The sequence below is a fragment of the Mercenaria mercenaria genome, chromosome 3 (assembly GCF_021730395.1).
Source record: "Mercenaria mercenaria strain notata chromosome 3, MADL_Memer_1, whole genome shotgun sequence".
Lineage (NCBI taxonomy): Eukaryota > Metazoa > Mollusca > Bivalvia > Venerida > Veneridae > Mercenaria > Mercenaria mercenaria.
Genome location: NC_069363.1, coordinates 83,300,294 through 83,444,472, shown reverse-complemented (window position 1 = coordinate 83,444,472; position 144,179 = coordinate 83,300,294). Strand labels below are relative to the sequence as shown.

General features: G+C 35.4%; 7 protein-coding genes across 8 annotated transcripts in view; 3 read left to right on the top strand and 4 right to left on the bottom strand.

Moving 5' to 3' along the window:
* The window catches only part of LOC123524227 (GTP:AMP phosphotransferase AK3, mitochondrial-like), a 5,661-nt gene extending 1,114 nt beyond the window's left edge, over window positions 1-4,547 (bottom strand). The window contains exons 1-3 of the mRNA XM_045302277.2: window positions 4,331-4,547; window positions 2,710-2,829; window positions 895-1,067 (exon numbers count right to left, since the gene is read on the bottom strand). Coding sequence (XP_045158212.2) covers window positions 895-1,067; window positions 2,710-2,829; window positions 4,331-4,475 — 438 coding nt within the window. The 5' untranslated portion in view covers window positions 4,476-4,547. The remainder of the gene's footprint in view (window positions 1-894; window positions 1,068-2,709; window positions 2,830-4,330) is intronic.
* Window positions 4,548-19,926: 15,379 nt separating this feature from the next.
* On the top strand, window positions 19,927-41,777 carry LOC123524228 (pumilio homolog 3-like). The gene is made up of 20 exons (XM_053539801.1): window positions 19,927-20,007; window positions 23,431-23,612; window positions 24,646-24,931; window positions 25,335-25,475; window positions 26,404-26,518; window positions 27,354-27,474; window positions 27,893-27,968; window positions 29,195-29,288; window positions 29,975-30,041; window positions 30,524-30,593; window positions 31,328-31,432; window positions 32,130-32,233; window positions 32,933-33,008; window positions 34,215-34,313; window positions 34,811-34,945; window positions 35,958-36,100; window positions 37,275-37,420; window positions 38,326-38,490; window positions 38,991-39,081; window positions 39,889-41,777. Exons 1-20 carry the CDS (start codon window positions 20,005-20,007, stop codon window positions 40,031-40,033), a joined length of 2,364 nt encoding a protein of 787 aa, XP_053395776.1. The 5' UTR covers window positions 19,927-20,004; the 3' UTR covers window positions 40,034-41,777.
* A 5,102-nt stretch (window positions 41,778-46,879) lies between these two features.
* LOC123524229 (probable ATP-dependent RNA helicase DDX43) lies at window positions 46,880-78,683 on the top strand. Its single transcript, XM_053539093.1, has 22 exons — window positions 46,880-47,410; window positions 51,439-51,494; window positions 54,285-54,417; window positions 55,716-55,862; window positions 58,700-58,755; window positions 60,063-60,219; window positions 63,138-63,245; window positions 64,565-64,646; window positions 65,107-65,207; window positions 66,112-66,167; window positions 67,020-67,073; window positions 67,862-67,926; window positions 68,852-68,962; window positions 69,413-69,655; window positions 70,506-70,593; window positions 71,440-71,499; window positions 72,687-72,757; window positions 73,095-73,160; window positions 73,724-73,831; window positions 74,269-74,343; window positions 75,079-75,166; window positions 76,066-78,683. Exons 1-22 carry the CDS (start codon window positions 46,954-46,956, stop codon window positions 76,258-76,260), a joined length of 2,577 nt encoding a protein of 858 aa, XP_053395068.1. The 5' UTR covers window positions 46,880-46,953; the 3' UTR covers window positions 76,261-78,683.
* A 3,877-nt stretch (window positions 78,684-82,560) lies between these two features.
* On the bottom strand, window positions 82,561-111,883 carry LOC123524230 (palmitoyltransferase ZDHHC14-like). Of its 2 annotated transcripts, none has more exons than XM_045302282.2 (4): window positions 111,825-111,883; window positions 94,824-94,914; window positions 92,713-92,847; window positions 82,561-91,236 (listed from the first exon to the last, which is right to left on the bottom strand). In XM_045302282.2, the coding sequence occupies exons 2-4, from the start codon at window positions 94,894-94,896 to the stop codon at window positions 90,398-90,400; spliced, it is 1,047 nt and encodes a 348-aa protein (XP_045158217.2). In that variant the 5' UTR covers window positions 94,897-94,914; window positions 111,825-111,883; the 3' UTR covers window positions 82,561-90,397. The 2 variants fall into 2 exon arrangements, with proteins under 2 accessions (XP_045158217.2, XP_045158216.2); XM_045302281.2 differs by lacking the exon at window positions 111,825-111,883 and adding an exon at window positions 96,329-96,403.
* LOC128555953 (uncharacterized protein K02A2.6-like) lies at window positions 101,805-102,389 on the bottom strand. Its single transcript, XM_053539799.1, has one exon. The coding sequence runs from the start codon at window positions 102,387-102,389 to the stop codon at window positions 101,805-101,807; it is 585 nt and encodes a 194-aa protein (XP_053395774.1).
* Window positions 108,476-109,822, bottom strand: LOC128555952 (uncharacterized protein K02A2.6-like). The gene has a single exon (XM_053539798.1). The coding sequence runs from the start codon at window positions 109,808-109,810 to the stop codon at window positions 108,476-108,478; it is 1,335 nt and encodes a 444-aa protein (XP_053395773.1). The 5' UTR covers window positions 109,811-109,822.
* A 10,979-nt stretch (window positions 111,884-122,862) lies between the features above and the next one.
* LOC123523388 (chitinase-3-like protein 1) lies at window positions 122,863-132,142 on the top strand. The gene is made up of 8 exons (XM_045301069.2): window positions 122,863-123,836; window positions 125,484-125,655; window positions 127,138-127,387; window positions 127,991-128,094; window positions 129,181-129,304; window positions 129,498-129,683; window positions 131,056-131,178; window positions 131,333-132,142. Exons 1-8 carry the CDS (start codon window positions 123,506-123,508, stop codon window positions 131,498-131,500), a joined length of 1,458 nt encoding a protein of 485 aa, XP_045157004.1. The 5' UTR covers window positions 122,863-123,505; the 3' UTR covers window positions 131,501-132,142.
* Window positions 132,143-144,179: the final 12,037 nt, after the last annotated feature.

Sequence of the window (144,179 nt, the reverse complement as noted above, 5' to 3'; positions counted from 1 at the left end):
CTTGCTACAGATTCATGAAAGTGGCCTAAACTTCTAAAACAGGACTATTTTCTTACATAAAATTCTAACTGCAACACATTTGGCTCAAAGAAGTTCCAGTTCAGACCCTACATCATTCACATAATACTTTATTGCTATCACTGAAATATCAAACAGGTGAATCTTATAAACTGGTGTTAAAAAATCTCTAATCTTGAAAAAAGGGCATTAATGAAAATTAATTATTTTAAAAAAAAATATATTATTTCTTAAAAAGGCATAACTGTTAATGAAGCTGAGCAAAATGGAAGCAAATCACATTTAGTTCAAAGTTTGTGCTTAATAAGTTACTGCTGAAAAGACTTCTTCCAAGTTATACACATCAAATACACTACACATATAAGGAAAATGTCATATTAGGTGAAAAATGTGTAAGAAAATTTGCCAAGCCTCAATAAATTCCTTAAATTATCTTTATCCCATGGACAACACTGTGCTAAAGACCACCTCCAAATAAAAGCCACTACTATAAAACCTGCATATCAAGGCCACTGCTTTCTCTCCCATGAATAGTGAAAATTTACCTGTACTGAGTGACTACCTATCAACAAAGACTTTCTTCCCAATAAGAGTTGTCTACACAGACAAACTGTACTACTAATATAAAGTCATACCGCGCCATGAGAAAATCAACATAGTGGGTTGGCGACCAGCATGGATCCAGACCAGCCTGCGCATCCGCGCAGTCTGGTCAGGATCCATGCTGTTTGCTAGGTTTCTCTAATTGCAATAGGTTTTAAAAGCGAACAGCATGGATCCTGACCAGACTGCGCAGATGTGCAGGCTGGTCTGGATCCATGCTGATCGCAAACCCACTATGTTGATTTTCTCATGGCACGGCTCATATGAACATACTGGCACTTTTGGTGGATTAAACTCTGTGTGATAGATGCGTCCACTGGGTGCATGCGTCCAGCGTCCCTTGATTCTGTCAATGATGATGTAATCTGGTATGTTCAGGTTTAATACAACGTCCAATGGTTCCCGCTCATACAGAGACTCGGCCTGCGGCACTGTTCGGGGAAAGCCTGTAAACATATATGATAAGACATTATACATTTATGATAGTACCAGAACATGAAACTTTCACTAACTAATATATCCATTTTCTGAGCATCTTTAGTATTTTTTTTACAATTTATAAACAAGATGGCAAAAGAAAACAAAATTTTTATTATTCATCTGATACCGTTTTGAGTTGCTATCATAATTATAAAAGGTGCCCTTTACAGGCATATTTGGCTTGACATTTTTAACCTTTAGCCTGCTGGCAGCAAGTAATTTTGCCTTTGCGACCAGTGCAGACCAAGATCAGACTGCACATCCATGCAGTCTGATCATGGTCTGCACTGTTCGCTATTCAGTCAGTAAATCAGTGAACATCCCTTTGAATGATAAGTGGTGCTGCCCAGATTGAATGATGGACCAGTCCATTTTAGAAATATAGCAGGGTAAAGGTTAATTATTCAGCAAATGCTTGGGCAGCAAAATGTCCCTATTTATTTTTCACTGCTGTTAGTTAGGATGGTCTGGAAGTCACCAACATTTTCCACAGATTTTCTCAAATTATCTGAAATATTATCAAAGAAGATTGGTCAATATTTCAACAAAGTGGAAAATTTTTAATCAATATAGATTTTACTTTCACAATGCCAGACACTATCATTACGTTATGCTCTCTGCAAATGGTAATTTGTCATTTTTGACTGTTTCCGACTAACTTTATCAATCATGAGGGATGAAACAGTTTCAACTGTTGCCCGCAACAATGAACTGTTTTATGTGCAGCCAGGATAAGCATAATGATGTCTCTAGCCAAGTGCTAAATCATCTGTAATCATATAGTGTTGTTTGATTATAATCTACAGTTGGTTATACAAATTAGTTTTTAAAGCCATTTTCAGACATTTTGAAATAGATAACGGAAAACATTATTCCTACAAGGTTTTGGGAATAGTCATAACTATAATATTGTCCTTTAATATCAAGGACAACATTTTAAAACTGTTCTGCTCTGCCAGTCGGCCTTTGACAACAGTTCTAAAGTTAGTCTTTGCTTCCTAAGTAAAAATGATTTTACTGTTTGAAAAAATTTTGTATTTGTTGGGTTGAATTTTGCACCAACACAATTACAGGTCATATGGCGACATTCCAGCTGTGATGGTGGAGGAAGACTTTCATCAAAGGCGGACACCTGGGTAGAACCAGACCGACCTTCTGTAGGCTAGCTGGATGGCTTCCTCACAAAAAGAATTCAAAGCCCTGAGTGAGGCTTGACCCACATTGGTGAGGGGTAAGTGATTTTAAGTCAGCGACCTTAACCACTCGGCCATGGAGGCCCCTCGCAGTTTTTTTCTGTTTCATATGTAACCTACCAAATGTAGGATAAAATCCCTCCCAACAACCCCACCCCCCTGCTCAATTTGACCAAGGCAGACAAAATACAACCTTTGATTTTGTTGAATAAAAACATTACAATTAAATGAAGTTGAAAAGAAATAAAAAATCACAACTTACATTTAAGATGATAAATATTGATTCTTAACGGATTGAAGTGAAAATTTGGATACCAACAGAAATGATGAAAGTGGGTATTTTATTTGACTTGGTCAAATTGAGCACTGGAAATTTGTGCGGAGAGAGGGAGATTTTGCTGCATTCTATACCTACCATCAAGCAACCAGCTGCTTGTTTTAATTTGATGTAGCTCATCAACAATAAGATTCACCATGACGTTGTCAGGAACTAAACTTCCCTGGTCAATATACTTCTTGGCAGCAAGTCCAGCTTCTGTATTGAAAAAAGAAAACTTGTTTATTCATGTAAAAATCCTCAGATGGATATAGAAGTTACAACCAAAACAATTTATAAATCTTTAACAAGAGCTGTCTGCAGTAAGATGGCACGCTTGACTTTTCTCAGTGCTTGACTCTGAATTGGAGCTTTGCCAGTAAAAACTTTATAAAACTTTAACCAAAAATTTCTAAGTTAAAAAGGGGCATAACTCTGTCAAAATTCAAACAGAGTTATGGGGATTGTTTCTCCTGGTGTAGACTTTGATAGTAAATAAATATTTAAAGTTTCAAGTCAAAAGCTTTGATAGTAACTGTTACAGAGGTATTTGACTTTATGAAAAAATTCTAAGTTAAAAAAGGGCATAACTCTGTCAAAATTCAAATCAGAATTCTGGGGATTTCTTCTCCTGGTATATACTTTGATAGTAAATAACTATTTTAAGTTTCAAGTCAAAAGCTTTGATAGTACTGTAACAGAGATTTTTGACTTTATCAAAAACTTGGACCAAAACATTCTAAGTTAAAAAGGGGCATAACTCTGTCAAAATTCAAACCTGTGGTATGGAGATTGATTCCCCTGGTGTGAACCTTCATAGTAAATAATTATTATAAATTTCAAGTCAAAAACTTTGATAATAACTAAGATATTTGACTTTATAAAAAACATTAACCAAACAAGTCCAAGTTAAAAAGGGGCATAACTCTGTCAAAATTCAATCGGAGTTATGGGAAATGTTTCTCCTGGAGTAAACCTTGATAGTAAATAACTACTTTAAGTTTCAAGTCAATAGCTTTGATAGTAACAGAGATATTTGATTTTATCAAAAACTTTAACCAACCACGACGCCGACATTAGGGCGAGTATAATAGCTCTAATTTTCATGATCATTGGGATTCAGTTAAAACTGTTTTACACAAATCATTTGATAAAAACCATGCAGCTAATTACAGAAATTCAATCTTTGTGAATTCCCTTACAGAAAAAAATGGTCTCTGGTGAATGGATGTGGTGAATGGTAGGTGAATGATTGGTTAATAGAAAGTGAATGAAGTTGGGATTATTAACTTTTCACATACAAATGAGGTCTGCGGTGAATGGGCTACGAAAATTCTGCAGTGAATGAGAGGTGAATGACTGGTGAATGATCGAGCTGCGAACAGTCTGCTGGATAAGGACGTGTCCTTTGTCATTAATACTGAATGCCCCCACCTCCCCCCGAAAAACCACCCCTTCCCTATTTGAAGGTCTTTGATGCTAACATGAGCATTACATTGCACCGTTGGTATATAAAAGACGTATCATATTTAGTTATGTATGAAGGGTCATTGATTTGGGCTCTACATACGAAAAATCTCCTTTCAGTATTTCTGTGGATGGTGGTCCTTTACTATAGCTTTGGGGAGGGGTAGTTCTGTATATATCGATAGTATGTAGAGCCTAAATCAATGACCCTTCATGATCAGCCTTTCCCCATATGACAGGCACAAACACACACCTGTTTTCAGTAATATTTGATGCCTCAATAAATCTCCACTTGACAAATGTTTCATTGGGAAATCTTTAATTATTCTAGATGAAATTGTTCCTTTTCCCGAACCAGGTGGGCCCATTATAAGTGCTCGTAGTAGTTTGAATGTCATTTTCAGGTTATTTTCACACACACCACATAAAAAAAATATTGTCCTAATTTTTGGCCACAGGTTGTCGTTAAATTTTGTAGATAAGAAAACTTAAAAACCAATTATTACACATCCTTAGCTTAAATATAAAAAGGATAAATTTTGAAAATTCTGAATTAAGTTTTGTTGCTTTAAATATTTTGTTATTTTATGGGAAAAAATGATATGAATAAAAAATTATTGTCGTGAAATTTTTACCGGAAAACGCCATTACTGCGACCACTTAATCTGGTTCCCTGTCCAATATTGGTTCCCATTCAAAATGGCTTCCAATTATTGGATCAGGTAACCACTAAGCAAAATAGCCAAAATTGTGGCTAACAGACTGCGTCGTATAATAATATTTGAACAAAGCTGATTCCGTAATCAAAATATATACCAGTCGAGCACCTGAATAGCTCGGCCAATGAGATAGTGTCCTAGATTTTACCAACTAATGAAATCGTATCCTTGTTTCCAAGGTAAATAAAGAATGACATATCGACAACAACAACATGAAAACTTTTTCCCTTGATTCATTCGGAAAAATTTGAATTTCTATGACGAAAGTACTTCATTTCGTTGTATTTTATGCATGACCATCAGAGAAAAACACAACTTATGCCTCAAGTAATAATGTCTTTGTTCAACAAATGAAGAAAAGCTAAAACTACCAGAAAATGCTGCCCAAAAAGGGACACCTGCACTTTACCGGTACGCACATTTAATAAATACACCTCATTTTTTCCTACTGCCCCCACAGCCCCGTTTTTCTTTTTTCTTTAATGAATGAATTATTGTTAAAATTTATTTAAATGATTGTAACGAGCACTTGTTGTTGCTGTTGTTTTTCCTTTATGTCATTATGTCATTATACAGCTGACAATAGTCTCTGGGTGTATAGTTTTCTCTTTGTGGAAATTATTCTCTAGGTATACTTAACACTTAATAAGTCAGTGTGTGAAGTTGGTTGCTTTAATTTTTAAAATCTTCTGGTGTCTTTAATAAATTGCTGAAACAGCTTCTGAATTTCTGCCCCAGAATCCTGGCAGTAAAGTGCATTCTAGCCCTCCCCCCCCCCCCCCCCCCCCACCAAAAAAACAAAAACAAAAGGCATGCCAGTGACACATGTTGGCTCTTGTCAGTCTTGAATTTTGCCCAATAAAATTTATTATATTAGATATTTACAAGTCTTGTCTTTTCAAAATAAGTTCATTGATAAATGTGCAAAGTCAAAGCTTGTCAGGTTGTTCATGCATAAAACAGTCTCCCAACATTTATAATCATCATACATTATATTTGCCAAAATGTGACAAAACCCTTATTTATTTTCATCTACACCTGCAATAAATCCCCTCCCCAGTCTCTTTCAAAACAAAACCAGAGACTTGCAGTTATAACTTGTATTCAATACTGAATGACCATTCACTTGAAAATGCATATTTTGCATAAAATGCCAATTAAATGTTCATGTACTATTAAATCACTCTCAACTAGAATCACTAGTCATGATCAAATACACCCATAGCTTACATTATGTGTGTCATGCATCTTCACTACAGGAATGTGCATGTCACATGAAGGCTGAAGACTGATGATTTTCAATGGAATGCAGTTTATCATAATGTGATACCTGCTATAAGGGCCACATTCAGTATTTTGGTTTATGAAGTTGCAAAGTTTCTTGAGGATTCCAAGCATATGACCGCTTGGAACACTGTGTAAGCATACCTGAAATGGTACAAACTGACTTATATTTGAGGCAGTTTGAGCATGAGTTTTTTTTTACAAAATGTCACAAGTAAATGTTCTATATAAGCAATTTGACTAAGGTGATGGCTTTTTGCTTTGACAGTCAGCAATAATAAAGAGTAATGTAAATAAAGTTATGTGAGTGATTCAATGAAGCCAGCTGAACTGTTGTCTAAAATGATTGATGTATTAATTTTAGGCTGTCAAAAATCAATGCTTTTTTGTATTTTGGCCCCTTTCATGGTCAGCCCATGCTTCCCCCAATAAACATCACAGTGAGATGTGCACTTACAGCACAGCTATAACTACTGAACAAATTTTGCAGTCTTGACTATCACTTCAAAGAGTATTTTTCTTTTATATTTTTTTTATTTATTTAATAACTATGACCTGGCCATATCTAAAAGATTTAATAAAACTGTCTCTAGACAGAATGTAAGTCAATATGTCAAAGTAAAAAAAATGTTTTTGTATATTTACAGTTATTTTCATTTCAGTTACCTGTAATACATCTATATAGGTACTTTTAAACTATCTATCACAAATATTTCGTACTTGTACATTTTTAATATAAAGAAAAGCAACAATAATTTTATTAAGGTACATAATGCAATGAGGACAGTCACATTTCATGGTGTGAGATCCCTTAATTGTTATAAAAATGTATTGAGACAATAATGTACATTTTGGTGATCAGTATGCAAGTATATGATCTTGAATTTATCATGTACTGTATATTAGTCTTTCATATTGTCCTTGTACCAACAAATTATTGTGTGGGAAATTTAGAGAAAACCTGTTATGTTTTATGGTTATCTATATTATTTCTCAAAGTGTAAACCAAAACAAAATTGTACAAAAATACACAATTAATGACAAACAAGAGGGCCATGATGGCCCTATATCGCTCACCTGTTATCATTGCACTTAAGGACAAGCCTTCAAGGTCAAAAGATCATAATAGAAATCAGTCAAAAGAACTATGAGAAAATATAGTTGAAATTTTCTTTAAGTAACTTTAAAAACAAGATTTGAAAACTGTAGAGGTCCACTAGGCAATGCTACATGTCAAATATCTAAGCTCTTCTGGTTTATTTTTAGAAAATTTTGAAGATTTTTCTATGTACAATCAAGTAACCCCATGGGGCAGGGTCAATTTGACCCCAGGCATCATGATTTGAATAAACTTTGTAAAAGTCTAATAGGCAATGCTACATGTCAAATATCTAAGATCTAGGCCTTCTGGTTTATTTTTAGATTTTTTTTTAAGATTTTCCTATGTAAAATCAAGTGACCCCTAGGGCGGAGTCAATTTTGACCCCGGGGGGCAAGGTTTGAACAAATTTTGTAGAGGTCCACTAGGCAATGCTACATGTCAAATATCTGTCTCTAAGCCTTCTAGTTTATTTTAAGAAAATTTTTGAAGATTTTCCTATGTAAAATCAAGTGACCCCTGGGCCGGGTCAATTTTGACCCAGGGGGTCATGATATGAACAAATTTTGTAGAGGTCCATTAGGTAATGATACATGTGAAATATCTAAGCTCTAGGTCTTCCGGTTTATTTTAAGGAAACTTTTGAAGATTTTCCTATGTAAAGTCAAGGACCCCTAGGGCAGGGTCAATTTTGACCCCCAGGTCATTATTTGAACAACTTTAGTAGAGGTCCACTAGGCAATGCTACATGTCAAATATCTAAGCTCTAGGGCTTCTGGTTTTTGAGAAAATTTTTTTTTTAAATATTTTCCTATGTAAAATCAAGTGACCCCTGGGGCGGGGTCAATTTTGTCCCCGGGGGCCATGATTTGAAAAAATTTTGTAGAGGTCCACTAGGCAATGCTACATGTGAAATATCTAAGCTCTAGGCCTTCTGATTTATTTTTAGAAATTTTTTGAAGATTTTCCTATGTAAAATCAAGTGACCCCTGGGGCGGGGTCAATTTTGACCCCGGGGTCATGATTTGAACAATTTTAGTAGAGGTCCACTAGGCAATGCTACATGTCAAATATCTAAGCTCTAAGGCTTCTGGTTTTTGAGAAGAAGATTTTTTAAGATTTTCTTATGTAAAATCAAGTGACCCCTGGGGCGGGGTCAATTTTGACCCCGGGGTCATGATTTGAACAAATTTGGTAGAGGTCCACTAGGCAATGCTTCACACCAAATATCTAAGCTCTAGGGTTTCTGGTTTTGAGAAGATTTTTAAAGTTTTTCCTTTCGGTTGCCATGGCAACCAGTGTTCTGCATGGAATTCAATTCTTTGAACAATTTTGAAAGGGGGCCATCCAAGGAACATCCCTGTGAAGTTTCATCAAAATTGGCCTGTTGGTTTAGGAGGAGATGTTGTTTAAAGGAAAGTGTGGACGGACGTACAACGGACGGATGGACAGACGGACGGATGCCGGACGGTGAGCGATCACAATACCTCACCCTGAGCACTTTGTGCTCAGGTGAGCTAAAAAACCCACAATGTTTTGTAAATTGGAAGTCCAAATAAATATTTCTCATATACTAAGGCTTAGACCGCACATATAAGTTGATTTCCTTTTTGTGAAATTTGGAGGCTCTGTGTTATTACTCTGGAAAGAATGTTTTTATCAAAATTAACTAAAACTATCTGTTTGAGATTTTTCTGTATGAATAAATAGCACTTTTGGGTAAAATTTACTTTCATGTTGCTGTGCTGAACCATGATATACAAGAAAAAAGGACATGTCAAGAAAGGACAAACAGCAAAGTATGGGCTTAAAGTAGTATAATTTTCTCAGTAATTGTAAAAAGTCTTTTATACCTATTCAATAAAAAAATGGGGAAAACTGGATTTCTGTGAAACCAGGCCTCTTCCTACATTCTTACAATTATGGAGTGTGGAGTGTAGCAGGCATTTTTTTCAAACTGGAAAATATATAATTTTTGAAAACATTTTGGCACAATAACCTTTAAATTTCACTCAGAGTATATATTAACTGTTTACATAAGTAACAGATTGGTCAACACATTCTGGTGTTCTCCAATGAAAAACTTGCATTTGGTCAATCTCATTTAAGAAACATGTTTAAAATGAAAAATAGGCATATTCTTATACAACTGGCATCAGTTCCAAGAAATCATAGAAAATCCAAAATAATTTTTATGTCTCAGCTGCAAAAAAAGAAAAAAAAACTATTCCACTATTTTCCATATACTACATACTCTTATGCATTCCTAAGTTTCCTCAAATATGAATCTTCAAAAATTACTTTGCCTGCAGTGCATATAAATTAAAAGCAAAATGACTTATAAAAGGAAAATAAAATGTTGTTGTTTTTTTTTAATAATAAAAATTATCAAAAATATTGTTTGTTTGCAGTGATCTGATATAGATGCTTTCCCCCCATTTCTGCCAACACAGACATGACAAAAATACAGGCATAGAAAATTCAAGCTGTCAGTATTTAGGTTAATAATGAATAAATTATTACATTCTACAGAAATAAGTAAATAGTTAATACAATTTTTTCTGTATGCCAGGGCTTCCTGCTAGGATTTGAACCTAGAATTCTTACTGAAGTAAGTGTGTTTCCTTACACTACAAGAAGTAACCCCATAGCAACACAGACATTTTAGAGCATCCTAACACTTTCATTTATATATGATATAAAAGTGCAATTAGTTCCCAAATCTGCAATAACAGATGATAACTGAAAAGACATATACAAAACGGCAACCTATATTATATATGTGACGGTGATACTTGTAAATATTTCAATGAAACAAAATTAAATACATCATGAACTTTTGTGATATGTGCTGATAAATTAGCAACACTTGGTAGTATGTACATGTAAAAATAACAAAATGAACCGCGCCATGAGAAAACCAACATAGTGTGTTTGCGACCAGCATCCATGCAGTCTGGTCAGAATCCATGCTGTTCGCTTTCAACGCCTCTTGCAATTATAGAAACCGTTAGTGAACAGCATGGATTCATGCTGGTTGCAAAATCACTATTTTGGTTAGATCTATACATAGATCTCTGAATTCGCCTACCCCTGTCGGGCCTCAGTCAGATAAAATACATGTGATCAGCTGTTTAGATGTCATAGAAGCTATGAATATATTTTGGTCTTCTCAATCTCATGGTGCAGCTCAAATGAAAGTGAATTTTGTTGTTGAATCTATAAGTGTCAAAATTAAAAATATGTTTCATATTTATAAACAAACGGATGTGGTAACTGGATCCCTTGACCCTATGTCTACCGGTCTGGGTATGTTATAATTTACTGGTAATTGCTATTGGGAAAAGCTGAAGTAAGTTATCATCGAAATTGCCTCTTTCCATTTGTTATTAAAGAATCTATACATTTGTATGAAAAACAAATATCTATAGTATGAGGCGTTAGACTTGAACTTAGATTATTTATTAAATGATTAAATCAGTTATTTGGGGACGAACTGTCAAAACAAGAGCGAGTTGACTGGGGGCGAATCGGCAGTATGCCATCATTTACGCGTATACCTTCGTCTACTTAACATTAAACAAACAATGAAGAACATTAAATCTATAATATTTAAATGAAATGGGATTTGTAACTGCCTGTATTGATTTGAAACAAACCTACATTTCGTCAGAAAATAAAATCTCTCGGTAGCTTACCTCGCAGCCGCCGCCATATTTGTTTACCAAAATCCCATCAGCCAATCAGGCTACAGAAGTCGCTGGAGGTTACCTGTCGTACTTTTTTGAAGTTCGCAGGGGACCAGTCTATGCGACCACTTTAGGGTTGTTAATAAAACCCGGCCCGGCCCGGCCCGGACCAAACCACGGAAATAGCCGATTCCGATTGTACGGAAACCACCGGAAGCTTACGGACGGAAGGCTAATATAATTACGAATGATATCGTGTCGATGTCAATTTACATATTTAGAATTTAGTAAAAAAAATACACTGAACTTTATGATGCCCGCGAGGAACTTCTTTGATGAATGGGTTAAAACTGCGTGTTCTTTCTGGTTGCAAAAACGTCTTAATATAATTTGTAAACTTGTACACAGGAAGTCGTTATACGTCATAGCGTTGTTTTGACGAGCCTTCTAATTAGTTCCCGATGTTTTGTATCGTTATCATTATATACTATTTTATAATCACGTTTTGTCCAAAAAGTTGTTATATTTCGAAGAAAGGAATTCCTCTCGGGCATCAAAGAGTTTTTGTTTCACCTGTGTATTCCCAAAGCCTAAATAATTCTTTGTGTCCGGTAACATGCCTAAAAAAATAGGTAGTAAAAAGGCAGGATTTTTTATACTTTTTTGTTCAATGAGACTTTACGGAAATTATTTTTATGTCAAAAAAAATGAATACGAATAATTTCTAATATCACTGACAATTTTTAAAGAATAGAATGAGCAGTTTTTTAAAACTTTTTATTAAAAAGTTTTTAAAAAATCTCAAAGACTATAAAACATTTAGAGTCATGTAAAAAAAATAGGATAGGTCGGGATACCGATTACGCACGAAGAATGCAGCGTTGAATATTGAAAAGTTTTACACACGGTACCCCATATTTTTAAAATATTCCTGTATAAATATATAGAAACAAATACTGAGACAGGTTTGTTCACGCAGTATTGTGAGTATCTCTTGAACTTAGTCGACTGAATTGACGTACGATGAAAGTCACACATTGAATATATTGTGGTACATTGCAGTTTGTGGCATAGCCTTTGCACTTTCGATAATCGATTTCATATTCGGCAGGTTGCTATAATGTTTTAACATTTTTTTTTTTTTTTAAGTTTGCAAGTAATCTCTGAATAAACTGACTTACTTAAGTTATATTCAAATTAGTTCAAAACTATATAGAGTAGAATCGAGATACAAATTTTACCTTTTTTCATTTTTGTACAGAAGTCTCGTAAACCGGAGGTCGCGGGTTCGAATCCTGTCAGCGGATTTTGACCGTGACTCCAACAGTCCTTTCTTTCGGTGCGAGTACTGGTTACTTTCCAGGAAGCAGTCACCGAGTGTATTTCACATTAGTTGGTGAACCAAAACTCGACGCGAAAAAGAAATATTTTAAATGGGAACAAAATTACCATTTAACTGCTCTCAATATACAGAACGATTCACACTGTTTCGTGAAAAAAGACCAAGTAAAAACTTGTTAAGGTTCGTTTGGATATTTACCAATGCTCTACACTTTCAGATTATGAATTTAGATACTTCAAAATTAAACTTCAATGGTTAGACATATCTTGCAAAACTTTGCAATTTATTTAGGTTGATTTGATATATTATTGTATACAGAATGCCTTTTCAGTCAGTTTGCTAGTGCTCGGCATTTTTGATACATAACAACTGAAGAATCGTTTGAGCCCGCTAATCATAATTTACAAATAAGTCTCAAAAAAGCAAAATAAAACTTTGAACGGATGTTGTTTCTTCAAATCTCACAAATTTCTTCATTAGGATTTTTTTTGTAAATTTATCAATATCACAATGTACTGCAGACGATTTACTCTAACACTGCTTACTTTACTATGGTTACGTGACCACACCGGAAGTGAACTGTACTTGGATCTATATTGAGCAGCTTTAATGCTGTCGCCTTCTGAGACCTTACGTTTTGTGAGTTTTTCATTGGTAGAACCAAACCTATTGTAATTATGCATCTTCTTTTGTATATACCGAGTAATTGTACGATAGTTTGCAGTTTTTTACGAAAGATCTGAGTGTAATTCTTCAGCTATAATTGGTTTGTTAAACTGCCCATTTGTGGCCAAATCCATTAAGCATCTCAGAAAAGTTTTAACCTTACAATTTTTTTTCAACTTTACGGTAAAGAAAGTGTAATGAGCGGGATTTTCCAAAAACAAGTTGCATCCTTCATAACTTGTTTAAATAATAGTAAAAGTTGATCTTCACCCGATATTACATTGTATTGAAAAGGAAAAATTCGTACTCCTTACGCAAATCGCGTCGAGAAATCACATTTTAGCTCAACCCTACATATATATAGTTGTGACGTTTCTGTTTTATGGAGATTAATTTATCTTTTGGGTTTCCATTATATCCAAAAAGTAATTATGTTTCATTTGGTATAGAAGGCCCATTGAAACCTATATGTTTTCAAATGGAATGACTAAGTAGTGTGTTCTTTTTTCTCAAATACAATTATGATAAAAAAAAATTTGAATTGTAATATGAGCGAAAAATAAACAGGGATCTCCTTCTTCGTTTTCGCGGTATTGTCTTAATTTTATCCTACCCTATTTTCACGCGCAGCTATTGCACACTCAATTTTTACATATAAATGCTTGTATCTAAGGGAAAAATAAGTTAATCACCACAAAAAAGTTTACAACAGCATAAATTTCATTTAATTATATTCTTATTTTGTTAGCCATTTTCGATTTCTTTCCGATCTTTATTGTTACGCGTGTATCCCTGAATACATGTTACACACAAAAACGGCGAGATGAAAAACATAATATAGTACTTCTTACTAAACATTTTACTGATCGTTCGCCACTTAGTATGTATCTTTTATTTTCTGAAAATGTTCCTGAAATGTTTTTGAATGAAATAAAATTATAAAATGACTATCAGGTTCATTCTTATGCTGTGGTGCTAGGAAAATTTTGATTGTGCATATCAAAGTCCCGACCAACTTAAAAGTCAGAATTAGCCGGGAAGAATTATTTACTGTTGTGGCCTTTTAGGAATTTAAGCCCATTTTCGTCAACATTTTATTATACATTTACATTTTAAATACTAAACTCTTTCTCTACAGTAACTTACAATTGTCGCATTGAGAAATATTAGTCACGGATAGAGTTATTTTGAGGGACCACTCTCTCAGGAATACATTATTTATTTTATTATACCTAAAAAATAATGAAATGATTTATTTAACATTAAAAAAATTATTACTTACCAAATAATGAAGACAGAATTAAGGAGGCTTTACTAGTAAGCACTTAGAAATTGTCACGACTTTGCTGTATAAAAATCATTACTTTTTGATAGGTATCTATAGTCTTGAGGTTACATAACGCTGTATTTATGGACATACTTCAATAAAATCAGCAGCAGTAACATTCGAAAAGCGGCGATAACTACGGAACATATAATGAGAGCACTCATTTTCTTAGTAGTTAGTAGTTAGTTAATTTACAATCTAATGGTGATAGTTTCAGTTTGATATTTGATGAAAAATTGTTTTCAAAATGTTGCATGTAGAACAAATCATTCAAAAGCACAAAAGAAAAATAGGCCGGGTTCACACATGTATGAACACAAGATAAAGTAATTTAATCCTATGTATAAATAAGCGCATCGTCTTTTAATCAGTACGAAAGTATTGATCTCTCATAGGGAGACATGAAAATGTAATATCACATGCGCAGAAAAAACAAAATAGCGTTGTTGCGCATGTGATATGAAATTATTGCTTTTATCATTAAATCTATATTTATAGTCCTTTCCATTGTTCTAGATGTAGTCACATGTTCAACGATAAAAAATCGTATTTTCTCGAAGGCGGAGCCAAACACACATATTGACCTCCAGCTGTGACGTCCACGCGTTATTACGTTAAAACAATGCGACGTCGTATACAATTACCTAAGGCTGCAGACATTTGTATCTAATGTTTATACTTATGAGTAGGCTGGATTTGATAATAAAACAATTGTCGTTTTTATGTGTGGTCGATATGTGGATTTATCGACCTGTTAAAGCGATATCAAGTCGATAAATTCGCTCGAGGTTGATATTGCTTTTATCAGGCCGATAAATCCACATATGAGCCAAGCCATGAGAAAACCAACATTGTCTATTGCGATTAGTTTTTAGTTTATACAAATTTGTTTTAGCTCGATTGTGATGAAAGCTTCAAGCTTATTGTAACCACTCTCGAGTCCGCTTCCTGGAAAAACCAGTACTGGTGTCATATGAGAAGTCATGGTCGTGACCCCAGTGGGGCTCGAACCCACGACCTCTGGATTGAGCGGCCAACACCTTATCCACTAGACCACCGCTCCCTATTGCGATTAGAGAAACCGTTAGCAAACAGCATGGATCCTGACCAGACTGGCGGATGTTGGTTTTCTCATGGCGCGGCTCATATCGACCTCACCAAAAGGCAATTATTGTATAATATCACATGCACAGAAATTGAAAATAACGATTTTGCGCACGAGATATGAAAACGCTTATGATATATTATTCAAGTTAAACTAATGGGAAAAGTGCACTGGACATTGTGTGGGGTATAATAAATTAACATCTGAATTGCACACATTTGTAATCCATGCTTTAAAATGTTCATTTTAAAAACAAAAATGTTAACATTGTGTGAATAGTTGTATAAGTATATAGCAAAAGCATGGTTCGTAGTCCGACCGGACCGGGGTTTTTTTTAAATTCTTTGTTAAAAAGATATGCTAGTATTATTTCAAATATAAAAGAAAGAGAAATCAAAAATTAAATAATCTAAAAACAAAAATAACGTTAGCAGTAAATTGTTAAAACATGAAAGTTCATTGCTATCACTACCCTCCCATTTATCCGTATTAGATATTTACCGTTTTTTATTGTTTTGTTTTAAACAGACTGAGCGGACATGTTTCGGTGTGTGTGTGGGGGTGGGGGTCCGGGTTCGAAACTTTGCGACCGATCTTTCATATTTTATACTCCAGTCCATTCATTTCTACAACTTACTGTAACTCCGGGTATCATCTCCATACAAAATCACCCGGTTTTGTTTAAAGCTAAATCATATGATTTATCATTTGAGCAACATTTTATGATATTTTTTTTCAGTTTTCTTGTATTTCAGGAACAAAGACCTATTACATAGAGTTATACCTCTTCTGGAAATGTTAACTTTGATATTTTTTATGAAATTTTGAAACTGCCTCCCTTTAATATGAAAAAAAATGTAAAAAGTGGACTATGTTTTTAGATTTTGATATGATTTATTAGTTTATTTAGTTTTATATTCAAATTTGAATACTTCAACAACCTGAAACAAATGGCAAGTATGAAAACAGCGCATAGCTTCGTAGTTCATCTATTTTCGATCTATCTTGGTTGCGCAACCGAGATAGGCAGAAGGAGTATAATAATAATTTCATAAAACTTACATTTCTAGTTAATTTTCGCAAAATGTGTACTTATCAATGCAAATCTTTGACAACCTTAAGGATGTACGAGCGTTTATTTCAGGATATCCGCCATTTTGAAAAATGTTTCTTCGAATATTGCTTTCTAACAAAAGTCTTGCCAAAAATTAATGCTAAATAATTAAAATATGGCTAAAAATGTACCATTTAACTAAATATATTATGCTTTTTGCGAAAAAAAATTTTCACCCTTATTTTTGGCTGGCATTTGCCTAAAATTAACGTAAGATTTACAATGGGGTAGGGGTAGGTAATTTCAAATATCTATAAAAGTAGATCAGGTTTGGTTTTGATATTTTTCTGACTGATACATTTAATGTTAAGCTCTAAATAAAATAAAAGTTTTCAAGATAGCACTTAATATTATCTAGAAAATTTAGATTAAAACAAAAAGAACAAAAAATATCAAAATTCACCACTTTTTAGCAGTTTTTTCTTAATAAATCTCTTAGATGCACGGTGACCCCAACTTTTTTCTTTCCATTTTGAAGTATTTTTGTGTGTCTTTAATGCTGCAAAATATTTTAGAAATCTTAACGTCAGAATTTGTTTTGTAGATCTAAATACGTTTTTTCCATTGAAAATAATGTGGGTGGGGTAATGATGTCGACATGTAAAAATAAAGAGACTTGTTAGTGACATTTATGCTTATATAATTCTGACATCACCATATATTCATATTAACCTGTAAGACCTGAAATCCCTATAAGATTAAGTAGGATATTATATATTTTATATTGACCACCATTTTTCTAATTTTACAAAATTTCAGAAATGCTTAAACAGCGGGTGAAGAAAATGCCCTATAAAATTAAAACGAGTTCGGTGACCTATGTTTTTTCTGCTCTTGTTTGTCTTAGAAAATAATGTTCGTCAAGCTCACAGAGTATAGAAAAATTCTTAACGTTAGAAAAAATTCGCTCGTACATCCTTAATGTAAGAGTGTTTATATTCATATGTTCCCTAAGACAAGATATTTTCATTATACTTAATATGCTAAAACGCTATCTTGGTCGGGCAACCAAATTTTATAAATGCTTCTAGTGCATGGTATAGACCCCTTCGCCTTACTACACAACCTAGTGTCACATCGTTAGGTGTGAAATAACGACGTACATTTAACTAGCCTGTCCAGTTCTGTTGAAAGTATCCTGCAAACTGCTATCTCGTGTCTGTCCGGTACACAAAATGACACATCGACTGCCGAACGTATTACTTCTTTGATTGGACCGAAGGGGTAATTGTGCCTGTGCATAAAAAGGGAGACCCTCGGGTGGTTCAGAATTACAGAGGTATTACTCTTGTAAGCTGTCTTTCTAAACTATTTACAACAATATTAAATAAGCGTATTGTAGAATTTTGTGAAACAAATAATATAATTTCTGATGCTCAGTTTGGATTTAGAAAAAATAGGTCAACTGTAGATGCCATTTTTATTCTTCACTCTATCATACAGAATTATTTAAGTAATAACAGACGTCTATATGTGGCTTTTATCGACCTAAAGTCTTGTTTTGACAGCATAAGTAGAAATTCGTTGTGGCTAAAAATGTACAAAAGTGGAATACAAGGAAAAATTTTAAGAATCGTAAAAGACATGTATGAAAAGGTAAAATCTTGCGTCAAATGTTGTAATACATATTCTGATTTTTTCAATTATGCTGTTGGTTTACGACAAGGGGAGGTAATTTCGCCGATACTTTTTTCACTGTTTGTTGAAGATTTAGAAATATATTTACAAAGTAATGTAGAATCAGGATTGCTTATAGATGATATTGTATTAATATTATTATTATTTGCTGATGACATGGCCATTCTTGGCAAATCTATCGAAGATCTACAAAATAGTTTGAATTTATTATGTACTTACTGTAAATGTTGGGGTCTGGAGGTAAATACACAAAAAACAAAAGTAATGGTTTTTAGAAAAAGAGGTAGAACAATGGCTGATGAAAAGTGGACTTATGATAATAATCAATTAGAAATAGTAGATAACTTTAATTATTTAGGTACTGTGTTTAATTATACTGGTAATTTTGCAATGAACCAGGAACACCTAAGCGGAAAAGCACTTAAAGCAATGAATGTATTAATGTGTAACTGCAAAAAGTTTAATTTAAAGCCAAAACTACAATGTCAACTATTTGATTCCTTTGTTGGTTCCATACTAGGATATGCTTGCGAAGTCTGGGGTTATTCAAAGTCGAAGGAAATTGAACGTATTCATTTGAAGTTTTGTAAAAGGATATTAAATGTTAGAACAAGTACCAGTAGCACAGGTGTTTATGGTGAATTGCAGCGTTATCCTTTATATAATGTAAGATATGTTAGGATTATAAAATACTGGTGTAAATTATTGTACACAGATAATATTATTTTGAAAAAGGTTTATGAACAAAGTTTAAATGATTGTAACAAAGGTTATAATAATTGGACTGCTAATGTTAAAAGGTTACTTAGTATATATGGTTTTGCAGACGTTTTTTCAAATCCTGAATCTGTGGACTGTAATGTATTTCCTAAAATATTTAAACAGAGGGTTTTTGACAATTATTTGCAAGACTGGCATAATTCAATACAAAATAATACCGTTTTAGAACTATATGCACGATGTAAAAATGATTTCTCTTATGAAAGTTACCTTGACATACTACCAAAAAATTTAAGAAGTTTTGTATCACGAATTAGACTGTCTGCCCATTCTCTTAAAATACATACAGGTAGATATGGTAGAAACAGAACACCAAGAAATGAACGTTACTGTGACTGTTGTAATTTACGTGATATCGAGGACGAATACCATTTCATATTGATTTGCCCTTGTTACTCACAAATAAGAAAACAATATATTAAAAAGTACTTCTTCAACCGGCCGTCAATGTTTAAATTTATAGAATTGCTTAAATCAGAAAATAAGACCATTCTTATTAGAATAGCCAGATATATTAAGGAAGCATTAACAATAAGAAAAGAAAAATTGTATAATAGTTCATCCTCATAATAGTCGGATATGAAATTATGCAGGTTTGAGCTTTTGTGATAAGTTATCCCTGAATTAGCTGTTACCATATTTATCTAAAATGATCTATCTAGAACGATACCTATGTCAAAAATTTCGTTATTGTTTATTAGAAATTCGTGACTATATATGTGTATTATATTTTCTTTATCTAATGACAATGTATGTACATACAAGTCATAAATAAAATATATGTTCTGTTCTGTTCTGTTTGATTGAGTGTGATTCAAATATCTTGTTATTTTAGGTCTTTGCTTATGTCAAGTGCAATACTTCATCAAACATACGTATCATCAATATTAAATACTTTGCTTCTACTTTTGTAATAATGAAATGAAATACACATAATTGCCTTGATAAAGATGACGATATCACCATTCGTAATTATATTAGCCTTCCGTCCGTAAGTTTCCGGTGGTTTCCGTACAATCGGAATCGGCTATTTCCGTGGTTTGGTCCGGGCCGGGCCGGGCCGGGTTTTATTAATAACCTAAAGGGTTACCACTTTACGGTGTTTACAGCGCGCTTGCCAAAATTTCGAAGGAAAAGTAATGTTTTCAGCTTAATCAAAGATTAATGGTGAGCTTTAATTGATATTTGAAACCATGTAAACTCGACAGAATTATTGAATTAACAACAATTGAATATGGAGCTATTGCTTAGCCCGAAACGTTATTCCATCTCATTTGTAATCAAATTTCGCGATGTATAATCTAATTAAAATACAGAGTATTTGTTTTGTTTTAAGTCCGCAGATGTATATATAAACAAAAGTAACTGGCAATGAATTGATTCTTACCAGAATAACTTAATATAGCCCATATATTTAAAGTTTTTTCAGCCATAATTAGTCCAACTATTATAATATGAAATTAGGTGCTGCCTATCTGACGGGAATAGTGATAGTGATACGGAATTCTTTCTTTTTTTCTGCATTAAATTGTTCTTTCTGATATTTTCTGTTTGGCTTCCAGTTTTGACAGTAAGCCTGATGGTTTTGCTATTGTTATAAAAATAAGAAGGGGAAATGTTTTAAAAAGTTTTGTTTAAATGAACATAGATCTAATCATTTCTTCAAATGTATCAAGACTAGACAGACAATGGAAAATAGTGTTCATGAGTTAAATATAATAGTGATATTTGGGTGCACAGAATCTGGTCCCAAAATGCACCATTAGTTGTACTGATGATAAAATAGAGAAAAGTGGAAACTTCACATGTCGCTCAACACGACAAAAACGAAACTGTTGCATAAACCCGGACAGATAACGGGGAATTTTTGACCTGTCACTTTTTTATTTCTGCAAATTGTTATCATTTATTGGTATCAAAATAATGCTTTTGCTGAAAACTTTACATAATTCAAATTTATATCTAGTAAGCAAATTTTAACTCACACGAAGTGAGCGCCGGAAAGGGGTATGTAAAATGGGGGCTGTACGAACATTGATAAATTCGAACACTTTGTCATTTACAAAATTTTCCTCATAGTATTATATATGGTGCAGCAGTCATTCAAAAGTGACCCAATATCAGGCCTTTATGTGTTGTCAGTGAGCATGCGTAAAACACACTCTTCCTCAGTAGTTTTGGATAAATATTTTATTATATACAGATAAATGCAAGTCATTTATTTATACATAATATTACCAATTTTGTTCTGTTTACAACGATCATGCCTTTGCTATCAATTTGTTTCTCTAATACAAATTTCTGAATCCGGAAATGCACATATTCTTTTCAGTTCATTTGTTACAAACAAATAGTTTCTAAAAACGACAAAACAATCCAAAAAATAAAACAAAACAATTTACACATTATGCCTGCGTAACATCACATTCAATATCATCTTGTTCTGATATTCTTTTGTAGCATAGATACCGGAACTTACATAATCCTGCTATCCTAAACACGGACTATTTTAATTCTTTTAAATGCCATTATTGTCAAATGACACTCTTTTTAGGACAAATTGTGTTCCACTAATACAGCTATGGTAAAACTCGTGTATGTGAGAATGACAAACAACCATTTACTTGTGAAATTCTTATTTCAAATTCATTGTAAAAAGTTCTTGACCAGAATTTTATATATAACACAAACACTCTTGGTCGAAATTCAATTTAATTTACCTAACTGCTAACAGTCTGGGACTTTTTTTTGAATATGATTAAGGTTAATTTCTTAGCTTGATAGCGATCGTAGTGAGCCTCTCAAGTTTATAGCCAACATTTTTTTCCAAGTGTAATTTTACTAAAACTCTAGTCAATTAATTGACTTTTAGAAAGTAGTTGCAATGTATGTGAAAGATTGTGGAAGGGAGGGGAGATAAGCAATATCGATATAATTATGCTTTTCCATGCCTTCGAATATTTTGTTCAAAATTTACAGACAGAACATTGGTTAACTATACTTATTATTGATTTGTATTCCAGTAATTGAAAAAAGTGTGATAAATATAAAGAAAAAAAAATTAAATTGGGCCTAAGCTAAAAAAAAAAAATTGAAGCAACTTACGTGATTCGAACTCGGACCTCGCGCATGGAAAATATGTGCGCTAACCACTGGACCACAATGACTTGTGACATAAACATGTGATAAAATTATGTATATAAATAAATTTTGTTAGGACAGCGTGTCTATATTCGTTTTACATTGACATTTTTGAAATTATTGGCTTTTCTACATTCAAAGAAATAAATAAACAATGGTTTTGTTATTCAAACAGTGCAGTAATGTAGCTTACATCATAATTCATTATTGGAAACAAAAAGCCGGCCGCTTGAATCATCCATAAACTCGTTTCATGAAGAAACCGGAATAACACCGATTTCTATTGATACCGCGAATTTTCAACCGGATAGAATACTTTGTTTTAATAATGCGGCGCCCGATCGTTCATAAGAAATTTTATTTTATCAAATGTTGTCCTGAAAATTATTTATTGCGCAAGCACGGCAGCAGGTCTGGTAGAATTATGGGAGAACAACAACAACAAAACCGGTGAAGGTATAGAACATATTCCCAAGTTGAATGGTATATAGGTTTACTTTGACATATATACACGTACACATTATCTATAGACGGAAAAACCTTCGGTTTTCCCGTATAAATTAGTCAAAATAATTTGATGTTCTTACTATCACTGAAAGAACTGTCTTTCAGTTTTTAACTTTTTATTCTGTACTAATCACTGACGCGCACCCTGCCTATAATACTCACAAGAGGCCTGAGGCCTTATAAAGAGATGGATAGATAATTTGACGTTTAGATTGTTCTATATTTGTGACTGGGCAGTCAAAACTTCAAAGACCAATATAAATTATGGAGGATAAATCACAGTACACAATTATGTATGTAAATTTATTGGTTGTATTGCACATACTGTACATACATAGGTTTAAATCACCAGAAAACCAGAAAAAAATTTTTTAAAGAGAAAATTATTATTTCAGATTAATAAACTAGTTATGATTTTTTTGTCGAGCCATATAGTGGTGAGCTCGACAGAGTTGTTACAATGGCGGTTTGGTGTATGAGCGTGCGCGTGTCCGTCCGGACTTATTTGTCCAGACCATAACTGACATGCCTGGAGCAATCTTGTTTGATTTGGCATGGATGTTAACTTCACTGAGACGGAGTGTCATGCGCAAACCCCAGTTTCCAATCTCAGAGGTCAATGGTCATATTAGATCTTATCCGGCCCATTGAGGAATCTTGTTTAAATTTGGCATGAATGTTTAACTCAGTGAGACGGTGTGTCATGTGCAAACCCCAGGTTCCTATCTCAAAGGTCAAGGCCTCTAATTTTTATTTGGAAACGGTGATGAGTAAGAATTTTCTACATTATTCCATCAGTTGTAATCCGGAAAATAACTTACTGCAAAGCAGCAGTTTCGGAACAGATACAGTTATTATAAGAGTCTTTCCTATGACAGTTGCCATTTCGCCTTAGTATTGTATCAATGAGACATTAAACCCAACAAAAAATTATAACTACAGATGGAGGTTTCTAAAAGACATCAGAGAAGAAGTAACTACAGCCATCAAACTGCCAGGGGCAATCCAGAGGGTGATAGTATTGTCAAGAAACAAAGGTACAAGGTTGGAGGCCCTCCAGGGGGAGATTATGACACCAATGCTGAATATGGCATGTCACCTGTCAAGAGAAGAAAACAACATGGGTAAATAGACATTTAGCATTTATATACAACTTTATGCCTGGGAGCAAATGCTTTAACACTAGGTGTGATGTTTGGAATGTAAGTTATCACAGTATTGTTGTGCATAAATTTATGTAGATAAATAATATTGAATAAGGCCTAGAAAATATTTGTTTAAATTAATGTCTCCAAAATATGTGGTTTGGTTGGTCTTTTTTCAATGTCATTTTACAGTGGTCAGAAACTAGAATTTTTAATGTTTTGCTTAATAAATACAGAACATAAAGAGATCATCCTAAATAATTTACCAAGTCAGGGCCTCCACTGGGCCTCAGAAAGTTGTAGCCACTTTTTGAACGAAACTGCAAACTTGAAGCTGAATTGCTGAGATTTGGCCACATTTTAATAAAATTCTTGTCGCCACTTTCAAAAATCTGTAGCCAGTTTTCGAATTTGTAGCATTTGGCTACATTGGCGAATGGCAGCCAAGGAGGCCCTGCAAGTACATTCTTGGGCCCATCCTCAAGCCACCCACATGCACTCCCTGAAACTATTTTTCTAACATTTCTCATACTAACATACAGTCTGTGTTTTCCTTTATCAATTTTTCATGAACCTCCACCCCCAACACAGTTAAAGGTACAATTGTTAACAAATCTAAACAAATTTTCCTGTATTCACTGTTTTCAGTTATTTTGAAATAGTCCAGTCTGCTGTACATCTGACAGCTAAGTTGAATTTTCAACTTTATTTATCATGTGACGTTAAGATGTAAAGTTGATGCTGTAATAAAGAGTTCATATAGTTTCCATAGACATATAATTGATTACAAGGTCTGTCTGCAAAAAAGAATCCCGTTATACACGTACATCTTCCTGCTTACATAAATTTACAGGCAAAACACAGACATTCCATCTTTCAGTTGAAGTACATGTCAAATGTAATTATTATTGATCGATATAGTTGATTTAATAATATGGAGTATGACAATAATACCCATGTATGTTTCTCATCTAATTAAAATGATATTTGAAATTATTTTTAAATTTTTTAGGTATGAGAATTATCACTCCACAAATAAGAAAGGTCACTATGGCCAGAGTTACTTGGAGTCTGAAGTTTCCACACTTGACATCTCAGACACGCCAGAGTCTCTCTCACAGATCAGTGCAATAGCACCGGTATCTGACATCTCAAACATTCAACCTAGTTTTGCAAGGTCGAGGCATGGTAAGATGGCGGCAGACACCACCTGGGAGAATGCAGTGTCGCACGCTAGAGGGGAACCAGATGGTGCTGAAAGGTCATTTCATAAAAAGAAAAGTAAAGTCTCGATGAAGGTATAACAAAAAGCTTCTTGCTAAAAAAATTTCTTCAGTACTTATTTATGTAATACATAATATTGAAAGGGGCACATTTTGATATCAATATTTACATTAATTATATTGTGCTTGTACCCAAAGAGGTAAACACTTTTATTTACATTTAACTGAAAAATGGTGTTATTGTAAATATACCGGAACACACACAACGTAATATAATAAATAAAAATAATTGGATCAAAGAAATTTAGTATTTCCCCTACCTACCTGCTAAGCCTTAAATTCCTTCAGTAATGAAGCTAGAAAGTCAGCATTTGACCTGGGCTATGTTGATGTGGCTTAAAAAACAAACATTAAAATTTATGGTTGGCTGCTTTAAAAACCAATGTAGCATTGCAGAACTGTGCTCTTTGTATATTAGGAGCAGCTAGAGACTGTTCCAGAAGAAGAATCAGTACACAGTAAGGGTAGTAGTGGTGGCGGCAGTATGAGACAGGTTGAGGGCTCACCGGGTATACAGAAACCTCCACCCACAACCGTGGAAAGGAAGAAATCTGTCAAGGTATGTACTCGTCTTTTTCATAAAATACTTTCGCATGAAAAATCTCTGCAGTTCACAAAATTGGACTGTGTTTGGACAGATTTAGTGCTCTTATTTACTAGAAAGGTTAACGCCCCTTATAATTGAGTACATAGGGATGTGGCTTTGTGACTAAGTAGTAAACTAAAATCACTTGCCCTCAACTATGTAGGTTCAAGCCCAGCTGGGAAAGCCTTTCATATGGCTTACAGAAGGCCAATTGGGCTACCCAGATGCTCAGTGCACCAATGCCTGAATTAATGCCCGTTGGGTCAGTTGATGTTTTCCTTCACAATTAAAGCTGGAAAGTTAGCATATATATGATTCAACTTGGTTCTTTATGACTGAAAATTTAAGAAAACAAAACATTTTGTTACACCTCTTTTGGTGTATGTTACTACACCAATTGAAATTTGTATTTAATAATGAAACTACATTCCTAAAGTGCTCATGCATTACACAGTATACAGTCTGCTGAAGTCCATGACTTGGCTTAATAGGGAGATTGATGATCTACTGTTTGAGAGGTCACCACTTTAAAATGGGGGCAAGGTCTATTTTCTCAATGATTTGATAGATGTGTTGAAAATCATTCGTCCTATACTGATTCATTTTGAGAAATTAGTGTTTAGTAGTAGAGAACATGTTTACACTGCTAAAGAATCCAGAAACACTGGTCAGGTTAAATGCCTGTCATTACTTGACTGAAATGTTGTCAAAAAACAGCACTTAAACCCTAAGCAAACAAAGAAACACTATCTGAAGTAATAAGAAGAGCCGGTAGAGATACTGTTTGAAAATCATCAGTTGACAAATCATTAAATGCTGTTAATACAACCAAAGCTCTTGAACATACATGTACAACCATTCTTCTGTGTCCTATGTTTAAGTATGTCTTATATAATTGCAGGGCCAATTAAGAAAAGCAGCATCAGTGTTGAAGAAAGCAAGGTCTAAATCTAAACTTCCAGAAAACAAAGTGGGTGTGAAGAGAAAACTTGATGCAACCTTAGCAGATGAAACAAGTTTGTGATCTTTTCTTGTTTTATGTTTTTCTTTACCAAATGTACTTAGTAATAAAAGGAAACTTTTAAGTTAACTGCATAGAGACGCAGCTGTATAATCTATGAGTTATGAGCTTTTATGAATATGAAATAGATGCTGGATAAGACAAGGTATAGTCATGAATGTAAAGCTGTGAAATTTAGAAGAAATAATGTTAAGTTTTATCTATGTCTACAGAAATATATTCTCTAATTCTCCAATATAGAAGTTGTCAGTAACAGCTCATGCAACAAAATAAGTAACTTAAAGTTACTTATTTTTGAGTCTCAGTGGCCAAGTGGTTACTGTGGCTGACCTGGAATCATTTGCCTTCACCAAGCCAGCCAGCTGGTTTACGAAAGGTTTGTGGTTTTAACCAGGTGCCCACTCATGCCTGAAATGATGCTGGAGGGGCAGCTGGGGTCTTCCTCCACCATGAAAAAGGTGAAAAGTTCCCTTATTACTTTCTGTTGTGTGAATGTGATGTTGAAAATAAAACAAAAGGAATGAAGTTACTTTGTACCCCCAAAAAACAGAGATTTGTTTGCTTTACTGTACAGACTGAACTGGCTGACTTGGTATAATTGAAATACAAACCTGTGCTATAAACCACATCAGTGACCTGCAATCTGAGAAAATCTGGCTATAAAGATACCTGTAGCTTCATTTCAGATTCATGCCTTCAGCACATTTACAGTGTATATAAACCTGTCAGTTATAAGGACCATTCTTTTTTCTTTGGAAAGCCTAACTCCGGATGTACAGGTTTGTGGTTGACGTAGAAGAATGATGTTAAATTTGTGTTATATATTACAGTGACAAAGAAACCTGATACAAAGGAACTGAGTAAGAAGGAGAGGAAGCAAGTCAGGAAGGCATTAAAGACAAATTATGACCAGATACAGAGGTCAAAGAAAATATGGGAAGAGCTTAGGAGGTATATAACTTATTGTATTTGCTGTACCTCCCATAAGATTCTAGCATTTTAATTGGTTAAAAGATGATATGAGCTGCACCATGAGTAAACCAACATAGTGCATTTGCGACCAGTATGGATCCAGACCAGCCTGCGCAGATGAAACCGTGTGTTGTGTCATAGAGTCATGGTCTTTGGCAATAACCCGAACAAATAGTATGATAAAAAAAAACTGCCTTGAACTCAGAACTAACTTTGCTTTTGTTTTGTTTTAGTAAAAAATACCAAAAAAAAGCACTTTCTAAATTTCAAAAACATTCATATAAGACTTGAGACATGTACCTTAAACTTCAGCTTGTAAGTAATGGCTATATGTCATGAGTCAGTTTTCTGTTAAGCAGAAAAATTATTTAGATATATGTATGTTGTGTATTTTTAGGTTTAATGTAAAGAAGGATAGAAAACTGGAACTGTGCAATGAACTCTATGATATGGTTAAAGACAGAATGAAGGAGGTATGTCATAATGTGTACATAATCTTTGTTTTGAGAATCATTCAACAATATTTCAGTTTTGTAACAGCATTCAGTTAACTTCACAGGTGTTCTTATATTCTGTTCTAGTGCTGACATTCTCCTGAAGTAACTGACTACACATTTCTCAGAGGTGGAAGATAAATGATTTATGATACATTGTCTTCTGTCAGTTCAATGCAAAGAATACCTTGAAATCAATTAAATTGATGGGCATAAAATTTTGTGGTTATGGCAAAAACAGCTTTTTCGTTGGCACATGATTGATTCTGCCTTTGCAGACAGTGTAGATCTTGTTCATCCTGCACATCCATGCAGTCTGATCAAGATCTGCACTGTTTGCCATTCAGTCAGTTTCTTTTTACTAAGCACCGTTTTAATAGGTAATGGTACTGTCCAGATTGAAAGATAGACAAGTTCATTGTAGAAATTTAGCAGGGTAAGGGTTAAGATTTTAAGCATTAAAGATACAGTAATTTGGAATTTTGTTTGTTCTAGTGATTTTTTTGTAGATTCTTGCAACAGCAAAATCCTCAAAAATCAGTCCCCAACAAATATGAATGATTATAATAAATGCCATTCCCAGGATTGAACTTTTGAACTCATGATTCATAGTCTTGTATTCCATCAACTGAGCTACCACAGTTGGCTTATACGTAGTCAAACTTGTATACTCGGTATCTTGATAAAAGGGAGACTTAAATCAAAAAGCTCTTTATTTTCATATCCTTAGTGTATTGTATATATTAAGAATTTTCTACAAGTCTTGATGTGCTTCTGAAGAATTTACTGTGAAATCATAAATATTTGTGGGGGACTAATTTTCATGGATTTCATGGATGAAACAATCCACGAAATTTAATCCCAACGAACAAGTAAAATTACCATTCATTTTATGTTCAAAAGTTGAAACCCACGAATTCATATCCCCATGAAATTGCCGTTTTGACCAAAACCACGAAATTTCATGCCCACGAAATTAAATGATTTTACAGTAACTGACATTAGTGGTATTTCTATGCCTCAGTACAAAATACATTTTATATCTACATGTACTTCATTTTATACTGTCAGTTGAATTATATGAGGGTATTTTGATAGAAGCTTCCACTTCAAGATTGATCATTCTGTCACATCTGAAAATTAAATCATTAAAAAGAATGTTTATTTTGCACTGTCTTCATTTTAACCTTTTTGTCCTCTTTCAGTTTTGTTTTGCCCATGATACAGCCAGGGTTGTGCAATGTTTAATACAGTATGGAACTCCAGAACATAGAGAAAGGGTATTTGAAGAATTAAAAGGTAGGTTAACAATACAGATTTTCAAGAATTAGCATTTTATAATAGTAACTCAACTGGCACAACTGATTATTCTAATATTTTTTGATATCTTGATGAAAGGTTAGTGCCAGGGTATTAAAGTACCATTCAAAAATAATGTTAAGGACTTCTAAAGTGCAGAATGCCAGAAATATATTGAGACATCCTTGTGAAAGTCCTGTCATTTTCAATTCATCAGTGAGAAAACACACCTCATGGTCAGGAATTTTGTCACTGGATTTAAGATGTCGGGGGAAGTTTTAAAAGACATCATGGAATTTTAGTTACATCAAAGTATTTTTAAAAGATGGTTTTGAAATTCAGCGAGAGAGTAGTTAAAATAGTCCAAAAGAACTCATAAAATTCTTATTTTATCAAATGTGAGGGACCTGCCTGAAATGGCTCATGTCACTGAATTGGAATAACTTGGTCCTTAATGCTTTAGATTCAAGATGTGCTCTGTTCTAAGTTGAATAAGTTCATGTGAGCAAGCTATCCAGATGGTTTGCCAAAGTTGGTTGACATTACCCACAGGGTTTGCACAGACCTTGAAAAGTCATTGAAGTTGTTGCCAGTTGTTGAAAAATCCTTGAAAAATGACTAAAATGACAAACCTGAAAAAGTGCTTGAATCAGATTAAATGTATGGTCCTATATTTGTGCTTGCAGATGAAATTCCAATAATGGCAAAGTCAAAGTATGCTAAATTCTTGGTGAAGAAAATGCTGATGTATGGGTATGTATTTTATGCAATGCAGTTAGTTAAGGTGGTTCCAGAACTTGCTGGACCCGACTTATGCCCCCTCTAAAATCTGTTACAGATGCATTATGCAGTATCTTTAGACATGAAAATTCATTTTCAAGATGTTTAGGCTTTTGCCTTAAAAACATATATTAGAAATGTAATTATTAGGTTTGGGAAAATGACTGACACTAGGGTAGGCAAGAGGCCAGCTATTAATACATGTGTGCTTCATTGAGCTTTAAGTTTTCCCAGTGGGGATATAGGAGCTTCTTTCAGTATTCCTCTAACCCAAAATCCTGTTAGTATTTATTTATCCTGCCCTCCCTGCTAGATTGATTGAGATAACTTTATATTACATGTTAATATTAATGTAATTCACTTGTAAATTCGTAAAATTATCCCGCTGTATGTTTTCTTTAATCTGTGGTGATTAAGTACAGTCAAACTTTTCTGAAAATCAATTTCCCTTTCAGTACAAAACACCATCGAAGTGCTGTATACAAAAGTTTTCATGGTCACGTTAGGCAGTTGATAAGACATAAAGTAAGTTATGTTTTCATAGTGATTTTGTTTGTTTTTTTAAAAAAAAGACCATCACAGGCTGTGACTGTAAAGACACCAGTACTGGTATATTTACATACATACAATCAGACCTGTTAATAAACCTCTCTCTGGAGAGCCGAAAACAAAAACCTCGCTCTGGAGAGCCGAAAACAAGACTTTACTACTTTTATAGATAGTCTTCATGTGCAGGTTTGATTGCAACAAAATACAGTCGAAACTCGTGATCTCAAATTCCAAGGAGTCAAGCGATTTGCTTCGAGGTAACCGAAATTCAACTTAAAAAGATATTTGTGCACATGGTTTTAGGACAGGACTCAAAAATGAGCCGTGCCATGAGAAAACCAACATAGTGCGGATGCGCAGGCTGGTCTGGATCCTTGCTGGTTGCAAACCCACTATGTTGGTTTTTTCATGGCACGGCTCAAATATCTTTGAGATAGCAGGAATTTTGAGATAAGCGAGTTTGAGATACATTTAACAAGTTTCAGCTGTATAGCTTTAAATTGAAATAAAAGAATGCTGTCATGTGGGCGAGATGGTCTATGTTCTCAGATGATCTTAAGCATAAGTTTGACTGTAATTTGTTTAGAATAGACACCAGACAGAATGTAGTTAAAAAAAAGAAAGATGTATTTCAAATAGATTTTTAATGTATTTCAAATAGATTTTTTAAGAAATTGACTTATTACACATTGATGGTTCTTGTATTACAGGTGGCAGCAGATGTTGTAGAGTATGCTTACAATGAATATGCCAATGCTCATCAGAGGCTCAGTATGCTTGAAGATTTCTACGGACCAAGTTTTTGTCTTTTCAAGGTATAAATTTGCTGTGAATTTAATTGGCTCATTCGGTTTAAATGTAGATTCATGAAAATTTGGTTTGATATTGTGTAACAAACATGATGAAAGAGAATATTGTATTAAACAATATATATTTTTTCAAATATGGTTCAACTTGCTTTAACGACCACCTATGTTAAACAGCCGCTTGCCTTAAGCAGCCAGTCAGCTGACTCCCACAATGACCCTTTTGCTCTTCTTTAAGCTTGTCTTAAAGAATCACCTGCCTGAAGCAGCCAGACTGCGTTCCTCCCAGTCAAATCATAATGTGAATAAACTAAACTGTAAGGAATACAGTTTGGTTGCTTTTAAGATTGATTAATTTTATGGAGCTGAACAATTAATTATTCGATTTAAACAATTGCATTAGTACGTTAGTACCCTAATATAAGTATTAAAACTTGATATAAGTATTTAAAGTACTGTAAAATCATGGAATTTCATGGTTTTGACCAGAATGGCAATTAATGGGGACTTCATTGATTTCGAGTTTTGGATATTAAACAAATAGGTATTTTATTTGTTAGCTGAGATTTAATTGCATTAATTGAATCAGGATGGAAATCCACAAGAATTAATCTTTCATGAATATTGATGAGTGCAACTTTAAATGTTTATTAGTAAATTCTGGAGCTTAAAGATTAGAAAAGAAATAAATGCCTTTTATTTTCAGACCCCCGATATTAAATGTTTGGGTCAGATAATGCTTAGTCAGCCTGACAAGAGAGAAATGATTCTGAGAAATATGCGAGAAGCTCTGTTACCTCTTATAGATAAGTGAGTACAAACATAATTACCACTCTGTAATGTTTAAAGAACCTGCTAGAAAACATAGGAAGTGAAGTGGTTTGTAAGAAATATGCTAGATGCTTTGTAAGTACATTTTATGTTGGTGTTAATATGTTTTAAAGATGAGAAAAAAATGAGAAGGTTTAAATATTAAGCTATTGAAAAAATCAGTTGATCATTATTAACCCATGTCATAGTGCATTTAACCTTTAGCCAGCTGGCAGCAAGTGGTTTTACCAAGATCAGTCTGCACGTCCGTGACATATGCTGATAACAAATTAATTAGATTAACTAAAGGCAAATTGTGACTAAAAACTGTAAAAAGTCAATTGTTGTTCATTATGTTTTGATAAAATGTTGTGGCATACCACTTGGAAAAGAAAAGGTTCAGAGACTGCTATTACCATAATTGAGCCTCGCCATGAGAAAACCAACGTAGTGGGTTTGCGACCAGCATGGATCCTGACCAGACTGCGCGGATGCGCAGGCTGGTCTGGATCCATGCTGGTCGCAAACCCACTATGTTGGTTTTCTCATGGCATGGCTCATATAATATGTCACTCACATTCTTGAAAAAGATTGCAATCCTGTCATCCCCTTTATTAAATGCTTTTAAACAGCTTGCGGTCAATCAGTGTTAGATCTCTGTTCATTAACTTGTATAATTGGTTGTTTAATTTTTTTCAGAAATATTCTGGTTCATTCAATGGTACATAAAGTATTTATGGAGTATTTCACATACGCAGATGGCAAAATGAAAGCTGTAAGTTTTACTCCTTATATAAACACTATGTACATGCATTCTCTTAATCTTGACAGGTCACTGGGATATTTCATGTCTGTTTTCTTTATAGTTAGATTTTATTACATTGCTGGAAGTGAGTTTTCATGACAAATGTTAAGTTACTTTACAACATGAATACTTCTGGCTGACTCTTTTCCCTTAAATTTTAGAAGCGTTGAAGTGACCATCGTTCAATAACGGTTCGAGGGCTGACCGCTAAACTATTGTATCTTGTTCTTTATTTATATACAATTACAATAGTTTGCGCTGAGCCCACATATTCCGTTAATAGAGTGAATGGCTCTTGGGGTTAAAAGTTCAGCCTATAAAATGTGATTCAGCCTTCATTTTGACACAGAAATAATGAAGATTTGAACATTTCAGTTCAAACACCCGCACTAGGGCTCTGCAGCCAGAATGATTTCAGATCAGCCAGCACATCCTTGCAGTCTGATCTTGCTCGATTCTGTTCGTTTATCACATGCATACCGTGCTGAAATTGATAATCCACCAGTATGGATATACACTGATCTAAAGCCTTCCTGGTATCAAAGCCCTAATGTTGGTTTTCGCCTATAGCACTCATATACACATTTGTAGAAAAAAAGAGCTTTGTTGTGATAAGTGAATCATGATTTATATTATTATTATTATTATACCAGATTTATATAGCGCCCTTTTCATGATCAATTTCACGTTCAAAGGCGCTTTACATAGTTCAAATGCAGGCACACAGGGCGCATAATTCATCCTCTACTAGTACAGACACAGAACGATCTGACCAGAGGGACAGAGTGAGACAAAGCCCCCACGACAGAGAGATCAGAAATCAGATACAGGCATGTCCGGCTAACTTAGCCTAGCTCGTTGCGAATAGACAGCCTGGTTCTTTAACGTGTCCAGTGTATAGCACTGATACACGCAAGGATTGCCTGGGTTCCTGACCAGTACACCTCTAGTTGGGTGGGAAACACTGAAAAGCGTTTCTGAAAATTCCCGAGTAGCTGCCGGGTATCGAACCCCCGGCCTCAGGATTGGAAGGCCAGTGTGCAAACCACTGAGCTATCCGTCCACCTCATTTATATCCTTATTAACTTGATACTGGGAAGGACTTAGATATCCTGTTTTAGGAAACTTCATTTCAGTCAACAGCAATTTTAGAAACCTGTACTTTTGATTTCATAGGAGATGATAGAAGCATTACGAGAATCTGTGATTCATATGTTACATACAAGAGATGGTGCAAGAGTGGCCATGCAGTGTATCTGGCATGGAACTGCTAAGGTATGATACCATGTATTCTTAAAAGTTTCTGGAAATCATTGGTAATTGCTGAAATTTAAGTTTACATCACTCTGAAATTTGCCATCCAATATTGTGTTGTAAATTAACACAAAGAATACATCTTTAAATGTGAAATTTCCTGAGTATTTTTTGTTGTTGTTATCTAGCAAGGTTTATTCAGTTTGTAAGCAAAAAATATGTGTAAAAATATTCAGGGCTGTATGGTAATAGATCCAGATATTTACAGGTGGTCATGCATAATGGGATAGGTGTATGTATCAAGAAATAAAGATTTGACAGTGCTGTAATTCTCTGTAGAATGATTCTAAATGTGTCTTAAAAAGACAAGGAAGAAGACGACGCTAAATTGAGAATTTTTATATGCGAAAGGCACTGTGTTCAGTTCACACATTCTTTTGTTGTTCCGCAGTAATCTTGACAGTGCTGTATAAAAGCACATATGATGATACATAATTACTTTTTGCTTTTGATAACAGGACAGGAAAACTATAATCAAGAGTTTCAAGGGCAGTGTTGTAAAGATCTGTCAGGAGGAGTATGGACACCTGGTCATGTTGTCTATATTTGACTGTGTTGATGATACCAAGATTGTTAAAGCTGTACTTTTAGAGGTTTGTATATCTTTTTCTTATCAAACTAAAGCTTTGGAGGATCTTTTATTTCACCCCAGAAGGGAGACAAATAGTAATCTCCCTGTCTGTATGTTAGTTTTTCTATCTATACTTCAGAAACACTTCGTTAGCTTTGACTTTTATTGTGATTCAGAGAATTCAATTGAAACTTTACACAAATATTCAGTATTATGAAAAAGTCTGGCATAGAAGGGTCAGGTGTGTTGCTCTAAGGTCAAGGTCACAGGACCCCACCCCATTTTTGGTCCAAAACTTGCTTGGTATGTAGAATTTGTTCATGTGAGGAAGCTATCCAGCTAGCTTAAGAAAGCTTGTTGATTCTACACTGGTGCCTGAAATACTGCCCAGTAGAACATGTATGGTCTTCCTCTACTACTAAAATCTAGAGAGTTGACTCCTGTTATTTAAAACAACAAAAGGTGTTACAGGCAAGGGCTTTAATCCTAACTTGCGTCAGGTGTGCCTTTTCTTCGGGCATAGATCATGTCTTGTTTGACCATGCTGTTGCAAAATGTGCTCTCAGGCATAAGTGGCTTTTCCTAGGTTTTATCCCAGTGTTTAGGTTATTCAAATAAGTTACAAGTTGTTTTTACAATTTATCCAAAATAAATTACTAGTATATAATTGTGTAAAGTAAACTAAAAAATGTATCAGACTGTCTACAGAATATTGATGTATTGAAAAAATATTTTTGAGGCATCACAAAGGATACTTAAGTAAAAACGGATAACCCTACACAAAGCATTTATTAAATTCCAATAGGATGTTCAAAGAAGACACAGGCTATATTGAGTATTTTACATGTAAGTATCTGACTACTATTGGAATTTAAAATATTTGGAACATGATATCATTACATTGTGAAAGGCAAAAAGAAAGTACCCTGATTTGACATGGTGTAGAAAAACAAAAATCAGGATAAACATGGTGTATATTTCTGAAGTCTGTTTGCTGTGCATGTTTGATGATGCGTTCTGTGTTGATTTTATAGGAAATGATGAAAAGTGTAAATGATGTAGCTGAGAACCAGTATGGCAGGAAGGTGTTACTGTATTTGTTGAGTCCACGAGACTCGCACCACTTCTGTCCAGATATTGTACGAGTACTGCAGGAAGGTGATGCTAGTCTTACAAGGTATTACATAATTATTATGTGTAGATTTTGCAAAGAGAATATAATATAATATATTGAAAAACCTATCAGTTATATTACCTTGTTATATATTTAAAAATTGTCTGTCTGTACCTTTATACATGTACATTATATTATTACATAATCATTTCTATTTTCAATTAAGTTACAATGGTACCGGAAAAGTAAATATTTTTCCATACACATACATATGCCTGAATTTCATATCAAGCACGTGACTTAATTTACTGTGTCATTTTATTAGCTCATCTGATTTTTAAAAATAAATGATGAGTTACTGTCATCACTTGATCAGCGTCTTCGTTACCTGGTTAAGTTTAATGTTTGGGTAAGCTTTTCTCCTAAACTATCAAAGCTATTGCTTTGAAACTTGCAACACTTGTTCATCATCAATAGCTGACCCTGTACAGCAAGAAACATAACTCATCCTGCTTTTTGCAAGAATTATGGCCCCTTTTAGACTTAGAAAATATGAGATTTCTTGGTTAAGTTTTATGTTTAGGTCAATTTTTCTCCTAAACTATCAAAGCTATTGCTTTGAAACTTGCAACACTTGTTCACCATCATAAGCTGACTATGTACAGCAAGAAACATAGCTCTATCCTGCTTTTTGCAATAATTACCCTGGCCCCTTTTTTGACTTAGAAAATATCAGATTTCTTAGTTAAGTTTTGCGTTTAGGTCAGCTTTTCTCCTTGACTGTGAAAGCTATTGCTTTAAAACTCAGAGCAGTTATTTGCCATTAAAAGCTGACTCTGCACAACAAGTACCATAACTCTACATGGCTTTTTGCAAGAATTATGGCCCCTTTTGGACTTAGAAAATCATGGGTAGGACAATATTTCTATTATACAGAGACAAAAAAATCAGATAAATGTCTGCACCTGCAAGGCGGTGCTCTTGTTTAATTAAGTATTGTCAATCATATTCAGGCTATTGAACAAATTTATAATATTTACATTACACATGTAGATATTTATGTAATAAAAAGGTTATTATCTTTGCATTGGAAAATATGCACTTGTTCTTTAGCAGATGAATATTGCGCTCCAAAAGTCGGGCAATATTTCCGCTGCAGAACTGGTGTCTATTTGCCAATACAAAGCTAATAACGTATAACTATTATATTTTTCACAGTCTTATTTACTTTTTTCAGCAAGAAGGATAAGTCAGTGCGGTACCAAGAACTGCTTGCAGCAATCTCGGATCAGTTGTTACAGTATATAGTAGACAATGTATCTAAACTTGTTGTGAACAATAACATGCTAGTGTTGATTGTGGCCATCATCACACATGCTCAAGGTTGGTTTCTATTTGTGTCATGTTTCATGGAAATCTATTGGATATTTACAAATTTAGGACAGACAGTATTTTTAGTATTTCTCAGACTAAAAACGTTGATGAATATGCTGCAAAGGGTGTCAGTTCTCATTTACAGTTCAGTAGATGACTGTATATCTGAACTTATGGGTCCTTACTTGCAGAGATCAATTTAGTATTTAGTAATACATGGAATCCAGGAACATGTTTTTGCCAACTTACTGTCTTTACTCAATTGAAATTCTGTGGAATAGTTCTGCTGAACTTGTACCATACAAGCAAAGAAATTCTTAATCTTATATGGATTGAAAAAATGCCCAAGATTTAAGCTTGAGAATGATACCTGCCATGTAGATTAATGCTGATGTAATGTATAAAAGTAGAAATGTTTCTTGTTTGATGTGCTTGCCAAGTTCATGCCAGGCAGCTGCAAACTAGTAACAATGAATTTTTGAAAAAAAGCATTAATGTAGGACAATTGTCCACATTGACAAACATTTATCCTAATATATAATGCCCAGACTTCTTTGCTATGTCGACTATAGTCATCTGTTATGGTAAAACAATCAGGAACACTGCCAGGCTATTTTATTGTCATTGTGACAACTTGTAAACATGAAAAAAAATGCTGGATAAATTCACTAAACTTGGAAATTTGAAGAAAAAAAATAGGGTATACCAAAAAACAGTTTTCAGTTCATATATGGATTGCATGTGAAGGCTCAAATCATTTAAATGTGTTCATTTTACACAGAGAATTAATAATATAAAAGTCACTAGTCAAGTATATGATAGATAAAAAGTATGAGGTATTTACTTTCACTCAATAAGTTGACTAGATATAAAAACTTAAAGTCCTTTTCCTTCACTTTGCCATGCTTTTTCAGGAGATCCAACAGCAGCTATGGATGCTGTTGCAGGTATCGCTGCTGAACCATTCGTTGTTGGCAACACAGAGGGAGGGCTACACATCGTTGAGAATCCAGCTGGTCACATGACTCTGAAATGGCTCATACAGAATGATAAACAGAGAATTAAAACTGGACAAAAAGGTAATTTTTATTGTTTTAATAATTAAAACTCTTCTTTGCTGCAAGTCTTGTTTTGTTAATACTTTTCCTAAAGAGAGCTAGTGGTTACATGGGTCATTATAAGATTTGGAAAATCATTTTATTGCAAAATGATCATTCTTTTTATGCCCCCAGTGTCAAAGACCTGGGAGACATAGTGTTTGAACAAATCCATAAGTCAGTGGGTCATTCTGTCACACTTTCTTTGGTACTCAACTCCATCAGTTTCCATCCAGTTGAAATGAAATTTGGTATACATCATCAACATGTAGCTGATATTAGTATATTGTTGAAACTTTAATGTTCGATTTCTTCTTGGGTTATTACCCTATTATGGACTTACTTATTATTCTGTCAAGCATTTTCACGGGGCATGTGTAATACTTTGTTGACATCATTCTCGTTTCTGTCAGCTGCTATACATAATTATTTCGAATGTGTGGGAATTACAAAGTTTATAAAATGATTGTTTGACATTTCAGTGTTGTTCTCTGAAGTGTTACTGAAGAAACTTCCAGAAGGTGCACTTAAGTCGTGGGCAGCTTGTAATAGGGGATGCTTCATATTAGTTTGGTAAGAATTATTAGTTGTAGTTCATTTTACATGTAGGTAAAAGTAATAGAAAGATATATTTTTAAAAAAAAAGAAAAACTATATGCTGGAAAAGCCTTGGAGATGTTTTTCGGTTTTCAAATTTCTGGACATTTCTTAAGTTGATTGTGGGAGTGCCTTTTGAAGCAAATGTGTATTAAACTACTGTTACATATAATATATTATAATTATCTCACCCACCCAGTGATGAGAGATATATTGGTTTAGTGCTTCCGTATTTCTATATGTCATAAAGTGCAAGCGCAACTCCTCTGACACTATAAGGGGGACTTACATCAAAATTCACAAGACTGATCATTGCCAAGCTTAGTTTTGTATACCATAGGCATATTCCGGTTCATTAATTTTCAGTGGAGAAATGGTCTTTGTCAAATTCTATAGGTGGATATTCACCAAACTTTATAAAAGTGATCAGTGCAAAGCCTGCTTGTGCATATTGTCGGCATGTTCTGGTTCAGTGAATTTCAATGGAGTTCTGGTCATTGAGTTTCACCAGACCTTGTGAGTGATCAGTGTGAGCCTAATTGTTCATAAATATTGGCATAACCTGGTTTAATGAATCTCAGCAGAGTTATGACCCTTGATTTGTCAAAGTGTATGTTGTCTGTGCTACTTCTCCTATACCACTGGTTTAAATTTCACCAAACTTTATGCCAGTGCCAGTCATCAAGTCCAGGGCCATCATATTGTGTTCTTGTGTGTTTACGTCATATTTATGTGATTAATAATCAGTGTACAAACATTCCATCTGTTTTTCCTGTTTTACAGTTTGTTGGACCTGGAACACCCAGAGATTACGAAGACAGTTGTAGGTCAGTTGATGAAGGGAGTGCGACATTCGTTGAAGAAAATGACATTTAAAGGAGCTCAAATACTTGCACAGAAACTGGACGACGCAAAATCATCTGTCTAGAGTTTGAGAAAAAATGACTTTGTGATGCAAAACTTAAAACTGAGCTCACGTCATGTATAAGTAAATAGTGTGATAGGAGATGAGGATTTGCTCTAAATCTGCAGTAACTTTTAAAGTAAGCTCCATTCTGGTGTATGTACATAATTTCCAGAATTTATGTACTGTAAGTGATCCAGCATGAGGTATGTATGTGCATTGAGTGCACTTGTTAAAAGTTACATGTAGAAGAAATTTTCTTAAAGCGAAATAATACTAAAGTTACTCGAGATGAAGTTTTTTGATTAGGCGGAGTTTGTGTAAATCGACGATTAATAAATGAAATGAGTAAACACTCTGTAAGGGCATTCATTTCAACCAGACTGTACTTGTGTTAATTTTTGAGAAGTCATTTTATGTAAATATGTATAAAATGTGTGTAAATAAGGTTTTGATTTATTTCTTTGTGTGTTTTTAGTCTTTAACCTTTGTATGTAAAGTGTTTTAAATGATTTTGCCATGTGTATAATTTTACTTATAGTTGTTTAAAATCTGAAATTTACACAAGATGTAATAACTACTTCAACATGGTTCACCATGATTAACAAACCATACCAAACAGTTTATATGAGCAAATAGTATGATGGAAAATATAGGATATAATATATGGATGGAAAATATAGGCAGGGTTTTCTTTTTCAAACAATTTGCTTTTAAGTATGTGCTTTCACTAAACTTTAATATACATATGTTAAAATCCTTTTGAATATGTTATTGTTGGTGCAACTATGATGGAAAGTTTGATTATTTGAAAGGTCTTATTCTGTTAAGTTTGGTGGTAGATATGTGCCTTAAGGAAATTGTGGGGGCCTCCATGGCCTAGTGGTTAAAGTCGCCGATTTAGAAACACTTGTCCGTCACCGGTGTGAGTTCAAAACCTTGCTTTGGGTGTAGAACTTTTACTGTGAGGAAGATATCAAGCTGGTTTAAGGAAGGTGGGTGGTTCTACCCAGGTGCTCGACCGTGCCTGAAACAATGCTGGGAGGTGTACCTGGGGGTCTTTGATTATCAAAAGCTTGAGAACTCAGAAGTCGCCACGATGGTGGGACTCAAATCCTAACAAAAGCAAAAATAGTATCTTGGTTAGAGAGATGTCTGTTTGATTTACAGTCGAATTTACAAACTTAGTAATGAAAGTGGTCATTATTGAACATTTTGAATTAAAGAAAAAGACTTGAAGTGGGGTACTATATAGAGGAATGAATCATAAACTGAATGATTTCTGAAAAATAATGAAGAAATTGGTCTCCAACTTTTACGTAAGTTTAGAACAATGCTGTGAAAAAGTTGAACACAGGTGGCATTAGGGTTGAATTTGTAAGAAATACAAATGTTTTTCATGTCATTTTCTGCATTAAAATATATATGAAATGTATATATTTACTGAAACGTATTTTATTACTGCTGTTCAATTGTTTATATGGACAAGACATGTTAGTAATGGGTGCAAGAATATTCTAAAGTTCCAGTAAAATATTTTGTGATATTTCTTTTGTGGCTGGGATACCCTTGAGATGAATCTTCGTACATTTTAAAGACTTAGTTGTTTGAAAATCACCCTGATTTGGAACGATTTTTAAAGACTTAAATGCTTATTTCATGTACCATATGTCAGCACTTGTTATTGACTATATGCAATTTTTCATTTTATGTTGTCATTTTTGAAGGATGAAATTGAATAAATAAAAAAAATGTGGCTTCCAAGAAATGTATTACTCTTTCATAGTAGTGTTAAGTATTTTGGAGGTTTCATGGTGTGCAAGAGACCGATATCAAATAGACACGGGCTCGGTCTCACCCGATGCTGATTTCTGAGACAACGTATATCTTTTATCTGGTTGACAACAATGTAATGATTTTATCATTGTATTAACATTTACTTCAGTTTTTCAGTAATTATGTCTCCCACCACACAGTGTGTGTCTGTGTCTGTCACAAAGCTTGTCCGCACTCTTTAAGTCGAACATTTCTCATTCAATTTTCACCAGACTTGAACGAAATGTGTATTTAGATTTCAGTCAAGTTTGTTATAGGGAAACTATATGTCAGTTGACATTACTTGACTGCACTTCTTAATTTCGTTGATCATACCAGATGCCTCAACAGCACCCGGTATCGCACCCCCCACCCCCCACCCCCGACCCTCTGAGTAAAAACAGCCTTAGATGCCTTAAGGAAGAACATGAAATATACTTGCATGGCTTCTGTGCAGCTTGGTCAGTGCAGGTAAAACATATTAAAAACATCATATATCCGTTCACTCCATCTTTGCAACCCTTCTGGCCTAGAATATTTAAACAAAAGTCCATGCCTGCCAATATAGCAAGCTGGAAGAGAAGTACATAGTCTCTCATGCCAGAGGGGGTGAAGGTCGGATTAATTCAGCTATTAAAAAAGGACAAGAACTGATTTTAAGAGGGTCCTCTTCAGTTTCAGGACAGACCAGACAACTTTGTTAATGCATCTTCCAAAATGCGTTTAAGGCAAGACTAAAATGATTTTGGGTGCGCTTGATGAGATGATGCAAGAAATGTATGTAATGGAATTTCTATTTGAAATTCAGGGAAAACAGCAAAGAAAAGGATCAAAGAATAAACCACAGAATGTGCGAAATCATTTACAACTGGTCTCGTAACCGTGTAAAAACGATTTATACTGGGTGACTCGGCATCGACGAACATCTTTATAGTTTAGTTTAATCTTGTTTTATTGCATATCTTCATTTCAACATATATACATAACATTCAAAGTAACCGACCATAAATTGACATGGAAATAGCAAATGGGTTGGACTTTAAGTTATGCCAACGCCATCATCATAAATCGGCCAATGCGCTTTACACATGCAGTAGTTTCCGATTAAGGTCGGAAAAATATAATGTTAAAAAGTAAACAAAATGCTATGTTGTTTTTTTTTCCATTTAAAATCAAACAAAAATTGAAAGTATGGTTCAGTATTCGACCCTTTTTTACAAGATTTTCGTCTGTGGAAAGAAACAGAAAAAGAACCCATAGTAAACAAGGCGAACCAAACAAAAATGACCAGTAACACCACCAAAATCGCATTCTATACGCGGCGCGTGTTTTTAGTCAAAGAAACAGCACCAAAAAAGTGTTCCACAAGCCTGCATGTGTTTTCAGTCAAATAACACAACCAAACCTGTGTTCTACAGGCGTGCGCGTATGTTTTTAGTCAAATAACATCACTAAAACCAGCGTTCTACAACCGTGCGATTTGACTAATCACCACCAAAACCAGTGTTTCGCAAGCGTGCTTGTCATTTAGTCAAGTAAATACCGCCAGAATCTGCGTTCCTCAAGCGTGCGCAAATAAACACCACCAAAACTGCCGTTCCACAAGCATGCGCACATGTTGTTAGTCAAATAAACACCACCGTTATAGCTTTCTGTCCAATTCCTTAACTAATGTTTTGTAAATGTTTCATGAATTTCTGAAATAAAATATGCTTAAACTAAACTAATAAACACCACCGAAACCGAGTTCCACAAGCGTGCGCACACATTGTTAGTCAAATAAACACCAGCGAAAATGCATGAGATTTGTTCAGTCTGGTTTATTTCTAAGATGACATTGTATAACATAACCAAATAAATGTATGATTCATTCTAGAAATAAGAAACATATATTTGCTGGTGAATGAGGAGGAACCCTTTTGAAAGGTTCTCTTAAGTTAACTCGCTTTAAAAGACTGCCCGTGCTATTATTAACGCACGTCACACGCACAGAAAAATTGCGAAAGAAAGTTGGTACGTCCTCGCTGTTGCTCGAGGTTCTCGCGATCTGTGTATGGAACGCATATAAAACGCACAGTGAACGCATGTTCACCAGTCCTGTACAGGACAATTAACGGCCAATTAACGACATCATCGTACGATTAACGGAAAAGTACCTGGTAAAACGAAAGCGCGACGCATGAGAAATTGACAAAAGAAGAAACACTTTTTGTACCGGTCACTTGACTGACAAAACGGGAACACTGTCGCCGCCTCTCAGGACTCAGCTCAAACCCTAGACCACACTCTCCGCTGTCCCCTTTTCTTCTGTTGTGTGCATACACAAGAATGTTCAGACTGGCACGTAGTTTATCAGTTTGTGCCTGGATAAGGACCGCTTGATACTGCAAGCGGACGCTTACACGAAACTCCATGATATGTTGATGAAGTTATCAAAGTTCGAGAAATTCCTCACCCATGACATGCAAGAAAATATTCCCCAGATGTACGTTACCGTCTTTGGTTCCTTGGGCCGTTATTCGTCAGTTTCCATGCGTTCCTTGTCAATAATTGTCCGATGAACTGCCCGGAACATCTCAGGTTGACCAAGGGCATGTCAGGTAGTATTCCGGGGGCGAATCAGGTCCACCGGACATCAGCGGACGCGAACAGGACAAAAAAACGCACGAGTTCCGAACAAAACGCACGCCAGCGCTGCCAACGAGCGCTTTTGTCCGGTGCATGCACTAAACTTTCCGCCGGGTTGAACGGACCTAACCTGAGAGGGAGCGCGTTCGCCGAATGATAAACGGACGAGACACGCATACGGACGGCGACGTAGAAACACTTCTTGATTGTTAAATTGAACGCTAACGGAACGCATATGGAACCCACTAACAGTGACAAAAGGGGTTATTTCTTCAAGACCAGCGTAACATGTTCTCAAGAACACACCATTTGAACCATTTTCCCAGGACAGAGTGTTTTCAGTGTGTGTATCAGTACTTACACTGGGCACGTTTAAGCCAATTAATGGATCTATAAGCAAAGAGATGACCCCGATCCCTTGTACCTGAATCTGTCTCTCACACTTGTCAGCACCTGTCAGATTGCTGCTAGTAAGACCTAAACGCATCCCAGTTATAATCGTGAACGACTGGTCGGACGCAAGCAGAAAAACGGATAGTTGAATGGGGCAAAACATATGACGGCCTCCTTATTCACAAAGTTTGAGGCGGGCAGCCTGGTGCGACATGCTCCTATGCCTATGATTTTTTTTCAAGAATGTTTTTACTTTTTTAAAAAAAAAAGATTGTCATATTAAATCCAAGCTTTACCAGTCTGGCACTAACGGCGTAAGTCTGTAACTAACAAAACTGAAAAAAAAAAAACAGGACAGAAGCATGCTATGTCTGTAACAGCTATGACTACACAAACATGCAGTGTTTCCCCACATGATAAATACCCTAAACTGGCAAACCCTAGAACAACGCCGTCATCATTGCTCTCTTATTGTATTTTACAGAATCCAATATAAGCTTGCCCATGTTGATCACAATCACCTCGTCCCTACACGGAACCTAAGCTACTTAATTCCACATTCAACAATACAATACTACAACTCAGATTCTTTCTTTCCAAGAACAATTCGTCTGTGGGATACCCTCCCAAGCAATGTTAGTTAAGCCTCAGTCCTGGTCTATTTGCTGCGGTGACTGCAGGCTACTGTACCGCTCAATTAATGCATTTATTTGGTTTTTAACCGAGCACGGCAATCTTTTTACCCTTTAGACCTTCCAGTTCGTCAGATCTTTCTCACTTTTACCAAATGTTCTCATGATTTGCATATACGTAGTGAAACCCTAAAATGGATTAAGAGCTTTCTCGACAACCGGCTTCAATCCGTAATCCTAAACGGTACAAGCTCAGAGCCTATACCTGTCTCTTCTGGAGTTCCGCAGGGGTCCGTGCTTGGGCCTCTGCTCTTCCTTGCATTATATAAATGACCTCCCACAAAATATCCAACCTAAAGTGCGTCTATTTGCAGATGACACTGCAATATACATGTCACTTACCTCTGTCAGACAATTAAATACCCTCCAAAACGACCTTAAAACACTAGAAAAGTGGGAGTTGGATTTGGATATGGAATTCGATCCCTCCATGTGTCAAGTTATCCACGTCACAAGAACTACCTGTATAATACACTACTGGAATCTGTCACCTCAGCAAAATACCTTGGTGTGGATATTTCAAACGATCTCTAGTGGGACGCCCACATAAATAGGTCAACCAAATAATTAGACGTGAAAAAGTTGTCATTTGACGTTCAACAGTCAATATTCTGACATTTTACATTTTTACTATCAAAGCCTTTTTCGACGACCTGACATAACATGGAAAATAAAAAATGTAAAATATCAATTAAAATGAACTTATAAAGTGGTATGAGTTATGTCAGGTCTTATATTTAGGACTAGGCGCAGACTAGATCCCCGGCGCATTGAGTCCCGACTCTCTCATATGTATAAAATCTCAAATCAACTGGTTGCAATCCCATAGGAAGATTATCTCCCCCCCCCCCCCCCCCCCCCCCCCTAAGGCAAGCACGCCATTATACAGGTTAATCTCTGCAACATTGAACACTTTACCATAACCTTGCTCTTCGCCCCTGTTTTTATCTTTTAAATCACTAACAAATTTTCCTTTCCCTTTTTATATTGGCCCGATTTTCTTTTATTTTCTACTAACAATCTCTGTGGCTTGACGCTCACGAAAGTGTCTACGTCCCTGTAAAGGGTTAGACAGTATTGGAAGATAGATAGATATTCTTTTTATGTAGATGTAGACATCACGTTTCCCGTGCAACGTTGTCCGGTATAGAAGTAGAATTCAACGGCATTTATACAATCCGTCTGTTTATATATTATTTTCGTATTGGTAATAATTCAGTTTTTACGATGATTTTGAAACTTGTGAGGATATTTACTGAACTTTATGGGTAAAAGAATGTTTTTGTGATTTCGAGATTGCACATATTCCAATAAAAAATAGCAAGAGGGAATACGAAATTTCTTTAGCTGGTGGCTTTTTATGTATGCATGTGAGGGAAATTTATTTTCGATTCGTTTCCCGCAATCCGTCAAAACATGGAAGAAGACTGGGACGACGTGATGAATAATGGGCCAACGGTTCCAGTTAAAGTAGAAACGCAAATCTGGGAAGCATCGTCATCTCATAACGCCAGAAACAATGATTATCCACGATCTAGGGGACGTGGATTTTGGAACAAGTCGGAAAGTGTTGAAAACTGGAGAAAACCGGGAGATCAGGTGTCTGAGAATCATAACAGTTTTGGTAGAGGAAGAAATCAGAACAGTTTTGGAAGGGGCACCATTGGTCAATGGAATAATGACTCTAGTGGAAGGGGAAGTAGAGGGTTTGGTCGAGGCGTTTTAAATGACAGTGACGGATTTTCTGAGCAAGGCAGAGGATTTGGCAGTGACCAGAGAACAAGCAGGAATGGTTATGGTAGGACTGAGGATGATGGAAGTGGTGATTCGAAAGTTATATCAGTTCCCAGTAATAGGGTTGGGAGAATTATAGGTAAGCAGGGCTCGACAAGTTCTTTGAAAGCAGCTCAATATTCTCTTGTCCTGCTACAATTTGTACTCGTCGTGCAATTCACTAAGAAAATGAGTAGGTTTTTTTTTACAGATAGTCTATTTCAAAGTCCATTAAAAAACAGTATATACCAGAATCTTGTTCTCAAAAACTATCAAGCTTTTAGCTTATGCAATAGTATTAGTAATGCAGTGCCTGTAACTAACAGAGTTGGGCAGATTTTAGTGTTGCGAACAACTTATTAACTTATGTTTTAAATCTTTTAGCTATCAGGCTTCTTCGTGGCTCCATTTTAGTTAGATTTATTGTTCAAAAATCTCACTCATTCTACAGATTGAGTACTGCTGTAGTAAAATACCCCAGTCTCTGTAGGCATACACTCTAACCACGTCGCTAAAGGGTTAACCCAACAGCAAGGCTGTTGGAAGTGAATCTATATACCTACAACCACTATACTCCTCTCCTCTGTAACCTCTCCTCTCTAGATAACATTAAAGGACCAGGCATCAACTCAACCTCCTGTCAGTTTCTAGCCCAATGCGTCCACTGCATGAATCCGTTTAGCATCCTCGTTGTCATTGTAGTAAATTACCTGAGTCTCTACCGAGGATCAAACCCCGGACCTTGTGATCTCAGGGGGGCCGAATATGGGCCCCATTCCCCTCATAAAATAATATGTTTTTCCCCCTTTCTCAGAAGAAAATTCCCCTGATAATAGGTTGTTTGACACAACTAGATATGAACTCTCTTTCAAGTTATATTATAGTACCTCTAAGGGAGGTTACTGCTGCAATATAGTTATATTAGTTAGAAATGATTGAAAACAGTATTAATAAGTGTGAAAAGTAGTAGCATATATATCATTTATATTAATTGAAATTATATGGCTAAAAACTTCCCCTTCTTGTCTTAAAACAACGAAAAATTCCCCTTCCTGAGGGTATGGGTACAGTACTACCTGTCCCCAAAAGTTGTCTAGTGCCCAGGATCTGTAGGCAGACACTCTAACCACATCGCTAATGGGTTTACCCAACAGCAAGGCTGTTGGAATTGGCCTATATTCCTACAGCCACTACACTACAGCAAGTTCCACTCGCCCGAGGCTGATTTCTACAGGTATTTACGAGCGGACAAGTTGATTCGTTGAACCCTGGTAAGATTTCTTTACAATTCATGCCACGAATATTGTTGACAGAACTGAGGAATCTGTCAAGTTGAAACTAAATAAAATGGACATTGGTAGAACATCATGTTGACTCATTGTCTGTTCCTTAGAACTCCAAATATCAGCAAGCTATTTCAGTTAAAATACTTGACAGTGTATTGTAGCTTGCAGAAACACAACTGCTATTAGTGAAAATTACCAGAAAATCTTACTTGAAGTGGTAGTGTATTTTGGATGACACTGTTAGGATTCGATAGATTGGCAATAATCATGAGGAACAAATCTGAAAATTTGAAGAAATAATTGTGACAATTTCATTCATTCAAGGCATTAAGGCGTCATGAAAGTAGTAATAGTATGTAGTTATCGTGCATGGTGTTTATTTTACATGTCTTGATTTATGTGACACTTTGTGCTACTATCCATCACAATTTTGAAGGTACCGAAACAGCCTAAATGATTTTACTGAAAAGTAAATTTACCAGGTATTTTTTGGTGTCATCATGGGCCTATTATCTATACACCTCTGTTTTCTCATGGTGAAACCAAGCTTTGTGGAATTTCAGTTGCCATGTAACATCTATTTATAAATATGGTTAAATTTGATATGCTTTTGTTTACTGAATTACAGTTTCTGCATGAACATATGAAAAACAATGATTTTCCTGTATTTTAAACTATTCATTATGCAAATCATGTCACTTTTACATGTTTTCTCATGGAACGTCCCATATATTCCTTTTCTCCTTAACTTGAAAGAAAATCAAGTTGAAAAAACTTACTGATGATTACTGCATTAAGTTAACATTTTATTGTTGTAATAATTAAGCTACCTTTAAATAAGTATCTTTCTCTGTACATTTTTACATTTTCACAACCCATTTCATATCATACTTTAATATAAATAATTTACTGTTTGATTATATGGATATTGCGATAAATAGCTAAAAAATTTACCTGGCTATAATTCCAGTGAGAGCTCGGCTATAACAAAATGCTTGTTAGAATCATGAAGACAGCAACATTGATACAAGTTTGTAAACACATGCAAATATTATTTTCTCACTACTTAATTGTGTATCAAATCTGATGCAAAACTTCATCTTTGCCTAGGGGTCTGCTAACCAATATACTGTTACTGTATGGCTAATGTATATTGTATATGGTAATTGTAGGGAAAAAAATTGTTATTACCTAGTTGTTATAAAGTTGCTGTTATTATAGCTCTCGCTTAGGTTAGAGTTGTATTAAACATGAAATTCACAATGATTTCTGGTCATGGTTATCTCAGAAAATAAAACAAAACATTCAACAATTTATGAGAACAAAGCAAGAGTTAGTGCATTTCAAAGAAAATAATTATGATATTACTATTTTAATCCTTCCATCCAGTGAAAAAGATGAAGTTGATAATAGCTTCCAAGACATTACGCAAAGTTCTAATTACTGTTAAAAATTGTCAAATTTGTGGTTGTGTTTTATTTTAACCACTTTGGAAATGAATTGAGATTTTGCAGATTTGTTCACTTTGACAATGTGACATGAGGTACTTGTGTCCATACCCCTTTCCCTTGCTGTGTTAGGCATAAAGTTATGCCCTTTTTGGACTTGCCAATATTTTGGTGTAATCTGTTATCTTATTTAGCATCATAAGTGGGGAAAGTTCTATGACTCAAAATTGATGATAATTTTGTACATGTTTATGTCTATCTTATCATTACTGTAACTACTTGTTCGTCAATGCTTTTGGATAGTCAAGTCTTGCTGTCCACTGACAGTTCCTGCTCAACAAAAAATACAAAAATATATATTATTAGCTCATCTGATTTTTTGAAAAAAAATGATGAGTTATTGTCATCACTTGAGCGGTTGTCGGCGTCGGCGTCGGCGTTGCCTGGTTAAGTTTTATGTTTAGGTCAGCTTTTCTCCTAAACTATCAAAGCTATTGCTTTGAAACTTGGAATACTTGTTCACCATCATAAGCTGACCCTGTATAGCAAGAAACATAACTCCATCTTGCTTTTTGCAAGATTTATGGCCCCTTTTGTACTTAGAAAATATCAGATTTCTTGGTTAAGTTTTATGTTTAGGTCAACTTTTCTCCTAAACTATCAAAGCTATTGCTTTGAAACTTGGAATACTTGTTCACCATCATAAGCAGACCCTGTACATCAAGAAACATAACTCCATCTTGCTTTTTGCAAGAATTATTGCCCCTTTTGGACTTAGAAAATCAGTTTTCTTGGTTAAGTTTTATGTTTAGGTCAGCTTTTCTCCTAAACTATCAAAGCTATTGCTTTAAAACTTGCAACACTTGTTCACCATCATAAGCTGACCCTGTACAGCAAGAAACATAACTCCATCCTGCTTTTTGCAAGATTTATGGCCCCTTTTGGACTTAGAAAATATCAGATTTCTTGGTTAAGTTTTATGTTTAGGTCAACTTTTTCTCTTAAACTATCAAAGCTATTGCTTTGAAACTTGCAACACTGTTCACCATCATAAGCTGACCCTGTATAGCAAGCAACATAACTCCATCCTGCTTTTTGCAATAATTATTGCCCCTTTTGGACTTAGAAAATCATTTTCTTGGTTGAGTATTATGTTTAAGTTGACTTTTCTCATAAACTATCAAAGCTATTGCTTTAAAACTTGCAACAGTTTTTCACCATCATAAGTGGACACTGTACATCAAGAAACATAACTCTATCCTGCTTTTTGCAAGAATGATGGCCCATTTTATACTTAGAAAATCGTGGGTAGGACAATATTTCTATTACACAAAAAAAATCAGATGAGCGTAAGCACCCGCAAGGCGGTGCTCTTGTTTTTTGTTTACTTCCAGGAAAAGGTGGTTCGAAAATCAGAGAACTACAAGATGACAGTGGTGCCAAAATTGATGTGAGTAGATGATTTACATTTTTTAGCTCTCCTGTCACATAGTGACAAGGTCAGCTTTTGTGATCACCCTTCGTCCGTCGTCAGTCCGTCCGTGCGTGCGTCAACAATTTCTTGTCTGCACGATAGTGGTTTCATTTATGATTTTATTGTACCCCCCGACAACAAAGTTGTAAGGGGGGGTATACTGGTTTCAGGTTGTCTGTCTGTCTGTCCGTCTGGTCGTCTGTCCGTCTGTCCCTAGACGCAATCTTGTGCGCACCATCTCTCCTTATCCCCTTGACAGAATTTAATGAAACTTCACACAAGTGATCATTGCCAACAGTAGTTGTGCATGGGGCATGTTAGGTTCTTTTAGAAAAAGAATTTGCAGAGTTATGGGACTTTGTTTTTTGTTACTATACTATATACATAGACACAATCTTGTGCGCACCATCTCTCCTCATTCCCTGGACACAATTTAATGAAACTTCACACAAGTGATCAGTACCAACAGTAGTTGTGCATGGGGCATGTTAGGTTCTTTTAGAAAAAAAATTTGCAGAGTTATGGAACTTTGTTTTTTTGTTACTATAATATATACATAGACACAATCTTGTGCGCACCATCTCTCCTCATCCCCTTGACACAATTCAATGAAACTTCACACAAGTGATCAGTAACAACAGTAGTTGTGCATGGAGCATGTTAGGTTCCTTCAGAAAAAAAAATTCCAGAGTTATGGGACTTTGTTTTTTTGTTACTATACTATAGACATAGACACAATCTTGTGCGCACCATCTCTCCTCATCCCCTTGACACAATTTAATGAAACTTCACACAACTGATCAGTAACAACAGTAGTTGTGCATGGGGCATGTTAGGTTCTTTCAGCGACAAAAATTGCAGAGTTATGGGACTTTGTTTCTTGTTAACATACTATGTACATACAGTCTTCTTATGCAATCTTGTGCGTGCCTAATCTACCAAACCCTTGCACACAATTTAATGAAACTTCACACAAGTGATCAGTACCAACCCTAGTTGTGCATGGGGCATGTTACATTCTTTTAGATAAATATTCTGCATAGTTATGGGACTTTGTTTTTTGTTACTATACTGTATACATACAGTCTATATACATACAGTCCACATAATAATGCAGTCTTGTGTGTGTCAAATTGCAATGTACTGTGTCAGTGCATGCGGGGAGTACATTCATCACCTTTAGTGATAGCTTTAGTTTTAACCAAACTTGCACACAACTTGTATCACCATAAGATCACGGTTCCTTTCTTGAACTGGCCAGATCCCATTATGGGTTCCAGAGTTATGGCCCCTGAAAGGGCCAAAAATTAGCTATTTTGACCTTGTATGCACAAAAGCAGCTTTATTTATGATTTGATTTTTACCAAACTTGCACACAACTTGTATCACCATAAGATCTCGGTTCCTTTCTTGAACTGGCCAGATTCCTTTATGGGTTCCAGAGTTATGGCCCCTGAAAGGACCAGAATTAGCTATTTTGACCTTGTCTGCACAATAGCAGCTTCATTTATGATTTGATTTTAACCAAACTTGCATACAACTTGTATCATCACAAGATCTTGGTTTCTTTCTTGAACTGGCAAGATTCCTTCATGGGTTCCAGAGTTATGGCCCCTGAAAGGTCCAAAATTGGCTATTTTGGCTTTTGCAGCCATATAGAGACTTCATTTATGGTTTTATTTGATACAAACTTCCAAAATATCTCCGACAACAATAAATCTTGAATTCCATGACAAATCAGATCCAATTGTAGGTTCCAGAGTTATTTTATATCTGATTACCTCCCCTGATTGTAATCAAAATTGATTTATATCAGTAAGTACTTATAGGACTTATTTCATTATTGTCATTAGTTGGACTGAGCCAATCAGGGTAGATAACTATGGACTGATTTTATGTCAAATTACCTCCCTTTATTTCAAATTAAAATGGGTATATCTCCAAAACTAATGAAGATACTGATCTGAAATTTCATTTATGTCAACAGAGATTTATTTGGCAGATTCTTCTTTTGTTCACTTACAATAATTTTCTTTTTAATTACTTCCCTTTTACGTTACTATAAATAGGTTATTTTTAGTAACTTTTTTATTATTGGCCGTAGGGAAAAACTGAGACCACTTTTCTGTGGTACAACATGGATGGTACCTCCAATTTTTAGGTGTATTTTGACATATCTGTACCTTGTAAGAATTTTTTTGTTCTTTTTGGTTAAATTTCTTCCCTTTGTTGTTCCTGTCCTTTGGACTTAGATATTTTTTCTGAGGACCTTCTTGTCCTCAAGTGCAATGATAACAGGTGAACGATATAGGGCCATCATGGCCCTCTTGTATCTTTATACTGAGCAGAGTTGACCATAGTTTAATGTGTACTTTCAGTAGATTATTACTGGATAAGATTTTGTTGTAGTTATTTCCTGAGTGGACATATTTTCTAATACATTTCCATAATTGTGTACTGGTATATACCTGTAAAATTACATTGACAAACTGAAGTAAAGTTTTAAATGCATGTCTAACGTAAAAGTAATGAAATTAAGAATATTGGGGGGAAAAGGTAAAGAGTGGAAGGTTTGAATCTCTGCAAGAGAAAACATGTCAGTGCTCTGAGTTACCACATCAACTCTGGTGTATATACATATCAGAAGTGTAACATAGTTGACATACGTGTAAAACAGTATATCAGTGGAACATAGCTTTTAAGTTTACACAGAAGGTCATTGCTTTAAGATACATAGAAACATTAGAGTGAATGTTATGATTTCAGGTCAAACGTGACAATCAAGGGGAGATGACGACTGTAGAGCTATCAGGATCCGCAGATGCTATTAGCAAAGCTACACAACTGATAAATGATTTAGTTAATGACGGAGGTGATAGGAGTTCAAGGTCATTTGGAGGTAATGAATTTCGACAGTACTCTCTAATTGATTACCAACTCACTGACTGCAATATATTTTATTGTTAAGTTGTTAAAAATTGGTGTTCTTGTGAAATGTTTAAGTGTTCTCTTTAAGTGTCGTGTGGTGGCTGTAAAAAGTCTCCCTGTGCTTGGACTCTGTGTTGTTATGTTTTCTGGTCCTTTGGCATCTATGAGTACATTCATTTTTACTGTAATAGAATTCCACTTAAGCCGGTGCTAGGGGGCACGAGGGATGTTGCACATTCCATTACCTCTCATGAACAGACTCAAACCATGTCTGCTGCATGACTGCGCTCTTTACTTCCAAATTTCTTAAAAGTTTAAACCTGACATTTATATTTAGATTTTAAAAAGTGATTAATTTTCTATTGAAGGTTAAACATATTGCCATGAAACTGTTGGAATAAACTCTCAGTTGCTACAGATGATCTGGAAAAATTTCAGTGTTAAGTTTTGTAAATTTGCTGTAAGTGAAGCCCTGGCAAATTAAATATTTGGTGCCACTAACTCAAATTTTAGACTTAAATCTTTTTAAATTTCATGCACATTGAAACAGCACTTGCTCAGGCATCGATTACTCAAGTACTTGGACTCATTTGAACCATTCATATGGTCATGAATGGTCATTTTCTTTCTATTTTCTATATAAAGTTGCCATGTGGCTGGGTCGAGCATCGATGACTTGTTTGCTTGAGATTGACACAGGGTCCCAGTATATTAATCTTTTTTTTGTTGCTACTAGTATACAGGAGCACAGATGTCAAAAATGTTCTTGTATTCGATGGTCGAAGTGAAGCAGTTTACTGTGAAATCATTAATATTCGTGGGGGACTAATTTTCGTGGATTTCGTGGTTGAATCAATCCATGAAATTTAATCCCAACGAACAAGTAAAATTCCCATTCATTTTATGTTCAAAAGTTGAAATCCACGAATTCATATCCCCATGAAATTGCTGTTTTGACCAAAACCACGAAATTTCATGCCCACGAAATTTAATGATTTCACAGTATTCAAAATTTTCATGTGATGTATTATCTGGTTATCTAAACTGTATGTTGGTATATTTGTGCCGATTATAAGATTGTTTATTGATGAAAGGTTCTTTGATCATTGATTGTTAAGTAAACACAAGAGAATGAGCTTGAATTTTTACAGTAGTATTAGTATATTCCACTGTTGGGCTCTGCCGCAATTTCCCCTGTTCTGACAAAAAAGAAAACACTGGTGGCATTCATCAGTTTCATAACTAAGTAGTGTGTTTATTTTTTTCAAGGGAGCTCAATGAGCAATGGTTTCAATGAACCAGCGTCAACATTTGGTGGAGGAAGAAGTGAATCTAACAGAGGTTTTGGGCGATCCCAGCACGGCGATAGTGCTGAATCAATAAATGTGCCAAGCAGTAATGTGGGCAGGATCATAGGTAATAGGTCCTTGTGTAGATAACAATACATTCAATAAAATATATCTGTTAAATTTACTTTTTTGGCTGTCTCAGATAAAGATGTTGTCATTTTAAAATTCTTCGTTTTGTAGGATATAGTTTTCTGACTTTGTATATATGTTGCTTTATGATTTTATATTTGCATGTACCTATATTTCTGAAAGTCTGAACTTTGATAACAAAGATAGGAAGGTAAAGATTTTTATGCTGCCAGCATCTACTGATGCAGGAGGCATATAGTGATTGTCCTGTCCGTCCGTTAGTCCGTTTGTCCGTCTGTATGAGGTTAACCAAATGGGACCGTTTCGTCTAGCATCAATACCCCTTACTAGAATGACTTGATACTAATGCAGATGTAACCTGTGACCATTCCTCATCTTCAGACATCACCTGACCTCAGTTTGACCTTGATCTCATTTTGGACTTAGGTTGCTTTATATGGGTCATCTCTAGGTTAACCAAATCGGACCGTTTCGTCTAGCATCAATACCCCTTACTAGAATGACTTGATACTAATGCAAATGTAACCTGTGACCATTCCTCATCTTCATCATCTGACCTCAGTTTGACCTTGACCTCGTTTTGGACTTAGGTGCAAAATCTATCGACAAGTATGCCACTGGGGGCATCAAGCATTTATTGAATGCAGCTCCTTGTTTATTGATATATCGCAGTATAAAAACTTATCAAAACTACTTTTTATCCAGTATTAATTTCGCAGTACTGTTTTTGACACTGGTAATGTGCAAAAATCTGATTACACGAGTTTCAAGGTGATTTTCCAGATTTTAATGGTGGATGTAGACCCAAGATACCATGCAGGACATTATTTTTAACATGGGAAGTCACCACTGACCTTCCATACTCTAGTCAGGTAACTTCTTCCCAAAGGAACACTACAACCCTTGTAGGGCTTCAGACCCAGGAAGGCCAAGTAAAAGAAGTTGGTTTAATACCTTTATCACTTGACCATGGTCTATAATCCTCTGCAAATTACTGGAGTTCAGCTAATTAGTATTAAAACGTTTTTAGCCCACCATCATCAGATGGTGGGCTATTCAAATCACTCTGCGTCCGTGGTCCGTCGTCCTTCCGTCCGTCCGTCCGTCCGTCCTTCCGTCCGTTAACAATTTCTCGTTATCGCATCTCCTCAGAAACTACCGGGGGGATTTTGACCAAACTTTGTCAGAATGATGTATTGGTACCCTAGTTGTGTCCCCCTGAAAATCAGACTGGTTCAACAATTTTTTAGTAAGTTATGGCCCTTTGTTTATTTCTATAATTTACATAGATTTATATAGGGAAAAACTTTGAAAATCTTCTTGTCCAAAACCACAGAGCCTAGGGCTTTGATATTTGGTATGAAGCATCATCTAGTGGTCCTCTACCAAGATGATTCAAAATATTTCCTTGGGGTCTAATATGGCCCCGCCCCAGGGGTCACATGGTTTATATAGACTTATATAGGGAAAAACTTTGAAAAACCTCTTGTTCAAAACCACAGGGCCTAGGGCTTTGATATTTTGTATATGACATCATCTAGTGGTCTTCTACTAAAAATTATCCCCCTAGGGTCAAATTCAAATATGGCTCCGCCCCGGGGGTCACATGGTTTACATAGACTTACATAGGGAAAAACGTTGAAAATCTTCTTGTCCAAACCACAAAGCCTAGGGCTTTGGCATTTGTAATGTAGCATCATCTAGTGGTTCTCTACCAAGTTTGTTCAAATTATCCCCCTAGGGTCAAATATGGCCCTGCCCTGGGGGGTCACATTGTTCATATAGACTTATATAGGGAAAAGATTTTAAAATCTTCTTGTCAATAACCTACAACATTCAAATTTGGACCACATGTATGGTTTTGAGTGGCAAGATGAACCTTGACATGAGTTGACCTTGATTTTGACCTAGTGACCTACTTTCACATTTCTGTTGCTACAGCCTTCAAATTTGGACCACTTGCATAGTTTTGTGCACTGAAAAAACTTTGACCTTGACATTGACCTAGTGACCTACTTTCACATTTTTGAAGGTACAGGCTTCAAATTTGGACCACATGCATAGTTTTGTGTTCCGAATTGGAATCTGACCTTGATTTTGACCTACTGACCTACTTTCACATTTCTCAAGCTACAGCCTTCAAATTTGGACCACATGCATAGTTTTGTGTACCGAAACAAACTTTGACCTTTACATTGACCTAGTGACCTACTTTCACATTTTTGAAGGTACAGGCTTCAAATTTGGAACATATGCATAGTTCTGTGTTCTGAAATAAAATTTGACCTTGATTTTGACCTAGTGACCTACTTTCACATTTCTCGAGCTACAGCCTTCAAATTTGGACCACATGCATAGTTTTGTGTACCGAAATGAACTTTGACCTTAAGATTGACCTAGTGACCTACTTTCACATTTCTGTAGCTACAGGCTTCAAATTTAGACCACATGCATAGGATTGTGTACCGAAACAAACTTTGACCTTGACATTGACCTAGTGACCTACTTCCACATTTTTGAAGGTACAGGCTTTAAATTTGGACCACATGCATAAATTTGTGTTCTGAAGTGTAATTTGACCTTGATTTTGACCTAGTGACCTACTTTCACATTTCTTCCTTGAAATTGATCTAGTGACCTACTTTCACATTTCTCAAGCTACAGCTTTCAAATTTGGACCACATGCAAAGTGTTGTGTACGGAAATGAAATTTGACCTTGAGCTAGTCAGTAAGTCTTGAAATTTGGAACACTCAAAAATGGCACATTGGTGGGCGCCAAGATCACTCTGTGATCTCTTGTTTCTATTTCTTAGGTAAAGGAGGATCTAAGATTAGAGAATTACAAGATGAAAGTGGAGCTAATATAAAGGTATATTTGCTATTACAGTATGATTAGCCAAAGCAAAGATACATTTATTACTTTGAAACCAATATTATCTTTGGGGGACTTCATAAAAGCAGGAAAGAAACTGTTTTAGACAGTAGTCTGTTTAGAGATCCTTGTCTGCGCTTCATTGTCAAAACGTGGCTAGACTTCAGTGAAACTTCACAGGCGTGATTGAAATAAAGCCTAGTGGTGTATAGCTATGAAATAATTTGTTTGGATGGCATTTTGATGAGTTATGGCCCTTCAAAGGTCATTTTTTGAAAAAAAAAGTTTCAGGACAATTTCTCCTATACCATTAGTAGGATTTGAATGAAACATTATAGGAATGATTAGTAGCAATAATATTTAGGCATATAAAATAAGTTTTACGGTAGAATGATTTTTTTACTGAGTTATGTTCCTTGATTATTATACCTTCACAAAACGAAGTTTGGGGGGTATATAGGAGTGTGCTTGTCGGTCGGTCGGTCCGTTAGTTTTCATGGTTTCCAGACAATAACTCATGAAAGGCTTGACAGATTTAAATATTTTTTGGTACACAGGTGTAATGTCATAAAATACAGGTCAAGTTTTACTTTGAGGTCAGTAGGTCAAAGGTCAAGGTCACAATGACCCGGAACAGTTAAAACGGTTTCCGGATGATAGCTTGAGAACCCATGGGCCTAGGATCATGAAAGTTGATAGGGAGGTTGGTCATATTGATTTTGAGGTCAGTAGGTAAAAGGTCATGGTCACAATGAACTGGAACAGTTAAACAATTTCCAGACGATAACTTGAGAACGCTTAGGCCTAGGATCATGAAAGTTGATAGGAAGGTTGGTCATGACCAGCAGATGACACCTATTGATTTTGAGATCTGTAGGTCAGAGGTCAAGGTCACAGTGACCCGGAACAGTTAAAACGTTTTCGGACGATATCTTGAGAACGCTTGGGCCTAGGATCATGAAACTTAATAGGGAGGTTGATCATGACCAGCAGATGACCACTATTGATTTTGAGGTTCGACTTTGACATTGGCTTACTTCTGTGACAAGGCCGTATTGTGGGGGTATAATTCGTCACTCCTGTGACACATCTAGTTATACTTAAAGTTTGTGTAGAGATTCTTCTCTATGCTTCTGAAAAAAAAAACTGGATAGATTTCATTGAAACTTCACAGGAGTTATTGCTATAAAACTTAGTTATGCAAAACATCATTAAGATTAAATGTATGGGATATGTTTTGTTTTTTTCAAAACAACCATCTATTCTTTATGTTGAATTGTATACCATATATTGTTCATTTGCAGGTTCAGCGTGACAGTGATTCTTATGGAGAGACAGTTGTAGAAATCTCTGGGTCAGCAGAAGCTGTCAGCAAGGCCAAGGATCTCATCAATGAGCTTATCAGTGATTCTGGTGACAGGGGGTCAAGGTCATTTGGAGGAAGTTCAAGGTCATATGGAGGTAGAATGATTGAGTGATGTTGCTTAATGTGTCTAGTACTGTGAAATCTTTTGGGTGGGGGGAGTGAATTCTTTATGTGAGGAAGCCATCCAGCTGGCTTACAGAAGGTTGGTGGTTCTACCCAGGTGCTTGCTTGTGATGAAATAATGCACGAAGGGGCACCTGGGGTCTTCCTCCACCATCAAAGCTGGAAAGTTGCCATATGACCTATAATTGTGTCTGTGTGACGTTAAGCCCAGCAAAATAAATGAATAAAGTAATTTTGTGGGTATTGATAGTTTTGGCCAGAGAATTTGTGTATGAGAAATTTATTCGGATCAAATTTCTTGAGTTGATGCAACCACAGAATCGGTGAGCATTGTCCAGTATGAATGTTGAAAAGAAAAAGAACATTGAAGATTTTAGAAGTAATAAGATCCAGAGATGCATTAGAAATCTTGAACAATATCAACATTTTACTTGAGTATTCATAAAATTTCAATGCAGTTTTGACTTCTTTTTAGCTCACCTGTCACATAGTGACAGGGTGAGCTTTTGTGATCGTCCGTCATTGGTCCATCCACAATTTCCTTGTGAACACGATAGAGACCACATTTTGTATTTGATTTTAATCAAACTTACACACAACTTGTATGGGCATAATATCTCGGTTCCTTTCGAAAACTGGCAGAACCCATTATGGGTTCCAGGGTTATGGTCCCTTAAAGGGCCAAAATTTGCCATTTTTGGCTTGTGAACATGATAGAGACCACATTTTGCAATCAACTTTAATAAAACTTGCACACAACTTGTATGGGCATAATATCTCGGACCCTTTCAAAAACTGGCCAGATCCCTTCATGGGTTGCAGAGTTACGGCCCCTTAAATAATTAGCTATTTTTGGCTTGTGAACAAGATAAAGACCACATTTTTCAATCAACTTTAATCAAACTTGCACACAACTTGTATTGGCATAATATCTCAAGTTTCTTTTTGAAAACTGGCCAGATGCCATCATGTATTGCAGAGTTATGGTCCCTTAAAGGGCCAAAATTTGCTATTTTGGCTTTTGCAGCCATATTGAGACTTCATTTATAGTTTGATTTAATACAAAATTGCAAAATATCTTCAGCAACAATAAATCATTGATTCCTTGATGATTCTGTCAGATCTAATCATGGGTTCCGGAGTTACGGCCCCTGATTGACTCCTAAAAGAGCCAAAGTTTGGTAATTTTTACCTTGTGAACACGATAGAAGTGACATTTTATATTTGATTTTAACCACACTTACACACAACTTAAGTCACAATAAGATCTCGGTTCCCTTTGAAAACTGGTTAGACTCCATCATGGGCTCTAGAGTTACTGCACCTGACAGGGGCAGAATTTTCTATTTTGGCCCTTTCAGTCATATAGAGGTTTCATTTATGCTTTGATTTAATACAAACTTGCACAGAATGATTATCTTGATGATCTCTAGGCCTGGATCGAAACTGGGTCATGTCAGGTCGAAAACTAGGTCATCAGGCCAAATCAAAGGAAAAGCTTGTTAACAACCTAGAGGCCACATTTATGACCCTGTCTTCATGAAACTTGGTCAGAATGTTTATCTTGATGATTTCTAGGACAGATTTGAAAGTGGGTCATATGGGGTCAAAAACTAGGTCACCCAGTCAAATCAAGGGAAAAGCTTGTTAACACTCTTGTTCATTTGATGTGCATGAAACTTAGTCAGAATGTTTGTCTGCATGAAATATCGAATGAATTTTTATCTGGGTCATATGGGTCAAAAACTAGGTCACCAGGTCAAATCAAAGAATAAGCTTGTTTACACCCTAGGGGGCACATTTTTGATTCTGTCTTCATAAAATTTGGTCAGAATGTTTGTTATCATGAAGTCTTGGATGATTTCAAATCTGGGTCACGTGGGATCAAAAACTAGGTCACTAGGTCAAATCAAAGAAAATGCTTGTTTACACTCAAGAGGCCACGTTTTTTGGTCCAATCTTAATGAAGATTGGTCAGAATATTTGTCTCCATGAAATCACTAGATAAAACATGTTTACAGTGTTATGGTGTGTTACACAGGTGAGCGACTTAGGGCCATCTTGGCCCTCTTGTATTACTTCTTAATGTCAGAAATTTACTTTACATTAAGGTAGTGAATCCATAGTGATAATTGGCAAATAATATTTTGTCTGTATGCAATTTTTGCATTCTTTTTTTTTTTACGGGAAAGTCATGTGCATGTTAAGCTACATTTACATCCAAAGAATGCCAAATTGCATAGTGAGAGAAAGTAAATAAGTTGCTGAGGCCTAAGGTTGGAACCTTATCAAAGTTTGTAATATCTTCTCACAAGACTCCACATGATCGTGTAATGGTACATGTATTTTCAAGGAAGTGAACTTGAAAGTGACTCATTCAGTGTCAGTTTTTCTAATCAGATTTGAATAAATTCATATTAAACCTAAATATGGTGAAGAATGTAAGGTTTGTCTAGCTTTAGGGTTATAAAACTGAGTTTGGAGACTGATCTTCAAATGCAGTCTTTCCATTGGCCAATTTCAGATTATTGTGTTCTTAAACGACCAGTGAGATGCAAGTTTTGAAACTGGTCTTCAAACTCAGCGTTATAACTTTTGACACTGGAGTGTTTGACCCTGGTTCATTTGAAATGGCAGTGAAGACAGGCCATGTAATGTTCAGTCCTTTAACCTTTAGCATGCTAGATAAATTGTCGTCTGCTGGAAATGTCGTCTGCTAAAATTGTAAAGTTCATTCAATTTGCTCCAAAATTGGAAGAAATATTGTCAGAGTAGCAAACAGCTTGGAACCTGATCAGACGCCGATTTAATCGGCGTCTGATCTGGTTCCAAGCCCTTTGCAAAGGCTGTTAAATTCGCCTGCAGCAGGCTAAGGGTTAACATTTTACAGATAGTTCAGCAAGTATTGGTCAAACTGAGGCAACAGAGCAGCCAAGAAAAATAAACTGGGGTATGATAATGAAGGAGAAAGCAGCAAATGATGCTAAAAAATTTGCAGGTAAGAAACATTAATGAAGAAATGATTGTTTCTATATAATTGAGCCGCACCATGAGAAAACCAACATAGTGGCTTTGCGATCAGCATGGATCCAGACTAGCCTGCGCATCCGCGCAGTCTGGTCAGGATCCATGCTGTTCGCTTTTAAAGCCTATTGCAATTAGAGAAACTGTTAGCGAACAGCATGGATCCTGACCAGACTGCGCGGATGCGCAGGCTGGTCTGGATCCCTGCTGGTCGCAAAGCCACTAAGTTGGTTTTCTCATGGCGCGGCTCATATATATTTTGAAAAATAGCATGTAAGATTGTGATGAAATGCTTGTGCTTTATATGGCAGCTGATATTCTGGCAGTGTCAGATTTCAGTTTGCACTAGGCTACCCAGATAACTTGGTAGGTAGAGGATGTGGCTTTGAGTTGAGAACATGCAAGTTTGATTCCCTGACCAGGCAGTACTCCATTATAATTTGACTCGAGACAGTTTGTCTGAAGAAATTTGACCTCCCCTTTTGAATCGTGGAGAATTTGTCAGATAAGTACTGCTACAGAATCCAGCAAAACTGACCTGGTTAACTCACCACAGTAGCGTAACTAATTCAGAAATACTAAATAGAATTGATGTTAAATTAATTAATATCAAATTAAAATCAAATGATTTACGTTATCTTTGAACTTGGTGGATAGTTTCACTTTTTTATACGCCCGTCTCTGAAGGAGCAAGGCGTATTATGTGAACCTTGGTGGCGGGCGGACGGGCGGTCTGGACCTTGAATTACTTGTAAACTGTGAATTTGGCCTTGTCCGCCCTCTAAGTCGAACAGTTTTCATCCGATCTTCACCAAACTTGGTGACAATGTTTTTGGGCATATATCTCGGCCAAGTTCAATAACCACCCAAAGTGCCCCAGGCTCTCTTGGATTATGGCCCTTTAATTACTCAAAATCTGCGAAATTAGTCATGTCCATTCAAACAGTTTTGATCCGATAGTCTATTTCATCCAACACAGAACCTCAAATATACCTTGATTCCTTCTTACTCTTTATTTTTGGTTAACAAGGCATACATCATCAACATTATTACCTTTATGATTCGTAACTGAATATTTAGACGGGCGTATTTTGTGACAGTCTTGTTTAGATTGCAAACTTGTGAACTACTTTATGATCTTATCTGCATTTGCTGTAAATACTGGTCAGTTTTCTGCAAATCATCATGAAATTATTGTAGTTTTACAAGCTAAACAAAAGCACTTAATGTTGATTTATGCAAAGTATTACACTATGTATAAAAAAACGTCCTTAATGTGTGTGCATTTTTCAGATCTTCCTCCTATAAAGAAGAACTTCTATATTGAAAATTACGAAGTGGCAAATATGGACCCAGATGAAGTTGAGGATATAAGGTGAGTTTTTGTACTTGAATTTTTGCCAAGTTTTTTTACAGTGCTGAAGCTATAATGCAATCATTGCCTTTATTTGCTGTAGATCATTTATATTTACATTTTTGTATTATTACAAGTTTGATATATGACTATATTCATTTACAAATTAAAAAAATCTAAAAGAAACCAAGTGAACAAAAAATACAAATTCTGACCTCTAATAACCTGCAATTTGCAATGCCCCCAGGCACCTTTATTATGGAATATAAGATGTTGCTTTTTGTGACAGAAATGCAAATTTAAAACAAAGATGAAAAAATAATTCATGCTGAAAGTTTCTTGTTTGAACTTGAGACCAGCCAGTCTTTGGGAAAATTTTAGTGTTTTAACAGTCATTGTTACAGAGACTCAGTTTTGTATGTGTAAATACAAGTTAACCATTCTCTGTGCATGACCATGTACATAAAACTTTTTTTTTCAGACAATATAACTTTAATATCACTGTGAAGAATTTGGATAAAAGTGGTGAGACGCAAGTGCCAAATCCAGTACGCACCTTTGAAGATGCATTTGAACACTTTCGTATGTATATTAATTTTTCTTTTTCTCTTCCTGGTTAAAAAACCTAATACTGATATGTTACTTGATGATCACAGTTTTTCGATGAAATCAGTATCTGTGTTGGACTAATTTGCGTGGTTGGATTAAACCAGGAAAATTTAATCCCCAAAAATATATGAAATTTGCATTTGTTTTATTAGCTCACCTGTCACAAAGTGACAAGGTGAGCTTTTGTGATCGCGTGGCGTCTGTCGTCAGTGCGTAAACTTTTGCTTGTGACCACTCTAGAGGTCACATTTTTCATGGGATCTTTATGAAAGTTGGTCAGAATGTTCATTTTGATGATATCTAGGTCAAGTTCGAAACTGGGTCATGTGCGGTCGAAAACTAGGTCAGTAGGTCTAAAAATAGAAAATCCTTGTGACCTACTTGGTGGTTTTCAATGAAACTTAGCCACAATGAACTGGGTTGCGTGTGGACAGGTGAGCAATTCAGGACCAGCATGGTCCTCTTTCTTTAAAAATAGGGATTGACACGTTCATATTCCAATGAAATGGCTCATTTGGTCAATGCAACAAAATTCACTGCACATGAAATTATATGATTTTTTGGCAGGTACCTGGTAAATATATATCTGAGAAGAATTGTTGTTTTGACGATTATTTAAAAATATCGCTTGTTTGTATTAAGATAAAAGCTACAATATATGTTTGCAAAAAGATCTATCGGGAGTTGCAGTAATTTAAAGTACAGTACTTAAGTTTCGGCCATATAAACATAGGATAGAGAAAATTGTATTCCTTTCAACATATCTCTGTTGAGATAATTTGCAGAAGACATCAGGAGGTTGATTTTTGCAGTCATGTTTCATGTTCATTTTAGTTTTAGTAAAATATTTTTCATAAAGGCTCACTTTTTTTTTCAGCGGGTATACTTGAGACTATTTATAAGCAAAAGTTCACAAAGCCATCTCCCATACAGGTATGTATAATACACAAAAAACATTTTTTTATTTCTTAAGAAGGCTTAAATTCTTCTTGCTTTAGCAATTATGGTTGTGGCCGAGTGGTTATGGTCACTAGTTTTGAAACTCGTGTCTCTCATAGTTTTGGGTTGGAAACCTCCCCTGGCGTATACATGTCTTTCATTGAGCTTGCTGACAGAAGGTTCCAGTTCTACCTGTGTGCATTACCGTTATCAAATAATGCCCAGAGGGAGGCAGTTGGGATTTTCCTCCACCATCAAAAGCTGGAAAGTCGCCATATGGTCTATAATTGTGTCTGTGTGATGTTAAACGCAGGGAAACAAATCAGAAAAGATGGTTGGTTCAATGATTCAGGTCTATAATAAAAGTTAAGCACCAATGTACATTCTAAAGATTAAATAAAATAAAATAATGGAGTAAATGCTTCTCTGATACTGTGTCTCAAAATCTATTGATGCTCCACCTTAAAGTCACAAGTTGGAGGTGAGGTTTCCATAATGAACAAAAACCCTCGTTTTATTTGATTTTGTCTCTCCTGACTATTGAAGATATAGTTTTGATTATTTTTCACTTGGGTATGGCCCTTTGATTAAAATTATTGCAGATTTCTAGTAAATTTCTGATTATCTCTAGTATTCAGCTCTGTAGAATTTGTAACTTTTCCAAGTTGTCATTTTGTATCCGACCAATACATAATCTGTCTCATTTCTTTAAATGTCATTTGATGTTTGGTGTTTGGAAGTTGTAAGCTGTATAGAAAAGGTAGTTTTTACAAACAATAAATCTGTCGGCATAAATTTGTCATAACATGGTAATATTGTAAGATTTATGTTGCGTTTATTTTTCAGAGCCAAGCATGGCCTGTCCTGCTGAGAGGCAAAGACTTGATAGGAATTGCTCAGGTAGATAAATATGTTTTCTTTCCCTTTTTGTTGTAGGGACCTTAACCCATACCCTGCTAAATTTCTATAATGAACTTGTCCATCTTTCAATTTGGACAGTACCATTAACTGTTTTAAAAGGGATGCTTGCCAAAGAGATACTGACTGAATGGCTAACAGTGCAGTCTGATCATTCAGTCAGTATCTTTTTGGTTAGCACCCTTTTTATCAGTTCATGATACCATCCAAATTGAAAAATGGACAAGTTCATTATAGAAATTTAGCAGGGTAAGGGTTAAAAGTGTACCTGATATCAGATGTAATATGGTGGGTATTGTGGTTGTGAAGTGGTAGCACACTTGACTGTCGATCCAGAGGCCTGGGGTCCAAATCCTGGTCCAAGCACTGGAAATTTTTGAGATACTCTCATGTGTCTCCCATCCAACTAAGAAGCTAGTACTGATTCTTCTCTGGAAAGAGCTTTGCATGTAGCTGTGCTATACAACGGACACATTAAAGAACTAGGCAGTCTTCTACACAAAGAGCTAGTCTTTAGTTAGTCAGACATACCTGCATCTAAACGCTTTCTCTCTCTTTGCGGGGTTTCTCTGGTCAGATTGCTCTAAGTCTGTTCTAGTAGAGGATGACATCCTGAGTCACTGCCGCCGTTATTGGCAGAGAACCCTGGTATGTGTTTATCATGAAAAGAGAGCTATATAAATCTGGTTTAATATAATTTATGTGAGTTTCTGAGTTGTCATATTTTGAAGGTTCATATAGATATATTTATATATATTTTCATTTTACAGACTGGAACTGGTAAAACCTTGGCTTTTCTGCTACCAGCATTTATACATATAGATGGGCAGCCTGTGTAAGTACTGTATCAATAACTTTACAGATGAAGTATTTTGAAGGAAGCAGACTTTTTTATTGGTTTTTCAGAGATAAATGGAGGGGCCACTATAGATGAGTGGTTATGGTCACTGACTATGATCCACATCCCCCTGGTAGGAGTTTGAAACCTCACTTAGGGTGTAGAATTCTTTCATATGAGGAAGCCATCTAGTTAGCTTATGTGAGGTCTATAGTTCTACTTAGGTGTCCGTTCATGTCTGAAAAAAAATACATGGAGAGGCATCTTAGGTCTTCTTTCATCATCAAAAGCTGAGAAGTTGCCGTTTGACCTATATCTGTATCGATGTAATGTTACACCGAATGAAATAAAAACAAAAAATAAAGTCAAAGACTTTACTGTCGAAAAATTGTATTCAATTAAATTTAGTGTATGATTTGTATACTTAATATTAGAGAAGTAATTTTCCCATTTTGTTTTAAAAATGTGATTTTGTTTTGATTAAGCGATAGGTTATTTTTGATAAGAACTGTTACTTTCTAGTGATTATCTAAACACGTAAGATATTGAGCAACTTTAGGTCTATCACCACACCTCTGTGACCTAGTGGTTAAGGTCACTGTCTGCAAATTGGTTGCCCCAAACCACACACACCATTCGGTTTGAGCCTTTTTCTGGTCTTATGTGAGGAAGCTTTCCCTCTGGCTTGTAGAAGTACTGTGGTTCTACCAAGAATCCTGCCTTTGCCAGAAATAATATCCAGAGTGGCACTTTGGAATCTTCGTCCACTATTAGAGCTGGGAAGTTCATATATATGTATATATATAATTGTGTCTGTGTGCTTAAAACACAATGCAGATGGAAAAGATCTTACTGGTACACAACCTTATTTTAGATGTATAGATAGCCATACAGTTCATGAATGTATCTTATTCATTTTTAGGCCAAGGGAGGAGCGTGATGGACCAAATGTTTTAGTGCTTTCCCCGACAAGAGAGTTGGCTCTTCAGATAGAGGAAGAGGTCAAGAAGTTCAGTTATATGGGAATTAGAAGGTATAGCATAAAAAAAACCCAGAAGTTATTTGTGTGTTACTATGTATTTTTAATAACATTGCCAGTGAAGTACTAATCTGTATATCTGATAAACCTTTTTGAAAGATTTGACATAACTGACGATATTCAGCTCATCCATTTGACATCAGAATTCTAGTGTATGTTGTACTGCAAATTGTAGATACAGATTTATTTCCTTGTTTAATATGGAGAGATAAAATTTTAGATACATTCATTTTGTACAATCAAACCTGTATTATGCAGCCAGCAAGCTGGTCAGGGGAGTGACATAATGTAGCTTCTTGAGACAGATGGGTGCTCAATTAAGGTCGAAGTAAGAAAAAAAATGTCAGTTTTGGAAGTTTGCTGACTGACTGCATAAGGCAAGTGGTCATTTAATACAGGTCACAGCTAAGACAGGTTTATCTCTGTACTGATTCACTTTTCCAGTATATGTGTTTATGGTGGTGGTAACAGACGAGAACAGATAAATATGGTCACCAAAGGTGTAGAGATTATTGTAGCCACTCCAGGACGATTGAACGATCTTGTTATGAACAATATAATCAATGTGAAAAGTGTGACATATCTCGTTCTTGATGAAGCAGATCGTATGCTAGATATGGGTTTTGAACCAGAAATCAAGAAGATATTGCTGGATATACGACCAGATCGCCAGACTGTAATGACGAGGTATGAAGTATATTTACTTTGCATTGCTCTGCAAATTTTACTAATTCCTCCATTGATCAAGAACTTAGGGTGTTTATTGCCATGCTTTACGCAGCTCTTGATACTCAATAAGTTTTTCCAAAACTATTTATCTGATATAAACTTCTTACCGGCAGTGTATATATTAAGATACCCCTTCCATGATGAGTATTATTTAAAATACATGATCCATCTAGAATGTCTATTCCATTTTGAATATCAAAGAACCTTGATAGGATGACCTCCTCGGTAGCGTAGTGGTAGATCACCTGCTTTGAGTGCGGGAGGTTGTGGGATTGCTTTCTGGGTGCTTCGTACCAAAGACATGAAAAATGGTACTAGTAGCTTCCTTGGTTTATGCTCAGTATTAAGAGGATAGTTCTAGGGCTGGTCAGCCCCTAATCATTATAATGTGACTTGGTGGGTTGTCATGTCACGTGTCTGTGACAGGAGATTCCAGTGTGGCAGCATTATAAAGTTGGGCATTATGCTCACTGCTACAAGCAGACTGTTGTTTATATGACTGAAAAAGCCGATAAATCCAAACAGATACGTGTGTAGACCTTTTTAGACTACAAAACACATTTTTATAGATACCTTATAACATAAGCTGATAGAAACAAGCATATCTTTCATAAAAATGATTTATAAAGCTTAAGTAAAGAAAAAAAATACAAAGAAAAACAGATGTTTCCTTTTAACTTGGCAAGTCACATGTTTATGCCAAATTTAAAATGTTTCAAAGGAAGTTTAAAACCAAAGTTTTAGAAATGATATGTACTTGTAAAGTGTGACCACTGATTTCAGTTCATTGTTAATACTTCTTTTTCAGTGCCACATGGCCAGTTGATGTACAGAGAATAGGTGAACGATATTTGACAAATCCAATACAGGTGTTTGTTGGAAGTTTAGATCTAGCTGTAAGTTAAATTTCTTCAATTTTCTTCTTTCTGTGGTATGGATTTATTCTTAAAGCGATGCATTTGTTCATTTCAGCCATTTTTGTAGAAAAAAACTTTCGTACATATGATTACATTTATGTTTAGTGGGATGGAGGGGGTGGGTGGGGGAGGCACTGTACTGTACTATAAGCGATGTTTTTTTCATACAGTTTCTATTTGATTTTGATGGAAATGATGTAACATAATGAATAGATATGATTGTAAGTTTGTTTTTTAATTTCATGGAAAAGATATTTAAATGTGCTGATAATGTTAAATCTTGAAGTCTCAGGAAAGTTTGTATTTGTTGAAAGTTACAATTTCCTTTGTATACCTGTGTTATCTAAACATTTCAAATTGAATTCAGTACAACTAGGACCAGATATTTTTATTCTTTGATTTGTGTAGAAATCTAGTTTACAAAGAGAATAGAAAAGATTTTATGTTGGAATGAAATAACTCAGTTTAAAGATATATTATGCCCAAATTCATGTCTGAAAATATAAACAATTACCACTTAGTAGTATGTAAATGTAAAAAAAACAGGTGTGTGTGTAAAGACTGTTACATATTAGATTAAAGATATTGCACACTGATAAATGTAAAGGCAAACACAGTATAGATATGTATTGCCACTAAAAAACTGGAAGTTGTTTTAGACAGTTGGCTAGATATGACAGTCAATAGTGATTGCAGCTACATACAATGTCAGTTTATATATTTAACCAAGTTAAACTTATTTTTCTGAATTTCTTTCAATTTCTAATGATAAAATACTTTAGAGAAAGATGAGCATCATATATCTTTAATAATTTATGTTAACAGGCAGTTCACAGTGTTACACAGAGAGTAGAAATTGTGGCTGAAGAAGACAAAAAGCAAAGAGTAAGACTTCAGTTGTACTGAAATTACAAAATATATGTTCTTTTGACATTTATATGTGTGCAAAATGATATAATGGTGTTAAAAATAATGTTGATATTCACCAGTTGTCATTCCTTACTAGTAAGAGTTATTCATTAGGTTTGTAAAGAAATATCCAGTGTGTTTGGCTATTTTTGTGCTCCCAAAATGTTTTTGGGGGCACTTTAGAGTTGCTCTTGTCCTTCCATCCTTCTGTCCATCCAAATTTGTGTTGTGCATATCTCAAACTGTATTTGACCCATAGAAATCAAACCCCACAGGATTGTCATTCAGCATGTGAAGTTATGCACCTAAGGTTTTAACAGGGATTTTCCACAGCCAGACCCAGAGTTATGGCCCTTGACATAATCAAAATATGTATAAAATGGACCTAAAAGTGTGTGTCCTGTGTATCTGAAAAAGTATTGACCTAGGATTATGAAACATTTTAGTAATATTATTCAGCCTATGAAGTTTTGTACATAGGGGTTTGAAAGGGATTTCACTGAGCCAGGCCAGAGTTATGGACCTTGACTTAGTCAAAGATATTGCATAAAAGGGCAAAGAAGTTGGTGTGGTCCATCCGTCCGAATTTGTGTCATTCATATCTCAAAAAGTATTTGACTAAGAGTCGTAAAACATCAGAGGATTGTTATATAGCATGTGTAGTGCACCTGGTATTCTGTTTTTTATGTCACTCAGTCAGACCAGAGTTAAGAAATCATGAAGGAATGTTAGGACTTAGTCAAAAATATGCATTAAGGACGAAAAGTCAGTGTTGGGTGTATCTCAAAAAGTTTTTGACGTAGAGTCATAAATCATTAGAGGATTGTTATATAGCTTGTGTTGTGCACCAAGTGTTCTGTTTGGTTTTTCACTGGGCTAGACCAGAGTTATGGTCCTTGACTTAGTGAAAAAATACACATGAAGTGCTTATAAGTTTATGTTTCAGTTATCTTAAAAGTGTTCGACCTAGAGTCATGAATCATTGCAGGAATATTACTCACAATGTGAATTTGTGAACCCAAGTTTTGTTTTTTATTTCACGCTGCTTGACCAGAATTACAGCCTGTGACTTAGTTAGAAAATATGCCCTAAATTCATAATTTACATCGTTGTTTGTACTAGTGTTTTTGGAATATATTAATAATTTGAATATGTTTTTTCAGATTGTAGATTTTATACATCACGAAATGTCACCTGAAGACAAGGTGATTGTTTTTGTTGGGCGGAAAGTCACGTATGTTGCATTCATATTAACTTATCTATCATAAGTTGATTTATTAGACAAGTCAGAACAATTTTAGTTGAAACAAGGATCCAGGCTTAAACCTCAGTTTGTGGGGATTGTGTTTTTCTAAAAATAAAAATCAGCCACTTAAACCTCAATATAAGGGGTTTGTCTTTTTAAAAAAATAAATGTCTGCATAATTAAACATTAGAACTTGAAGATAGATAATGAAAAGTATCAACTTTATTGAGTTGTTTGTATTGACATACATATTATAAAGAAATTATTAATCTTTGCTACTAATATATGGTGAATACAAAGTAATTTTACTTTTTGTCTGTTTCAGGGCAGATGACTTATCAAGTGATTTTACCTTACATGACATTTCTTGCCAATGCATCCATGGAGACAGGTATACATTTCAGTTGATAATTAAAAGATGCAATATCATTAGATTGAAAAGTGCCATAAGATTTAATTTCTTGGAACTTAAATGAAGGTGGTGGTTTCATGAAATTATAAATGCATCAGTTTTAAGGATGTTACATCATAATTTGTCAAGTCTTCACATAATATATACTTTGAGATACGAATCCTAAAAACATATATGCTATTGCAAATTTGAAATGTTGTTTTCTCATTTCACCAGTTGTTCATTTATGATGTGACATCCCACATCAGAAAACAGCAATTACTTAAGATCTTAATATATAAGATACTTATTTATCATGTTTGACGTGAAATAAAGCCATTACATACTTTTTGTGTAATGAAACTGACATTAGCATCATTTTAAGTGAAGAGACAAGCGGAAAAGTTGAGAACAATACAGTACTGGTAGAGAATCAAGGAATACTATTAAGGTTAACTGACTGCAATTGCATGTCTGAAATTCTGTCAATAAACATTGGTTAACCCGACAGTTACCCTGACTGATAGGTTAAAATCATGTAATATACACGGTATATGTTACAGGGAACAGTGTGATCGTGAGCAAGCTCTGGAAGATTTTAAGTCAGGAGAAGTACGAATTCTTGTTGCAACAGATGTAGCATCTCGAGGTCTAGATGTCAAAGATATTACGTGAGAAATTTGAAAAATTTAGTAAAAAAAAAAATTGATGACTCCCTGTTGAAATTCTTTTATTTGTCAATATAGATTATACTTTTATTGCATTGAAGAAAAAATTATTTGTTCAAGGGGATTGTTTTTCTGTATAATCAGCTTGAAAGTTTGAGTAAAGATTTATTTTTAAAAAGTTGTCAAGATTATCTGTAATTCTGAGCTGAATATGAGAACTCATTTGTCAGGTCAATTAGTAATTTTACTTTAACAAGATATACCTTCTTTTTACATAAAAATCTAGTTTGAACTATTGAAAGTTACTGTTCTAAGAGTCAGAATTGTTCAACTGCCTTAAAAGAAATTATAATGAATTGTTGCCAAGTCAGTCTAACTTTTAGGTGTTTACATTTTGTGTGTTTATTTCTATTTAACTTATGCAGAATATATTTCTATAGGTATGTGTTCAATTTTGACATGCCCAGGAATATAGAAGAGTACGTACATAGAGTTGGTCGGACAGGCAGAGCAGGGTAACTACTGTTGTTGTTGTTTTTTCAGTGAAGTATAACCCTGAAGTTATATAAAAGGACCAGTTTTGGAATGCAACCATTCCATTGGTCAATTTCAAATATTAATTCAGAAACAGCCAATCAGATGTTGGCATTTTGAGACTGGTCTCCAACCTCAAGTTTTATAACAACCCTGTTAGCTAACAGAAGGTGTATTAGACTTCCTAGTGGTTAGAACTTCTGGTGAGACGGCATTTTAGACGTTTGTTCTCCACCTGGGTTTCATGCTGGGAAGTTGTTGATTTCTTGTATAGTAAAGAACAAGTTTGCATTGGTTCAGAACTCAGTAACGTTGTTTGACTGTAGTAACAAAGATTACATTGTACATGTATATACTAAATACATGTATGTTTAGTGTTAGGAAAAAAAGTTTGACTAACAAAAAAATAGAATGTGTTACAGCCCACTTTAATGACCAAATTTAGTTCATACTCTCACTCAACAATCCTTTTTGCAAGATCTACAAACTGACCTACATATATATGGCCTTGACATTCATATGAACTTAAAAACCTCTTTGGTTCTACACACTGGGACTGATTTTGCATTTTGAGAACGCAGCTTCTTGTTTGTCTTGCATTATCTGTCACTGAGTAATTATCTTTTACATTTTAGGAAGTAAAACATTTAAACAGTGAAAATCTTGGTATAACTGGGGGCAAAGAGGCTTTGATTTTATATTTTCTTGCATTTTAGGAAGACAGGAACGTCCGTCACTCTTGTGACTCGTAGTGACTGGGGAAAGGCTAGTGATCTCATTAAAATTCTCGTTGAAGCACACCAGGTATAGTAAATATTTTACTCTTTCATTCCTGCTTGTACATTAGTACATATAGCACACCTGGTTAGAGCAGTAGTACAGGTAGTGAACAGGATTATGAATTTATATGCTAAGAGTTCAATCCTTGGACAAGGTGTATGTTTACTGTGATAATTTGTTGATGCTGTTTGTTCCCATGAGGAAGTTGTCTGCTTACAGAATCCAGGAACACTGGTTAGGCTAATTTTCCTTGTTTAACCCTTACCATGCTAAATTTCTATTAAGGACTGGTCCATCTTCCAATTTGGGCAGTACAATTTATCATTTGAAGGGGTGTTTACTAAAAATTTACTGACTGAATAGTGAACAATGCAGACCATGATCAGACTGCACGGATGTGCAGGCTGATCTTGGTCTGCACTGGTTGCAAAGGCAGAATCAGTTGCCAGTCAGGGTTAACTGAAATACTGTTGAAATACAGCATTAAACTAAAACAAACATAAAGACATACAGACATTTTGCTTTTTTTATGCCATTAGACAATTAGCCCTAGAGATTTTACAGTGGTGTAATATATGGTGACTTTCCATCAGTTGTGAAGGAGGACCCCAGATGCTTCTGGACGTTGTTTTAGATACAGACAGGCACCTGCGTAGAACTTCTCAGTCTTCATATGGGAACTGTAGCTGCCTCACATGATTGTGAAATGGACATTGTACATTTTAAGAACTGAAAAATAAAAAGAAAAAAATAACAGAAAAAAAAAACATTCCTAACACTAACTTAAATCTCATATTTTTTCTTAGATTCCTCCAGCTGCCTCCAAGCCATAAATTTTCTCAGTATCCCCCTATTTAAAATTCTCACATTTATATCTTATATGGACACATCTGTACTTGTTTTTTTTCCCCTCCATATTTTAGGAAGTACCTGAAGAGCTTGCTGAAATGGCAGAAAGATTTACTGCTCACAGAGAAATGAGAGAGGCTGAAGGTGGTGGACGAGGACGTTTCGGTGGTAGAGGAGGAGGTGGGCGAAGCTTTGGTGGGGGTGGGGGTGGTGGAGGTCGACGTCGTAGAGATGAAGGTGGTATACGCATGAGTTTTGGAATACCTTGAATCTCAGATACCTAGTCGAGAGATGAAAACAGAATTTCAGTGCTATCAACAACATTTAATTTACTGGAAATGATAAAGGGCATAACATTGTTTGAAAGCTTAAGACAAGTTAAGTTTGGTTCCATGTACTTTTTAAGAGGATGAAGGATTGACTTGTCTACCAAGAAAAGTAGAGAGCTTGGAAAAAGTTTCTAAGTTGCCAAAGTCAAATGTGTTGTGATTTTAGTTATTGGATTTTTATTTCTATGCCCAGTCTGTGAAGATTTTCAGTAACAGATACTGTATGCAGTTTTGCATTACGCATGGTGCTAGTCTGAAATGTGTTCCGGCAGGGATATATTTGTTGCTAGAGCATTTTATTGTGTCCATGAAATGTTATAGAGATAAATACAACAGCTGCAGTCTATAAAAAACATATTTTCTCAAAATGCAGGTTACAATTTCATACATGGTATAGGTAGATGTAGATTTAAGACTCCATTCTTAATAATTTTGTTTGGACTTTCAGTAGTCAGATTTGTAACCAGTATTATTTTGGGGGGTGGTGATGGGGGGGAGATGTCAGTGGTCAAGTGTGCAATTCCTCAAGATTCACCTTTGCTTTATTGCTGGAAACGGAAACAGTGGTCAAACATTATAATAGGATGATTTCTGTGTTTTGCAGATGACCTCTATCATATTTGAGGTTAGTAGGTTAAATGTTTAATCTCAAGATTTTAAAACAGTTATGCTCATTTACTAGAGAATGCTTGGAAATACAGTGGACAAACTCTATAGGATTTATTGTATGTGGTCAGTAGATATCCGTATGATTTTGAAGATCAGTTAGTCAAAGGTCAAGGTCATAGATGTTTTCAGGTATCCAATCCACAAATATGCAAGCTCTATTAACAGTGCTATAATTAAAATAATAAAATATTGATGCCTGGTAAGTTCATGTAATTTTGGTATCATATGAAAGTGTATTGTCTACTACTGAAAAAGAAAATATAAATTACATTCAAAAATGTGTTTAATATATGTATTAGAATCTTATTTTTTTACTTTATAGTTTTCAATGATACTTCAACAGCTATCCAGTTATTATAGTGTAAGACATCATTTCGCAGTCAAAAAACATGACTGCAGTGATTTGTGCATGTTGTTATGGTCATCTTATTTACTAATTCTTGTTCAGCAGACGCAACTCTTCCAAATGATACCAAAAAACATGGGGTCACCTGGCATCGAAATGTTATCTATTTGTGGGTTGGATATGTTAAGCAGAAAGTAGGTAACTGTTATTTTTAAGGAGTGTTTACCAAAAGTTCAGTTTTAATAAGCTTTTAAAGTGTTAGAAAATTAGATTCTAACATAGCTCAATTTATTTGTCATTTAAGAAGAAAGTTGAGCATTGTATATTCTGCTATAAACAATGGTTGGTGCACGGATTGGTCAGAGAACAAAATGATGTCAAATTGCCTTTTGATGTCAGGTTCACTATTGTTTAGATGAATGAAGTCCAGCATAATTTTTATCATAAAATTTCAATGGGCATATTAGAATGAAAACAGACAAGGCGAAGTCTTGGCCTTGTGGTTCAATTCCTGAACTCAGAATCGTGGTTAATCAGACAATTTCGTAAAACCAAAGACTTTCAAGATACATTTATAAAACTGAAATCTGAAGTTTAAGGCATGCAGAATTATATGCAATAAGAAACTGGATCAAATTTATTGAACAAGTTTGGCCTGTGCTTACTACAGTATATAGAGATTTACTCTACAAAATGTGTAGACCTACACATATGAAATGTGCAACCTCTTCAGTGTGTGTTTTTAGCTCACCTGAGCAATTCTCAGGTGAGTTTTTCTGATCGCTCAATGTCCGTCGTCTGGCGTCTGTCGTCTGTCGTCCGTCTGTCAACATTTAGCTTGTGTATGCGATAGAGGCTGTATTTTTCAATTAATCTTCATGAATATTGGTCAGAATGATAACCTTGATGAAATCTAGGCCGAGTTCGAAAATGGGTCATCTCGGGTCAAAAAATAGGTCACTAGGTCAAATCAAAGAAAAACCTTGTGTATGCGATAGAGGCTGTATTTTTCATTTAATCTTCATGAATATTGGTCAGAATGATAACTTTGATGAATTCTAGGCAGAGTTCGAAAATGGGTCATCTCGGGTCAAAAACTAGGTCACTAGGTCAAATCAAAGAAAAACCTTGTGTATGCGATAGAGGCGGTATTTTTCAATTAATCTTCATGAATATTGGTCAGAATGATAACCTTGATGAAATCTAAGCCGAGTTCGAAAATGGGTCATCTCGGATCAAAAACTAGGTCACTAGGTCAAATCAAAGAAAAACCTTGTGTATGCGAAAGAGGCTGTATTTTTCAATTGATCTTCATGAATATTGGTCAGAATGATAACCTTGATGAAGTCTAGGCCAGTTCGAAAATGGGTCATCTGGGTCAAAAACTAGGTCACTAGGTCAAATCAAAGAAAAACCTTGTGTATGCGATAGAGGCTGTATTTTTCAATTGATCTTCATGAATTTTGGTCAGAATGATTGCCTTGATGAAATCTAGGCTGAATTCGAAAATGGGTCATCTCGGGTAAAAAACTAGGTCACTAGGTCAAATCAAAGAAAAACCTTGTGTATGCGATAGAGGCAGTATTTTTCAATTTATCTTCATGAATTTGGTCAGAATGATTACTTGATGAAATCTAGGCGATTCGAATATGGGTTATCTGAGGTCAAAAACTAGGTCACTAGGTCATATCAAGAAAAACCTTGTGTATGCGATAGAGGCTGTATTTTTTCAATTGATTTTCATGAATTTGGTCAGAATGATACCTTGATGAAATTAGACCAATTCGAAAATGGGTCATCTGGGTCAAAAACTAGGTCACTAGGTCAAATCAAAGAAAAACCTTGTGTATGCATAGAGGCGTATTTTTCATGATCTTCATTAAATTTAGCAGAATGATTACCTTGATAAAATCTAGTCGAGTTCGAAAATGGGTCATCTAGGGTCAAAACTAGGTCACTAGGTCAAATCGAAGAAAAACATTGTGTATGCATAGAGGATGTATTTCAATTATCTTCTGAAATTTGGTCAGATTGCGTTGATGAAATCTAGGTCGATTGAATATGTTATCTGAGGTCAAAACTAGGTCATAGGTCATCTTACAGTAAAAATCTTGTGTATGCGATAGAGACTGTTTTTTTTTCAATTGTTTTATGAAATTCGGTCAGGTGTTTGCTTATGAATCTAGCGCAATTTTAAAATGTCATCTGGGCAAAACTAGGTCACTGGTCAAATCAAAGAATACAAATTTAATTTTATGTGATAGAGGCTGTTATTTTTCAGTTGATCTTCATGAATTTTGTCAGGAATATGCTTGTTTAAATCTAGTCGTAGTTTGAAACATGGGTATTTGGGTAAAAAAGTTCATATCTAATGAGTAATGCTTGTTATTAATGTAAAGACCAATTTTTTGTGTCCGATCTTAATGAAAATTGGCAGATTTATTTTCCATGAATCACTATGGTCAAACAAGTTTAAACTCGGAGTGTTTCTTAGTAGCGACTAGGGCCATCTTGCATCTTTGTTATATCACTAGTCTGTTTTACTTTCCTGTGTTTACAGAATTTTAGTCGGTGCAATTCATTGCTATCAAGTTATCTGTTACATCAGACTTGATATGATTGATCATTTTAAGTTATGTAATACATGACGTGTAAATATTTTACTTTGTTCATTAGATTTATTCTGTGAAATATTCACAGCTTGTTATACGGATTCTAATCTTTTTTTCATATGTTAACAGATTTTTCGTGAGGCTAATAAAAGTTGCTCTATTACGGGGAGTAGTGTTGTTAGAATATAGTGAAAACCAATTTTAGACAGTTGGACTATTAAACAGTATTTATGGGATATTTATTTTCAAGTAGATTGAATTAGTGAATAAAGCCAAAAGTAAATCCCGGGCAAAAATTTCTGCATTTACAGTAAGCTATAGAGAATAGATTTTGATTTTTTGTTCACAGTATTTGTTTCACTATAGATATCATTTTCAATGTTTATGCATTGTTAGAATATTTAAGATTGATCAGCTTTCATCTGTACAGACATAAGAATTTTTGAGTTGAATTTGATGCATAAGTCATTTATTTGTGTCTAAACTGGTGTTGCATTCTACTGTCAGTGTTCAGTTTTAAATTAGAAGAAATTCGACTATTCCGAATCAGTTGCATTCTAGATTTATTGAATTTTAGCAGAGTTATTGCCATTACACTTTAATGGGCACATCTAGTTTAAAATCAGTTTTTGTTTCATCACAAAAAATTGACAAAAAGGCTTGTTGCCAAAAGAATGAATCAAATATTAAGTAACATGCCTGTAAGAAATAGTACATTTTGAAATGTTTGTGTAGAAACTTGTTGTTTATAATTATGCCTTAATTTTTGCATTTTTCAGAAGAAAAAAAAGTGATCTGAAAAAGTATTTTTGTTGTTAATTTAGAACATAATAAATGTTATTTGTGCCAACATTGTTGTTGTTTTTTAATCGGAGTGTATTTAATTCCAGTTATTCTATCCAATAATTATGGTGTTTGAAAATGGATCAGGTATATGGAATCTTCATCTCATTGCCGAGATAGAGGAGAAATGTTCAAGGAAACCATGGGTTATATGAGATGTTTTTGAGCAGGATATTTTGCAATTGTCCTTCACATTCAGACAAAGTGTGTACAGAACAACAGTACGCAAGTGAACTAAGTTATCAATACTCTACTTCCAGTTGTAATTACAAAAACATTGTTTTTAGCTCGACTGTACGGAGTATATGGAGAGTTGTCCTACTCGCCCTTGGGTTAGCATCCATGTCCACACCTTGGTTAAAGCTTTGATGCACTTTCACACTGTCCCTGTAATTACTTGATTGATTTACTTGAAGCTAAAAATAGTCATTTCCCATCATTACCCATGTCATATGGCACAATGGTTGTAACTCTCTTGCTAATACATGTATTTCATGAATTATTCCCCGAATTACTTAAAACTTCTTTCATCCTATGTGTTATTACTAAATGGATTTGATTAAAACTTAAAACATTTATTCCACATTGTCGCCCACATCATGTGACACAAGCATCAATATCTTTTGAATTATGCCCCTTTTTTACTTAGAATTTGAGGTTAATGTTGATGCACTTCCATTTTATATTTGTTATTAGAAACTGGATTTTATTTAGACTTAAAAAAATTCTTCCACATCATGGTCTTTATCATATAACACAGTGTCCATAGTTTAGCACAAGTATTGCATGAATTATGCCCCCTTTTCCCTAGAATATTTAATTTTTTATGCTACTTTTGATTCAATCATATGCTCTACCTACTGAGCTTAATAGGAGAGGCTGGTGAAGGAATGGTGTGGGCCCGTGTAGCAGGGGCCATTTACTTCCGAATACATGCACAAGTACTGAGAACTTAAGGCATTAGACTATAGTAAAGGGACAACCACAAAACCATTTAGCCTAGTACTTTTGATCGTGATAAAGAGAGAGAGACTTGTTTGGTGTAGCAGAACTCGATGCCAGAAAGGGACACAGCAGCGTCATTTTGATGCACTTTCGAGGTAAATAAATATTAATGTTATACCAGAGAGCTGCCTAAGAAGATAAATATGTATATACCCTACTTTCCCCTTCATTTTAGGTCAGTTTTAATACTACAGGCATATTCTTCAAAACTGCAATAAAGAATTGTAATCAAAATAGAGACTAGTTATGACAATGTTGTGAACACTGTACTTTTTATACGGAATATATTGGGAATGAAATGTAGTCAGTCAGACCTTTAACCTTCAGCCTGCTGGCGGCAAGTGATTTTGCCTTTGCGATCAGTGCAGACCAAGATCAGCCTGCACATCCGTGCAGGCTGATCATGGTCTGCACTGTTCGCTATTCAGTCAGTAAATCTTCCATGAACACCCCTTTGAATAATATGTGGTATGGCCCAAAGAGAACGATGGACCAGTCCATTTTAGAAATTTAGCAGGCTAAGGGTTAATGACACTTGGCAATTTCCATGTTACTATGTTTTCTCGTAAGGCAATTCGGCATTCTTCAGACGTAAAGTACTCAACACGTACATATCTTTTGTGAAATGCCGAAACTGCATATGGAGAAAATATGGTTTTCTGATTGTGGTTACCCGTCGACTGCTTTAACAGAACATGATGAAACCTCATTGCAGTTATCTCTAGCCAAGCACAAAGTTGTCCAAAAGAAAACAACACAAATATCTCAAATAAGAACTCCTTTAATAAATATTTCAATCAGATATACATGAATAGAAAAATATAAATTATTCATTACAGCTAATAGTAACACTATAGATTATAAACGTTTGGTGATCAATGAAACACACTCGTGACATGGGAAAGTTTGAACAAGATTTTAAATCACATTGACACAGTTTAGGCAATAGCAAAATTTCCAGTTTTGCTAGGTTCTCTCCCTTGGAGCAGCACATGGGTAGAAACATGAACCTTTCTCAACCGCACAAGAAAGAATTCAATTATCATTCAGTGTTAAATACAGTACCAATGATGAATATGGGGCTGTTAAATTTGCTTTTTTTTTTTTATAGGAAATCAGTTACACAGGTACCCGGTAATAATAGGGATATTAACACCAAAAAATTATATAGTTGCATTCACTATATAAAATATACAGTGGTTATATCAAAAGAAACTCCTATATTTTCTTAACAAATAACTGCCTTTCAAACAATTACACCACTTTTGCTCAGCTGATACCTCTTAATCTTAATATTCACTAATGCACATAAAAGCACATGTTTATCTATCAGAAGAATAATAGCGAAATATTGCCGTTGCTGACATTTCAAGTTTCACAGTAAATATTTAACGGTACTACTCTATATCCTTCTCTGTAACTGTAACCTGGCCAGTCAATATAAACAATACAGGTATTTTGTTGTCCCAAGTTAATTTTCAACAAAATCTGAAGAAAAAAGAACTAGTCAATAATTTTATAATAAATATTAAGTGCAATGAAAGCAGCTTGCCAACACCTCGTTGAAAATGAAATCGAAACTTAAGCCAGCTGTTCTTTAAAGGATTGATGAAATTACTGTATATGTCAATATATTCACAGGTTTTAAAGGATTGCAAATTGCCCAATCCAGATGTTTCGCAAGCAGAATTTTTTCAAAATCGTTGAAAACTAAGTACCAAAGCTAAATTTGTTTGAAATAATGTATAGCAAAAGAGTATTTTACATAAATCAATACACTCAAAATTGGTTAAACATCGCCAGAATAATTCACTTGACCAACTCCCTCGTGAAATTATTCTGCAAAAGTATAACCTCTTTCCATGTAAGGGCATATTAGAATCAAAATAATGTTTAGCAACATTGAGTTTTACCTAAATCAATACATGCACAATCGGTTATATGTCGCCATAATAATTCACTCGGGCTACGCCCTTGTGAAATTATTCCGCGGACATATAACCTCTTTCCATGTATTAATGACGTTAAAACATGGTTTTCTATACATAATTTCTTCAATAAAAACGTATGCTTTTAAGAGTATACAACAACAAAATGTCAAATGCGAAAAACGTTTTGTAATATCATATACAAAATATAACTGAAAATAAAAAAGACACTTTCTTTCGGGGGTATGCAGTCTAACCTTTTTCTGTGTATTAATATGATTAAAACACGGTTTTTCTATACATTATTTCTTAATTCATAGACAACATTCTGTAATGACAAGAACTGAAATCGACATACTGACAACTTACTAAGCAAATGGTTGATGTAACTGAAGCCATGAAACTCTAACACACATGAGTGATTTTTTCTATAAAACTAACAAAAATGTATATATTAAATTCATGAAATGTTCGTATCAATTTCTACAAGACAAACTACGTAATATGATATCAGACTGTTTGGCATCAGATTATGATATGACAGCTAAACATGACATTGAAAAAGGACTGAAAAATTCTGATTTAATCAGCGTTAAAAAAGAAAATTACATGTTATAAAATGTTTAGGAAAAAGTGTAGTGCATAGACATGTTGGCTACATTCCATCTTATAAAAACAATCCATCATAAAAGCATCATCCAGATACGTCACATGACTTAATTCTGACTGACCAACTTTAAGCCTTGAAACTCACAAAGTTGTATTTTTGGCTTCAGCTAAGGGACATGTCCTTACTCCCTGAACTCTTATATGAGACAATTTATATATAACTGTAACAGTTATAACTATAAACTATGGCCCTGATCCCTTATATGAGACAATTTTACTGTAACAACTATAAACTATGGAAAAAAAGAATGTAAGTGACATGCATCAGCAGGTCTTACAATAACAACTTAAGAAAATGCCCATTTTTTTGCCTCAGAATAACACATCTATTATTATTCTATATTTTTTTTCTTTAAATCAGCGATTTGCATGCATGTGATTGTATAATATTCCATGATAAAGATTTATTTTTTTGTTAACTTAAAGAAAATCTATGTCAACTGATAAAAATATCCAAGAAATTCAATACCAACAAGAGCTCGTAGAAATGCCCTCCTTGATGCATTTAGGTACTGCACAAGGAAAAGAAATTATTTGGTCACTGTGTACAAAAGAGTCCAACTGCTCTGGGTAAATGTGACCTTGACCTTCGACCTACTGACCTCAAAATCAATAGGGGTCATATGTTGGTCATAATCAACCTTCCTATTAAGTTTGGTGATCCTAGGCCAAAGGGTTCTCTAGCAAGCGTTGGGAAATGGTTTAACTGTTCCAGGTCAATGTGACCTTGACCTTTATCCTACTGACCTCAAAATCAATAGGGGTCATCTGCTGGTCATGACCATCCTCCCTACCAACTTTCATGATCCTAGCCCTAAGCGTTCACGAGTTATCATCTGGAAACCATTTGACTGTTTCCGGTCACTTTGACATTGACCTTTGACATACTGACCTCAAAATCAATAGGGGTCATCTGCTGGTCATGATTAACTTCCCTGTCAACTTTTATGTTCTTAGTCCCTAGCATTTTTGAGTTATCATCCTGAAACTATTTAACTGTTCCTGGCCACTGTGACCTAAACCTTTGACCTACTGATCTCAAAATCAATTGGGGGGCATTTGCTTGTTATATCCAACCCCCCTTCAACTTTCATGATCCTAAGCCTAAAATGTTCTTGAGTTATCATGCGAAAACTGTATAACTGTTCCAGGCCGCTGTGACATTGACATTTGACCTACTGACATCAAAATCAATAGGGGTCATCTGCTGGTCATGTCAAACCTCCCTATAAACTTTCATGATCCTAGGCCCAAGCAGTCTTGAGTTATCATCCAGAAACCATTTAACAGTTCTGGGTCACTGTGACCTTGACCTACTGATCTCGAAATCAATAGAGGTCATCTGCTGGTTATGACCAAATGACCAACCTCCCTATCAACTTAGAATTCATGATCCTAGGCCCAAGCATTCTTGAGTGATCATCCGGAAATCGTTTAATTGTTCTGGGTCACTGTGACCTTGACCTTTGACCTAATTATCTCAAAATCAATAGGGGTCATCTGCTGGTTATGACTAACCAACCTATCAACTTTCACGATCCTAGGCCCAAGCGTTCTTGAGTTATCATCCAGACACGGATTGGTCTACATACCGACCGACAGACATCTACAAAACAATATACCCCTCCTTCTTCGAAAGGGGGGCATAATAAATGCTTTATGCACTGTTCTTACATATGTTTTAATTATTTCATTTTGATTATCTAGATCTGCAAGTCCTACCTGTCTTATTTTCTCTCTCTCTTAATACCAAGAAAAATACAAAATACAAAACAATGTTAAATAACTTAATAACATGTAACATAAATATATCTGGAAAAAGTGCTAGCAATAATATGATGCGAGCTGTTAAGGAAAGTTATGGAAAACATCCATTTTTAAGAAGAAAAAAAACTTAAATGAAACAAAAACTTAAAACTCCAGGCGATTTCCTAATATACAGATGATGGGATTAAAGTGCATACAGGTTTAGAACATAGGTTATATACTGTTACTTACACCAATATCTATCTACCTTGGCTGGAATATTCAACAAGCCCTAAATACCCGTACACGCAACAGAATTAATATTTGATTAATGTTGGCATATTACAAAACATTGCAGACTAACAAATAGCTACAACTAGAGCTGCTTTTGAGAAAAGCGCATTTCTCCCACAACTGCCTAATCATCTAAACACTAAGTCAGTCCTTTTGTACTGTTTAGTCACAACAAATATACCTTTGAAGAGTAAAATGGCTGATTTTCAGTAGTTCAAGGGCCATAATTCTGAAGTGCATACGCCAATTTTGCTAGTTATCGAACCTGAGAGAGGACTTATGGTCACACACATTTTGTTCAAGTTTGGTGAAGATCAGATGAGAAATATTCAACTTAAGAGTGCAGACAAGTGTAAATGACTGATTTTTGGTAATTCAAGGGCTATAATTCCTAAGTACCTGAGTCGATTTGGCTAGTTATCGATCTTGGTCGAGAACTTATGGTCAAACACATTTTGTTCAAGTTTGGTGAAGATCGCATGAGAAATGTTTGACTTAGAGTGCGAACAAGATGAATAGTTTTTAGTGCATGTTTGAGAATGAATACTTCAGGATTTTTATGAGTCTAGGTGATTCATTATTGTCAAGGGCCATAATTCTGAAGACCCTAAGCCAATTTGGCTAGTTATCGAACTTGGCCAAGGTCTTACTGGCAAACACATTTTGTTCAAGTTTGGTGAAGATCGGATAAGAAATGTTCAACTTAGAGTGCAGACAAGATGAATGGTTTTTGGTCCATGTTTGAGAATGAATACTTCAGCATTTTTAAGTGTCTAGGTGATTCATTAATTATTGTCAAGGGCCATAATTCCGAAGTGTCTTTGCTGATTTGGCTAGTTATCGAACTTGGCTGAGGTCTTATGGTCAAACACATTTTGTTCAAGTTTGGTGAAGATCTGATGAGAAATATTAGACTTAAGAGTGCGGACAAGCTTTGTGATAGAAACACAGACAGACTGGAGTAAATCAATGTCTCTCACACCACTATGTGGTGGGAGATAATTTAGTATTCAAAATACAACATACGTCTGTTAAGAGCAACATATACATCAAAATAGTAAACACTTTATAACCTAACTACATTGCATTATATACATAATATAAAACTTTTCTGCAAGAAAATTTAGAACTTTTATATAAAATCAAAATTTACAGCAGTATTTTGACATAATTATGATTCTATGACGTTTATTTTCAAAATAAGATGATGTGCAGCAGTTTTAAAATTTACGAAAAATTTCTGTAAGCTAGGGAAAAAACTGCAGTGGTTTTATTTTCACTGATATTTGCAAACAGGAATCCAAAACACACAATGTACATCAACAGTAATAAATCTTCGGAACAAAACAGGCTGCGGCAGCTGTCACAGTGAAGGCGTGGGACTACTAAATCATGATATATGACATCATATACATGTATTTCAACTACAGTTTATAAAATCGTGCTTGAATCATACTTACCCAGTAACAGTGATAAGTATGAGAACTAGGGTTAAACAATGTTTATGTCATGTAAAAAATTGGCTTCTGATTAACATACCACAAAGTAAAAAAAAAACTAACTACACGACAGCAGCAAATGGAGCTTTCTCACAGAAGTTTAAACTTCTTGTAAATTTGTATATCAAAGAACAATGCATCTATTCTAAAGGCAAGTATGGTAAGCATTAGTCTGTATTCAGGCCTTATGTTTTGTTCAGAGGAGATAACTCCTTAGGATTTTCAAATATTGTATACCATTTTTCTTCAGAAGATTCTGAGGCATTCCAAACTTTGTATAATTATACCCCTTTTTTTCTCCAAACAAACATAATCAGAACTATGGGGGAAGTTGCTGACATTCTATCATAGTAAACGGGGAGAAAAAAAAACAGAAATTTAGATTGGGACTTGGGCTAGATGAGCAAATACAAAATCAGATTTCACAGTAAGTTGTTTTTCAATGAGCACAATTAATTTAATGTCTCAAAATCTGGGTAGTTCTGCGTTAAGAATTCCAATCTGATTTAAATCTAGTTTTCAAAACATTATGAATGATATTCAGCCTGTAAAAAAGATAAGATTTCTAAGACTGAAACATGTACATGTGTATATCTTATCACATTTTTCCCCCAAAAAAGCTGAGTGTCTTATTTTTGAAAAAAAAAACAAAACAAAAAAAACCAAAAAACTTTTGATCTGAATGTTGTAAATCCCTGTATACATTGCTGGCAAGATGGGAGAAAAGCATTAAATGCAATTTCTACCAATGCACATCAAATGTTAGTTTTGTCAAAATGTAACATCAAATTTTGCACATAAGAGAAGTCTTGTTAATGGAAATATTTAATATCTTTAAACGTGTCTACTTAGGATGACACTGATGAAATATCAACACCAGTTAAAAAATTTGAGTAGCATTTATGTATCAAAACTGCAATGTCCAGTGGCAATGATACTATGAAGTCTGAGAACTGCAAGTCACTGTGACCTTGACCTTACATGAACTGGCCCCTTAAGCACTGGTACATTCATGACCAGGGCGCCCGCTGGGATTTTAAAAGTTGGAGCCACCAGTTTAGCCACTTTCAAAATTTTAGAGCCACTTTGGAGCCAATCCATTATTTTTTGAAGGCACAACAATCATCCTCTGATGAGTGTAGGTTAAAGCATTCTTTAGTTAGTCAGTAGAAACCGTTTTCATTCTCGAGTTCACTGTGACCTTAACCTTTCATCATCCATTGATTTTTTACCATTGTGAGTCAGCACCTTTTATAGTTATTTAGTGGAAATGAAACAATCTTCTAAGGGTCATACAAACACTGAGCAAAACAACATATGCACTTTTCTTCGAAAGAGGGGGTATGATATCTTCACATAACTGCCGACAGAATAGGATTTTGAAATAACTTAACATCACTGCCTAAGGAACAGAATTTTGAAGAAACTTAACATCACTGCTTAAGGGATAGAATTTTGAAATAACATCACTGCCTATGGAATAGGATTTTGAAATAACATCACTGCCTACAGAATAAGATTTTGAAATAACTTAACATCACTGCCTAAGGAATAGGGTTTTGAAATAACATCACTGCATAGGGAATAGGATTTTGAAATAACTTAACATCACTGCCTAAGGAATAGAATTTTGAAACAACATCACTGCTTAAGGAATAGGGTTTTGAAATAACTCAACATTACTGCCTATAGAATAGGATTTTGAAATAACTTAACATCAATGCCTAAGGAATAGGGTTTTGAAATAACTCAACATCACTGCCTAGGGAATAGGATTTTGAAATAACATCACTGCCTTAGGAATAGGATTTTGAAATAACTAAACATCACTGCCTAAGGAATAGGATTTTGAAATAACTCAACATCACTGCCCAAGGAATAGGGTTTTGAAATAACTCAGCATTACTGCCTAAGGAATAGGATTTTGAAACAACTTAACATCACTGCCTAAGGAATAGGGTTTTGAAAAAAACTCAACATCACTGCCTATGGAATAGAATTTTGAAATAACTTGACATCACTGCCTAAGAATACGGTTTTGAAATAACTCAACATCACTGCCTAAGAAATAGGATCATCTAAACATTTACATTTTGTATTGTTTTCATTTTTATCACTTCTGTTTAAAGATTCGAAAAACCGATTTCGGTGTCCAGCAATCCCCTGTATTTTTTAAAATGAGTTTACCTCACTGACCATTTAGGACAGACAAAGCCTTGCCTTATTCTCAGCCTACTTTACTTCATTCCGAATTAGGGCCATTTATTCCATTTGAATTGGTGGTCTTCGACCTTATATCAAATTCATTTAATAAACTATATTTTTTGAGCAAATGCAGCAAAAGCCATGACTAATTATATTATCTTTGATGCATTATCAAAGACCCCACTGTCTACAAATATACAAAACTAAAGAAAGGCACGCTGTTAGTACATTAATCATGTAACTCCTTTATTACTTATTTTGTTAAACTTGTATAGTTGGTCGAATGTTATTTGTGCTTGTACCCTGATTTTCGTCCTCGGTTGGATCAACCAATCCACGCCTGTCAATCAAACTTGGTGTTCGGGGAGAACACAATACGTAGAAGCAATTCAAAAAGCAGTTACCGTGGCTGTATGGATTTGTACTGTTTTTAAATTTTTTCTCATTGTACGTGCCCTTTATATCCTCGTTCGTTGTTTGTTCTCGACAAACCAGCATTGAATGGTAACAAGCGAGCCCTCCGACGGATGCGAGAGACCCTAAACATATAATACCCTCTATCAAGCTTGCGATTGATTTTTTAAACGCCTCACCCACTTCTGTTTCCATTGCACGTAATACGATCACAGCTATATTACATCCGAGCACGAAACAACACATAATAGACGTAGACGTAACAAACAGATAGAAATATCTGTAATTTCTCTTCCCGATACAATTTCCGACCATCGGGCAATGGTGATCAAACCTGTCGACACAATTGTTACATCGACTACAATGAGATGCCCTCGGCGGTCTGAACATCTGACATGTAGTGCAATATGATAACTTAAATGTTCTGCCCTTGATCTCCACTTCTTTGAAACGGGGGGCCTGATACCCGTTATTTTGGTTCTCTTGTGTCTGGTTTTCGAGTTGGTGAAGTCTATCCACTTCTAGAGCTTCTGGTAGCGTAGCTCTCGGAATGATCCCTGGGTCAATAAATGTTGTCTGGTGCAATGTACCCAAGATGAAGATAAAGAGTAGCCCACCTATCACAGGAATCACCGGGTTCACCTTTACAGCAAGATATGGACAGTCAAAGGCAAAAAATAATCCACCTAGATAATGAAGAAAAAAAACACATGTAAAGAGCACAAGTTAGCATATAAAAAAATCATATAATTTTGTGGGCATGAAATTTCGTGGTTTTTGTCAAAACGGCAATTTCGAGGGGATATGAATTCGTGGACTTTTGATCATTTAATGAATGGGAAATTTACATGTTCATTTGGATTTAACTTTGTGGATTGACTCAACCACGAAACCCATGAAAAATAGTCCCCCATGAATATTAATGATTTCACAGTATTTATGTGACATCTTTCATACTTTCTTGATACGAATGAAAAAAGAAGTCCTCTGAAAATTGTACTTTGCAGCAGTGGCCATTGGTATAAAGACCGACACAAGAATGTTTGTACTGTATCCTTATAAAGTACAAAAAGTCATGTTTCCGAAGAGTAAATTGTAACGTGAGTAAAGTTAATTTTAATTTTTCGGCCAAACTGTAATCCTGTAGTGTATCCATTGTCTTTCTCACCATCTGTTTGGACAAAAATTGTTCGACTTTCAAAAAAAGCAGATTTTTCTCAGAAATAAATATTCAAGTTTACTTCATGTATAACTACTTTCAAAATGAATGTTACTGTGAAATCATTAATATTCGTGGGGGACTAATTTTCATGGATTTCGTGGTTGAGTCAATCCACGAAATTTAATCCCAACGAAAAAGTAAAATTCCCATTCATTTTATGTTCAAAAGTTGAAATCCACGAATTCATATCCCCATGAAATTGCCGTTTTGACCAAAACCACGAAATTTCATGCCCATGAAATTTAATGATTTTACAGTAAATGATTTCAATCCTAATTTTATAAAATTTGTACAACTTAATAGCAAGTTCTACAGATAAAGCCATGGAAATAAAGGGAATTAAACATGAGTAGTACAAAGCGGGGCAAAATATGCCCAAACGTTTAGGACAAAGAAGGTGGAACAAATATCTAGTTTTGGTTCAGTAATGGTGGCTGTTGCACTCTACACATTGTCTCATTACCACTTACTTATATTCCAACTTTCAAGTCTATACCTTGAATTGTTTTTAAAGTTATGCTCCAAGACATGAAATATGACCTTTAAGCTCAATTTCTGACCCTGACCTTTGACATACCGAACTTGTACATGTGCTTTGCACATCATCTTAATGCCACATACCTATATGCCAAGTGTTAAGTCAACACCTAAAATGTATATAAATTATACTACAGACACAAAATATGGCATCAGATTTGATCTTTGCACTCAATCTATGACCTTCACCTTTGACCTACCAGCCAGATATTTTTGCTCTGCTCAACATCTCATCATCCCCAAATGGGTAGAACCAATAAACTTTTGAGTGCCATCTGAATGACTTTTTCACAATCCTGACTGATCAAGCTTGACTCTATCACACAGAGGTTAAGCAAGAGTGATTTGCAGCTTTAACCAATCTGCCACTTAACTAGAAGCAACTCCTACATATGAAACATACCTGTAACGACAATTAGAACCAGGCAGCACAGGTAGCCGCCATAATCTGGTGAACTAATACAATGACCGTTACAGTAGAACTTGTTCCTCCCCGGATACACCTCCCACTTCCTCTTCAGTTTTGTAGTTGTCCTTCCTGTAAACATTAAATTCAAAGTACAGTCTAACCTGTGGTGAACAGTTACATGTAGGTCCATGTTTCGGAGAAGAAAGTTCGTAAATCACGGTGACACCAAATGATAGAAAGAAAGAATTGTTTTACATAAAAATTAAACAGCATATAAAACATTTATATTGTTCTATAGAACCACTGTCAATTTACTCATATATGTACTGAATTTCGGAAAGGGACTGCATGAAGGGGCCACACTTCTGGACAGTTCAACGCTTTTAAAAACTCACCATTTTCAAAAGGCTGTTACAAGTCTTTGTTTTGATGCATTTGCAACAAAAAAATGTTACAATACAATGTACGAGTGTTTAAACTTTACATAACTTAAACATCCTTTTTGATAATTGTTTACTTTTATTTCTTTACAAATGGTATTCTTTTTTAAAGGGAGGGGGGGATGTTGTTTGTTTACTAAAAAATTCTGTAGTTTCGTGAAATACTGCTAAACCTTAAGTCCTGTGAACAGACCAATTAGACCTCTTTTTTGTGTTAGGTTTTACCTCACACTAACAAAAAAAGGTCATATGGCAACTTTCTGGATTTTTGCAGTGGAGGAAGACCCCAGATGCCCCTGTGGGCATTATTTCTTCACGAACAGGCACCTGATTAGAACCACTGGCCTTCTGTAAGCCAGCTCGATGGCTTCCTCACATGGAGAATTCTAGGCCACAACTGATGCTTGAACCAACATCTGTGAGAGGCGTGAATTTTGAAGTCAGAGACCTTAACAGCCACTTGACCAAAAAGGCCCCTTATAAGACCATTTAATTAGTTCAAATTCAGACTTGAACATTTTGCACTGTATTTCAAGTTGTGAATAAAAGCTAGAGTATTTAAAAACAAGAGCTGTCGGATGACAGCGCGCTCGACTATTCGAAGAATTGATTGAAGAATTGGGTCAAAATATTTCTACAGATATTCAGACAAAAGAAACAAGAGCTGTTGGAGGACAGCAACGCTCGACTATTCAACAGCCTTGTCGATTTAATGAATACGAGTCGAAAAAGGGGCATAATTTAAAAAAAGCAAAATAGGGTTAAGGAACCTGCAAAGTGCTTATCAGCTCATGACAGTGGACAAGTGTGTGAAGTTTCAATCCATTCCCATTAGTGGGTACTGAGATACCAGCTTACATATAAGAATTTAACCCAAAACTCCTAAGTTTAAAAAGGCGCATAATTTCGTAAAATGCAAAGTTGAGTTATTGTATTATATCCGTTATTAACTGGGAAAAGCTTGAATCATTCTCCAAATTTGAGGTAATGCTGAAGGAGGGATATTCATGTACCCTGGCACTGTTTACCCTGCTAAATTTCTACAGGGTCACCGCCTGAAAGTTTCTTGTCCACAGGAGCTTTGAATCATGAAATAGGTGCAAAATGAGTTTAAAACTATCTTCCACACACCATGAGGGTGTTAAATGAGTTTTCAAACCATCCTCCAAGGTTTCATTTTAGCAATATATATGGAACGATTTTTGAGAAACTGTCTTTTCTTGCGACTTTTCAAAGGTGTAAAAAAGTCTAAAAAATGCTAATTTCTTCAAGATCAAGGTAACTAGGGGGTCAGGGGTCACCTGACTGTCCTTGGGGGTGTACAATTACTTTTCCATCATCCTATAAGGATTGAAAGAAATATATGTAACATTTTTTTTTAGTTATTCCCAATTGTTGCAATTGTTAACGCCGTTGCCATCACCATCGGAATTAGGATTTATTAGTCTCACTTCAACAGTCCACTACAAGTGGGCGAGATGAAAAGGGACTTGTCTATCTTTCAATTTAGGCAGTACCATTTATCGTTCAAAGGGGTGTTCACCGAAAATATAATGACTTGATAGCGTACATAGCAGACCATGATCCGCCTAAGCTAAGCAGCCATCACCTTAACCACTACTCTACTGCTTCTCTACTGTTATACCAGAACATTAATTAATTTACCTGAGCCCATTTGACTGCCAGTAGCACTTGAACTTTGGCTCTGAGGAGAATGTGTCACTTTACTGTTGGCCATTTTTCCTATACTTCATATCTGTAGAGTAGAAAGATTAACTATATATTAATTATATTCTTCTTAAATACTTCATACCTGTGCAAAGTGCAACAAAAACATTTTTCCAATACTACAATGTACATACCTGTAGATTACAAAGTTTTAAAAGAATATTATTCTTCCTACTGCTCATAGCAGTAGAGAAAAAAGTTAATAACATTTTGCCTTTACTTCACACTTGTAGAGAAGAAAGTTTAAAAGTAACATTTTGCCTTTACTTCATACCTGTAGAGACTCAGAAGAAAGCTTAACAGTAAAATTTTGCCTTTACTTCCAGGGAGTTTGAACATCTATATGCAGCCAGTCTATACGTACAATGTAAGGCTTTTAAGCACCAGTTAGTATTTGGAATAGAGGTAAAATAACCTCAGGGGGAATGGTGTGGTCATGACATTTTGTTTAAATAAGGCTGTTATGATTGTTATCATTATTATTGTTGTTATTATTACTGTTACATGCATTATTCTTATTATGTACAATGCCATTGAACATGTAAATAAATCAATTAATTTTAAGATGTGGTTTTGAGAATAAATGTAATTTCTTCAGTTTTCATACACACAATCTGTAAATTTATCAAATGTTTATAGACTGAAAAATCTGTAAATTTATAGATTATCCGTGAATTTACAGATAATCTATATATATATCACTTTCCTAGACCTGTTATTAGCAGTTAATGGATTTTTTTTATTTTTGCTACAGATATGAGAAAAATACGCTTTTAATAAATATTGACAGATCTGATATTAAGCAAGGTAACTGCAGGTAAGAACGTTTTTCACTTGCATGCGTAGAATAGGTCACAAACTTTGACATGTAAACACCATGCATGCATGTAGGTGGCACAACTAAAAAACTGTGTGATTAGTTATATGTCGAATATGCTCTGAATAGAATTTCAGGCTCCTGTGATTAATACAGAACAATAACAGTACACTTTTATTGATCACTGGTCTAGACCTGGCCAGGTTACTGGACCCCTACCCTCTTCAATTTACATAGGTTACTTTGCATTTTTCCATAATTTTTTTCATTGGATATTATAGATCTATTCAGAAGCTGAAAATAATTTAGTTAAGGCTCACGCATGGGTGGCGACTCTGTGTGGAACTCCGGGCTAATAGGGACATTATAACGGGAGAATATAAAATCAAAATGTACAAGGATTTGGGTGTAATCACTTAAACATAGCTTTTCACGTCCCTGGCTTATAAATACATTTCACAAATACATAATTTTGCTGGTGTCAAAATTTGTGACAAAATATCATATGTCACTTTATGAGTTTTATACATAATCTGTTGCCTAAATCCCATGTTTCATATGTTAAACGGTTAATCCACTTAAAGTAATGTCTAAACAATATGAAAAAATAAAAATTAATCATTACTTCCTACTGTTATTCCAAAATAATCGTCCGATTTCTTTAGAAAATATTTTGTTTCCATGATAGGCGGTGTACCGTGAGAATTATGTTAGCTGTGAAAATTAATACAACATTAAAATGCATGCGAACAGTGTGATGTTATTGTTATGGATTGGCAAAGTTTTGCAGAATTAACTAGGCCTAGCTAGGGCCTACTAATGCATAAAGTATATATGTCTGACATGTAAAGACAGTCGCTAAGACGCACAGATGCAGACACAAAGACATCCAATGACAGTTAAACATGCAACGATAGCCACTAGGATATACAAAGACAGTAACAAAGACACACAAAGATATGCAAAGACAGACACAAAGACATGCAAAGACATTCAAAGACAGTCGCAAAGATGCACAAAGGCAGACACAGAAGTCATGAAAAGACAGATAAAAAGACACACAAAGAAATGCACACACTGACACAAAGACATACAAAGACAGTAACCAGGACACACAGAGACAGACACAAAAAGACATGCAAAGGCAGTAACAAAGACTGTTTTTTTTTGTAATTTTTATCAATGTTAGTGTATAAGATGCGTGTTGTTTTTATTTTTTTCTTGTTTACAACTTTGTTTGTGTTGGGTTTCAACAGTAGGCTATTTCAGTAATGTAACGGCGGGCAGTTAATTTAACCAGTGTTCCTGGACTCTGTACCAGTACAAACCTGTTCTCCACAAGTAACTGCCAACTTCCCCACATGAATCTGAGGTGGAGGACGAATGATTTCAGGGACAGTGTCGTTTACCAAATCGTCACGGAGAACATACACTCAGGCCGGGGTCGGACTTACGACCCCGCGATCTGTAGACCAACGCTATACCTACTGAACTAAGCGGGCGGCCAAGTTACGTGTAATGAAGTTCTATCGTATGATATACAAAGTTTTCTATCTATGTGCAAACGCACGTAATGTAAAGAAATTGATATAATTTCTTTCTCTGGAAAGAAAACACACTCTCCTTATATTTTTTTTTCATTTAAATTCAAGTAAGCAAACACTTTTCCTACAAAAAGGCGAGACTAAACAGATTAAAATCTAGGTTAATCAATAAGTGCGCCACTATAGAAAAACTTGTTGTTTTTCTCACGAAAACTTGTTTTTGTAATCAGACAGTTGACCACTGCGTGTCAGCTCTGATAAATATTATTAATTCTATGCAACTCCATTATATCTGCGCAGTAAGAACTATTTTAACAAATTTAACCAAGTTCTTTGAAAATTGCTACTTGTTTTGCGACAGCTATCAGAAATAAAATTATAAATAAATAGCTGCAGAAGTTAGTATCGGGAAATCTTATTAGAGTAACACGATCAAACTGATTCTATAATTTATTTTCCGCTCATTAAATGGAGTGTTTGTCACTTTAAATGTTAATCAGGTAAATCAAACCTTTTTTTCATTTTATGGTAAGGTGACTTCGGCTACGAAAGTCTCCTATTTCTGGGGGTAACCCTGACCCAATTTTTATCAAGACATGTTATATACCGAAATGTTCGTAAAAGTTTGTAGATTCTGAAAGTACCGGTATAACTGGCATAAATGGTCGCGAGCTGAGAAATCCAAGATGGCGTCCAAGATGGCCTGCATAAAATGAAAAAGGTGTTTTTGGTAAAAACTAAGGTTTTCTTCATTCACTTTTGGTGAAATAAACTGCTGGTATGCATTATGTTATAAAACATTTAAATTGTTACATTTAAAGGTAAAAATATGTCAAAAGGTCAAATTCCTGCTACAAATACAAATTTTACCCATTCGTTATCATTAATATGTAGTTTTGAAAATTAAAACTTACAAATCCTTTTGAAAGAATCCAAAGAATGACACAAAATGATTATCTGATACAAAAAAGACAATTATTGATGTTTTACAGTAAAACTGTTGTAAAAGGTATTCATACTCATGTGACTTTATAAGCGCATTAAAAGCAGATAAACAGAAAAGTACTTTAAAAAGTTGATACTTACCGATACATGTGTTTATTTTTATGCCCCCGGCATCTACTGATGCGGGAGGCATAATTATAGTGATTGTCCTGTCCGTTTGTCCATCCGTACGAGGTTAACCAAATGGGACCGTTTCGTCTAGCATCAATACCCCTAACTAGAATGACTTGATACTAATGCAGATGTAACCTGTGACCATTCCTCATCTTCAAACATCTCCTGACCTCAGTTTGACCTTGACCTCGTTTTGGACTTGGGATGCTTTGTATGGGTCATTTCTTGGTTAACCAAATGGGACCGTTTCGTCTAGCATCAATACCCCTTACTAGGATGACTTGATACTAATGCAGATGTAACTTGTGACCATTCCTCATCTTCAAACATCTCCTGGCCTCAGTTTGACCTTGACCTTGACCTCGTTTTGGACTTGGGATGCTTTGTATGGGCCATTTCTTGGTTAATCAAATGGGACCGTTTCGTCTAGCATCAATACCCCTTACTAGGATGACTTGATACTAATGCAGATGTATCTTGTGACCATTCCTCATCTTCAAACATCACCTGACCTCAGTTTGACCTTGACCTCGTTTTGGACTTAGGTTGCTTTGTATCGACAAGGATGCCGCCGGGGGCATCAAGCGTTTATTGAACGCAGCTTCTTGTTCTTCCTTAATGCCTTAAGTTATGCAGGTATGAAAAACAAATGTTGTGATCAGTTTCTAGTTTTATTGTATGTTTTGTATTCCCCTAAGGATAAGGATATTTTTTAATCCATTATGAGGTCAGAACATCAGAATAGTTACATATTTGGCTCATTTACGATAAAAGTTTAAAATTATGTACTAGTATATTAGTACATTTATTTATATTTGTTATCATGGATACCAATAATGTTGTATTATCAATAGACAGGTTTTCAATGCTATTCAATTATTGTGCACATATTATCTCAAGCAAAGATTTGCATACAAATATAGAGGATATTTTTGCATAACTTGAAATTTATGCACCTTGATAGAATATTATAAAACGTTTTTATAACGTTTCGACAATGTCACTGAAATAATTAAAAGTCTAATAAATCAGTTTTACAGGAGCTGAAAAAATAAATATCGTCATATTTTCCAAAAAAGTCATATAATCAGTTTCGGCTTTAAATGTCAAAACTAAAAACAAATGGACACTATTACCCTGCTTAAACGTAAGAAAGATGCCATAATATTATATAAACTATTTCTTCAAAACCCTTGTTGAATAGTTGACTGATAACTAATCCCAAAAGGGAATATGGTAGGTTGACAAAAATGTCGCCCCTTTTTCGTTAGAGACAGGGGCATTGATCCTGTGATGCGTATATGTGGTCGCACGGTCACATTTTTTTTTACAACAGTGTCCCATTTTTTAGTGTGGTGAGAAATTTTCAGTGGAAAGGACTCTAAGTGTGCTGGGGTTACAATTTCTCAGTGATCATTGCTAAGGATCAGTGTGGAGTGATCACAGCTCTGAGTACTTTTCACAGAACATTGATCATCCAGTAGTGTTCACGGCGGTGTGAGTGCTACTTATTGGGTAGTGTTCACAGTACTGTACTGTGAAAATTTCTCATTGGGTAGTGTTCATGGCACCGTGAGTACTGCTCACTGAGTAGTGTTCACGGCATCTTGAGTACTGCTCACTGAGTAGTGTTCACATTACCGTGAATACTGCTCACTGAGTAGTGTTCATATTACCGTAAGTACTGCTCACTGAGTAATGTTCACATTACCGTGAATACTACTCACTGAGTAGTGTTCACATACCGTGAGTACTGCCCACTGAATAGTGTTCACATAACCATGAATACTGCTCACTGAGTAGTGTACTGTATTGAGAAATGAGTAACTCAATAAAACTATTCTACAAGTTTATTTACTAAGGCACTACAAGTGGTCATATTGCATGCATGTATTCAACTCACATATAATGGTATCAGAGAGACATCCTTCTGCTAGGGAGCTAGTGGGAGGAGCTGCTATCACTTGATTGGCATTGTATTTAACAACACTACAATTCCTCCCGGCCAAGATTTGAAATTAGCCAGAATAAAAGAATGTTTATACTAATCAAATTCTCCAACAGCAGTGTCATTGTTTCCAAACATTAACCGAGATTACAAGTGTTTGTCTTCACGAGTGTCTGTCCAGATAACGAGAGTTTTATTTGTAGCAATGATATGCCCCTAATTGCTTTATCGTCTTATCTCAACGTTAATGTTCAATGGCTGATTTAAAGATTGGTTCCGATAGCAAGTACTGTCTACACGTGTTCATAAATTACTTTATTGTTTCTAAGATTGTGAATGAGACTGGCATTTCATTCAATTAAATAAATTATATGCCCGATGATACAAAATGAATTTGCAATGAAGGTCAGATATATTATTCTAAAACAATAATGTAAATCCAGTAACAAAACAGTGTAAGCATATGAATGGCATGTATTATTTCAATGCACCTGTTGCATGTATAATTCATGGTGAATTACATTTTATTGTTAAATCCTTTTACATCTCTTTGGATTTTTTTTCACAACGTTACATATTTAAATGGTAGATTATTGATTAGCACTTTTAAATTCCAATTTTGAATGCAGCTTTTAAATGATAGATTATTGATTAACACTTTTAAATTCCAATTTCGAATACAGCTCTGCTTTGAATTATAGCGGATTATTATGCCGCTATTTAGTACTCTGACACACATAATCTTTTAAGTAATCCGGTGGTTTTTTTCTGTCTTTGTGTTCGTGGTAATACGGCATCGCCAGAGTCGTTGCCTTGGTGTGATGGGGTTTCGTGCCTGGTTTTCTTCTCGAATTGGGATGATACGGTCGTATCATGGTTGGCGTTGGTTTTTTCGTTGTTTGGCTCATTTTTCGACGTTCCGACACGTTTAAAGAATGAAGAGTTTCGAGTTATTTGTTTGTCCTCGCGTTCGGCGGTTACCATTGACCCTTTTGTCTTGATTACCTCATAGGGTATTGGATCGTATGGGGTCGAAAATTTGTTGTGTTTGTCTGTTTTACCAACACACTGTCACCAATTTTAATTTCAGTTTTTCTCGTGTTTCTCCGTGTATCAGCATAATCTTTCATTTTCTGCTTTGATTTTCTGTCACTTTCTCTTGCGTTTTTGTGTTTTTTTCGATTTCTTTTGCCTTTGTAAGAATGGAATTTTAATGTTTATGGGTCTTCCATAAAATAGGTCAGAGGGTGTTTCGGATGTCGTTCCGTGCGGTGTCGATCTGTAATTTCTCAGAAAAGCATACATGTCTTTTTTCCAATCAGAATGATGGACATGGGAAGCTCTGATTGTTTTGCCTATTGTTTTCATGAAGCGTTCACATTCAGCATTTGCCTGCGGCCACAGCGGAGTTATTTTCTTGTGTTTGAAACCCATATGCTTAGCAAAATCTTTGAACTGGTGTGAATTCATGGGACTTCCGTTGTCTGACTTTAACACTTCTGGAATCCCTGCTTCTGAGAAAATTTGTCTAGCACAGGAATCACTGTGTTGCCTGTGATTGAATTAAGTACTTCAACGAACGGGAAACGTGAGTATTCATCCATTAGCACGAGTAAATACTTTCCATCTGGAAATGGTCCACAAAAGTCCAAGCTAACTACCTGAAACGCATATTTTGGCATTTCACTCATTTGCAGCGGTTCTTGAGTCTTTTTATTTGTTGCTGCTAGACACGGAATGCAACTTTTGCATTTTGCTTCTACTAATTGATCCATGCCTGGGAAATACACTTTCTCTCTTAATAATTGTTTGGTTTTAACAATTCCCTGATGACCCTCATGAGCTAATGATATCACTTTATCTTGTAATTGCCTAGGGATAACAATCCTGGACTCATGCAGCAGAATTTCACCATTTTGAAGATTTACTACCGACAGCTCGTTTTTGCAGCGTGACAGGGTATCAATGATTTTGTTTTTGCTTGGGTTATTCCAGTTTCCAGATTTGACATATTTAATGGCCATTTGGAGGTCAACGTCCTGGGATGTTGCTTGAATTATTTCATTCATGGTCATGGCTAGACTGGCATCAGTCGTTAGAGTCATTACCTGTAAAGCACTTGGCCATAAAATCCTCTCTGATACCACTTTCTCATAAAATTTACAATATCTCTAGCCTCTGTCTCTAACGACTGGACAAATGCGATCCTGAGCCGGACAAATTTCATACCCGCTGATAATCACTATCTCATTAGAAATCATTGCAGACATGTTCATGATGTAATGTAACCTTTGGCCGACTGCCCCAAGGATTCAATAAACAGGTGCTTTGCTTTTATGACTTGGTGAATAAGCCAGAGAGGGATCAATTTTCACTAATTGTAAAAGATCCCAGTAAGTGTATATAAATTACAATTTAAATTTGAAATATATAGAAAATGTATTTATCAAAATAGTATCAATTTAACTCTGTTTATGAGTTGTTTGAATCCTTGATAAGAAAAAAATGAGGGAAGAGATTTGAAATTGAAAGAAAAAAACATTTTGAAATATTTTTTCAAGATACCTTCAAATCATTTTGTGAATGAATTAAAAACAATTTATTCAATATACCTTCTAAGACTTTTTATTAATTTATATTAGAGGGTAGATTAATATCTGCTATAAATCACAAAAAATATTTTCTTATCTATAGTCCCTGTAATTTCATATCTGATTGCAGATTCATGTTAATTATGTCTCCCCCAGGAGACATATTGTTTTTGCCCTGTCCGTCCGTCCGTCTGTCCGTCCTTCCGTCCGTCCGACCGTCCGTACGTCACACTTCATTTCCGAGCAATAACTGGAGAACCATTTGACCTAGAACCTTCAAACTTCATAGGGTTGTAGGGCTGCTGGAGTAGACGACCCCTATTGTTTTTGGGGTCACTCCGTCAAAGGTCAAGGTCACAGGGGCCTGAACATTGAAAACCATTTCCGATCAATAACTAGAGAACCACTTGATCCAGAATGTTGAAACTTCATAGGATGATTGGTCATGAAAAGTAGATGGCCCCTATTGATTTTGGGGTCACTCCGTCAAAGGTCAAGGTCACAGGGGCCTGAACATTGAAAACCATTTCCGATCAATAACTAGAGAACCACTTGATCCAGAATGTTGAAACTTCATAGGATGATTGGTCATGAAGAGTAGATGACCCCTATTGATTTTGGGGTCACTCCGTCAAAGGTCAAGGTCACAGGGGCCTGAACATTGAAAACCATTTCCGATCAATAACTAGAGAACCACTTGACCCAGAATGTTGAAACTTCATAGGATGATTGGTCATGAAGAGTAGATGACCCCTATTGATTTTGGGGTCACTCCGTCAAAGATCAAGGTCACAGGGGCCTGAACATTGAAAACCATTTCCAATCAATAACTAGAGAACCACCTGACCCAGAATGTTGAAACTTCATAGGATGATTGTACATGCAAAGTAGATGACCCCTATCGATTTTGGGATCACTCCATTAAAGGTCAAGGTCACAGGGGCCTGAACATTGAAAACTATTTCCGGTCAGTAACTTGAGAACCACTTAACCCAGAATGTTGAAACTTAATAGGATGATTGGTCATAAAGAGTAGATGACCCCTAACGATTTTGGGGTCACTCTGTGAAAGGTCAAGGTCACAGGGGCCCGCACATTGAAAACCATTTCCGGTCAGTAACTTTAGAACCACTTGACCCAGAATGATGAAACTTCGTAGGATGATTGGTCATGCAGAGTAGATGAACTCTAACGATTTTAGGGTCACTCTGTTAAAGGTCAAGGCCACAGGGGCCTGAACATGGAAAACCATTTCCAATCAATAACTTGAGAACCTCTCGACCCAGAATGTTGAAACTTCATAGGATGATTGTTCATGCAGAGTAAATGACCCTTATTGTTTTTGGGTCACTCCGTTAAAGGTCAAGGTCACAAGGGCCTGAACATTGATAACCAGTTCCGATCAATAACTTGAGAACCACTTGAACCAGAATGTTGAAACTTCATAGGATGATTGAACATGCAGAGTAGATGACCCCTATTGATTTTGGGGTCAGTCTATTAAAGGTCAAGGTCACAGTGGCCTGTTCATGTAAAATCATTTTTTGGAAATAACTTGAGAATCACTTGACCTACAATGTTGAAACTTAATAGGATGATTGGACATGCAGAGTACATGACCCCTATTTATTTTGAGGTCACTTGATCAAAGGTCAGGGTCACAGGAGCCTGAACAGTGACTTGAGAACCACTATAGGCCACGAGTGTTGAAATTTAGCGGGATGACTGGACAAGCCAAGTAGATGATCCCTATTGCAGCCAACCATCAGTGTCTCTTTGACTTTCGCTCCTGACCCCTATTGACTTCTTGCCTATAGGACTTTGCATTGGGGGAGACATGCGCTTTTTTACAAAAGCATTTTCTAGTTAGACTTTAGTGGTCTCTGTCAACGGCATGGTGCAATGTATTATATCAATTATGATTCTGTTTAGATACAAAATGAAGACATGCTGTGCACCAGGGTGCTAAGTAACAAAATGTAACATATGGCTTGAAAACTGACCAACAATAATTCTAATATATATAGACATGTACATGTAGTTGGCAACTTCAGAAAGTCATATCAATCTGAACGTTTATATGTCATATGTGCAGAACTGTTTTTCGATCATAGCTAAATTAAGCCTATTTAATGATAAGGTGGTTTAAGGGATGTGATTTTAACTTTTTCATGAAGATTTTGTATGTAATATGGAAGAAGCAATAGCAGTCCTGAGAGCATATTGGGACATTATAGAAATATTGTATCTGAACTTACAAAGAAGAATCTACTTGGTTCAGTTTTTATTGATGAAGCTCATTGCATCAAGAAATTGTAAGTATATAATTATAACTCATATCATTGAATATATATTTAGAAGTAAAACAATGATATTATAAAGGGCGTGTTTCCAACCAGAAAAGTAAAGATGAAAAGTATGTCATATTACATGCTGATATACTGACATAATACTGCTACATAATTGGTTAATTCTTTTTTGAATTGAAAACAAAAAACACAAGTCAATACACTACAAGTTCTCTAATTTTCAAATTTTGAAAGAAACTAAACATTTCTTCTTACATTTTATAACCATTTGTACAATAATTATTCAACTGATGTAATGTAAAACAAATATCAAGTATGGAAGTAGCATACCTGTACCATTTTATACAAAAATGTACGAAAAATGCAAATATCCACAGAATGTCATACACTTACCTCACCTTTAATATTCAAAAAACTTTTTTTTCAATCTTTACAAGACGAGATAAAAATGTGAAAACCGTAAATATATATTTCTAGTTTCATTTTTCTTGCACTGATTAAAAACTGTAATAAGCTACATTTTTCAAGTTAGTATAGTTATACTGTCTATTTTTCCAAACGCTCAAAGTATTCGTGGTGTCGGTTTTTAAATAATGATGAAAATGGTACTTCCGGTCTGGTTAACATGCTAAAGTGTTAAAAATACACAAAGCATAAAAATTCGTATAATGCTTATTTTTCCTGATGTAAATCTAGATGTTTTAAGAGAACAATGTAACTGAATTAATATAATGTATAATTAGTAAATTTTTCAATGTAGAAATATTTGTACAAAGAACATTTTCGCAACATTCAGCGGTTAAGTTAACACAAAACCTACTGTGAATCTATTGCCTCACAGTAAAAAATATAGGATGCAGATGAAATATTTTAAGAAGTAGGCTACTTGGTATGATTATTAATTGTCTGTTAAAAATAGGCACCATGTCAATTATTAATGTTCATTCCATTATCTCCCCCCCCCCCCCCCCCCCCCCCCCCACGACTGCAAACATTTTATTAATCATATAATTGAGCCGTACCATGAGAAAACCAACATAGTGGGTTTACGACCAGCATCCGCGCAGTCTGGTCAGGATCCATGCTGTTCGCTTTTAAAGCCTAATGGAATTGAAGAAACTGTTAGCGAACAGCATGGATCCTGACCAGACTGTGCGGATGCGCAGGCTGGTCTAGATCTGGATCCATGCTGCCCGCAAACCCACTATGTTGGTTTTCCTATGGCACGGCTCAATTATATATAAATATTTTCAAATATTTTATTATATTATATCCAAATTTCTTTGACGGAAATCGTTCATCATCTTTCAAAACATATTTCATGTTTAATGGCTAGTGGGTTTTTCCCAATAAACATAACTTTCTAAAAATAGACTGACTTGTAGCTCTTGTTACAATAAAACTGTATACACAATGATTCATGTCTTCATTTAAATTTTCATAAGTTTTCATACAGTTAGATCTATTGTTACTTTCAAACATTAAAGCAGCATGCCTCCAGATTTGGCTAAAAAAATAATCTTTCTTTCAAACTGAAGCTTGGTCATATTATGAATACTAGAATATGAATTTTTGTTTCTAAAATATTTTAAAAGTTCCAAATCAAGAAAAAACAAAAGATGACCGCGTTGGGAATCGAACCCCAGAACGCCGCGGCAATAAATAAATTTTCCTGTCAACGTAACCAACATCGCTATACCTGAAGTAGTGAATAATGACTTCAAAATATAGATATTTATAATGGAGACAGTTTACCTGGAGTAAAAGCGTGACAAACGCTTTTCGATTTTCATCGCAAAAAGTAGTAAAAGCAGCAAATTTTCATGCGTTTCCGTAACATAGTTTGTCAGTAATTAAGTTTTAAAGCCTTCTTAAGAAATTTAGCTTTTATTTCAAGATATCTAAAAAAAAATTTGTTGAACGATCTGGAGGTATGCTTTTAATATGTTGCAACAAATATTTGTAGGTGTCAACTGGATTCTTGATACCTGTTTGGTCGGTGTTTTAAATTCCATTTTAGTTACCTTACTATCTTAGGCAGTCAAATTCCATAATAAATGTTTCAGAAACAATGATAGGAATTATGTAAATACACTTTCATGTTGATCTTGTTAATAAAATTGCAAACTTATATATGAATTACCTACACATTTTATTCTCCATTTTTTGCACATTTCTTAAGGAAACACAATCTAGTTTAATACATAAAACTTGTATCTTGTTTATGGAGCAGCAGGGTTTATTTTCTCTCAGCTCAACATCTGGCTGGAGTTTTAAGCCTCATTTATTACCTTGTGGTCAGTGGTAATGGCATAACACTGACTTGTTCATTGGGCAATAAATCTTTGTACTGTTAGGACACTGATGAATCCTCATCGAGGTTATGTAAGCCGAAATCGCATTTTATAAGTCTGTTGAGATAAGCCACAGTAAAAGGGAGCTTCAGAAAATTTGATATATATTTAAAAAAAAAATGAATTAAATGGGAAATGTTTAATCTCAACAGACTGTGTAAGTCTAGGTCATGGCTACAGGGACATCATGATATGCCAGGAAATTAACATATTCCTCTGCCACACTTGTTTGTTTGTGTTTTCCTGTGTCTGGGTGTCTGCTCAAGAAATCCGACATGTTTGAATCTCCACTTTTATGTATGACGTTAAAGTCGTATGATAATAGTCGCATTCTCCAGCGTTCAAGTCTTGCTGATCCAATTTTTGTCTTTGGATTACTGTAGATATTTTCAATGAATTTCGCATCAGTGATCACAGTGAACTTATGTCCATATAAGTATATATGCCAATGTTCTACACTCCAAACTAGTGCCAAATTCTCTCTTTCTTGCTGAGAATATGAATTTCTTTCAACGTCTGTCAATGACCTGCTTGCATAGCACACAACTTTTCCTTCTTGTAGCATTATTGCGGCTACTCCAACGGGACTTGCATCTGTGATGATCTGTGTTTCCTTATTAGGATCAAAGTAGGTCATGACAGTATCACTGCTGAGAATCGATTTCAGCTTAAGGAATGCTTCTTCTTGTTCATTTTGCCATGTCCATTTTGCGTTTTTCTTTATCAGGCGTCTTAGAGGCTCTGCAATTGTGCTGTAATTTTGAATGAAGCGCGACACATAATTTGTCATAGCTAAAAAGCTTCTCACCTCTGGCACATTCTTGGGTGGTGGTGTGTTCTTGATGGTTTCGACCTTCTTTGGGTCTGCCGACATGCCGTCTTCACCAAATACATAATCCAAAGAACTCTAATTTGTTCTGGTTGAATTCACATTTCTTTTTATTAGCGTAATGTTCATTTGTTGTAGTCGCTTTAAGACTGCTTCAAGCCTTCTGTCATGCTCTGTTTGGTTTCTAGCATATACGATTATGTCATCCGAAATATTTTTCACACCATCTAATCCCTCTAGAGTCGTACTTAAAGCGTTTTGAAAAATTTCCGCAGCGCTATTTATTCCAAAGCTAAGGCGTTTGTATCTTCTCAGTCCAATATGTGTGGTGAATGTCGTAATGTTTCGTGATTGTTCTGATAGTTCCAGCTGGTGATATCCCTGATTCAAGTCTAATTTAGAGAACACTTTAGCACCGCTTAAGTCCACGATCATATCATCAATAGTAGGAATTATATGTCTTGTGCGTTTTATTGCTTGATTAGGCAATCTCATGTCAACACAAATCCTTATTTGGTTTGTTTTGCTTTTGGGCTTCGGAGCCACCACTATCGGTGATAGCCAATCTGTCGGACCATCTACTTTCTCAATGATGTCTAACTTTTCAAGCCTTTGGAGCTCATCTTCAACTTGTTTTCTCAGGTGAAAAGGTATGCGTCTGTGCGGCTGAGTGACAGGTTGCACATTTTTGTCAACATACAACTTTACTTCAGTGTCTTTCATTTTTCCAATACCCTTGAAGACAGATCCATATTTATCGCAAAGTTCATCGACCTTATTCTGTGTTATGACACTTATTTCAGGAATAACCTGGAGATCAACAGATGTCAAATAAGATAACAAGTTGCCACTTTTACCTTTTGCCACATATACTGGAGCTGTTGTGATCTTGTGTTTGGTTTCAATTGTCGCCTGGAACTTTCCTAATAAGTCTACTTTATTAGCACCATAAGCATATACTTTCGTGTCTACCTTACTGAGAGTCACTTTGTTTTTTAGCTTGCTGTATGTCCTTTCATCAATTACATTTATAGACGACCCTGTGTCTATCAATGCCTTGACAGACTGACCGTTTATTTGGATGGTCAAATTAGGTCTTGATGACTGCAACGAATTCACTGATAATCCAAATATGCTATTTTCATTTTCACTTTCGCTTCTAGTTTCACTTTCAGTTTCGCTTTGAGAGCTTTCATCATCCATTCTGTTTACATTTTTCCTACGATTTCTCTGCTTGGACCTGCACACTTTTTCAAAATGACCTTTCTTTTTGCAGTATGTGCACGTCTTTCCGTCCGCCGGACATTTTCCTGATTGATGTGGGTATTCGTATCCACAATATTTGCATGTTGCCTTCTTTCTGGTCGGATAAGAGTTGTGTTTTGTTGATGCTGACTTGTGTTTCGATTTCATGACATTCACTGCATCTTTCTTGAATTGTTCTCAATTTCGGACGCTTGTAGATCCGATAGTTCCAGGGCACGTGCTTCCTTTATCAAATTGTCCAACGTCAGATCATCTCGTAAAGCCTTTCTACGTAACCGTGTGGAGGTACAACCTTGAATGATTTGTGATTTGATTTCTTTGTCCGTGTTAGGAAATTCGCAATTTCTGCTTAATGCCCTCAATCGCGTGTGAAAACTGTCTATGTTTTCGCTCGAGTCCTGCTTTGCCTGTCGAAATTTGAAGATTTCATACTCCGTGCACTTTTTTGGTGCGAAATATTCAGTCAGTTTTGTTTTTGCGGTTTCATAATCGTCCCCGGTGTCTTGCAATGTATCAAATATGTCGTTGACGTCTTCCCCTGCATAGTGAAGAAATAATGCACGTTGTCGCATTTTGTCTTTGATATTCATTCCAATCATAAGATTTTCAAAACGGTTTGTCCATTTTTTCCACCTTATGTCTATGCCAGGCTCGTTTACACTAAATGCGGGAAAAACTGGTAATCCTTGTGCCATATTTATTGTCTAAATATCAGTGTTTTTGATAAATGACAGTTATTGTTACAAAGATGTCCAAAAAAGTGTTCTAAACTTTTAAGTTCCTGCTCATATGTGTAAACATAAATTCCAGCGTTTTTTTGAAAGTACACATTTTATTGCAATTTATTGTAAGTCAACTTTTTTTATCCTCGTCGCCATTGTACTGTATTGAGAAATGAGTAACTCAATAAAACTATTCTACAAGTTTATTTACTAAGGCACTACAAGTGGTCATATTGCATGCATGTATTCAACTCACATATAATGGTATCAGAGAGACATCCTTCTGCTAGGGAGCTAGTGGGAGGAGCTGCTATCACTTGATTGACATTGTATTTAACAACACTACAAGTAGTGTTCACATTACCATGAATTCTGCTCACTGAGTAGTGTTCACGGCACCGTGGGTACTGCTCACTGAGTAGTGTTCACATTACCGTGAACACTTCTCACAGAGTATTGTTCACATTACCGTGAGTACTGCTCACTGCGAATAGTGTTCACCACACGGTGAGCACTGCTCACTGAGTCGTGTTCATAGCACTGTGAGTACTGTTCAATGATTAACATTCACGGTACTCCGAGTACTATTCACCGAGAATGAACTTAAGGACACGTTTTTGCATAAATTCTTTTGAAATCTGAAAATTGTCCTGAAATCATATGCTAAATGTATACTTCTGTCAGTCCGATATTTGAGTTTTATGATTATTTGACCTTTTGATCTTTAATCTGCATAGTAGTTTTAGGCAATTTATGTTAAAAAGATACTGATAAAATGATGACTTGATGGTGTGTTTAAATATTGTAGACATCATTACTTTTGTGGCGGCCATCTTGGACGCCATCTTGGATTTCTCAGATCGCCACCATTTATGCCAGTTTATGCCGTCGGCCTCATAAACTCCAGACCATCTACGAACATTTTGGTATATTATTTACTTTGTTAAAAATTAACTCCAGGTTCAACTTTTTAAATGACCTAATTGTCGCCCTACCAATAATTAGATAATGAATTTTTGTTTTTATTTTTTTCTCTTTGTGTTGACCTTTTGTATTACTAAGGCCATATTGAAACTGTAATATGTTCTAGAACTGTTATAAGTATTTATGTGATACCTTCTTTAAATAAATTTATTATTATTGTTATTATTATTATTATTATTATTATTATATCTAGCTCTAGAATAAAATATATTTTTTTGAATGATTTGTTTTCTTAATTTTTTCCTTATATATTGAACATGCTCGTCTTACCCTCATTGGAAAGGATTGAATCGAATTTGCAAAATTTTACGGTTAAATGATTTGAAATTCTTATAAATTATTTGGGAGAATTCAATATAAATATTTTAAACAGTTATAAACAGGCCTTTAAACTACGCATCAAATGCTTTTGATCAATTCCTGTCGTAAAATAAAATAAAAAAGAAACAACTCACTAGTTATTATCTGCGACTGCATTTTCAGGAGTTCTAGTAGTTCTGTTGACGTTATTAACGTCTCTTGGTAACGACGTCATTCATTTTTGTAAGGGACGCCACTCTAAGTAAATTCAAAGGGACATTATATTCAATATGTTTTTTTTTCGTGTTATAATAATAATAATAATAATAATGATGATGATAATTCTTAGTGTTCTTTATTTAAAGAAGGTAACACATAAAAGATATATAACAGTGTTAGAACATATTAAATATCTTAAGTTTCAATGTGGCCTTCTGTAATATTAATAAAACAGTTCAATTATTAAACAGGAAAAATCAACAACAACACGTGTAGCGTTTGTTCATAGATAATTATTAACTTCCAACGTTTCGGCGTTAAGCCTTCATCACGGAAGAACAACAATCAATTTTTTTTAAACAGTTCAACACACAAAAATAGATTAAAATTGATTATATAATTATAATATAAGACAGAATTCGAATGATAAACATCTAAATACAGCATTCACTCTTGACAAACACTCCATTTAATTAGAAAAAAAATATGTATACAATCATAAAAAATTAAATCACTCAGATATGCATTCACCCGTTAAAAGAAAATAAATAAATAGCAATTGCAGAAAAAATAGTTGTAGCTTATTCAGATCCTAATAAGTACTTTTTTTGTATTTGCTTTTGAAAGAAGTAAGTGAATCCACACAACGAATATTCTGTGGAATGATATTCCATACTTTAGCACTATTATAGCCAAATGATCTTTTCATATAATTCGTGCGACATTTAGGTATTGAAATATCATTATGTACAACTGATCTATGGCCATAAATTTCATTGCTGGAAAATGTTAAAATATCAGATATGTAAGATGGTACCAGATTTTTTGTAGTTTTAAATATCATTACTCCAGTATATGGTATTTGTATTGATCAGAAACTTTCATCCATCCGAGTTCTTTTAACATTTCAGATTTACTTGTCTGCAGTTCTTTGTTTAAATCACATCGGTAAAATTGAGATAGGGCGATATACCAGCAGAATACCGAGGGATTGGTTTGTGCCCGAGCCAGGTAGAGCCAGGGTACCGAGGGAAATGTTAGAACATGAAATCAACTTGCGCCAACGCTAATCTAGCATAAAACATGTAAAAACTAATAAATGAATATATTGTAGGGATAACTCTTGCTTTTTTAATAATAATAATAATAATAATAATAATAATGATAATAATATCAGTAATAATAACGTTCGCAGAACGTTTTATATCGTCTGCAGAATTCCAAGGGATTGGGTGGTGCCCAAGCCCGTATAGTGCAAGGGTCAACGTATCCCGTGTGATTCTGAAGATGTTATAACGCGAAATGAACATACATTAACGCTATTCTAGCATAAAACGCAAAAAAACAACAACAACAACAAAAACCCTAGTAAATTAGGAAAAATTAAATATCCAATTGTTGAAGAAGACTCTTATTAACGTTTTATTGTTCTAAGTGAGTAAAACATAAACTATTACATGTATAGAAAGTTAGCAGTAGCAGTCAGCAGTAGAAATAGCAATGCAAAATTTAAAGAATGTGAAACTGGCAGTAGCAGTAGCAGCAGTAACCGTAGCAAAAATGTGGAATCGACAGTAGCAGTAGCAGTAGCAGCAGCAAAAACGTTAAATTGTCAGTAGCAGTTGCAGTAGCAGCAGTAACCGTAGCAAAAATGTGGAATCGGCCGTAGCAGCAGTAACTGTAGCAAAAATGTGGAATCGGCCGTAGCAGCAGTAACCGTAGCAAAAATGTGGAATCGGCAGTAGCAGTTGCAGTAGCAGCAGTAACCGTAGCAAAAATGTGGAATCGGCAGTAGCAGTTGCAGTAGCAGCAGTAACCGTAGCAAAAATGTGGAATCGGCCGTAGCAGCAGTAACCGTAGCAAAAATGTGGAATCGTCCGTAGCAGCAGTAACCGTAGCAAAAATGTGGAATCGGCAGTAGCAGCAGTAACCGTAGCAAAAATGTGGAATCGACCGTAGCAGCAGTAACCGTAGCAAAAATGTGGAATCGGCAGTAGCAGTTGCAGTAGCAGCAGTAACCGTAGCAAAAATGTGGAATCGGCAGTAGCAGCAGTAACCGTAGCAAAAAAACAAAAATGTGGAATCAGCAGTAGCAGCAGTAACCGTAGCAAAAATGTAAATCAGCAGTAGCAGTAGCAGCAGCAGCAGTAGCAGCAGAAACGTAAAATTGTCAGTAGCAGTTGCAGTAGCAGCAGTAGTAGTAGCAATAATGTGAAATTGACAGTATCAGTAGCAACAGTAGCAGTAACACATCTCTGCTACTTCTACTGCTGTTATTGCTACTGCAAGTTTGACGATTTTGCTACTGCTACTGCAACTGCCAATTTCACGTTTTTTTTTTCTACTGCTGCTAGTGCTACTGCCGATTTCAGGTTTTTGCTACTGTATCTGCCAATGTCATGTTATTGCTACTGCTCTACTGTTATTGCTGCTGTTGCTACTGCTACTGCTACTGATACTAATGTTACTTCTGCTACTACTACTGTTGCTGCTCCTACTGCTGCTACTGCTACTGCAACTACTGATGCTACTGCTATTACTGCTACTGACTGATACTTCTGCTACTGCTACTACTGCCGTTGCTGCTACTGCCAATTTCACGTTTTTAGTATTGCTGCTGCTGCTACTGCTGCTGCTGCTATTGCCGATTTCTCGTTTTTGCTACTGCTATTGCTGCTTCTGCTACTGTTACTGCTGCTACTGTGTATTTTCTACTGTGTTACTGCTGCTATTGCTACTGCTACTGCTAATTTCATTTTTTGCCACTGCTGCTACTGCTACTGCAAATTTTACGGTTTTGCTACTGCTACTGCCGATTTCACATTTTTTTGCTACTGCTGCTACTGCTACTGCCGATTTCACATTTTTTTTGCTACTGCTACTACTGCTACTGCCGATTTCACATTTTTGCTATTGCTACTATTGCTACTGCTGCTGCAAATTTACATTTTTGCCACTGCTGCGACTGCTACTTCACGGTTTTGCTACTGCTAGTTCGCCGTTTTTACATTTTATTTTACTACGGCTGCTACTGCTACTGCAGATTTCACACTGTTCATCCTGTTACTGCTACTTCTGCTAATGTGTTGCTGATACTATTGCTATTGCTACTGCAGCTACTCTTACTGCTGCTATTGCTACTGCTGCTGCTGCTACTGCTACTGCCAATTTCACGATTTTGTCTCTGCTACTATTGCTACTCCAAATGTCACATTTTTTATGCTACTGCTGATATACTGCTGCTACTGCTACTGTCAGTTTCACGTTGCTATACTGCTGCTACTTCTTCTGTCAACTTCATATAGATAACTACTACACAAGGAATACCTTTGAAAATTGTTTATCAATATTAGATGGTAATATGACCAAACAACAAAACAAACAAGAACAAAGTTAGAAATAGTCAGCTACTAATCTACCGACGTGCCATATTCTGGCTTGAAAAAGGAGCGTGTGTCTGTTTTGCTGTCGTGAAAGAAGAGTTAAAATTCAATTTTGCCGTCTGATAAACCAAATTTTCAATAAATCAAATACAGTAACTTTTGTTCGTTATGATATTAAGAAAATCTCTGTATACTTTTGAATCATTATAATAAATATAGTAACATAAATTTTGTGTCTGCAAGTACAGACACGAATTATGGGAGGTTTTCTTTCATATGAATTTTCATTTTTCAGAATACAAGATCATTTACGAAGAATATGAGTTTCGTTTTGATCAATTTATCCCGAAGTGGGATCGTTCTTTTTTTCTTCTTTTTTTTCCTGTATGAAAACGTAAAATTTTAATATTTTGTTTACCATAACCATTATGGTACTTAATATGATAAATACTAACAAACCAGTCTTTTACAGGTAAAGATTTATGTTACGGTTTTTTTTTTGTGCAGTAACAAAGATACTTTATCGCATAATTATACAGTTTAACTTTTACATCACAATTATAGCTTTGAAATCTATTGGCTGGACAATACCGGGGTATTGTTTGCAGAATATGTCTGTGAAAACTTGATAAAATATTCATCGAAATTAAATCCACCAAGAAAATAACACAGAGTTTTCACATGACAGCGACGATTGTTCTTTTACCAGGAAATAGACCAAAGAAACTGAGTGGGCTTCAACAAGATATACCATATTGTTATTCATGGGGATTTTACTGATCAAAGACCGTCATATAAAAGTTCCGAATATAAACTATGAAAGAAGCCGTAAAATCCCTCGATTCTATGTTCTATCCTGTGTTACTAAATATTTTCACCAGTACTAACATAATCTGTAAAGTAACCGACAACTTCCAGGAATCTCACATATGGAGGAAAAATGTTATCAGTGATTGTGGTATGTCGCGGTAGAATGTTCTTCACCTGGGATCGAACCTGCGATTGATATAGTTTGAATATAATGTGCTTTTTCATCTACCCAAGGCGTTTCACACAAAAAAGTAATTTTAGTATAACTACTTAATTTGTCCACTAAATCTTAAAACTTCAAACTACTTGTGTTTTGTGCAGTGAGTGCCAGGAGCATAGCCCCGAAAGAAAGCGTTTTTTCTTCCAGTTATATTTTGTATATGATATTACATAACTTTTTTTCACATTTGACATTCTGTTGCGGTATAATTTTAAAAGCATACGCTGTTTTTAATTTTTAATGTTCTTACTTATGTCGCAGAAAATAGTTGAACAGTACGAAAACTGATAATCAAGAGTTCCTTTCTTGTTCGCATAAATGAATTTTAATACAGTACGAGTTGAAGAATTTTAAGTTGAGAATCCTGGGTATCCCGTTTAAATAACTTTATAATGGCCAGTCTCAAAGAGACGGTACGGTGGGGATTTTTGCTTGAATATAAGGAAGAAAACAAAAGTGTTCGAATACCACGGAGGTTTCGTTACCTTGCTGTCTGTGTGGCCTATCGACAGGCTGAGTGGCAAGCTGAAAACAAGTTATTGCAATAAAAACCCAAAGATACTCTTTCTAAATGAAAGATCTTTGATATTTCTATGTGTACATGTATATTATATGTTTCGACGTAGATTAAAGTTCATAGTCTTTTTTTTTAAAGATAAGTTTGGATTAAAAAAAGACTAGATCTGACACAAGCCTGCAGTAATAAGCGGTTTCGCGGAAAATGTTCCCTCTGTTTGATGTTGAACATAAATTAAAACTGAGAGAAGGACGTGAAATAAATGACATAATTTAAAAGAAGTGAAATGAAATAATATGCACATGTAAAAGTTAATAGAATTAGAATATCATAATATGCAAAACATGACATTTTGACAGGCCTTGTTGTTTTTGCGGGCAATAGCAAATGTTTTGCATAAGCATATGACTTTATCTAAAATGGCGAAAGGTGGTGAAAAAAGTGCTAGTCAATGTTTAGTGCAGGTAATATTCTAGTTTGGAATACAGGAAAAATGCGTTTATATAGAGAATATAGTAAAAATAGCCGTGATTTTAGGCCATGTTTTCAAAAGTACCTTTCTTTTCAGAAATTTATGCGTTATATGTGAGAAAAAAATGAGATATGCCATGGGCTTTTAGTCCTTATGAAAAGATAAATAAAACTGAAAGTCATGAATAGTTGTTTTAAATGCAATACGAAGAAGTTAACAAATTCTATTTTCTTTTTTTTTCAGAATACTTCCTAGTAAAAAAAAGAAGAAACAACGCGTATATACTCTTGCAGTCTGATATGTTGCACAATAATAGTAAACGGTCCTCTAACTAGCTTTTTCTTGATACTAAAGTTTGTTATAAAATTAAAAGAAAGATATTTTACATCAAAATGATAATAATAATAATATTAAAAACAAGAACAAGAACAAGACAACAGAGAACCAAGAAAAGACAACAATGAAATGCGAAGTATGATAGTCATGCATGTATGCATGACTTCAAAACCTTTATCACGTAGGTGCGCAAAATCTATAACTTTGAAGTCACATGACATGTCTAGCTTTGTAGGACCACATTCGTAACAGATCGCATTTGTAACAGGTAAAATGTGTTACGAATGTGTTTATCCAACATGAGGGGTTGACATGAGAAGCACATATGTATCATGTTGAGTTTTATACTGCAAATGTTCAATGAGTTGGTTGCCATCACAACATCATTAGATGACTGCCATTAGCACCATCACAAGTTAGCGTCGGCGTCTTGGACGACGTCAATGACGTCATAAAATTATTTGAGCCGCATCATGAGAAAATAGCCCTTCGGGAATCTTCGAGGTTTTGCAACCAGTGTGGGCCCAGATCATCCTGCGCATCCTCGCAGTCTCATCACGGCCCACACCGTTCGCGGTTATTTCAAAGAAGGCTTATTCTACCTGAATATGAAATTTTCTGACCCTAATTCAGATGCATAAATGCACAGATCAGCCTAAATATAGGCTTTCCGGAAATTCACGAAAATGACGTGGCTCAGTTTTTATCATCAGTTCTGCATCCACTGCCACTACCACTTTAATAAGATTACAACTTCAGCTACATCTATTGTTAGCTCGACTTGCTGAAATGTAGACCCACATGCTCAGGTCACTGGTTCGAACCCGGTGGCGACATACCTTTGCAGCTATCTTTCGTCATCCAGAGTTGTTTCGAGTTGGTTGACAAACAGGAAGTTGCTATGTCACGGGACAAATTATATACAACTTGTCATGGACGGAGTCGTAAGCCTTAAGTCTAGAAGGGCCCGACCTTGTGCTGCGACCTATTGTCTATGAGATATTAAGAAAATACGCCTTATTTTCTAATTACCCTCACCCCACTGTAATTACCCTTCTTTTATTATAAGCCCACCGTGAACTAGCAGAGTCTGTGCGTTTGTTCAGTTATATATATAGGTTCTTGTCCTTGGTATAACTTGTCCATGCATAGTCAGATTGTCAAATTATTTGGTACAAATGATCAGCATGGATAGAAGGTGTGTTGCGATTATGATCCTTGTTGCTATATCCAAGATCAAGGTCACAGCTTTGAGCTTAGATTTGGTTTGTTATTTTGTTGTAATGTATATGTTTGTGCCCGGATCATAACTCGCTTTAGTCAGATTTTCAAATACTTTGGTACAAATAACCACCATTTATTGATAATCTGTAATAGTCATATTGCATCTATAACTGCAAACGTCTCAAATTTTGGCACCCTGTAGAATGGTTTTGATGAATATTATGTTTGTTTGTTGGACTCAGAGCGCCTGTTTTCAACAGTATTTAGGGAAAACAGTTTAGGGCAGTTAATCTTACCATTGATCCTAAAACGGACCAGTCCAAGATGATGATGATGATGATGATTATTATTATGATGATGATAAAAATATCAATAATTTTAAAATCAGTACAACAGTATTTTTATGTTAGTAACCGACAACTTCCCAGCTTGAAACAGCACCGAATGGCGAAAATCACAACATTTACGAGACTCAGTATAGTTTTCACCCGGTCTCGAAAGTGTGTCCCTCGACACTCTAGTCGATGGTTAGTTCTGCCCATTAGTTTCAATTGAAATTATACCCTGGTTCACATACGAGTTTACACTCATACGTTCGTTTACGGGTCTGGTAAAACGCACCGATACACATAAGGTCTTAACTGGGTGGATGGGTCATTCTATTAATTCTTTAACTTTTAGGGATAAATAAAGGATACATTTTTAAGCTATATAAATTAAATTTAGAAAATTTTGGTTTAGCCACGTACAGATGGTTATTCTTAAGTAGAAAACTAATCCATAGTGGGAAAATAGCGTTTTAACATTATTTTAAATATATTTCTTGTTTATTTCAAGCAAACAAGTCCACTGAAATTAGCTAAGAAATATTGCCTGTATGCATTAAATCAGTTTGTTGAAGTCACGCCCAGTTGAGGGACACATAGTTTTCCTTATCCCTGGTCATGATAAAAGAAAGTTTTTATTAGAAATGCAACAAAAAACTAAAATAAACAACTGATATCTGTCATATATTTATTACTAAAGGTAACTAACATGTTTCATTTGTATCATCAAAAGTAGAAAAAACTATAAGGGGACAGGAGTTCCTAAAAAATTAGAATGATCCGGATTTGAGACACAATATCTCTAGAAATTCCGGCCTTGACTGCTTTGAAAATTGTATATCAATAATAGATGGTAATATGACTATACATCAACACAAACAAGAACAATGTTAGAAATAGTCAGCCACTAATCTTCGACACGCTGTATTTTGACTTGAAAAATAGCGTGTATCAATTTTGCTGTCTCTGATTTTTTGACGTGAAAGAGGAGTTAAAATTAAATTTTGCGGTCTTATGCTCAACCAGATTTTCACTAAATCAAATACAGTAACTTTTGTTCATTATGATAATCTTTATATATATATGAATATTATAATGAATATGGTAATATAAATTTTGTTTCTGCAAGTAGAGATACGAATTATGGGAGGTTTCCTTTTATATGAATATTCATGTTTACAGAATATAAGGTTACTTACAAGGAATATGAATAACGTTTTGATCAATTCATCCCGAAATGGGGTCGTTTTTTTCATTTTCGTGTGTGAAAACGTAAAATGTTATTATTTTGTTTACTAAGTACCATTATGGTACTTATGATAAATACTAAGATACCAGACTTTTGCAGGTAAAGATATTTGTTACGGGATTTTTGCAGTAACAAAAATGACCATACGGCTCATATGGCTTTACCTCACATGATAAGACTTATAGCTTTGAAATCTATTGGCTAGACAGTCCCGGGGTATTTTCGCAGAATATATCTTTGAAAGCTTGATAAAATATTCATTAAAATTAAATCCACCAAGAAAATAACACGGAGTTTTCATTGCGACAGCGACAATCAGTTTTTACCAGGACGTAGACCAAAGAAACTGAGTGGGCTTCAACAAAATATACCATATTGTTATTCGTCGGGATTTTACTGATCACAGACAGTCATATAAAGTTTTCGAATACAAACTATGAAGAAACCCGTAATATCCATAAAATTGCTTGCTCGATTCTATGTTTTAACCGACAACTTCCATGAATCTCATTTATGGAGGAAAAATGTTATTAGTCACTGTGGTATCGTCGCGGTAGAATGTTCTTCACCTGGGGATCGAGCCTGCGACCGATGGTTTGACAATAATGTGCTTTTCCATCTAACCAAAGCATTTCACACAAAAAAGTAATTTTAGCTATAACCACTTAATTTGTCCACTAAATCTTAAAAGCTTCAAACTACTTTAGCTTTGTACAGTGCAAGGAGCCTCCCCGCGAAAGAAAGATTTTTTAGTTATATTTTGTATATGAGCCGCATCCGCGCAGTCTGGTAGGGTCCGCATACTGTTCGCTAACGATTTCTCTAATTGCAATATGGTTTGAAAGCGAACAACATGGATCCTGACCAGACATCCGCGCAGGCTGGTCTGGATCCATGCTGGTCGCAAATGCACTATGTTGGTTTTCTCATGGTGCGGCTCATATGATATTACAAAACGGCATCGAAAAGTTGGCACTGACATCCAAGATCGTAAATCGAAATTAAATTTCTAGCCAGCTTTAAACTTCGAGCCAGGTCGAAGATCGGAATTCAACATTGAATATCAATTTCGTGCTTGCTTTGAAGTTATAGCCAGCTCGAAGTTCGAAATTCAAGATAGAATTTCGAGGTAGAGTTGAATTTCGAGCCAGCTCGAAGATTGAAATTCAGATTTTCAAAAAGTTGAATTTCGAGCTGGGGTTGAATTTCGAGCCAGCTCGAAGATCGAAATTCAGATTTTGAAAAAGTTGAATTTCGAGCTGGGGTTGAATTTCGAGCCAGCTCGAAGATCGATATTCAGATTTTGAAAAAGTTAAATTTAGAGCTGGGGTTGAATTTCGAGCCAGCTCGAAGATCGAAATTCAGATTTTCAAAAAGTTGAATTTCGAGCTGGGGTTGAATTTCGAGCCAGCTCGAAGATCGAAATTCAGATTTTCAAAAAGTTGAATTTCGAGCTGGGGTTGAATTTCGAGCCAGCTCGAAATACAGATTTTCAAAAGGTTGAATTTCGAGCTGGGGTTGAATTTCGAGCCAGCTCGAAGATCGAAATTCAGATTTTCAAAAAGTTGAATTTCGAGCTGGGGTTGAATTTCGAGCCAGCTCGAAGATCGATATTCAGATTTTGAAAACGTTGAATTTCGAGCTGGGGTTGAATTTCGAGCCAGCTCGAAGATAGAAATTCAGATTTTGAAAAAGTTGAATTTCGAGCTGGGGTTGAATTTCGAGCCAGCTCGAAGATTGATATTCAGATTTTGAAAACGTTGAATTTCGAGCTGGGGTTGAATTTCGAGCCAGCTCGAAGATCGATATTCAGATTTTCAAAAAGTTGAATTTCGAGCCAGGGTTGAATTTCGAGCCAGCTCGAAGATCGATATTCAGATTTTGAAAAAGTTGAATTTCGAGCTGGGGTTGAATTTCGAGCCAGCTCGAAGATCGATATTCAGATTTTGAAAAAGTTGAATTTCGAGCCAGCTCGAAGATCGATATTCAGATTTTGAAAAAGTTGAATTTCGAGCCAGCTCGAAGATCGATATTCAGATTTTGAAAAAGTTGAATTTCGAGCTGGGGTTGAATTTCGGACCAGTTCGAGCTGAGAGATGAACATTGAATAAATGACATAATTTAAGAGAAGTGAAACGAAATGATATGTACATGTAAAAGTTGATAGAATTAGAAAATCATAATAATATTATGCAAAACATGACATTTTGATAGGCCTTGTTTTGCATGTTTGCGGGCAATGGCAAACTTTTGCATAAGTATGTGACTTTGTTTAAGATGGCGAAACATGGTGAAAAAAGTGCTAGTCAATGTTTAGTGCAGGTAATATTTTAGTTTGGAATACAGGAAAAAATGCGTCTATATAGAGCATACAGTATAGTAAAAATAACCGTGATTTTTGGCCATGTTTTCAAACGTACCTTTCTTTTCAGAAATTTCTATGCGTAATATGCGAGAAAAAAATGAAATATGCCATGGGGTTTTTGTACTCTTCAAAGGAACGATAAAACTGAAAGTCCTGAACATACGTAGAAGAAAATAAATTCTAATTTCATTTTCAGAATATTATCTGTTTGAAAAAACAACGGGTGTATACTCTTGCAGTCTTTGATATGTTGCACAATAATAATAAACGGGCATCTGATCAGCTTTTTGTTAGTGCTAACGTTGTTATAAAATTTTCATAAAAAAAAAACAAAAACAAAAACAACAACAACAACAACAACAACAAAAACATTTAAGGAGATAGTTTAGGCGGTGGCATTCATTTGATCTCTTCATTATTACGTTAGCATTTGACGTGAAAATATTAACAAGAAAAAGGCACAAAAAGCAAACATACAAAAAACAAATAATAATAAAAAAAAACAATAACAAAGAACGAAGAAATGCGAAGTATGATACTCATATGCATGCATGGCTTCAAAACCTTTATACTGGTATTACGTAAATGAAGCGGAAGTCACGTGACATGAATCTCAAGTCTCGCTTCTTTAGCCCGTCAAAGACATACCGTCTCGTTTTGCACAAAATACTGTCAGAAGTTTTCATAAAAATGATTTAGAAAATTTGCACGTATCATGGAGCACATAAAAACAAAACGAAAAACACTTTGTATCTTGATTTTAGTGCTTGTATGTAACTTCATGTTCTCTACCGGTATTAGCTGGACAAGATATAACTATAGATTTTATTTTTCCGGATACAGATGTGTTCCAAATGAAACTATATTTCAAAAGGACGACGTTTTTGATTCGGTAACATGCGGAAGGATGTGTTACGTGACCAAGCAGTGCCTCAGCTACGTGTATCAGCCAGACAGTCACCAGTGCATCGGATGTCGTGTCCATGGTGAGAAATGGGCTGGTCATTACGATGCACTTCCAGGATCAATGTATCTGTCACGCTCATGTAAGTTCAGGCCTAAAAATATTGCTTGTTTCCGGTAACATGCCCACCCCTTAAAAAAAAATAGGGTGGGTAAGTAGGATTTTTTTTTAGATTTTTGTTTTACAATGAAGAAAGAGCAACTTCCCTTGAAAAGTAAAAAAAAAAATAAATAAATAAATTCCAACGCCATAACAACATTTAGGGTGGCTGCAAATTTTAGGGTAGGTCGAGATACCGGAAACAAATAATTTTTAGGCTTTATTTTCATTATCACATAATATATAGTATCAGTTACTATCGTCTTATAAAAAAATAAGACTTTTTATCCGCATGAAAGAACCGTTTTGACCAAAAACCACGAAATTTCGTGCCTACGAAATTAAATGTTGGCCTGGTGGTCTAGTGGTAACACGCTTGAATGTCAGTTCAGATGTCTGGGGTTCGAAGCCCACACCAGCCACGGGAAATTTCTGAGAGTATCTCACACCGTCTAGGAGGTCGGTACTGATTCTATCCAGGAAAGACTGCTTTGCATGTTCGGTGCAACATACGTGGCACGTTAACCCTTACCCTGCTAAATTTCTATAATGAACTTGTCCATCTTTCAATTTGGACAGTACTATTAACTGTTAAAAGGGGTGCTTACCAAACAGATACTGACTGAACGGCGAACAGTGTAGATCTTGACCAGACTGCACGGATGTGCAGCCTAATCATGATATACACTGGTCGCAAAGGCAGAATCAATCGTGGCCAGTATGATAAAAGTTAAAGAAACAGAGAGCTAGGTAAAGTTAGCGGTCATACCTGTATCAAACACCTCTCTCTCTCTCTCTCTGATCTTAGGGAGAGAAAGCGGTGGTGGGGATGGGGTGGGACGGGTGTTTCCTTCGCTCGGTCCTCTGGCCAGATCGCTCTGTGTCTGTACTTGTAGAGGATGAATTTGGAACCATGAGTGGCTCCCTTTGTATGTAAAGCGCCTTTGATCGTATTTATCATGAAATGTTTTTATTTGTTTGTAGGAAGGTGTAGAAAATGTTTAAATGCCATGGAATATTGTATCATTGGTAATTCTGAGTTGTATTGAATAATTTCATTTGATATGATAGCGTCATAATGACGTTGGGTTGCTTTAGCGGTAGTGACGTTGCCTGGACAATTCCAACATGGTAAAATGAAACTGTGAATACATAAAAAAGTAAGACTCAAACACTACAAGAAGCACTACAAAAGAAATAGTACACCAGATCATCTCTCAGAGTTACAAGAGAAAGAAAAAATATATGATGAAGTGTGTGAGAATGTCAAATCAAAAGCACGATTCCGGATTGTAGTCTGTCGACTTCAAATAAGGTCTAAAAGTATTGTTTGTTTACGGTATTTCTAAAAATTAGGGTAGGTAGGTCGGTATTTTTTGTGTCAAAAAATGAATACAAATAAGGGTGTTATGCCTTTAGAGCACAAGTAAGTTAATTTCTAACATCACTGACCATGTTAAAAGCATAAAAAGTGCAGTTTTGCAACTTTTTGTTAAAAAGTTGAAAAAAAATCTCCAAGGCATTTAGGGTCGGGCCAAAAATTTAGGGTAGGTCGAGATACCGGAAACGAACATTTTTTTTATGCCTAACAGAATACATTTTATGACTGACACACCTGTGTTTTTTGCAGGTGACCAGACGTATCTAAGGGTTGGTTACTATGACAGTCCTGCAATCTACCGTTCTGGTGGTAAATATACTCCCGACAACGTTGATGCCAGACTATGTACACATATCATATATAGTTTTGCTGGGATCGCCAATAATACACTCCGTATGGCGTTACTGAATGATGGGAAAATGTAAGTTGTTTTTATAACATAACAGTGTCACAATTCGTACTCATGTTCTGTAAAAATTCACGAGTCATGAATTTAGGTAAAAAAAATCCCTCAAAAATCCCTCATGGACATGCAAACAGTATGTATTATAAAGATATCTGCAAAAAGTGCTTAACATATGCGAACGTGCTACCGGCGCATGCATTTTTTATTTCCGATTATAGCTGTCAACACTAAATTTATCTACCAGTGAGCAATTCACTTAAATATGCAATCGTTTTATCTGAAAATGTTTACTTCAAAGTATATATTTAAAGGCTCATGAATCCATTAGTTATAATGTGGCTGCCACCATTTTTTTTTTATGAACGTAAGCTATAATAATTTCTTGTTAAGTCATATTTTCGATAGTTGTTTTCTCTAATATATGCCAAAGGTTTGAATACTTGATTAATGTAGCAGAAAGTTTTGTTTCGTTGTTTCGTTTTCTTTGTTACTTCCAGTTATGCTTCTAACTTTATATATTCATGAGCAGTAATGAAAGTTGTGCTTTTCTAACCAGTAATTGTATGCATGTCATCTGTTTCACCTGTTTTTAACTAAAACTTTAAAATTCCGTATAAGGCTTTTAATTTTATGTTAAAATCAGATAAAGCAGTTGTCCAAATAGAGAATAATGCATAATGAAATGGTTAGAAAAACACTCATTTCAATCTTACACATGAACTTATACAGTCTGTGCCATAAAGGGAGGCAATCAAAACAATTGATTCAATAATACCTTCAAATATGTTATCCAATATTCAAACCTATGACACATATTGTAGAAAAACAATAATAGGAATTAACAAGAAAATAATGAATATCATGTTCATTACAAAAACATGCGACAGCCACATTTTTAAGAAAGGCATTATGGGTTCTTAAAAGCGTTATGAAACTTGAAGGTGTTTCATTTGTAGGTATCTTAATTGGAGGATACCATCCCATGATCAGTCTAAAATCATTGTTGAAGAATGTATTATGCAATACTGGTTTTCTTTTATTCGTTTCCATGTATGTATAATAAATTGAAATGCATGTAAATGTGTGATACTGATAGTTAACATAGCTAACATGTACAAATATAATTAAAAAGACCTCTCTAAACCGAAGAATCTTTGCAGAGTTACTAATTTATTAGTGTGTACAAATACCTTTTCACGGGTATGTCGTAGGGAGGCCCGTGACCGAGTGGTTCGAATTGATGTCCCTCGCATCTTACGGTTCAAAACCTCGCTTAGGGTGTAAAATTCTTTCACGTGAGGATGCCATCAACTGGTCGGTGGTTCTACCCAGGTACCTGCTCATGCCTGAAATAATGCCTGGCCGGGCACCTGGGGTCTTCCTGTTATATAAAAGCTGCAAAGTAGTTATTTGACCTACATTGTTTCGATGTGATGTGATATGTCGTATATTATCCATTTAAAATCCAAGTTTTTCTGATAAATGCATCCAAACTAGGTTCAAGAAGCTACAGAAGTTGAAAGTTTCAAACCCATGTCTGAAGACACTAATTGCTGTGGGAGGATATGAAGGAGCAAGTTCAGACTACTCTTTGATGATGGAAAGTAAAGAAAATCGCCTAAAGTTCATTGAGTCAGCCCGTTCCTTTCTGCGTACATATGGATTCAACGGCGTTGACCTCAAATGGGAACATTCAGTACAAGAAAGCAAGCCGGAAGACAAACAGAATCTTGTGCTACTAGCTAAAGTAAGCTGGGACAATATCCTAGTTTTTACTCTTAACAGCGATGCATTCTTTTAACCCTTTACCTGCTAAATTTCTATAATGAACTTGTCCATCTTTCAATTTGGACAGTACCATTAACTGTTAAGAGGGGTGTTTACCAAAAAAAAAAAAAAAAAAAAAAAGATACTGACTGAATAGCGAACAGTGCAGATCTTGTCCAAGTCTTAACTTTAATCTTTATCATGCTGGACACGATTGATTCTGCCTTTGCGACCAGTGCAGATCATGATCAGCCTGCACATCCGTGCAGTCTGATCATGACCTGCACTGTTCGCCATTCGGTTAGTGTCTTTTTGGTATGAGTCCCTTTTAACAGTTAATGGTACTGTCCAAATTGAAAGATAGAGAAGTTCATTATAGAAATGTAGTAGGGTAAGGGTTAAGTTTAAGACTTTAAACGTTGATGAATACGGGCTCTCTTTTTGGAAAACAACAACAATAACAACAACAACAACAACGATATTTAAAGCATCAATTTAGACAATAGAAAATTGTCATAATGTATTAATGCTTTACAAAGATTCGCTTTAAATATTGATGTGTGAAATATGTATATCATTTAAGGAGATGAAAGAGGCATTTGTCATTGATGGGTATTTGCTATCAGCAGAAGTTCCCGCCAGACAATGGGAAATCGAAGGGAAATATGATGAGAAAGCACTAGCTGAGTATGTAGTAATTGTCTTTAGATTAATATTTCACCGGGATTTTTTTACAGAAATGTTTCGCGTTCTACTAAACTAGGTTAATCTACATTTTATTTGGTCACAACAAAATGAAAATATTTGAGCCGTGCCATGAGAAAACCAACATAGTGGGTGTGCGACCAGCATGGATCCAGACCAGCCTGCGCATCCGCGCAGTCTGGTCAGGCTCCATGCTGTTCGCTAATAGTTTCTCCAATTCCAATAGGCTTTAAAAGCGAACAGCATGGAGCCTGACCAGACTGCGCGGATGCGCAGGCTGGTCTGGATCCATGCTGGTCGCAAAGCCACTATGTTGGTTTTCCCATGGCACGGCTCATTTGTTTACAGCCTTTAATTTTACTAATGCTTAAAATGTCTCAATGGCCATGCCCGTGTAATCTCGTCCGTTATTTCGGCAATTTTCGGTCTTATTTGTAGCTCATACGAATAACAACCGGAGAAGTCCGAAATATTGCATTCGGAAAAGTCCGTAACCGAACGGAAGTTGCCGATTTTCATTACGGGTGTCTTAAATTATGATGATAGTTACTTATATGTCTCCCATTTGCTTATCGCTTTGCGACGGCTTATAGTCTTGTTATTGAGCCGCACAATGAGAAAACCAATATAGTGCGTTTGCGACCAGTATGGACCCAGACAAGCCTGCGCATCAGGATCCATGCTGTTCGTTTTCAAAGCCTATTGCAATTAGAGAAACCGTTAGCGAACAACATGGATCCTGACCAGACTGCGCGGATGCTCAGGCTGGTCTGGATCCATGCTGGTCGCAAAGCCACTATGTTGGTTTTCTCTGGCGCGGCTCCTTTGTTTTTCAATACAATGAAATAAGACAGATTCATTAAAAGATACAATAAACGCATTTTCTTGATACTTCTCTTATATTGGTCTTAATTTCTCATTTTTTTTTTTTGATAAGTAACTTAATCTCGCTAGAGCACGAAAAAAATATTGTTAAAAGCAAAGAAAAACCACTTGAATTATTTGTTATTTTTAAAACATATATGATATTACATGAGCTATATGTTATACTTTGATTTTTCTTTTTAGACATCTAGACTTCATACATGTAACCACGTATGATCTCCACCTTGACATGCACACTAATAGTTACACTGGATTACATTCCCCATTGTACCTGAGCAGTCAAGCTTTAGCTGAAGACACCAGCTTGGTAAGTACATAGGTTAATCAATTTAAAAATGGCAATATTCTTTTAAAATGAGAGTTATGAGTCAGTAAAAAAGGTCGTCGTTTGTGGGCAATCAAGAATGTCAAAGATAGAATACAAGTCATTCAAAATAGACTAAAAACTTGATTTAAGTTGTTCTTCAGAAATGCTAATGTGAAATTATCCTTAATTTTAGAACTCAGCTGCCGAATACTGGATTTCAAAAGGTGTACCAAAGAAGAAGTTGATCATAGGTATTGCAACATACGGACGCACATTTACACTACTAAATGAAGGAGAAAGCATGATTGATGCACCAACTATAGGTTTGGGGGGTCCTGGAGAGTTCACCTTGAAGCCAGGGCTGTTGTCATATTATGAGGTATATATTGTTCTTAAGATAGTTCTGCACGTTTGGGTCGATCTTTTCTACAATGTAGAATATGATTAAACTCTGATTTTTTAAAACTTCTGAATATACCTAGAAAATTAAGCAAATAAAAAAGATACGGTCGTGTGCTTGATTTTTTGCTAGACAGATTTGAAACAAAAATGGACCTCACACAATGTTTTATAATGGAAGTCTATGGGAAAATCATAACTTTCATAACATTTTCGCAAATAGAAATGTTTCTACAATGTAGATTTTTATGAAACTTCTAACAGATGTAAATAAACATATGGCCTATAATTTGGTGAAATAAAATGTAAAGGTCCGTGTGCTTATTTTTGAGATTTTTGACCATAATTAAAGCACTAATTATAAGACATCATTTTGAAATTTTTAACGTGTCATATGTTTTAATATCATATTTTGACTTAAGAAATGTACCAACAGTGCCATTGCAATAAATGTACTCACAGGTTTCGATTAATTCATAAAATGATTTTCATTTCCGTACGCCGAATCCAGGCTTTATTCTACGTTTTCCGGATAAATGACATTACGCCATCACTTCCGGTATATCAAACGTGCAGAACTAACTTAACATGTAAAACAGTTGTTTTGTATTGATTTTTTTGGTACTTGTAACATGTGCAAACGTTTATTTTTTTTCTTAACCCGTGTCTAGAGTGCGCAGTCGGTAGCGTGCATGTCCACTGCCTTCACAACAGGCTGAATCAAACCGAGCCTGCAACATTTTCATCTTTGTCGTGTTGGATGACCCGTAGAGTTTCCGCTTTTTTAAAAAAAAATATTTAAAATGTTTGAAAAAAAATCAGTATTTCATCAGTATCACGTCAGTCGGTTTAACTAAATTTTAGAGTATCAGTTGCAGTACTGACTTGAATGTTCTCCACAAGATACTGACAACTCCTTCATAGGTAAGGATGGAAGTGGAGTCATTTCAAGCAGTATACATGAAGAATCTATTGCCTTATATCAGTCATCACATAAGACTTTTGGTTACGTGTGCTCTATCATCTAAGCTAACATTTTAACCCTTACCCTGCTAAATTTCTATAATGAAGTTGTCCGTCTTCCAATTTCGACGGTACCATTAACTGTTTTAGAGGGTGCTTACCAAAACATACTGACTGAACAGTGCAGATCATGATCTGCACGGATGTGCAGACAGATCATGATCTGCAATGGTCGCAAAGGCAGAATAAGTCGTGTGCAGCATGGTAAGAGTTAAGCTAGGGTTTTTTCAAAGACATACTGTTACATTCTAGTATATCGTAATCTTAATATCTTATTCAGTAAAGTATACGAGATTTTTGCAATAATGTGTATTGTTTTCTTTTTCCAGATCTGTCTGATGCAGGAGCGTGGGCTTGGTATAGAACACTGGGATGACGAGCAAAAAGGTCCATACTATGTCAATAGATTACTTTGGGTCGGCTACGATAATGTGAGAAGTATCTCTGAAAAGGTAAAAATACAAATATGTATATCCTTGGATTTTATATTAACCAGATGAGTTGAATTCTGCTCTAGTTGATGAATTTTATCAAACGCCCACTTTGAACACTTACCAGGAGTGTTAACAAAGATCAGTAATTTGTCTAAATTTTCTTCATTTACAGATGTCTTGGTTAAAGGAAAAAGGATACGGAGGGGTTGTGATGAATTCCTTGGACCTAGATGACTACGGACAGGTGTGCAAATCTTCGAGTCGACCATACCCGCTTCTCAATGCTATAAATGATCACCTTACATCCGGATTAGAAAAGACGGCACAAGATCAAAAGTAAAAGACCTATGAACACTGAAGTCAATGGATGCAAAGAACATAATATCAGTCTAGTGGATACAACAGATTAAATCTATGTCTACCCTTTCTCTATTGGGCATTTATTTAGATATGTCAACCATTGGCTGTTGGTTGTTGGTTTCAAACGTCAAAATTATTATCCGCAATAGATCAAAGACTACAATTAGAATTTCTTCTGACGTCAAAATCATGATTGGAAAGATATTAAAAGCTATAATCAGAACTTCTTCTGACGTCAAAATCGTGATTGGAACTATAATTACAACTTCTTCTGACGTCAAAGTCTTGATTGGAAAGATATTAAAATCTATAATCAGAATTTCTTCTTACGTCAATATCATGATTGTAAAGATATTAAAGACTATAATCAGAACTTCTTCTGACGTCAAAATCGTGATTGGAACTATAATCAGAACTTCTTCTAACATGACAATCGTGACTGGAAAGATATTAAAGACTATAATCTGACCTTCTTCTGATTTACAGGATAATTTAGATTACGATTTAACCCTTATCATGCTAGACATGATTGAGTTTGCCTCTGCGACCAGTGTAGATAATGATCAGCCTGCGCATCCGTGCAGTCTGATATGATCTGCACTGTTCGCCATTTAGTCAGTATCTTTTTAGTAAGCACCCCTTTTAACAGTTAATAGTACTGTCCAAATTGTAAGATGGACAAGTTCATTATAGAAATTTAGCAGGGTACGGGCTAAGACTTGTGTATCTAAAGAATGAGATGTTAGAGCGCACCTTTCAGGGCTCCATAACGTGTCAATATTGTTAATTGAATTAACCCTTACCCTGCTAAATTTCTATAATGAATTTGTCTTTCAATTTGGACAGAACCATTAACTGTTAAAAGGGGTGCATACCAAAAACAAACTGACTGAATGGCGAACAGTGCAGGTCATGATCAGACTGCACGGATGTGCAGGCTGAGCGTGATCTGCACTAGTCGCAAATGCAGAATCAATTATGTCTTGCATGATAAAGATTAATCTGGGCACACATACAGTTTTACTAAAATACTTTCTTGATATAAAAAGTCTCTGCTTACAGTGGTTTGAAAATAATGTATAGATTATCAACAATTACCTAACACTTTATGGCCATATACTGAAGATGAATTTCCTTTCACTTACATTGTAAGGCATGACTCTCGCATTTGATAGTACACAATATTCGGTTTCATAATCAGATCACCGTAAAACTAAAGTTTCATATTGACTAATTACAATTTTTCATCGAAGGTACCTACCACCAGTTAAAGTCATGATATCAATGTTTGTTATAATAAGTCTATATTGCCTAACTGTTGTCTGACATATATTGTATATTTCATCTTTGTTGAGACAGTAGTAAGATAGGACTAGTATTTGGTAGAAAAGGGTGTACACTTTGTGATAAACTTTTAACATTAAAATGTACACGCACGGCTGCTTATGGCAGCATACCATTATACATGTGCTATTGAACGAGTGCAACCATTGTAAAAAACGAGTTGTTGATTGGTATGATAAATGTCATCTGAACTGGAAAATGAAACATTCTACCATTGTGACTGACTGTAATGTATGATATTAATTTTTTTGACTAAAATTGTTGTGTTCTGTTGCAGTATATATAAACAACGGTAATAAGATTTTATTTTTAAATGATAACTAAATGTATCATTAGATCAAAGATATTAACCTCATATGAGCCGTGCCATGAGAAAACCAACATAGTGGGTTTGCGACCAGCATGGATCCAGACCAGCCTGCGCATCCGCGCAGTCTGGTCAGGATCCATGCTGTTCGCTTTTAAAGCCTATTGGAATTGGAGAAACTGTTAGCGAACAGCATGGATCCTGACCAGACTGCGCGGATGCGCAGGCTGGTCTGGATCCATGCTGGTCGCAAACCCACTATGTTGATTTTCTCATGGCACGGCTCATATTCAGTTTTTTCTTTACACAAACGATGCAATAATTTTTCAAAAGAAGCCATGCCTATGCGTCGGCCAGGTCTTGACGCTATTTATTCATAAACTTATAAGATGTAAGAGTTTTCAATAATATTCTACAACAGCAGTCATTTTACACTGATTTCATTTTTTACATATTTTTGTTGTAAATATTTCCGTAAGTTTTGAAAAAAGTTGTCGTTGTTTATCTAAAAGCATTAGGTCCTCTTTAACACTCATGATATATTTGTTTGCGTGTCTAATTTGGCGTAACAAGAACAATCATTGCTTATAGGTAGACGAATGCTATCACAGGATCAGCAGTCTCTTTGTTCTTAGTGTAAGATGAAGGAAAGCATATTGTTTCTTTCCGCCACAATGTTTCTTTCCGCCACAATGAATACTTTTTGTTTTCATTTGTTCCTTTCCGTGCTATTGGACATTTTGTTTAATTAAAGATGGCGAGAATATCTGCTTTGAAAGATCCATTTCTACTGGTCACATTTCATAAGCCAATCGTCTCTTACATTACACTATTGTTCGTCACCGGATTCATATAGTATCGAATCACCTTTCTGTGTTTGGAAACATTCAAAGTTTTCATTTCCTTTTAGAACTATCTTCTGCTCGCTGTAATCTACAGTCTATCTAAAGTTTTTTTCCATTCATTGACTTATGTTGATTTGTTTTTTTAACGTTTCTATATATTGTGACGTTCTTCTAGAGTGATGACGTCCTCTTGAATTCGTTTGATGTTGTATCCCTTGAGGCAAGTTTTGCCAGAAGCAAGAAAGGTCATAAGCAATAAATAGAGATGAAAGGCAATAATAAATCAACAAACGCTGATTGGCGGGGCGGAGTTAATCTTTGACTTATATGCAAATAATGGTGATCTCAAAAACGAACAAAATAGGTGGAGATATATAATTGTTTAATTCCGTAATCTTTCGGTAACCAGCGACTAAAAGTTCTGCCACACTTTGGTTACAATGTAAGGTAGATGGCAACTGAATAAAAAGTCAGGTTGCCGAATAAACTGCATATCCTGCACAATAATGCAGTGGACCGTCGCGAAATCCTGCCCGCCAGGTCTGTTAAAACGCACAATAGTGATAGAAAGATGGGCGACTTGTTTCATTCTACTGTAACTTTTAAAAGCTGACGAATAAATGTAACTTTTCTTATAATGCTTATATTTCATACTTTGGCTATACGCCAGGCTGCATTGCTTATATTTCATACATTACTTTGGCTACACGCCAGACTGCATTGCTTATATTTCATACATTACTTTGGCTACACGCCAGACTGCATTGCTTATATCTCATACTTTGGCTACACGTCAGGCTGCATTGCTTATATCTCATACTTTGGCTACACGCCAGCCTGCATTGCTTATATTTAATACTTTGACTATACGCCCGGCTGCATTGCTTATATTGAATACTTTGACTATACGCCAGGCTGCATTGCTTATATTAAATACTTTGACTATACGCCAGACTGCATTGCTTATACGTCATACTTTGGCTATACGCCAGGCTGCATTGCTTATATTTCACACTTTGATTATACGCCAGCCTACATTGCTTATATTTCGTACTTTGGCTAACGCCAGACTGCATTGCTTATATTTCATACTTTGACTATACGCCAGGCTGCATTGCTTATATTTCATACTTTGGCTACACGCCAGACTGCATTGCTTATATTTCATACTTTGTGTATACGCTAGGCTGCATTGCTTATATATTTTACTTTGGTTATACGCCAGACTGCATTGCTTATATATAATACTTTGACTATACGCCACGCATCATTGCTTATATTTAATACTTTGGCTATTCGCCAGGCTGCATTGCTTATATTTCATACTTTGACTATACGCCAGGCTGCAAGGGGAGTAAACAGAGTTTTATACTGAAAGTAAGCACCCTGATCGAGACAAAAATATGATTCCCGACGGAAATTGTGTATTGCATTTAAGGTAGTTCTGCACGTTTGATTAGTTTTGCAAGTTTGATTAACCGAAAGTAATGGCGTCACGTCATATATCCGTACCACTAGAATAATGCCCCTTGTCGTAAGTTCACAATTTTGCATGATATGTAGAGTTCTGTCATGAGAGTAAGCCAGCCAGCTGCTGGTGCTACTCAAGAGCCCGCTCGAGCCTGAAATAGTGCATGTAGGGGGACCCGGTGTCTCCCTCCTTCAGACTGTCAAATCGTCTTAAGACCTTATTTTTTTAGGTCCAAAAATAGAGCATACATCAAATAAATGTGCATTTCTGTAAAAACGTTTCTTGTAGAAATGTGTTAATTTAGATTATCAAAATTTCAATGTCATGATTTATAGCTTTTTATACTGGGGATAAAAAGAAGTGTTGGAGGGCTTTCAGCTCAGTCAGTAGAGCATCAGAAGATTGTTTCGAGGCCCTGCGCTCGAACCCCTGTCTAGCAATTCAGTTGTCCTTTTGTTTCACAGTGGCGTTTTGCTATAATATGCTTCGAAATCTTGGTGTAGAACGTCTTATCATAAATAAAGGGAGAAAGTGTGCAAGCGGCCCTGTGGGCATGTCAGTAGAGCATCGAAATGGATTTTGTTTGAAGTGTTCGTATTGTTCAAAGTAATCTGTAATAAATATTATTTCTGATTATTTGTTTTCTTATTCATTTCCGATTAACAACCAATATTTTGGGTAGCTGATACTGTTTTTGCTATCTCAAACACGGAATGAGTTTGAATTTTACATTTGCCTCCAATCCAAATAATGATTCATGATAGATTTACAAATTTATCAGCCGAAAGTGTCCTTTATTATTGAAGTAAATGAAAGTGATAAGTCACTTGCTACTGGACTTGATATTTTTGTTTGGCGTTTTCAGCAGTATTTTAGCTATGCAACGGAGAGCAGTTAAATCTTTACCAATACTAGTGTTCCTTGATTTTAACCAGTACTAACCTGTTCTCTTAAGGCCTTAAAATTGTTTGTTTCCGGTATCCAGAACTACCCTAAATTTTTGGCCCGACCCGAAATGTTTTATGGCCTTGGAGGATTTATTTTTAAACATTTTAACAAAAAGTTTCAAAACTGCACTTACCATGCCTTAAACATGGCCAGTGATGTCAGAAATAAACTTACTGATACACACAAATGATCATACAACAGCTTGCAGTACAGGCCATACATGTATATGAGTGAAAGTTCATACAAAATATGAATTACACGCATTAATAACAAAGTATACAAATAAAAAATATAGAGCTACCTTTTCACCATTATATATTCAGTCTCACAGCACAAGTCCTTTTAAAGGGGCATAACTCCACAAGGCATATGGGTGTATACATCCATATGCCCTGTAGCTTTATCTCCCTTTACCTAACAATATTCTAATCTACTCATTTAGATAATTAAAAATCATATGCTATGAAGCAACCACTACTAAATATTTTAAACATTCTTTTCCATTTAAATTGTTTCAACCTATCAAATCTGTTTGAACCATAAAGAACAGATAAGTTTATTTCTCGATACAAACTTTACATTTGCCTCCTATCTAAATAATGATTCATGATATTAGATATTTATCAGCCGAAAGTTTCCTTTTGTCCTTGAATGTTACCCTTGAAAAACAACATGAAATTGAATGAAAATCTTAACACAGAGAATGCTTTCAAGATGCAACAAAAACGCACTTACTGGCATCCCAAATCTTAAAATTTTCTCGGGGGAGATCCACCAAATCCCCTAAAAGAGAGACAGACAGCGAGCGAGAGAGAGAGAGAGAGGGAGAGAGAGAGAGAGAGAGAGAGAGGAAGGGGGCGGGATCCCCGTCTTATAAGTCCCTTGCTACTGGTTTGTTTAGAGTTTAGTGGCGTTTTCAGCAGTATTTTAGTTATGCAACGGAGAGCAATTAAATCTTCACCAGTGATCCTGGATTTTTTACCGGTACTTACTTGTTCCCTTATGATAAATGGACAAAGTAAAACACAGTACTTTGCAAGTTGCATATCACACAGTGACACTTTGTGTTAAAATAGGCAGATTGCACACGGATGCTTGCTGTATAGGTTCATACATGTGTATGAGTGAAGGTTCATAAATAGATATGAAGACTTAGTACAACCCATGTCACACGCGTTAATAACAAAGCTTTCACCATTATTTATTCACAACACAAGTCCTTTTGAAGGGACATAACTCCACTAGGCATAAGAGCGTATGCATCAATATGCCTAGCAGCTTGATCTCCCTTTACCTAACAATTCTAATTAATTAAAACATGTAGATCAAGCTGTGAAAACACCTTGTTTCATAGTTGACTTATAATCTGTCCCAAAAGGCTTAATGGTAGGTTGACAAAAATGTCGCCCCTTTTACGTTAGAGAAAAAAAGGGGCATTGATCCTGTGATGCGTGTATGTGATCGCACGGTCAGATTTTTACGACGATGTTCTTTTTTAGTGTGGTGAGAAATGTTCAGTGGGAAGGACTCCAAGTCTGCTGGGGTTATAATTTCTCAGTGATTACTGTTAGTCATCAGCGTGGAGTGATCACAGCTCTGAGTACTTTTCACAGAACATTGATCATCCAGTAGTGTTCACGGCACTGTGAGTAATACTTATTGGGTAGTGTTCACGGTACTGTACTGTGAGTATTTCTCACTGGGTAGTGTTCACGGTACCGTAAGTACGGCTCACTGAGAAGTGCTCACATTACCGCGAGTACTGCTCACTGAGTAGTGTTCATGGCGCCGTGAGTACTGCTTACTGAGAAGTGTTCACGTTACCGTGAGTACTGCTCATTGAGTAGTATTCACGGTACTGCGAGTACTGCTCACTGAGTAGTGTTCACTTTACCGTGAGTACAGCTCAATGAGTAGTGTTCACATTTTCGCGAGTACTGCTCACTGAGTAATATTCATTGCACTGAGAGTACTGCTTACTGAGCGGTGTTCATATTTCCGTGAATATTGCTCACGGAGTAGTATTTACGGTACTGTGAGTACTGGACAATGAGTAGCATTCACGGTACTATGTGTACTGTTCACCGAGAATGAACTTAAGGACATATTCTTGTATTAATACTTTTGAAATCTGAAAAGTTTCCTGAAATCACATGCTAAATAGATACTTCTATCTATCCGATATTTGAGTTTTATGATTATTTGACCTTTTGACCTTTAATCTGCATAATAGTTTTAGGCATGTTATATTAAAAAGATATTCATAAAATCTGACATATCGTCGTAAAACGTCTGTAGAAGCCCGCCGGATATGTTTGTGACCTCACAAACATATCCCGCGGGCTTCTGCAGACGTTAATACACAAAACAAACGTATATTATCGCTATTCTTGCATAAAAAAACATGTCATGAAGACTAAATTTATTGTTTCATACGTGATGACCTAACGATTCCGGTACATTTTTATTTACCATTCTGTTGTTCTTGGAAACGGCAAACATGTTTTAAATATCTACAACCGGGGTCCACACATCAACAACACTAACAAAAGCGTGGTTTGAAGGTTTTTGGGCATTTTATTTTTATCTATCGTTATTAAAACATAATATTACCCATAATTATGCACATTTCCTAAAAAATTGATAAACAGGAACACCATTTTAAGAATAATAATTTTACATTCGAATTATTTTGATCACGAATATAATTTAGAGTACGGAAGTACGGAAGGTAGTGACTAGCTTTCAAAGTTTATTTTATAAATTCTTCAAAAATCAGGTAAAATCATACCGACTGATACTTACCAAAATCATTAAATTAAATTATTAATGTGATTCCTAAAAACTAACAATCGCACAAGTTACACGCGATACTTATTCATTAACAGTTATTTGCAACAACTGAACAGCTTTATAAACTCCCTTTACAGTAAAGGGAGTAAACTCTAAAAGACGGGTGGCGGTTATAAAGGAAAGAAACAAGACGCAGATGCCAAATATCAGTCTACGCAGAAATACATACATACATCGCTGACAAAGAATTTCAAAAATAAAAATCATGTATTAACAACACGTGAACTGCCTTGTTTGCACACGATTTTTATCCCGTTAATACATGGGCGGATCCAGTCAAAAAAGAAGTTTTTTATGCAAGAATGCCAATTTATGCCGACAGCCTGATTACGTATATTTTGGTATATAACTTGCCTTGTTAAAAATTGGTTCCGGGTTCAACTTTTTGAATGGCCATATTGCCGCCCTACCAAACAAACTATGCACAAATATGTAAATTTTTTTATGACCGGTGATCTCATGTTTTTTTGTATCTTTTGAAAGAGTGGTGTCTGTTGAACAAGAATTAGTTAATAAGATGACCATAGATAATATGTAGGACTCTTAAAGTCGTGTTTCTGACTGCAAAATGATAAATTTTACACTGAAATAACTGGATTTTTGTTGAATTATTATTAAATACTATAAAGTAAAAAAATATAAACTCTGTAACATATTTTTGTCATGTGATTTATATTTTCTTTTTCAGTAGACTATACACTTTCAAATGATATAAAAACTACATGAGCTTACCAGGCATCAATATTTGACATATTTTATCACTGTTTTATAGAACTTGCTTATTTGTTGATCGAATTCCTTAAACAGATACATTATTTAAGAAAACATAGTTTACGCGAAAACATCGATTATTACTTTTAAAGTTTCTGTCTGTGAAAACTCCTAATAAGTAACAAAGTGTTAACGATGACAATAACAATTTTAGACGGAAGGATAACAACAACAGGAACATTTCAAGCAAGTGAAATGAGCCGCGCCATGAGAAAATCAACATAGTGCGTTTGCGACCAGAATGGATCCAGACCAGTTTGCGCATATGCGCAGTCTGGTCAGGATCCATGCTGTTCACTAATGGTTTCTCTAATTGCAATAGGCTTTCAAAGCGAACAGCATGGATCCTGACCAGACTGCGCAGTCTGGTCTGGATCCATGCTGGTCGCAAAGCCACTATGTTGGTTTTCTCATGGCGCGGCTCAAATATTTATTCCAGTATTATTGTAACGCAAAATGAGCTCAAACCCTACTCATTCAATCTAATGTCGCAAATATTTAAAATTGCACTTCAATACTCAAGTCATAATATATTCAATTCAAAATATTGAAATGCCCTCTCTTTATAAAATGTGATGGAGCTTCCTGGTGTTTTGATAAAAACATTCAAATCTTAAGATACCATCTTAACATCATGGTTCAATAAATTATTATAATGCCAAGTTTTCCGACTTCTGGAACGTATATCAGCAGACGAGAACAGAACAGAATTTTCATTCACTTGAACTCCTCAAAGTTCCTCGTAATAAACACATTTACAAGCAAATTACCATGCCATAAAAATACAAATGGCATAATTATATATTTATAACGGATTTTGACATTAAAAACGTATATATATATAAAAGTATTTGTAAGATATTTCAGGATTAACATTTAAATAACATACAAGTACTATACAGTTAATTATGACATTCAACTTGTACTTGGTACCGTCGCCCCTATGCGCGGCAAACCAACTACGCTCCCTGAAAAATGCTGTAAGACTCTTCACAACAAAAGAGGTGTATGTCTACGCTTACCAGCAAAACTTTCAGAGATAGTCGTGTGGCGCATAAGTTCAACAAAACCATACTCAGTATGAAAAGCATGTAGGCAAAATGTCCATCACGCAAGGTTGTAACTACATGTGACCTCTATGCTTTTATGCATGTATCTCATTATTGGCGTCTTCACGACTGATCCATGTGTATTTGACGGACCTCTCTAATTCAGCGCTATGTAAAATGAACTCTCGCTGAACTAATACACGCCTGGTAAACTACAGAGCTACCTCTTTAAGAGGTATACGGTAAACTGCTCTGTCGCAACTTCCGAGGTAGTGCACGTCGCGATAAAAGGATATCAACAAAGGTGAGAGTCATCATATTTTTTGCATTTTTACAAGCAGTGTATCGACTATCAAAAATCGGGGAATGGTAGGCGATGTAGATATGATTTAACTTTACAGAGAACTTTAAGTTTGCTAATTCATTCTTAATTTGTGGTCGTGATGATGTTTACCAACACGCTGATTTAGCAGTAAATTTGGCCATTTCGTCATGAAAGCACTTTCATTGTCAAATATTTACATTTTAACTAATATTAAGAAGCAAACCGAGTAGGCGTGAGATAGCTGTAAAATATACAATTCATTTGGAAATAAAATATGTACTAAAAATGATTCGGGAGTAAAATTATTCATTTTTGATTGTGAGAGATAGCTCTGTCGTGAAGGAGATAGTCATGTCGCTAAGGAGATAGCTCTGTGTTGCATTAACAGTTTTGAGCAGTGTTGAATGTATCCGGATATTAGTTATGTCCACTTATGAGATACAATTCAATTTTCTCATTTTTATATTTATACATTATTTGTATAATGCATATTGAATACTTTCTTATATCTATTTTGCTTGTTTTTTTTTTATTTAGTGCCGTTTAACAAGTACTTCTGGATTCAGCACTAGTACTAACTTGTTCTCAGCAACTAACCATCAAGTCCTCCTACAGACACATTGTAAAAATAATCAGGGGGTTCAAACTCAAAACCCATGATCAATAGATCTGCACTTCCACTATTGATCTTAGCGAGCGGGCTCTATTTTCTTACATTCGGCATGTGCTACCTTTTCTATAAAAAAGATATAAAAAAAAGATAAATTCAGTTAGAGAAAAGCTAATGCGTGAAATTATCTTGTGAAAAGCAAGGGTTACCTGTAACTTTAGTGGATGTGGCTCTCATACTTGTTTACACTATCTATTACACTATATTGTAACTATTCAGATATGATTTTAGAGGCTTGTAAAATCATATCTGAATATAATGATACCATAATTGCTTTCGTTGAGGACACGACCAGTTTGTTTGTACGTAACGGTAAATAAAATATACTGTGTACAAATACTAGAGCCGCTGTGACTTCATCGATCTGATGAAAGATCATTCGTACTCAACCTCTGATTCATATGGGGAAGTTGGCAGTTACTTGCCCAGAACAGGATGTACTGGTACAGAATCCAGGAACACTGGTTAGGTTAACTGCCCGCCGTTACATAACTGAAATACTGTTGAAAAACAGCGTTAAAACCAAAAACAAAAGCAAAATTAAGTGATTTGAAATAAAATTATACGTATGTGAACATGAAGTACAAATATAGAAACTAAGGGAATTAACTCAGACTATCAGAACCCCAAGTATCTGTGTATGCGATATCAATTTGACCAACCATTGCAGGATGAAAAGAGAGACAAGCGAATGAAAAGATAGACCAACATATCGAGGAGTCAGAGCGAAGATTATCTAAATACTTGTAGAAAAAGAAGTACTAAGAACCGTTTCACTCTTATCCCTCGCTCTGGACAACGCCGAAACCATGTATCCCAGTCTTTGCGTAGATGCGATGGACAATTAGTATCGTAATCTCCTTGTTCAAAATACATCGTTACTGTCCTTAGTCCACTTAACAGCTATCCTCTATGCAGTAACGTATTTGCTTCGACTATACCTAGTACACATTCAGGACATCAAAAAGTACGTAACAACAAAACATATCATATTGATATCTTATACAAGTTCGGACGTTGTAATTACAATTAAATCGCTCGATTCAGTTTTTTATTCTTATTTTCTAATTGTTTAATGTTTGAAAACCTACCACCTTACTGAACATTAGTGAGCGATCATGGAACTTATAACTAGACTTCTGCTCTTATGTAAGAGAAGAGACACATTTCCATCACAGTCGTATATTGCACAGGATCGGACTATTTGTATCTTTTCGAGTTTTTATACAGATGTCATCATAAAATACTAACAAGAGGGTCAAGATGACCCTATAGCGCTCACCTGTTAAAACTGACCTCGGAATTATCAAGATAAACATTCTGACCAAGTTTTATGAAGATAAGGTCATAAATGTAGCCTTTACAGTGTTAACAAACTTTTCCTTTGATTTGAGTGGTGACCAATATTTTTATCCGACATGACCCAGCTTCAAAATTGACATGGAAATAGTGAATAAAATTCTTACCAAGTTTCATGAAGATAGGGTCATAAATATGGCCCATAGAGAGTTAACAAGCTTTTCCTTTGACATGAACAGGTTTCCTAGTTTTTGACTTTTGACCTCACATGACCCAGTTTCGAAGCTGGCCTACGAATCATCAAGATAAACATCCTGACAAAGTTTCATGAATATCGATTCATAAATATGGCCTCAAGAGCGTTAACAAGCTTTTACTTTGATTTGACCGGGTGATCTAGTTGCTGACCCCATATGATCCAGTTTCGAACTTGGGCTAAGAATCATCATTCTGATCAAGTTGCATTGAGATAGGGTCATAAATGTGGCATCTATATGCTTTTCCTTTAAATTGCCTGGTGACCTAGATTTTGACCCCACATGATATTCGGACTTTGCCTAGAGATCATCAAGATAAACATTCTGTGCAAGTCTGTATCAGTCAAAGCATAAATGAAACCTCTATATGGCTGAAAGGACTAAAATAGAAAATTTTGTCCCATTCAGGGACAGTAACACTAGAACCTATTATAAATTTTAGCCGGTATTCGAAAGCAACCGAAATCTTATTGAGACTAAAGATGTTTGTAAATATGATTAAAATTGAATATAAAGTGTC

What these genes read in the sequence shown, in the direction of transcription:
- LOC123524228 (XM_053539801.1), top strand. An exon ending in GGTATTTGAAGAATTAAAAG is followed by an intron (nt 29,289 to 29,974) that starts GTAGGTTAACAA and finishes TTGTGCTTGCAG; the next exon opens with ATGAAATTCCAATAATGGCA. An exon ending in GGATGCTTCATATTAGTTTG is followed by an intron (nt 39,082 to 39,888) that starts GTAAGAATTATT and finishes CCTGTTTTACAG; the next exon opens with TTTGTTGGACCTGGAACACC.
- LOC123524229 (XM_053539093.1), top strand. Translation starts at nt 46,954, where the DNA reads ATGGAAGAAGACTGGGACGACGTGATGAATAATGGGCCAACGGTTCCA. An exon ending in AAGTTCAAGGTCATATGGAG is followed by an intron (nt 60,220 to 63,137) that starts GTAGAATGATTG and finishes AACATTTTACAG; the next exon opens with ATAGTTCAGCAAGTATTGGT. An exon ending in CAATGCATCCATGGAGACAG is followed by an intron (nt 73,161 to 73,723) that starts GTATACATTTCA and finishes TATATGTTACAG; the next exon opens with GGAACAGTGTGATCGTGAGC.
- LOC123524230 (XM_045302282.2), bottom strand. Translation starts at nt 94,896, where the DNA reads ATGGCCAACAGTAAAGTGACACATTCTCCTCAGAGCCAAAGTTCAAGT. An exon ending in TGGCAGTCAAATGGGCTCAG is followed by an intron (nt 92,848 to 94,823) that starts GTAAATTAATTA and finishes TAATGTTTACAG; the next exon opens with GAAGGACAACTACAAAACTG. An exon ending in GGTTCTAATTGTCGTTACAG is followed by an intron (nt 91,237 to 92,712) that starts GTATGTTTCATA and finishes TTCATTATCTAG; the next exon opens with GTGGATTATTTTTTGCCTTT.
- LOC128555953 (XM_053539799.1), bottom strand. Translation starts at nt 102,389, where the DNA reads ATGACCATGAATGAAATAATTCAAGCAACATCCCAGGACGTTGACCTC.
- LOC128555952 (XM_053539798.1), bottom strand. Translation starts at nt 109,810, where the DNA reads ATGAAATCGAAACACAAGTCAGCATCAACAAAACACAACTCTTATCCG.
- LOC123523388 (XM_045301069.2), top strand. Translation starts at nt 123,506, where the DNA reads ATGGAGCACATAAAAACAAAACGAAAAACACTTTGTATCTTGATTTTA. An exon ending in TAGCTGAAGACACCAGCTTG is followed by an intron (nt 129,305 to 129,497) that starts GTAAGTACATAG and finishes CCTTAATTTTAG; the next exon opens with AACTCAGCTGCCGAATACTG. An exon ending in TGAGAAGTATCTCTGAAAAG is followed by an intron (nt 131,179 to 131,332) that starts GTAAAAATACAA and finishes CTTCATTTACAG; the next exon opens with ATGTCTTGGTTAAAGGAAAA.